Source organism: Castor canadensis, chromosome 16, assembly GCF_047511655.1.
Source record: "Castor canadensis chromosome 16, mCasCan1.hap1v2, whole genome shotgun sequence".
NCBI lineage: Eukaryota > Metazoa > Chordata > Mammalia > Rodentia > Castoridae > Castor > Castor canadensis.
Window position 1 is genome coordinate 59,864,685 of NC_133401.1, and position 140,914 is coordinate 60,005,598.

The 140,914-nt window shown below is 49.2% G+C and overlaps 3 protein-coding genes, 1 long non-coding RNA gene, 1 other non-coding gene and 1 pseudogene across 11 annotated transcripts; 2 read left to right on the top strand and 4 right to left on the bottom strand.

The window, feature by feature from the left end:
* Positions 1 to 893: 893 nt before the first annotated feature.
* Positions 894 to 46,126, top strand: Anxa6 (annexin A6). Of its 2 annotated transcripts, XM_020176195.2 has the most exons (26): positions 894 to 1,024; positions 10,090 to 10,133; positions 15,655 to 15,745; positions 16,271 to 16,365; positions 16,870 to 16,983; positions 18,229 to 18,319; positions 19,187 to 19,266; positions 20,964 to 21,020; positions 21,772 to 21,865; positions 22,160 to 22,255; positions 23,769 to 23,827; positions 24,835 to 24,957; positions 26,112 to 26,170; positions 27,293 to 27,371; positions 29,200 to 29,281; positions 30,424 to 30,518; positions 31,107 to 31,220; positions 31,347 to 31,437; positions 32,387 to 32,466; positions 32,913 to 32,966; positions 38,750 to 38,767; positions 39,555 to 39,648; positions 40,842 to 40,937; positions 41,729 to 41,787; positions 43,363 to 43,485; positions 45,710 to 46,126. In XM_020176195.2, the coding sequence occupies exons 2-26, from the start codon at positions 10,116 to 10,118 to the stop codon at positions 45,767 to 45,769; spliced, it is 2,022 nt and encodes a 673-aa protein (XP_020031784.2). In that variant the 5' UTR covers positions 894 to 1,024; positions 10,090 to 10,115; the 3' UTR covers positions 45,770 to 46,126. The 2 variants fall into 2 exon arrangements, with proteins under 2 accessions (XP_020031784.2, XP_020031785.2); XM_020176196.2 differs by lacking the exon at positions 38,750 to 38,767.
* LOC141417860 (uncharacterized) lies at positions 29,987 to 34,235 on the bottom strand. Its single transcript, XR_012442508.1, has 2 exons — positions 34,077 to 34,235; positions 29,987 to 30,963 (listed from the first exon to the last, which is right to left on the bottom strand). It is a non-coding gene; the product is annotated as an uncharacterized lncRNA (long non-coding RNA).
* On the bottom strand, positions 37,282 to 37,780 carry LOC141417859 (large ribosomal subunit protein uL24-like; annotated as a pseudogene).
* Positions 46,127 to 58,874: 12,748 nt separating the features above from the next.
* Tnip1 (TNFAIP3 interacting protein 1) lies at positions 58,875 to 111,230 on the top strand. 6 transcript variants are annotated; one of them, XM_020176200.2, is made up of 18 exons: positions 58,875 to 59,027; positions 78,436 to 78,605; positions 79,622 to 79,756; positions 80,964 to 81,049; positions 82,717 to 82,800; positions 85,095 to 85,286; positions 89,251 to 89,345; positions 91,013 to 91,136; positions 94,794 to 94,883; positions 96,690 to 96,755; positions 96,974 to 97,105; positions 99,866 to 99,994; positions 101,942 to 102,070; positions 103,237 to 103,362; positions 103,798 to 103,863; positions 104,184 to 104,375; positions 106,347 to 106,437; positions 110,439 to 111,230. In XM_020176200.2, exons 2-18 carry the CDS (start codon positions 78,470 to 78,472, stop codon positions 110,471 to 110,473), a joined length of 1,908 nt encoding a protein of 635 aa, XP_020031789.2. In that variant the 5' UTR covers positions 58,875 to 59,027; positions 78,436 to 78,469; the 3' UTR covers positions 110,474 to 111,230. The 6 variants fall into 6 exon arrangements, with proteins under 6 accessions (XP_020031789.2, XP_020031788.2, XP_073913266.1 ...); XM_020176199.2 differs by lacking the exon at positions 58,875 to 59,027 and adding an exon at positions 64,732 to 64,871; XM_074057165.1 differs by lacking the exon at positions 58,875 to 59,027 and adding an exon at positions 64,732 to 64,871 and having other exon boundaries at positions 110,513 to 111,230.
* On the bottom strand, positions 93,082 to 93,218 carry LOC141418347 (small nucleolar RNA SNORA2/SNORA34 family). Its single transcript, XR_012443004.1, has one exon. It is a non-coding gene; the product is annotated as a small nucleolar RNA SNORA2/SNORA34 family (small nucleolar RNA).
* Positions 111,231 to 111,755: 525 nt separating the features above from the next.
* Positions 111,756 to 119,625, bottom strand: Gpx3 (glutathione peroxidase 3). Its single transcript, XM_020176205.2, has 5 exons — positions 119,455 to 119,625; positions 115,023 to 115,176; positions 113,586 to 113,703; positions 113,119 to 113,218; positions 111,756 to 112,765 (listed from the first exon to the last, which is right to left on the bottom strand). The coding sequence occupies exons 1-5, from the start codon at positions 119,539 to 119,541 to the stop codon at positions 112,544 to 112,546; spliced, it is 681 nt and encodes a 226-aa protein (XP_020031794.1). The 5' UTR covers positions 119,542 to 119,625; the 3' UTR covers positions 111,756 to 112,543.
* Between the last annotated feature and the right edge of the window lie 21,289 nt (positions 119,626 to 140,914).

The window sequence follows — 140,914 nt, forward strand, 5'->3', positions numbered from 1 at the left end:
AGTGATCTCCGTCCTAAGAGAGAAGCTCCATGGGGTCTCTCTTCCACTTGCTCATCTCAGTCTGGCATGCAGCAGGTGTTCAACGAAGGTTTGTTGGGAGAATGAAAAGACAGATCCAACAGGATCTCCTTGTTGGAGGGTTGGAATTCTCTGGACCAGTGACAGGTTCTGAGGATGACACTTTGATTTTCGAGCAAACTGAAAATCAGAGCAGTTGAGCAGGGTGCTGGGGGTTAAAGGTTGACTATCTCTGTTCCCTCTGGACTCCCAAAGAATTTGTTGGTTTTCAACACAGCCCTGGTTACTTATGTCCTCACTCCCCCCCCCACACACACACACACTCTATTCACTCCCTAGAGCCAAATATCTAGAATCATTAGGTCCAAGTTCAAATCCCCACTCCACAACCTACTAGTTGTGTGACCTTACTCACTAGTTGTGTGGCCTCCTGCGGGTTCTCCCTCCCTGGAAAGTGGGTAAATAACGCCAGTGATCCGATGGGGCTGTTGAGGCATGAAATCTGAGCAGTCAGATAAGGTGCTTGGCCTCAGCTTCTCAACAAAGGTTTGGCCTTGGAGTAGGAAGAATTTGGGTGAGTGTCTAGAAGGGGGAGTCAGGAGCCCTGACATCTAGCCCTGGATGGCTGCGTGACCTTGGCCAAATCTCCTCCCTTCTCTAGATCTTAGGGCTAGGGACAGAGAACTGATCGTGGTTCCAGCTTCTCCGGATGCCTCCCCGCACCCTCCAGCTGGTGACATTCTAAGATTCCGAAAGTGGAGAAACTGAGGTGGGGGCGGGGGCGGGAATGGGGCGGGGCAGGGGCGGGGCGAAAGCGGCCGAACGGGATTGGCTCCTGCGTGCCACGTGTCGGGTCTGGAGCCGCCGCCCCGCCCCACCCGCCCGCCGGCGGCTGCGCCGAGGCTGCTTCTGCACAGCTAACGGACTGCGACCCAGAGAGCTCCGCTGAGCGCGTGCGTGCGTCGGTCAGTCAGTCCGTCCGCCCGCGACAGGCCTCCTTCGCGCGGTGAGTGGGTTGAGCTGGAGAGCGGGAGTCGATCCCGGGACCTCCTCCAGGGCCGCGGGGACGCGCTACCAGCGGATCGAAGCCCCGGCCCCGACTCTGGAGAGCGGGAATGGAGCGCGCGGTGGCCTGGAGTGTCGCGGGCTGGGTGTGTCTGGGAGCGCGGGTAGCAGATCCGTGGCTGCAGGCGGAGGGGCGTGGGCCGACTGCGCCCCTGATGGGGATGGGGGCTCTGCAGAGGGTGTGGCCAAGGCCGGGGGCAGGCGGCAGGCGCTAGCCTTGATTTGGGAGAGTGAAGAAACTTTGAAGGCCTAGGACTGAGGGCATCCAGACGCTGTCTAAAGACCCCCTGGGAAGAATGTGACTGAGGCCAAGGACAGCATGAAGTGTGGAGCCCTCCCGCTGAAGATGGCTTGTGTGGGGGTCGGGGAGGGTTGTATGCAGACAGGGGAAGGACCGGCTGGCCATACCCCAGTCTCCATGGATCCTCCTGCCACTTTGGATCACTGCTTCCCCGTGAAGGAGCCTCCAAGGGCTGTTGGCGGGAGGCAGGGCCCTACCCTTCTCTTTGCTTCCCCTAAGCTCCAGTGTGTGCCTCTCAAAGCTCAGCGACTTCAGAATCCTCCCAAAATTCGAGATGGGAGTAAATTATCCAGAATCCAAAGCCCAGCTCCACTTGCAGTGTGACCTTGAGCTAGTAGCTTTCCCTCTCTGAGCCTCCATTTCCTTCTCCCAAATCCGGAGCTGATAAACCCAGCCATTGTTTCCACAGTGGCTGTGAAAATGAATTTATTTGTCAGCTGCCCGGACCCATTATAGGTCTGGGGATCTTAATCACAGATTTGGGATGTCTGGGCCACCCTTGTAGGCCCTGAAAGGGGGAGGGGAAGCAAAAGGGGTCCTTTGGGAGGGCTCAGTCTGGCCCTGCTTCCTCCCTCCCTTCCCTTTGTTTAAACTTTGGTGGGTCTTCCCAGACAATTCCAAATTTGGACATATGGCTCCCCGGTTTGTGAAAGAACTGTGGTTTCTCCCAAGAATCTGCCCATTTTCCCCTCACTGCGCCACCCCTCCCCAAGCACACCTTGAAACAGGGCGTCACCCACCCAGACTGGATGCCCTGACCTGGTTAGCCCTATCAGATGAGTATCTGTCACCATTTTAGCCCCTCTGGGCCCTGACCTTCTAACCCACAGGCCCTGAACCTCACGATCCCATCCTGGGGTCGTGGAAAACTGATTGCAGCTCCAGGTGGACTGAAGTCCTTGGATAGCCCCTTTTCCCTCTGGGCTTTTTGTTGCTTGTAGCAGACTGCTGAACTATTCAGTGATGGCCTCCTAGCAGCATGCAGCTGTTCTAAGATTTAGGATTGTGGGAGTTGGGTGGGGCTGGACAGGGAGGAAGGCAGAGGCCTCCATCCCCCTCTGCAACTGTGACTGTCACTCATCCATCTTTACTTCCTACTCTTTGTTCCTAAGGCTCTGTCTGCTGGGATGTAGAATGGATTTGTGGTTTGGTTTGTTGCTGGGAGAGTGCAGAGTCGGGGGCTGCCCTGGGAAGGCCAGAGCCTGGCTCTGCAGGCAAATCCTGGGGCAGGGTGGGGGTGGGACTCTGCAGTTCTGGGTGGCTGCCAGGGGCTGGAACATCTGCACTGCAGCACCCAGATGGAGCCCAGGGACACCAGGCCCCAGCCCAGCCTCTACCCTGTCACCAATCAACTGGGTGCCCTGGGCACACCTACCCAGCTGGGCCCAGTTCCTTCCTTTCTGGAGGGGTGAGACCTGTGCCCAAGATATCCAGCTCATAAGTGGTTGGGGTCTGCTGGTTCTTTTTGTTGTACCACTCTGGCATTTTCTGGGGAGGCCCCATGGTATCCCAGATGCACCCCCACCCAGCCTCTCCTAGAGACTTCCTGGGTGCAGACCTCCAGAGGAAGTGGTCTCTACACTGATTCCTGAGTATGCTCCCTGCCCCCACCAATAGAGGAGAAGAAGCGTGTAAGCTGGTGTCTTCATCTTATAGACTGCTTGACATCCAACCATATTCCCACTTTCTTTCCTCCTGGGCTGAGAGGCCCCCACAGAGGCTGGCTGTGGAAGAATGCCTGCCTGTGGGTTCTGTGAGCCTCAGATCCTCCATTTGTAAAAGGAGAATGAGACTGATACCTTCATGAGGTAACAAGATGAGATGGCAGATATGAAAGTGCCTTGTAACTGTAGAGTGCTCTAAAACAGAAGTGGGTACTACTGCTGTGACCTCAGAAGGGTGTGGTACCCGACAAGGCAGGCCATCTGAGCCTCCGGTTGTTCTTTTCCCAGACTGGCATCCTGGTGACCTTAAGTAATAGCTATAAATCAGTGGCCACTGATAGTGAGTGAACCCTTACAACTTGTTTAGCTCCCAGCTGGACTCTTAACACAGTCAGTGGTGTTATTAGCTCAGTTTGGAGATGTGGACACACCAGCTCTCACAAGTAAGGAAGGAGTAAAATTTGCTCTTCTGTCATGCTTCCCAGGTGCCAGGTCCTCTTGTGAGCACTAGACTTGTAATTCTTTTCACCCTCACCTTAACTCTTGAGGGAGGTACTAATTTTATACTCATTTTATATACAGGCCAGGTGCAGAGAAGTGAAATATTTGCCCAGGGCCACACAGGTTCTTAAATAGCACCTCTGGCTTCAATCTCAGGTAGTCTACCTCCAGGCTGTACTGTGAGACTCTGCACTTTGCCTCATAAAAGTGACCTGAGCTGGGTCTCAAACCCAGGCCAAATCATTTCCAATGCTGGGGCAGCAAGACAACCTCTCGGGGCCTTGTCCAGCCTGGGATCAATGGTTCTGGGTCAGGAGAGGGAAGTCACCGCTCTCTAAGAAATCTGAGTGCCTGTAGCTGGGGGGTGTGCCCAGGCTCAGGGCCAGGGATGACATTTACCCTGGCTCCATTAGTTGAGGTTCCTGGAGGGCCTTTGGCAGCTCCTAAGTGTCGTCTTGTGGCTGGGGGAGACCCATCAGAAAAGGAGAGAGCGGGAAGAATCTAGATTGGGTTTTTTTGTTTTTTTTAGTTCAGGGGATGGAAACCAGGATTTCATGAATGCTAGGCAAGCACGTGGTGAGCTACAACCCCAGCCCCAAACATTCTAGATTTTATAGGCCAAGGGCCTTCAAAGTGGAGTGGACACACCTCAAAGAGGCTCTGAAGATGGTCTTCAGGGTACAGAAAGAAACTATCAAGCTTTATATGTACTTTGAATATCCTATTTTAAAAGTATATTTTTGTTCATCATAATAAATGTTCAATTTTTTTCTCTTGTTGCTGATGATGTATAAAATCCAAACAAGTTTGCAGCCTGTGATATTAGACTGCCAGCTTTGTGGGGGCAGGACTCTTGTCTGTCTCATTTCTGTTCTTTCCCCAACTCCTACTAGTGAGCCTGGTTTGCTCAGTAGCAACCAGGTTCTGAAAAATGGGTCCCAGGTTAATTAGTAATTTTCTGTCTGGAGTTGGGCAAGTTACCTAACCTCTCAAGTTATTTTCTCTCCTGGCTGTACAGTGAGGAGTAAAGCGTACCTTGGCTAGTTGTTTCTTTTTTTTTTTTTTTTTCCTGTGACTTTTCAAGGCTGTCACTAAGGAAATCTTTCATAACCATGCTTGGTAGCTCACATCTATAATCTTAGCTACTAGGGAGCAGAAATTGGGAGGATCGAGTTTCAAGGCCAACTGGGCAGAAAGTTAGGGAAACCCCATCTTGTTCAATCAATAAAAGCTTGACAAGGTGGTACATGCTTGTTATCCCAGCTATTTGGGAGGCAGGATCAAGGTCCAGGATTGTCCAGCAAAAATGCAAGACCCTATTGAAAAAACAGCTAAAGTAAAAAGGGCTGGCAGTGTTCCTCAAGTGGTAGAGCGCCTGCCTGACAAGCTCAAGGCCCTGAGTTCAAACCCCAGTACCACCAAAAGAAGAAAAAAAGCTGTCATAGTCATTCAGTGAATGTTACCCAAAAATCCTTAGGAGCCACCTCCACTTGCCATAGGCAGGTATTTAACTTCTAACAGTTTATAGCGAAGAAGATACACAGTAATAATTTTCAAAAAAGGGTAAAATCAGAAATCACAGATATAAAATGGTCTTGTGTTGCAAAAGATTTTATTCTGCTCATTAACAAATGGCCAGTCCAACCAGATGCTAGTAACAGCTCAAAATGGAGTCGTAGATACCTTTATACTGAAAGGAATATGCAGTTAGAGACAAAACTGGGTTTTCCACCTTCAGGAGAGGAAGCCAATTGGACTTTTCCCAGACAGGGACGGAATGAACAAGTATTAGAATTATTTTGCATACCATGGCTATCTACAACTTACAAGGAATAATAGCCCAGAGACAGTGAAAGATTAGAATCAGAGAAATGTAGATTTTTTTCCCTGAAGTGCCGGGAGGCTAGCAGCCTCCAGCCAATGGATGGAGGGAGAATGACTCCACAGTGGTTGACCAAAACCAGTCCAGGAAAGGTGGTTTCAGAGCTCTGTGGGGTTCCCAAGAGGAAGAAATCACTCCTGGCTTCACAGAAAAGGTGGCTTTTAATCCAGCAGAGAGCAGTGATTCTCACCTTCTTGATTGCAAGTCAGAATCACCCAGAAAAGTTTTTAGAAATTACCAAAGCCTAGGCCTCACCACAGAACCATTGAGTCAATCTCTGGCCTTCGATAATTTTGAAAAAGTCCTCAGGTTGTATTAATAAATCCAGAATTGAGAAGCACTGACCTAGATTCCAGAAGGCTGGATAGAAAATGCTGGTGGAGGGCAGTCCTGGCATAGGGGGAGGAGAGAGTGTGACTGAAGAGGAAGAAGGAGAAGACCAAGAAGTCAGAACCTTGGATGCTAAGCTTAGAGGGCTGGCTTTGAAGCCCAGGCACCCTGGGAGGCCCGTGAGCAAAGGCGCCACTGGCTCATAAGTTCCAGGCCTTTGGGCACGCCTTTGACACAGGTGTAGGGCTGTTTTAAATTTACTCTTTTCTTCCAAGTTTCAAGAATTTTAATCTATGAATAGAACTGACCTTATACAGGGAACCTTATACATCTGTGTTAATGTCACCAAAGCCAGGCAATGTATAAGGCTCAAAGAGAGCAGATGACTGAGCCTTCTACAGAGCTAAACAAGGGGCTGGGGCTTGGGCTTCTGGGAGGAAGGGAGGTGACACTGGCCTGGAAGGTTGGGGGTGCTGGTGTGGAAGGTTGGGGGCACAGTGACAAGGATTGTCTTATGATGCAGGTGAAGTCTCCCAGATCTAGGCTACCTTTGGTCTTCTCTGTCTGGGCCAGGTGTCAGACCCCATAGCAGAAAGGGGAGTATCAGCCTCTTCCTGTACCCACTGTGACGTTTCTCATGTAATGAAGTACTGCATTGCTATAACTGGACAACTTTCCCGGCCTTTCTTGTGTCTGCAGAGTAATCAACTTGACATATGCCAAAGAAATGTATTTGATGTGGGATGTTTTGCCCTCCCTCCCATATCTGGGTGATTTTTTTACATGACCTTCCAGGACCTTACAAAAACCTTAAAATTTTTCATTTCAGATAAAGAAACTGAGGCAGTGAGATGTTACATAAATCACCAGAGGTCATGAGCTAGGAATTTGTCATGTCAAGACTTGAATTTGACCTTGACTTAAAAAGTTTGTGTTTATTGCCATACCATGGGCTTCTTCCATTGTAAATGCTTGGGCTAACTGTAATAAAAATGACCACTTATTGGGCTTTTTACCATGTACAGACGCTGTGCTAAGTGCTTTTCATCTGTTATCTCAGTACAAATTGCTATTTCTGTGTGACTTTTAAGATGTAGAAATTGAGGCATCGCTCCAGCAAGAGGCCCTGAGTTCAAACCCCAGTTTCCAAAAAGTAGAAATTGCTGTTAAGTTTAAGTAGCTTACAAAAATCACAAGCTGGTAAAGAACAGCTGTGCCTTAAAGCCCACACCTTCCCATGACATGGCAAGACCTGCCCGTTGCCCCTGTGTACCTCTGTGGGAGGGTCAGTGGTGACCTGCTTCTATGGAGTCACCCCGATGAGTCCAAGACAGAAGGAGGGGTGTGCTGATACCAGGCTAAAAGGTAAGGCAGTAGGGGGCCACACTGCACAAAGCCACCCAGGCCTCTACCTGGAATAGATTTCTGGAGTGATCAGCCATGACAAACCATCCTTGGTGTCTAGGCCAGAAGAGATTCAGGGCTGCTGGGAGGAGAGAGAGGCCATGTTTGCCTATCTTGAGCAACTGTTTTGATCAAGGTGATGAAAGTTGCATATTGGGAGGGAGAGACCGGAAGGGGAAGAATCCCAGGTTCTGGGGGAGAACCCTCCCAGGAGCACGTGCTATGAAAATGTCCTCTACAGAGCTTCCCAAAGGGGGAGTGATAGATTTGTCCTCATTTTACAGATGAAGAAACTGAGACCCATAGAGAAACCTGGCTTGTCTGATGTTGCACAGCAGCAGAATAGGAACCAGACTCTGGGCCTTTTCCTCTGGCTCCTTCCCAATGTCCTGTTTTGGCCAGTGCCCTCTGCTGTGTGGGAACTTGCTATGACCTGGGGCTCTGAGACAGAGTTGCTGCCTGAGACCAGACAAGTCTTATTTCCTCCCTGAGATGCTTTTTCCCCTCTAGAAAATAAAAGACAGAGTGTGGATCGCTCAGAGCCTCCTGGGATTCTGGAACTTTTGGATATAGAACATTCAGCCAGTTTGAGAAGTATTCTGAGTTGCTCTGGGAGGGCTCTGAGGCCCTTTGTACCCAGAGTTAATGCAAATGTCACATCTGTGATTAGTTCCAGGGCTTTTCTGAGCCTCTAGAGGAGGGGCTGTTGGAATCAGCTGGGAGACTAGCTCTCAGAACCACAGTTTGATCATCTAGTTCTGGAAGAAGCTTGCTTTCCACGTACACAGGAGACGTGCTCACACAGATGCACAGAGCTGAGACCATTTCCCTAAAGGCCTGGAGGCTCCTTCTTCCAATGAGCTGCTTCTCCTTGGAAAGGGGCTCTCATCCAGATGGCCTGGGTGGCAGCCAGCTGCTGAAGTTTCCAGCAACAAGGCCAAAGGAAAATGCTTCAATGTGCAGGTGACAGGCCTCAGCCCTCCCTCCCCTGTGTCAGCTGACTTCCTGGGCCTCATACAGTCCCTATCTCTGATGGCCTTGGGATTCCCTCATTGTCCCCCAGGCCTGGGGAATCCCACAGCTGGCCCCCAGCCCAATCCTAGGGAGGAAGTCAGCGCACGCACGCACACACACACACACACACACACACACACACACACACACACATACACACACATGCACTGTGAAGGGGTGCAGTTTCCACTTCCTGGTGAGAGCTGCACAGTTGTACCAAGAGGCCCCTGGTTGCCAGGGCAACAGCATGGTTTCCTCAAACTGAGCTGAGCTGAGCTGAGCTGAGCTGAGTCGGCTGCATTTGCAGGCAAATCTCTGTCCTCTGTCCTTCACTCCCAGCCCCACCTGATGACTGTCCTTTGCTGCCTGCTGTTTAGGGGACTTATACTCAGGCAGTGGGGACACGGGTAAACTGACAAGGTCCCTGTCCCCAACTTCACACCATTACAGTGAATGCCACCACCTACTGAGAATGTGACTGCTCTGCCTTTGAAGTCCCATCCTTCAACAACCCTATGAGGCAAGGAAGGGAAGCCCTAGCTCAAGGGAAACTTGAACTCAGAAATAAGCCATACTCCCTTGGTCACATAGCTAATAAGTGACAAAACAAGTATTTATCCATCTGACCTACCTTCTCTCCACTGTGTCATGCCATGCCTAGTGACCACAAGGGAGGACAGAATTGTGGACTGAGATTGGGAGCTGATTTCTCCAATCTTTCTCCTAAATTCGGGGACAGAGCGCTAAGTTGGCAAGTCACTTGGGTCTCACCCACCATTGTAGTTCTGTCCCTCTTGGATCTTGCTAAGTTCCATCAAGTTTGTTACTTTTAAAAAGTAGTACATGTACATGGCTGAAGAGGTCAGACTGCACAGGCCTGTTTCAGATGGAGAGCGTGGTCCCTGCTTTTTTGCTCATGATTCCTTAACTCTCCTCCTTGCCTGTCTGAGTGCTCCTTAGCCCACCCCCCACCTGCTTCTCTTCCCCTTTCCAAATCAGGGACATCTCCCTTTTCATTTGTTTTTAGGTAATATACCTGTATCCCTTATTCCTTCATTGTAGACCCTGTCTTCTGACACCCTCACCCTGTATTCCTTATCCATTTCTAGTGAGATCATGTGCTCTGTGTGTTCCTTTTTACCACTGCCCTAGGTACCCTCATGAGACACTCTGACCACCTATCTGGGGTTGTACCTGTCCTTTCTTGGTCTTTTCTTTTTCTTTTTTTTGCAGTACTGAGGTTTGGACTCAGGGCCTCACGCTTGTTAGGCAGGCACTCTACTACTTGAGCCACTCTGCCAGCTCACTTTGCTCCTTATTATATCTTGATGTATGTGTTTGTCATTCTGCCCTAGTGGAGTGGGGCTTGTAAATGCTGCCCATTTGCAGCTGGGTCCTGAGTGCCTACTGTGATGCCCGACTAGGAGTAAGTGAGAGGTAGTGCCCACTAACCCAGGCTGGAAGGACACCCGCAGAGAGGCCACCAGGAGCCCTGCAGCTGTGCACTGTGACTTGGAGAGCAGGCAGGGAGGGCATGCGCTCTGGACTCGGGAAATGGTTGGATTCCCTTCTCAGCTGTTTTACCTTGGACCACACCTTTTGATGCTCATACTGCATTTCCTCCTCTGGAAAGAAGGGTGTCTGATGGCTGGGGGTGTTACATGAGATGCATGTACTCTGTGGGGCCTGGAGGTATCCGGGCAGTGGTGGGTCAGAGGTCAGATCCCTTTCCCTTGTTCATGTGACGGTCTAGACACCATCTAGTCTAGCTATTGTCCTCTGAAAAATGGTGCTTGGCCCTGAGTCAGGTCTCAGATGTACTATAACCTGAAGAGTTATAGAAAAGAATAGGGTGAGGAAATTGGGAACGAATGAAGAGGGCCATCTCACAACTCTTCCTTTCTTCACAGTGCTTTCTGCTGCAGAATTCCAGATCATGGCCAAGCCAGCACAGGTAAGAGTCCTCCCTTCTGAGATTATGCTCCGCCTCCCCAACACCTGGGTCCCCCTCGCGTCACTGGGCCTACTGCAGGGCTTCAGCTCCAAAGGAGCAGGAGCAGTTCAAAAGTCACAGCTCTTCAGATCAAGTCACCAATGACAATGCACACTATTGCAAGCAAAAAAGGATGAGTGTTGGCTCAAATGACTGGGAAGCCCAGGATTTCTGGTCCAGTTGGATCCAGGGGTCCAGGCTTCTGTTGAGTGACTTTATTCTTGGGTAGGTTCCTAAGCCACTTAGTGACTTGCCTGGCACCGAATCACCAGCACCTCTAGGCTTCATAGGCAGGGGAAACAATGTAACTGATTCCCAATGATTCCAGAAGTCCTAGGTGTGATTCCTGTTGCCTGAGTCTTCGCAGCATGCTCTGACTTGCAGTCAGGAGGTCGAGAGGGTGCCACCTGAACTGCATGGCCCAAGAGTGGTTGTCCAGGGAGGGAAATGGATACTGGACAGGCAAAAACACATAATAGAGGGTGCTCTCTGCTCTGGAGATGAGGTGTTGCCTGCCACACCCATTTGGGGTTAAGTTTTCCTGTCTTGGAAGACTTTTTTCTTTTTCTTTTTTTTTTTTTTTTTTTGGTGGTACAAGGGTTTGAACTCAGGGCCTCACACTTGCTAGGCAGACGCTCTACCACTTGAGCTACTCTGCCAGCCCTGTGACTTGGAAGACTCTATCCTTAGTCTTTCATGCTGTCTGATCACTCTGCTAGGGGGTAGAATTTGAGACCTATCATGAGTGGCTTAGAGTGGGATCTTTCCATGGCCAGAGTGAGGGATCACTGTGTCAGGGATTGCCTGAGAGTGTTGGACCAGGAATCCTAGCTCTGCACCCCAGATCCTGGCCAACACTCTCAGGTTGGGTGAGAGTGGTTTTCATTGCCATGGACCAAGAGCCAGTAGACTCCATGCAAGAAAATCCCAGGGTGGCAGGGCCTTTGGAGTCCCTCATGTGGGATGGGTCTTCTTCCAGCAAGCTGAAGTTTGTATCTACTGCCTCCAGTTCTTAACTCTGCTTCTAGTTCCATGACCCCTACATGCTCACAGATGCACGAGTGCAGACAGTCACATGCACACACACACACACACACAGCAGAATGCTTACTCTTCTGTGTTCTTTCACCCTGGTTTTGTCCTCCCTGTGCCCTTCCAAAAGAGGAATATGAGGCATGAAGGCATGAAGAAAGAGTTTGATGTCGTAGATGGTACCAGGAGGCACAGCTCTGTAGCCCCAGTTTCATGAGGAAGTTGTGGGTTGGAATGCATCAGTGAAGATAAAAACACTTTCAACAGGGCAAGAAGGGCAGGTGCTCATGCCTGTAACGCCAGGAACTGCATGGATGAGCCTGGGGCAGCCCAGTCAGGCTGCTCTCAGCTGGAACATGGTGTAAGCAGACGTCTCTGGGGCATTTGCCTCTGCACTGGGAGGCCTAGGACACCTGCTACAGTAGCAACCTGTTGGGGCCTCTGACTGCAGAGCCCCGGGGCCTGAGCTGCTCACCAGCTGGCACCAGGACCTGCTGAATATTTCAGGTGGAAAGTCCCTTCTCTCTCTCTCCCCTCCCTCCAGCATGGGTACCTGCAGCCAGGATCCTATCTGCTGGAGGCATGGCAGACATTCAGGGGCAGGTGGGTGAGGAGAGGCCTGAGCAGCCACACAGGCGGCACTTAAAGATACAGACTTCATATATGACTTCATGTATATGAGAATGACTGCCAGTGGAACTCCAGGCCTGGATGATTTGAGGGTCTGTCTGTATGATTCTAAATGAAACCAGAGCAAAAGCCCTAGCCCTACTCATAGTGACCACGATCATGTGGAGTCTTGGATAACTGTTTGGCAGGTAATTACCTAGAAGATTTTATTATTCTTATACAAAGAGCTACATAGGAGGCTGACCCTGTAGTCTACATATGTAGGCCATTAGCCATCCTTCCCCAGCGTGGCACTCGTTCCTCTTCTGACACCTTCAGCCCCTTCCCCAAACAACACCACAACCCACATGTGCTTTTCAAGGAAGAAGAAGGGTCAGGCAGAGGAGCGCAGTGGGAAAGTGGAGTCTGCTTGTTACCATGTCTTCTACCCTTCATCCCGGGAGCACACTTCTGTCTTCTGGTCTCCTCTGGCAGTGACTTTGGGCATGAGATTGTAAACTCTGAAGAACCTGCTCTCAGGTGTCTCTTGGCGCTTGTTACTACTAACACATCCACAGCCCAGCAGACAAGTTAATTCTCTAGATCTCACATGTCAGCCTGGAGAAAGGGATTGGTTTGAACCATATGCAACTTGCTACTATTAACTGCTTTTAATCTACATAAAAGGCAAGTTATGTTGCTAGGTTCAACCTAACAAAAAATGTCAAACCCTGGGGACAGTGTCATGAGTGGTCAGCTCTGTTTAATGGGTGAAGACAGTGCCAGGTACTAGAGCCTTGCTTTATCCAGGTCCTGACTTAGGCAGCAGGCCTGGGCCAGCCCTGAAGGATCCCTGCAGCATCCCTGTCTTCTGCATCACATTCCAGTGCAGCCCCTGCCCCCCACCAACCCCTCACTGCCCTGTCCTAGTGCATGAGCTTAGGGACTCTGGGTATAAGTCCCAAAGTACTCAAGAATCTGGGCTTGCTTTCCCAAATGTTCCTCACTGCCTCCCAGACCTCTGCTGTGTGTTTCCTTCATGCGATGCCTTTCCCCTGCCACCACCCCTGGGCCCAGCAGTTACTCATTCTTTAGAATTCAACTAGACATCACTTCCAGGAAGACTGTTCTGATCTACTTTGCACATGTTCAGCCATTCATCTATTTATGAAACATACTGAGTGAGCACCCAGTTGCCCAGCCCTGTGCCAGGTGCCAAAAATACATCTGTGAGCAAGTCAGACATAGTCCCTGCCCTCACAGAGCTTCCTAAGGGAGTATTTCTTTCTGTCTCCTGTGCTACCCCTAACATAGTACCTACCACACTGTATTATGGTTGCAGTTGACCTACCCAACTATGAGTTCTCAGTGGTCCTGAGCTCAGCTCTCAGAAGATGCTCAGTAAATGTTTCTTGAACAGTCAGACAGACAGACAGATGAATGGTTGGTTGGACAGGTGCATAGGTGGGTGGATAGGTGAACAGATGGATGGATAGACGGATGGATAATGAATGGATGGATGGATGAATGGGTGGATGGACAGGCAGATGAATTAATGGAAGGGTAATTAGATGGATAGTAGGGTGGCCCAAGCTGCCTGTCCTGGAAACATGAGTGTCTGTGTGAGAGAAATAGTTGGGATCCAAACTATTAGATAGCAGTACTGCCTTGCTCTAGCCTTGAAAGTGAGGTCATGGCACAGAGAAAGTGAGGTCATGGCCTGCTGAAAAGGAGTCTGGGCCTTATGCATGCTAAGCAAGCACTCTACCGCTAAGCTATGTCTCCAGCCCTTGGATTTTTGAGATAGAATCTTGCTGTATAGCTCAGGCTGGCCTTGAGCTCTTACTCTTCCTGCCCCAGCCCCCTAAGTGTTGGGTCAGACAGGTGGAGAGAAAAGCAATCACAGGTCATGGCAAAAGCAACCTGCAAAGGGTCCAGACAGACTCTAGAGGACCCGGCCCCTATTGACATCTTTTAAAGCTTTGTACTCCAACACCAGTCACAGGTGTCTCCAGCACTGCAGAGAACATTACTAGACAGAAATCCAGTGTCAGGCAGGCGTCCTCCCTGCCGCTTTCCTCTTTAGAATCCTCCACCTCAACCCTTTTCAGTCTCTGTTGCTGGGCAGTGCTTGGTGCTGGGGGATCCAGTTATTCTCATGCAGGTATTTGTCTTATTTATGACTCAGTCCCAGTCTCCCATGGAGCCAAGAACGGGGAAGAAAGCTCAATTAAAGTGTCTTTAAGTCTCCTTGCAAAGCAGTCATTTTGATCCCCTCTCCGTCCATCCTGGAAGCTGACATTGACTGTTCTTCTTTTCCAATATTGCTGGACTGGGAGTGTCCAAAGATGCAAAAGGGATTGGAGTTGAGATAAAATTCCAGCAGGACACCCATTGTTCTGTCCTCTCCCTCACTTATTCTGGTGACAAGGACTTGAGTGCCCCCATTGGCAGTCTCTGAGTAGTCACAGACCAGGTCTAGCACCTACTTTGTGGGGTTCCTAGATCAGAGTGCCTGCCTGGGGCAGAGCTGACCTCAGGAATGTCATAGGCTCCAGCTGGAGGTCTGACATAAGGCCCAGGGAGCCCTGGCTAGAGGCAAAGCTGAGCTCCTTGCAAGGTGCCCTAGTCCAGTATTTGGTCTGTTGTACTTTCCTTCTCTGCCCAGGGTGTGATCAGGTTGCAGGGGATTCACGGATGGTGGGAAGAAAGCCGTGTCTCTTTCTGGTCACCCGCTCTGTGGGAACTTTAAATAGCAACACTGAACCCACGCATGCATGCCTCGGGGGAGTTAGCCTCTGCAGACAGAAACCAGGAGGCCTGTCTGGGTCCTGAGTGCCTGACCGTGTCTCACTCCTTGAAGGTGTGTCTGTGGGCACTCCCCATCCTTCCAGCTGCTTCACCCATGGAGCCTTTTCTGGTCTCCCCTCCCCACCAAACCTGGGATTAGCCTCTGCTGTTTTCATATTACCTTGCTTAATTCTTCAGGTGTTTGTGACAAGCTTTATTGTGAGTTGTATGCTGGTCTCTCCTTGCCAGCTGGGAGCCCAGGAAAGACAGAGATGGGGATCCTTGTTCTCCCCCTGAATCTGCACCCCTAGCGTCGAGCCTGGCATAGGTGAAGTACTGATGGGCTCCTGCATCCCTGGCTCTCCCAGCTTCTCTCCAGGACCCTGTAGTTCTCAGTGCAGTGGCTGACCCACATCTGACTCCTCTGTGAACCGGCCCATTGTGCATTCAGGTTTAGATCCGATGTCTGAGATCCCCTGGCTCTCTGCCCTCCTCTCCTGACCTCTAGAGACCATGCCAGCTTGTCCTTAGATACCAGTTCACAGCTAAGTTTACTGGCCCCATAGGGGCAGCCCTCGTTTTGTCATTGAACCTGAGAGTGGCTCTGGGTCCCCTGAGTAGCTGGCAGCAGCAAGGTTTTATAGTTGGAGAGCAGAGGGGAGCAGGGATGAGGCCTGGGGTCTGTGTGACTTCCTACAAGTGGCTTCTTTCTCTAGACTTGGCTGCTTGTCTATTCAGATGCACTAAGGTACTCTGAATCATCATGTTAATGGAGGTGAAAGGGCTTTGTAGACTGTAAAGTGCCATGAAAGTAGGAGGGATTCTTTTTGGTCTCACTGAGGTTATTTCCACCCCCTCCACTGAGCCAGACTTTTTAACCCTTTCCTGGGGTAGCAGGAGATGCAAGGCCTTGGCCATGCCACCCTACCTTGGAGCAGTGGCACTGTCCTTTGGGCAGGCTGCACAGGTGGTCCAGGGTTTATGTGATCAGTACTTGGTTTTGCAGGCGAACAGAGCTCAGCAAGTCTTCACCCTCTGCTCTTCTCCACAGGGTGGCAATTACCGGGGCTCCATTCGTGACTTCCCAGACTTTGACCCCAGCCAGGATGCTGAGGCACTGTACACCGCCATGAAGGGCTTCGGTGGGTGCCAAGCCCCTGACAGTGGGTCTTGTAGGAATGAGGATTCATAGACATTTCAGGTCAACAAAAAGGTATAAAGAGTAACGAAAGCCTTCTCCGTAGACCTGCCACCCAACTTAAGGAAGAGTGCCTCTTGGTGCAGTTGAGGTCTCCTTGATAGGCCCCCTCCCCATGGCTCCCCTGCCTTTCTTCAGGGCAATCATTACCCTCAAGTTGGTGTTTACTGCTCTCTTTTATTTGACTTGGGACCAAAAAAACACCATGCTGGGTGTTAGGACACCTGGGATTTCTAAGTCAGGCTCATTGTGAGGCCTTGGGCAAGTCCTTGCTCCTCTCTGTACCTCAGTTTCCTTACTTGTGCAGTGAGAAGATCCCTCTAACCTTAGATACTGTGTGTGCTATGATCCTGTTCGCTGGGGCCTTAACAGGTCCCCATCAATTCTGTGTGTCCAGGCAAGAAAGCAATCCTGGTAAGCTTCCTAGAGGTAGGTTGGGTGGGGTGACAGTTGCCTTCCCCTCTTCCAGGCAGTGACAAGGAGGCCATACTGGAGCTTATCACCTCCCGAAGCAACAGGCAGAGGCAGGAGATCACCCAGAGCTACAAGTCCCTCTATGGCAAGGTAACCATGGAAACCCAGGGCTGGTGGGGTGGGGATGGAGGAAGGCTGTCACTCATCTGTGAGTTACCCACATTCTTTTCATCATGTTCTCCTCCAGATCAGCCTCTGTGCTGGCTCTTCTGCCTCTGAACCTATCCTTGCTCTTTCTTCCTGCAGCCTCATGTGTACTCACAGCACCTGCTGTACTTTGGGCTCCATGCAGGTGTTAGGGCTCCACTGGGGAATAAGACTCCCAGATCATGGAGAGGTGCACAGTAAATAAGGAAGCACACAGTGGTGGGGAAGAGTGCAGTGCTGGGGACTGGAACTTGCATGGCCCAATTGCTAGCAACGTGACTTCAGGATGTTGCCTGAGGTTGGTAAGGCTGGGTCCTGGGAATGATCAGAGCGCACACCTCCAAGAGCGGTGATGCGGTAGGTTACTAAGCCCAGTGCCTGTCAGGGTAAGTGTTCATTATGTGACCTTCCTATCATAGCTGCTCTCTCCCCACCCCCAACCCCCAGGACCTCATTGCAGACTTGAAGTATGAACTGACAGGAAAGTTCGAGCGGCTGATTGTGGGTCTGATGAGGCCACTTGCCTATTGTGATGCCAAGGAAATTAAAGATGCCATTTCGGTAAGAAGTATGGGTGCAATTGTTTAGGTTGGGATGGGCCGTGGATGTAATGGAAGATTCCGGGCTCCACAGCAAGCATTCACTAAGTCCCATCTGCCCAGCAGGTGTGTCGTCTTTGAGAGGCAGCCTGTCCCACAGTGGATTCCTAATCTACTCCAGACAGATGTGGACAGGTGTCAGTGTGAAGCCGGCCCCGTGAAAGGGGCTCTCGGCTCAGAACTCTACACAGGAGTTTATGGTCTGGAGGAAGCAGGATGTGAAGATATGAAGCCACAAGCCAGGGCACACTAAAGAGAATCAACAGGGCAAGACCCTGGGCCTGTGATGGCCCAAGGGGACATCTAGGAAGATGGGAGGATCAAGTGAAGTCCAAAGGCCCAGAGAGGATTTGGTAGCTAGGAGTGTGGAGGTCACTTCAGGCTGGGAGAAATGGCAGAAAGGATTGTGGAGATTTGCTCAGTATGAAAAAGGGTCCCTCTAGTTGAGGCAGAGGGTTGCCCTCTAGGAAGAAGGAGGAAATTAAGAAAAAAGCCCTTGATACAGGGACTTCAGCTCAGAGGTAGAGCACTTGCTGAGCATGCGTGAGGCCTTGGGTTCCATCCAAGTCCTGTAAAAAAAAATAAATAAAAGCCCTTGATTGTATATCTTCCTTCCTTTTTTTTTTTTTTTTGATGGTACTGGGGTTTGAACTCAGGGCCTTGTGCTTGCTAAGCCTGAACTCTACCCTTAAAATATGTCTTTTATGTATAAACACCTAGCCTAGCTTCTTTGATTGGGTGGCTGTCTTGGATAGTCCATGCAAGCAAGAGCACTCAGTCCCACTTACTGAGGACTGTCTTTCTCCTGATGGCAGTATATGGGTTGAATTTCTATAGTGGCTCCATTGAAACTGCTGGTGACCCATCTTGTTTTCAAGGAGCAACCAGGCAAAAAAAAGGGCAAGACCACATTTTTTTTTTCTTCTGGAGGTGCTGGGAATCAAACTCAGGGCTTTGCACTTGCTAGGCAGGTGCTCTGCCATTTGCCTTGGCTCCAGCCCAAGGTTGCATTTCTTAACAAGAAGTCACACAGCAAGCTACTGGCTTGGAACTAGCACCCATGTCTTTTGAGTGTTGTGGCAGCAGCTCCCTACTGGCGCCTAAGAGCTGAGGTAGGAGCACCCTGAGTGCTGGGGGTGACCAAGCCCAGGCCACTCCAGGACCCCTGCCTTCCCTTCTTGGCTAACACGCCCCTGTTCTTCTCCAGGGAATCGGTACTGATGAGAAGTGTCTCATTGAGATTTTGGCTTCTCGGACCAATGAGCAGATCCACCAGCTGGTGGCAGCCTACAAAGATGGTGAGATGGGCAGGAGGTGACACTCAGCACCTCAGAAATGAAGATTGAGAGGGAGAGGACACTCAGTCTAGCCACCCACCTTCTCTCCTCCTTCCCTGTGACCCTTCTGTCCATCCAATAAATGTGCACTTGGTGCTGGGCAGCGCGAGGTTCTTGGGATATGCTGGTGGGGAAAACCAGTATAGTCCTTGCCTCTTATATCTCAAAGATCCATAAGATAGTGATAATGCGTCACCAGGTGAACATGATAATGACATATTGTTCTTAAGTGTTCCAAAGGAAATGAACAAGAGTCAGGCTTTCAGGAGGGAAAGTCACTTCAGCGGTCACGGAAAGCCTATCCGGGGAGGAAGTGAGGAACTGCTTATAGAAAGAGTGGAATTCTCTCCACTCCTCTGGGTGAGGGAACGGCAAGTGCAAAGGCCCTGAGGTAGAAATAAGCCTGGTGGCCAGTGTGAGGCTCATGATGCAGAGGGCAGGTCAGGATCGCACAGGGCCTCATAGGCCAAGAGAGAGATGGTGTTTTACTCTGAGTCTGGTGACACGCAGGGGTCTTACAATTGGAGATGGGCATTAAAACAGTTATCCTTGTTGCTGTGGATAGAAGAGAACTGTCAGCTGTAGTCACTGTCTAGGTGAAAGCTGATGGGGCCCACAGGGGGGCGGTATGGGAGAATGGCAAGAAACAGATAGATTCCATTTCTTAATGTCACGGTGCCAGCAGCCCTGAGGAGACAGCTGGGTCTTGCCCTGGCGGCTATGTATATTGGGTTTTGGGATTTGTAACAAATATTGAATCATTTTGGGGGCAGCAGGGGACAATTGTCGTGCATCCCCATGAAACGAGAGCTTGTGTTCCTCTTGCAGCCTATGAGCGAGACCTGGAGTCAGACATCCTTGGTGACACCTCAGGCCACTTCCAGAAGATGCTCGTGGTCCTGCTCCAGGTTGGTCCACACTTCAGCTCTAGACCTCCCCCTGGAGCTCTCTTGTGGCAGGCATACCTCCCACCCCACTGCCAGTTCCCTCCTCTTGGAGCCTGAGAGTTGCTGGCTCACCTGAGTATAGACTCTGAGAACTCATGCTTTGTACCCACTTTTGCCTTCCAGTGGCCAGAATCCTCCTCCCCCTCTCCATTTGCACCCCACCTTCCCTCTCTGACCTCCAGCCATGCACAGGACACCAGCAGGGACGTGATGTGGCTGGAGCTACCTGCATTGCAGCACCACAGCTAAGCTCCACTGCCTCCCAACTCACCCAAGGGGTCCATCAAAAAGGGGCTCGGACGAGGCTGGAGACTGGCGTCCAAAGCCAGATTCAACCTGCCCCATTGGATCTTTTTTCTTTTTCTTTTCCCATACAATGTGTTTAAAAAACAAACAAAACAAAACAAGATTTTGAGTTAATTCTTAACCCTTAAACAAAGAAAGATTCTGCTCAAAAACCAGATGTCTGGATTCTTGCTTATTAGAAAGTTCTGGCAACGACAGATCTGCAGCACCCCCTGCCTGCTTCTCTGTCCTTTACCTGCCCGGCCCTATGGGAGCATCTGTGACCACAGGTGTGGTAGGGAAGGCATTGCATGTCTGAAGTCCAGCTCCAAAAAGAACTTCCTGAAGCTTCATGTATAAATTAAGCCACCTCTCTGTCCTCTTTCTGCTCCTGTCTTCCTCCTTCCCTGGTTTATGTCATTTTTTCCTCTTCCACTCCTCCCATGACAATAGCTACCCACATCCTGTATAAAGCAGCCAGGGAGTGACCAGGAGTGGGGGAGTGTGACCTCTGCCCCATTTTCACAGCTGTTTATTGGCAGGGGCGGGGGCGGTTGCAGATTCCCATCTCTTGGAGTTAGAGATGTTGGTCCTCAGTCTCTCACAAGTACCAGTGCTGTGTACAGATTGTAGGCATGCCGGCTCTGTCTCATGCTCGGTCCCGAAGGAAAGCCAGGAAGTCTATGACCCTGAAACCCTGAAATGTACAATGTCAGGAAGAGAGGATGAAGCATAGGATAGGCCTGACCTGGTCACTGCAGACCTCTGTCCCATAAGCAAGACCCAGTATGGCCTGTCCCATTCCCTTTGAGCACCTTCCTACTCTCCTTAGTCAGGTGAGGCACAGGGCTTGGGCAGAGCAACAGAGGCACCATGAGGGCCTGGTGCCTTCTGGGCTTGCGAGCTCAGATCAAGTCCCAGATTCTTTTTGGTGAGTGTTTGGGCATATCCAAACGTGTAGTACTGTGCCCTGTGGCATCACTGTTGGCAGGTGTCACAGGCAGTACCAGGATCTGTGACTAGAGCCATTCAGACCTCAGGCCCTGACTTCAGAGATGTCACCAGTGTAAGGCTCAGTGCTTGCCTCCCGTGGGAGGCAACACCTGGAGGATCTTGGCTATTCTCAGAACTCCTGTGTGGTTCTGGTCCTGAGAGGGGCCAGGGAAGGTCCAGGGAGAGAAATCCTGTGATTCCCTAGGAAATAGATGCTATCATCTCAGTCCAAGGGCAGCTGGTATTTCTCCTAACCCAGGCACTGCTCCTAGACACCTCTGGGCCACCAGGGTTTCTGGCATTCCCTGTTTCCAGCACTGGCACTTGGGCCTCCCTCCTGCCTGAGGTATTTGAACACATATTCCCTATCTCTCTGTCAGGGAACCAGGGAGAAGGACGATGTTGTGAGTGAGGACTTGGTTCAACAGGATGTCCAGGTAAGCTGGCACCAAGAGAGGTCCCCAAGGCACAGCAAGAAAGAGCCTTGAGAGAGGAAAGAGATTGGGGGACCTGGGAAGGGCCAGAGGTGAAGTCATTTGCATCAAATACCAGAAATACCTGGTCACAGACAATTCATGCAGTGCTTTGTTGATGAAAAGACTGAAGGTGTCTTTCGAAGGTATATAACGTACATTGAGGAGATACTTTGGCACGTTAATCATTGCTTTATTCATTCAGTTACTTCATGTTGTTTGAAGTAAAAACACCTACTGTGTGCCAGGCACTCTGCCAAGCACAAGGAAATCACTAATGAACAAAATCAGCACATACATTGATCCCACAAACACCGTCCTATCGACATACGGTTCAGTGCCACTAACACTACAAGGGTCGTTATGAAGAATGCCAGACAGAGCCCCTGTCCTTGAGCAGCCCATGAAGTGGTGGAGAGACAGACATAACATACAGAAGGTCAAAGTGATAAAGAGCAGAAGGCTATAGGAGCCTTAGAGAGGGAGAGAAGGAAAGAGAATTCTGCCTAGGGACAGAAAAGAAAAGGGACATTTAATTTGGGCCATAAAAGAAGCTTCTCTGGAAAGAAAGGTGAAGAGGTATGTGCAAAGGTCCAGGGGCCACCAGTTACTAGTATGTTCAAGATTGTGAGCTGTTCTGAGTGCCTTGATCTGGGTGTCCTGCCTGTCTCCTGAGGTTTCTTCCTGCGGTTAAGTCCCATCTCTTCCCCTTTAGGACCTGTACGAGGCAGGGGAACTGAAATGGGGAACTGATGAGGCCCAGTTCATTTACATCTTGGGGAATCGCAGCAAGCAGCATCTCCGGTTGGGTATGTTCCAGAAAAAAACCTATGGCTGCCTCCCTGGGGTGGTGCCAAGAATCCCTTTCCACTGGTGGCACAGGAGAGCACCTTCAGCCCCAACCCAAAGGCTAGCCCTGATTTTATTAGACAGTGGTTTGCATAGTTCCTCAATCATTAACGGGATCACTCAGCCTTCCACAGAAGTGCCAGTCCCACCTTCATGTTGGAGAGTGAGGTCCTCAGAGTCCCTGCTTCAGAAGTTCCTGCTCCTTCTCTGTGTTATTTGGGCACTGGGATATCTTGTCTCTCTGTCTGACTCAGTGTTTGATGAGTACCTGAAGACCACGGGGAAGCCAATTGAAGCCAGCATCCGAGGGGAGCTGTCTGGGGACTTTGAGAGGCTAATGCTAGCCGTGGGTATGTCCTGACATTGATTCACAGGGGCTCTAAGGGGTTCTGGAATCCCAGCCCAGGAAGCAGGGGCCAGGAATGGAAAACAGGAACTCCATGGTGAGGAGCTGGGAAGGAGAAAACCAGATGGGCTGTAAGCCCTAAGTGTTTGGCTGGGGTGGCATAGCTGAGGCCAGGAAGGGAGGGAACTGAGCCTTGGGTGCTGACTTCCTCCCACCACTTTCTCCAGGGTTGTAGGAGGAGAAGGGGCACCAAACTTGGGGTTGGGATAATGGCGATCCAAAAGCACCGCCTAAGTGTTTAATCTTTAGAAAAGCACAAGGATGGGCACTGTCATTGTCCCCACTTCACAGGTGGGGAAACCAAGGCCCACAGAGGCTGAATCCCTTGCTGAGGGGCAGTTTGTAATGAACTAGGGGTGCTCTGGGTGTGAGGAGTACCAGAGCTGACTAGTCAATGGCAAGGGTCAGATTGAAACCCGGGGCTTTTCTCAAATTTGCTTCTGAGCTGGGACAAGTCACTGAGCCTTGTTGGGCCTCATTTCCTCACCTGATGAATGGGGGCAGTGCCAACCCAAGTCCTATGCAAGTCTGACATTCCAAGAGTCCACGTGGCTGAGACGTGTAGGCTGTGTTTGTGTACCTTGGCCTCATCTTCCACCCAGCGCTGTCCCCCTCCAACCCTGTTTGAAGCAGCAGGGTCCTGGCCCGCTCTGCCAGCAAGATCCAAAGTGATTCTGTTGCTAATACCTTTCCAGTGTGGCAGAACCTAAAGAAACACCTCTCCCGTCTCCACCCTGAGTCCACCCCTGACTAGGCCCAGTGAAACCTGGAAGAACTATAGATGAAATGGGACTATACACAGATTTCAACAGTCTTGTTTCCTTCTTTTTTTTTTTTTTGAAGCAGTATTGGGATTTGAACTCAGGGCCTCTCTTGCTAGGCAGGCTCTCTACCACTTGAGCCATGTCTTTAGCCCTTTTTTGATCTAGTTGCTTTGTTTTCACACGCTTCTGCCCAGGGCCAGCCTTGGACCACAGTCCTCCTACCTAAACCTCCTGAGTAACTGAGATCACAGATATGTCCCACCCATGCCCAGTTTTTTTTTTTGTTGTTGAGAATGGAGTGTTGCTAATTTTTTGCCCAAGCTGGCCTCAAACTCAGATCCTCCCAATCTCTGTCTCCTGAGAGACTAGGATTACAGGTGTAAGCCACCATGCCCAGTTTCCCTGATTTCTTTATCCCTGAGTTGTGATAAAGGCAAACAGGGGGGCTGCTGGCGGAGTGGCTCAAGTGGTAGAGTGCCTGCCTAGCAAGCATGAGGCTGAGTTCCAACCCCAGTACCACCAAAAAAAAAAAAAAAAAGTCAATTCAAGGTGAGGGCCAAGGGTCATCAGGAACCAGAGTTCTTCCTGTCTTTGAACTTGGTGGCCCCTCAGATAGAAACAAAGAAGGGCTACAGCCATCCCTTCCCCATTCCAAGGCAGCTGGGATAACCTACCTCTTCCTCCCTCTTCCAGTGAAATGTATCCGGAGCACCCCGGAGTATTTCGCCGAAAGGCTCTTCAAATCCATGAAGGTGTGTGGGGTTGGTGTGAGTGTGGTTGAGGGAGGGGGCCTCTGCCCACCTCACAGGACCGTGGGGACTCTTGGGCAAGTCCTTGATGTCAACTAACCAGAGAGAATCTTAGGGAGCAGCCACAGGACTGCCCTGGGGTGACACTCTCTCCCCTGTGGGCCCCACACTGGGGACAGTGTTTGATCTCATGTCCTGCCACTGTTTACCTGTCCTGACCTCATGCCCAGTTAGAAGTGTGGCAGCAGCCTTCCCTGAGCCATCCAGCCAATGGGTTGGTAGCCCATGTTGTAAAAACTCCTAACTAAGCAGACCAGAGGAAATGAGGAAGGAAGAATAGGATCAAAGTACATTGTATGCATGTATGAAAACATCACAATGAAATCCATTATTTTGTACAATGTATGCTAATAAAAAAAGAAATAGTAATTATCCAGAACATTTATGTACAGAGTACATAGGTAAGGCCATTTTGGAGAACATCTTGATTCATTTCTATGGTGCAGTGGGTTAATGTGCTTGGGTATTGACCAGAAGGTTGTTTGTTCGAGAACACCTTAGCACCTTCTGCTCATCCTTACAACCCAGCAGGTCCACTCTGGGTTTGTTCTGCGACCAGAACTTCCCAGGCTATTATACACATGACAGAGAAACTGATGATGTCTCCATGCTCACCAGAGTGAATGAATGTGGTCATTTGCTGACAGAGGCCCACAGCCCAGGAGCTGGGGTCTTCCTGGCCCTGCTTGGCCATCCCAAAAGGTCAAAATGGACAGTTGGCCATTCTGTCATCCAGTGCACCATAGTTAGCTTGTGTTGCTCACAGTTGCAAAGTTATGGTGAGATTCTAAGGAAAATGAAGGATGGAGTGGTCAAAGCAAGAAGAGTCAGTGTCTGCCTCATCTATTCTTGAACTTTCATTTTGAAAATGATGTTTCTGCCTAACCTGGGGGCTGTCAGAACCCCAGCCTTCTCTCATGGCCCTGATACTCAAAACTGCTTGTCACCAGGGCCTAGGGACCCGGGACAACACCTTAATCCGCATCATGGTCTCCCGGAGTGAGCTGGACATGCTGGACATCCGGGAGATCTTCCGGACCAAATATGAGAAGTCCCTCTACAGCATGATCAAGGTCAGCAGGCCTGATGGGAGAGGGGGACAGAGTTTTCTGGAAGGATGGAGGATGTGAGAGCCATTCCCAGGAGAAAGGTGCTATCAGAGAGCTGGGAGTCCTCGGATTTCAGGAGCCCTTGCTGATGGCTCTGGGAAGGCCAGTGTTGGCATGCCTGTGAGAGGTGAGGCTACAAAGGAGGGCAGGCTGGATCAGGAAGACCAGAAGAGGACTCTGTTCCAGGAGCAGTGAAAGTTCAGTCTCCTGGAAGAAGAGAGCTGTTGAAGAATTCAAGTGAAAGAACTTTCACTTGGGAGTTAGCACTGGGGAACCCTTGGCCGTGGCTGGGTGATTAATGACGGCTCTGTGGTATCCAGCCCATGAGGCTTGGTCAAGAAATAGCTATAAAGTTAGGGGTTTCTTGGTTTTTTTTTTTGTTTGTTTGTTTGTTTGTTTGTTTTTGGTTGAGTAGAATAAAGTTGCGTGAGGATGGCAGGGAAGACATCCAATTTGTGTTCTCAAAGTATGTTTCCAAAGAGGAAATTTTGTAGGTATTATGTGAACCACATTCCATGGGGAAATGTTTGGAAAAAGCTAGAGTAAGATAAACCAGTATTTTTCCCCCAAACTTCTCATAGCCATTAATATTTTGAAGTCTGTTAAGTATAGAATCTGCCACCTACATCAATGTATGTCTCCAACAGTGTGTGTGTGTTTGACCTTCAGCATATTCCAATGTTTTTGTTCATGGAGACCTAATTCTGTGGAATATTTCCTTTTGGAGGCTGGGTGGGGTACTCTGGTGGCAGTAGTGTGTACACTGGTGTGGGAGAGCAGTGAGCATCTCTAATTCCATCCTTAATGAAATCACACTGGCAGCTTGAATGGTCCACTGTTGGAAGTATTTACACCACAGAAATTGGCAGATGCTACAGACCAGGGTGTTTTCTTTCTTTCTTAATTTTTTTTTTTTAAATTTCCCTAGAGAGCCAGTTGTTAAATATTGCCCAGCACACCATCTTTTAGTGGTCTCAGCCACCTCCAGGCAGAAGTAGAGGCAGGGCTGGTATGATGAGTGTTCAGCCTTCTATTGTTTTGGGCCATGTAGAACTTTCCTTTCCAGTCTGAGAAGAGCCTGGGGCTCTTAGGTCACCTTTCCTCTTCTTTGTCCCCAGAATGACACCTCTGGCGAGTACAAGAAGGCCCTGCTGAAGCTGTGTGGGGGTGATGATGAGTAAGTGGCTCTTCAGCCCTGTGGTTGTCCTGGCTTCCATCCCCGTGGGTGGATGGATTGAATAAGCAGGAGTTTCCTCTAAGGCCTGAGAGCCATGCAGGTGAAAGGTGGCTTTTGCATATGTCTGCTGGGTTTGTGGCTCAGTGTGTCTGGTCAGAGTGTGGTTTCCCATGCATGGAGATGTCTGCTCTTGTGAACTTGGAAAGTCATTCTGGGAGTTGGACCAGGAATCAGAATATGGGTGTCCAGACCCTGTTACTTTGTAGCTGCCACCCTGTATTATTTTAATGGGGAAATACAAGTCCGGGCTCTGCCTACTCCCTGCTTTACGTATTTGTATTGAGTGCCTTCCTGGCCATGCAAGCCCCCAGCCAGGAAGGGACTGCAGACTAGGCAGATGCCAAGGGGCAGCCCTGCAATGGGAGGAGTAGGTGCCGAATACAAAGTCTATGTGGAAGCAGGAACGGGCACCCCAGCCCAGATTGGGGGCTTCTGGAGATAATGAGGGTGAGACCCAAGCAGGAAGGCAAAGAGGTGGCCTGGCTCATTTACATAACTGAGGTCACACTTTTCATTGTGGAACTCTAGGGAGAGAAATGAGGCAGAGAAGTGGGCCAGGTTGGGGCTTCTTCCCAGGATATTAAATCGGTCCATGGCTTGGCCAAATTGTAGAGAGGGAGCCGTGGATGTTCAGTTATGGGTGTTAGGAAGGGATACAAAAGCTTCCAGTGAATTTGATAGGGCCACTAATCCCGTGCCACAGACTCTTATTGGCACCAAGTGCGAGGCAGGAGGAGATGAGGGGTAAAGAGGCTACATCCTGTCCCTAGACCAGTTTGACAGAAGTCACCCTCATTGTTAGGAAGAATGGGGGACAGGAAAGATTGGAAAGGTCCTGTTCTGCTTGGGCCTGGGACCAGCAAGGATACTGGGAAGAGTGAGCACTAGGGTATGCTTCTCGAAGAGTCAGGAGTGGAGGGAGGGCTCTGTGAATGGGTGAGGCACAGGCCAGAGACAAAGTAGAGCCAGCCATGCGAGCATGAGTGGGCGTGCGTGTGTGGTGGACACATGGAGTGTTGCCCATGATGATCTTCCTATCCTCTCCCACCCCCTCCATTCTAGTGCTGCTGGCCAGTTCTTCCCGGAAGCAGCGCAGGTGGCCTATCAGATGTGGGAGCTTAGTGCAGTGTCCCGAGTAGAGGTCAGACCCTCCCCAACTTCTGCTTGACCTCTCAACCAGCAGCCTCCACTCTTCCTTCGCTTATAACCTCCTGCTGCTCTGGTTGGCTCCCAGCTGCCCCCTGGCAGCCAACCCGAGGCAGGAATGTACACGTCTGAAGCTTTTTCTCCTGTCTTAGGGTGGGTGGGCACTTCAAGGGGGCACCTGACTCCTGCATTAACCCTCACGCCCTGGAAAGCGCTCTGGCCCACTCCCTACTAACAGTAGCTGCTTGAGTGGAGACCTGACTAGTTCCATGGAGGCCTCTCCCATCCTGGGGTCCACAGTCGGGCTCACAGGCATGCACACTCAGGGCAGATGGCACCTCTGGGTGCACTGGAGGAAGCAAGGCTATGCTCCTGAGCACCCTCAGACCTGGGGTCCACAAAGGACAAGGATGAATGGTGCTGCAGAGACAGTTAGACGCTGGACCTTGAATTCTCTCTGCTCCTGTCATACTCCCTTTGGCATGTCTCCATCTCTCTCTGGGCCTCTGTCTGCATCTTTAAAATGAGGGACTTAGATGGCTGGGGTCGTTAGATTACTTGCTTAGCAAGCACAAGTCCTGAGTTCAAAGCCCAGGACTGCCAAAAATAAACGAGGGACTTAGACATGGCAGTGTCAGTGACCTAAAGGCTCTTGAGCACTGATGCTCTAGCATTCCCCAAGTTAAAAGGCTTGAACAAGCCTTGAAGGTGACCTGAAGTTACTTGAGAAATGAGCTTAGCTCGGCGGCTGGACTGTCCTCCATGGCATCAGGTGACATTGAGCCTCATGGAGTGAGAAAGCTACTCCTGATCTGTCGCAGTCTTGGCTTGTTGCCACACCTCTGCTACACTAAGTTGTCCTTTTTCACAAAGTGGAGGGAGCTGGCTTTAAAGTCAGAGCTTTTGACAAACACTGACATCTTGTTAAATATGGTGATAGGTAACCTGGTTTTTGTTGATGTTTTGGTTTTATTTCTTTTTTTTACATTTATTTTCATGTGGTATCATGTTCGTGATATGATACCAACTTTCCAATTCATGATAGTAATATAAAGTGGAAAAATCCATTAATTTACCAAGAACTTAGCAAGAATACCTGTTAATGTGTCAGGCACTGTCATTGCCACAACAGGATACACTAAAGAATAAAAATAGACAAAAATCCTTGCTTTTTAGGAGCACCTAAAAGCCCTTCAAAATGGTTGCTTTGGGGCTGGGGTGGAACGCAGTGGTAGAGTGTGAGCTTAGGATGCACAGCTCTGGGTGTGATCTCCAGCCACCCCCCATCCCCACCCCCCAAAAAAGAAAAAGAGTGTGTGTTTATGTAGAACAGAATATGTTTAGTTAAAATAGAAAAGAAGTTGAATTAGGTAAATGTTAAGAAATAGCCCCCAGTACTGCCAAAAAAAAAGCAGTATGAAAGCCATTCAGAAGCGACTAAAATTTGGAAACTGTTCTGATATTTCAGAACATTTTGGCCTGTGTTTTCGGGAGCAGGGCCTCTCCAGCAGACAGTGGCCTAGGGCAGTGCAAGATTCTGAAGGATTGGGGCTGGGGAGTGGAGTAGACAGCCACCAGAGCTGGGACAGAGCCAAGCCCTGCAGCAGGAGTGGTCACTCTGCCTTGCCCAGCCCTTGCCTTGCACCCAGGCCTGACTGTCTCTGAAGGGCACATTCTGTCTGCTGTACCTTCTCCCCGCCTCTGTCCCCGGGCTGCTTGATTTGGGGCTTCTGTAAAAAGCCTCCCCTCATAGCATGCTCACCTCTTGGCCTGGCCCCTGGGGGCCTCCAGACACCTGCTAAGGTTCTTTCTGCTCTTCACAGCTGAAGGGAACCGTGCGCCCAGCTGATGATTTCAACCCTGATGCAGATGCCAAAGCTCTGCGGAAAGCCATGAAGGGACTCGGTAAGGGGGACGTGAGGGCTAGGGCTGGCTTCTGGGCAGCCTGTGTGGCTATAGGATGAGGGGGACTCTGGCTCCCTCAGACAGGAAGGAGGGGTGTGAGAAGGTTTGTAAGGAACTTGGCAGTCTTTCCTGGAGACCAAGGTAGCCTGGTAGCAGTAGCCTGGTATGAAAGAAAACACTGGTCCATGAACCTGGATTCATACCCTGCCTTTGCTACTCCCTCACTACTACATGGCTTTGTGCAAGTCCTTAAATGGGTCTGGGTCTCAAATTCCCACCCTCCTCCACCTCTCCCCCCCATCCCACCACATGTAAAATGAGGGCTATTGACTCTAATCCAAGAGCCCAGTCCTGGGGATGGAGTGCCCCCTGCTGGCCTCAGTTTGCCTGCAGTAGAAAGAGCTACTCTGAGTGGATGGTCTTCTCTATACACAAAGCTGGGCCTGTGCTCAGAAAGCCCAGGTGGGGACTGAACACCCTAGGGTTTCGCTTCCATTGCTTTCTCTCCTCCCATCTGTCCAGCAACAACTCCCAGGGGCCTTGAGGGTAACTCCCTCACGTTCTGGGCCTCAAACTCAGCAAGCACATCTAGGACTGTAAGATGATAGAGGTAAAAATGCTCTTGAAATATAAAGTCCAGTGCCAGATCTAAGGTTGGTAGCTTTACTTTCCTTCCTGAGAGGCAGGAAGTGGTATCCTAAGGCCTTTAGTCACCCTGCCATGGTTAGAGGGACTTGGGGGCCTCCTTTCAGAGAGTTGAAGAGAAAGGACAGGATTTTAAACAGGATTTAGAGTGTAAGGTTGCAAAGATTCCTTAGTAACTTCATATTTCGCATGTGGAAACTGAGTCCAAAAAGAGAAGGGAATTTGCCAGGGCTAGAACTTGGAGGCCCAACCCAGGGCTTTCCTCCCTCCTAAGTGTCCCTTTTGCTCAAAAAGTGACATGATGGAAGAAACTGGGGAGGAATTGAGGGGAAGTCAGTGGCTTGAGCCAGAGGCAAGGTGCCTGCAGGGACTCAGGAGCGTGTGGTTGCTGAGACTGGCTTCTACCCTGACTGAGATTGGTGGGGACCATCAGTGGGGGATGTCAGGGCAGCTGAGCCACTGGCCTTTCTCTGAGGCATATGGCTTTGGTGACTCAGGAACCGATGAAGCCACCATCATTGATATCATCACACATCGCAGCAATGCCCAGCGGCAGCAGATCCGACAGACCTTCAAGTCTCACTTTGGCCGGGTAAGGGTCTGCTCCTGAGCCCCAGACCCCCACTTCCCAGATGAAACTCTGTACAACTGGGCACCGGGGTCTTTTGCCAGTGGGACCCCTGTGCTTGTAATTTTGGAATGTCTCCAGCGCTGGGTCTGGGAGATACAAACATGCTTCTTTATTCTCCCAATTCCTTGTGATCCATGACACTTGAGTGACATGGCTAGGTGGAGTCAGGTGCAGCATAGGGTGGGGATCAGGGATAGATGTTTTTGTGCAGTGCTTTGGGGACTTGCAGGTCCTCTGCCCAGGGAAAGCTGGCTTCCAAGCCCCATCCTGAGTGTCAGTGATTATTGCACTTGGTGGTATCTGGCTTAGGCTGGCGAGTCTTCCTCAGGACGGAAGTGGCATCTCACAGTGCTGCCTTCAACGAGTCAGACCGACCTCTTGCTTGGCCCCCACTCCCTTTGGCTTCCTGTAAATAATAAGTCCACCATCAGCAAAGACAGACCAGGCTCCCAAGACCCCCACACAGAGTCCCTTTTCCTCATTCCGTATCTCTTCCCTATCCTGGGTCATGTGAGGATGTTGTCATGAGCTTGGCTCTGCCTTTTGTAGGACTTAATGGCTGACCTCAAGTCTGAGATCTCCGGAGACCTGGCCAGGCTGATTCTGGGGCTCATGATGCCACCGGCCCACTATGACGCCAAGCAGTTGAAGAAGGCCATGGAGGTATCATAGTTTGGGCACCAAAGGGACACTGTCCAGTCTTTGCAGAAGCTGCTGGGGACCTGGGTGCTCTTCCTAAGCCTGAGGGTCAGGACTGTGACTGACATTGTCTTTGTCTGGGCCTTCTAGGGAGCTGGCACAGATGAAAAGGCTCTCATTGAAATTCTGGCCACTCGCACCAACGCTGAAATCCGGGCCATCAATGAAGCCTATAAGGAGGGTGAGTGTGAGAAGCCTGGGCCCAGCACTGCTGGGAGGCAGCAGGAGAAGAGAGCCAGGCCCTCCAGCTTTTAGCCTTGACTTCCAACTCTGCCCACAGCTCCAGCCTGTCTCCTTCCTTGTATCCATGAGGCTTTTATAAGCCCTTTAGGTGTATGCAGCCCCACACATGGGGAAAAACAGAAGTGTCCCAGAAGGACAAAGGACTGGTGGTAGAGGAGAGTTTGGATGGAGGTGGGATGAGAGAGCATCCCAGCCCACCAACAAGAGAGAGGGCGACTTCATGGGTGTGTAGTCTGAGCAGTCACCCAGGGCCCTTACCCTCAAAGGCTCTTCCCTGCCTAGTTGTACACCATGCTGTTGCTACCTTGAAATTCCTACTTTTTAAACAAGTAGCCCTGTACTCTGAAGAATCTTGAGTACTAGTCAAAATTAAACTTTTCTCTCTTGCAAGTAACTAAGATGGTAGACGGTGTAAGTGGGAGAGTGAGATAGGTGGCCAGAGTTTTGCTTCAAGGTCTAGTAGCTGCCATGAGAGAGGGGAGGCTGAGATCAAGAGGATCTCTGTTTGAGGCCAGCATGGGCAAATAGCTCATGAGACCCCATCTCCAAAATAACCAGAGCAAAATGGACTGGAGGTGTGGCTTAAGTGGTACAGTGCCTGCTTTGCAAGCTGGAAGTCCTGAGTTCAAACCCCAGTCCCACTAAAAAAAAAAAAGAAAATGAGGATGCTAAATGGAAGAGGCTGGATGTGACCTAACCGGGACATAGCAGAGGAGGTGGGGGGTTGGCGGCATACCAGCTGTCTCACAAAACCAGCAGGAGGCTGACTAGCTGTTCCAAGAAGTGACGACAAACTCCATCATCCCCCTGCCCTCACTCAGGTCCAAGCCTGTTGCCCCCACCACCAAATCTTTGCTAATGACTGCCCACACCTCTTTCTCTATCAGACTATCACAAGTCCCTGGAGGACGCCCTGAGCTCAGACACATCCGGCCACTTCAGAAGGGTTCTCGTCTCTCTGGCCACGGTGAGTGAGTTCATGGTTAGAGGCCAGGAGGAGAGGAAGAATCATGGAGTGTAAGGGAAGACACCACCCCACTCGACTTCTCAAAGCCCCCCCCATACCCATTGTTCCCTTTCCAAAGATGGCTTGGCACCACCTTCTCTGGGAATGGCTTTCAGCTGGCCTTTTGGGCCACCAGCTCACTGGACAAAGCCATGTGGGTGTCCCTCTCCTGCACTGTGTCAAATTCCTATAATCTGAGTACCAGGCCTCAAGCCAGTCATCGAACTCTCTGTGCAGGCATGAGGCTAGGGGCCCAGATGGCCTGCTGGAAGACAGGTTTGTTGTCCCCATATTGCACATGAGGAAGGGGCTTTGGGGAGGTGTCATGACTGAGCAAGGCCTGTGTGGCTGTGGGGAAGAGCCCAGATGGGTGATTAGGGACTGACTTCTCACTGGTCCTGCTGCAGGGGAACCGTGAGGAAGGCGGAGAAGACCGGGACCAGGCCCGGGAAGATGCTCAGGTGAGACTCCTGCCCACCCCTGTTGGGCTTCCCTGACAAGTGGCTCCAGCTGCTGTGTGTCTAGGCTGGCCCCTGGCAAGGGGGGAGGCTGGTTTGATTGACAGATGCTTAGACGCTGGACCCCTCTATCCCTATCCTTAGAAGTGAGACTTTGAGGGTTTTCAGAATGAGATTTGGGATCATGACACTGGTCTTACTGGCATTTTCCATGTGAATAATAGGATCCTTAGAACTGGAAGGGACTCATAAATCACCCAGGTGAGACCTCTCGGGTTATAGTGGGAAATGGAGGCCAGAGAGGGTAGATGACGTCTGAAAGTCCCATAGCAAGTCAGTGACCCAGGCAGAATTGAGCCCAGAGGGAGCAGGTCTGGGATCCTGGTGGGAAAGAGACCTCAAAATTGAAGGTCACAGTTTATTATCTGTAAAATGGGACCAAGGTCAAAGAGCGTGTCCCGGGAGAGGCCTAGAAAGTAGGTTCCTAAGGCTGGCATCACTGTCTCGCTCACTGATGTATTCACCGTGGCACAGGCTCTCATGTCTGCTGTGCTTCTGCCCTGCTTCTGCCCTGCTTCTTAGCTGAGGAGGGTAGGTCTGGGAGTGGCTTCTCATTGAGGCTGGACAACCCCAAACTCATTTTCCCTGAGGATTCCTGTGGCTATAGCCCACACTGAGGCCATCTACCTGGTCCCCATGGACCTAGGCCTTGATCCCAGCATCCACCACCTAGGCCAGGGCCAGGGCTCCATCTCTTCTGCTTGCCTCATCCCCACTGCCACAAAAGCTCTGTGTCCTGGGGTTGGGCATGAACACCTCCAGTGTTGAATCCAGCCCCCTCATTTCACAGTTGGCAAGAAGAAAATAGCTGCTCGACCAGTTCCAACAGACAGTGACGTGGTACAACAGTATCTGAACTAGAAAAATCCCAGCTGTGTCCTGATGATACAAAACTATAATTGTAATATACTGACCATGGTGCTAAAAGACATTCTATATTTTACTGAAAGTACTCCATTTTCACTGGAGAAAATTAAGCTCCTAGCCTATCCAAGGGCTTCTAAGCTCTTTTGGAACCCAGGCTTAGCTGACGCCAAAGTCCACCTTCATTACCATGTACTGTCCTCCAGGACTCAGCATGGTCACTTCCCCTGCAGTTTCCAAACCAGGTAGCTGTTGTCCAGTGGTCCAGCCCTTGCTTTGGAATCCACTGTCAGAAGCTGCAAGGTTCCACTCAGGTGTGCTATTTCAGTGATGATACAGGAGCTAGCCTCGGCCCCAACCAGACCCTAGGGAGTCTTGCTGAGACCAAGGTCATCCACTCATTCAAAGATGCTTGTTCAGTATCACTGTCATCAGCCTCAGTGTGCCATGGGGAGCTTTCCATCTTAGCTCTCACCCTGAACCCATCCTTTGTCCCAAATTCATCTTCAGGGAAAGCGTCTGCCTGGTGCCTGGTCGGTTCTGAGGCTGTGTTTCCAGTTGACGCTGGCAGGGGGCAGTGGTGGGCCTTGCCAGCAGCTGCTTTGCAGAAGGGAAGGGGAAGAGAGAGAACCCAGGTGGAAGCAGGGAAGGGACCCTGCCAGGTGTGGCACCTCCCAGATTAGAATTCTAGGCGCTGATCTCAGGGTGGACTCACTTTCTTGTAACTAGAGATTTTTTTTTGTTTCACAAGTAATACATATTGTTTTTATAGAAACATTAGAAAACAGAGAGAAAAAGAAAAAAATACATAACCTAATAGTAACAAGCATATATGGCATATATTACTCAAATTGTTCTTTTATGTATGTAGATAGATAGATTCCTGGTTTATAACAGTTAAAAACTAATGTTCTCTGTACACTGCTGCATATTAAAAAAAAAAAATCAACAAGCTGGGGCAACAGTGGCTCACACCTGTAATCCTAGCTACTCGGGAGGCAGAGATCAGGAGGATCACGGTTCGAAGTCAGGCTGGGCAAATAGTTTGAGAGACCCTGTCTTGAAAACAATCCTTCACAAAAAAATGGCTGGTGGAGTGGCTCAAGATGTAGGCCCTGAGTTCAAACCCCAGTTCCACAAAAAAAAAAAAAAAAATCAGCAAAAATTAATGGCTAATGCTATTCCACATCCGAATCTACCATACTTTATTGGGAATTTTTTTTTTCTACAGTACTGGGGGTTTGAACTCAAGACCTCACTCCTGAGCCAGGCAGGTGCTGTACCACTTGAGCCACAATTCCAGCTCTACCATACTTTATTTAACCAGCCCTCTTCCTGGTAGCCAACCCTTATCACACCCATGATTTTTCCCTGAGAGTAGACTTCTGGAGGTAAGGTAGGAATGCTGGAGCAAAATGTATACAAAAATCAAAGGTGTTTGATAGGCAGAACCAAGTTCCCCACTTATATGCACCCTAATGCTTGCCTTGGGCTACACTGCCTCCCCAGCCCCTTCCTCTGGATGTCTAGAACATCAGCAAGCTCGTGGAAGTGTGGGTCTGTTATCAATAGAGTGACTGTATGTCCAGTTTCCACCTTTTGTCCCATAGTAAATGTTAATAGCTTCCTCCTTCGTACCCCAGTTCGAACAACAATAATGTAGATAACTTAATTATAATTCCACAATGAAAAGAAGCATTTTAGTCCTTTTTAGATATTCCCCAGATTAAAAAAAAACAGCTTTATTGAAGTGTTCATATACCATATCATCAATTCCTATAAAGTGTACAACTCAGTGGTTTTAATATCTTCATAGGCTTGTGTGACCATCACCACAATCACTTTTAAAGCATTTCATCATCCCTAAAAGGAGCCCCATATACATTAGCAGTCTCTCCTCATTTTCTCCCAACCCCCCAGGCCTAGGCAACTTCTAGTCTGCTTTCTTTCTGTCTCTCTAGATTTGCCTGTTCTGGACATTTCATGTCGGTAGAACCAAACAGTATATGGCCGTATGTGACTGTCTTCTCTCACTTAAAAAGGACACGTTTGCACCCCGTTCCTTTTCATTACTGAGTTCCTTTTCATTACTACTGTACACGTAGTGCACATATTTACCACCTTCTGTTTATCCATGAATCAGCTGGTGGATGTCTGGGTTGTGTCACCTGTGGCTGTTATGAACACTCATGTACAAGTGTTGGTGTGCCCATGTATCGTCATTTCCTAGGAGACTCGCTGAGTTGTGTGACAATTCTGTTTGACCTTTCAAGGAATTGCCCAGATTAACTTCTAAGTGAAGTAGCTAAGCTAACAAGGAAAAGATTTGGGTTGAATCTTATTTTAGTACCCAGTTTTTATATTGTCTTAAAAGTACTTTGAAGAAAATATGTTGGTGGTTCTTTGACCTGAATAATGAGAATGCTTGGCACTTTATGTTCTTTTGGTTTTTTTTCTTAATTTTTAAACATCTCTCCATCTCTTTTTTTTTTTTTCTTAAACAATACTAGGTTTTCTGTAGAAAAAGGGTTTTTTTTTTCAAGTTTTTATAAAATACACATAAAGTTTACCGTATTGATCTTTCTTTTTTTTGGTGGTATGGAGTTTGAACTCAGGGCCTCACACTTGCTAGGCAGGTGCTCTACCACTTGAGTCACTCCACCTGCCCTTTATTAATCATTTTTAAGTGTACAGTGGCAATAAATACACTCTCATTATTGCACAACCGTGACTACTCTCCATCTCCAGAACTCTTCATTTTGCAAAACTGAAACTCCAAACCACTAAGCAGTCACTCCCCAGTTCCCCTCCTCCCGGCCCCTGACCACCACCAATCTGTTCTCTGTTCTGTGACTTTGACTACTGTGGGGACTTCCTGTAAGCAGATCATACATTTCTTGACTGGCTTATTTCACCTGGCACAATGTCCTCAGATTCAACGAGGTTGTTTTTATATGGTAGAGTATTTAAAACCCAGAAGCAGCCCAAAATCCTAGTAACCTTCATAACTCCTGTTTGATTTTTAAGTTAAAAATAAAATAACATATTTGCATGATGGGGAAATGTGATCTCAAAATTTCAGGTAAATAAAAGAAACTGCATAATCTTTTCCTGTATCCCCTCTCCTCAAAAGTTAAACACCATCAGCCCTACCCTAACAATTTCTGGCGTACTTCCTAGCAAGTATGAGAGTGTTTTCTTTTTAAATCTAGACAGAAGAAACACTATTATATACAACATCTATGTTATTTTTTACATAAATTATGTAAAATTAAGTAGATCAGTTTCATTTTTTTTTTTCTTTTTTCATGGTTCTGGGGATTGAACTCAGGACCTTGCTCATGATAACTTAAGCAGTTGCTCTATCACTGAGCTCCACCCCCGTCCAGACTCATTCTTTTTTTTTTTTTTTCAACTTAGGTAGTTTTTAATGTAAGTTGTATATAAGACTACTTTATTCTTGCATCTTCTCAATTGTTTCTTCCTTATATTTGCCCTTTTCTTTTCCAACTTGGTGAGATTTGGCTTTCCGTTCCAGGATCTTTTTTCGGTCTTTGTCCAGTTTTAGCCTGGTGATAACCACCTTGCTGGGGTGAATGCCCACATGGACTGTTGTGCCACTAGCCTTTTCCTGCTGTACCCGCTCAATGTAGATGATGTATTTCTTCCGGTAAACCTGGACGACTTTGCCAATCTGCTGACCTTTATAGTGCCCTTGCACGACCTGAACGTCATCATCCTTTCGATGGGCATAGGTCGAACATTGTACTTCTGTCTTAGCTCTTTGGAAAGAGGGGAAGACATGAACTTCCTGCGAATGTGGGATGGTGCATTGAAATGCCTTTTACGGTTCTTGCTTCGGTCAGAAGTCACAAAGAGATTGAACTTCATTTTGGCAGACTCATTCTTTTTTAAAAGCTACATGATTGTCTCCACTGATCAGATAAACTGCAGCCAGTTTCTCCTTTTTCTCTATGAATGCTGCAGTAAACATCCCTGTTTTAGTCCTGTGGTAGAGGGCTTGCCAATCTACGTGTAGGGCACATTCTAGCACCACCATTGCTAACAAGATGCCACATGCATTTTTGATAGACATTGCCAATCTATGCAATGAAAACAAGAAGGTTCCAGAGCATATACTGTTGGGAAGCTGAGATGGCCAGGGTTTCAGTCTATCCAAGAGAAAAGAAGTGGTCGGGCAAGAAATTGGGCACACACACAGGGCCAACTGAATTTGTTCCCAGGCACTCCAAGAAATAGCTACTTACCTAACAAAATAGTGTCCTAGCTACAGACATATGCCCTGCAGAATGCTGCGATTAAAATGAATGCTCATAAAATGCCTTTCCCAGCTCTGTTGCTTGACTGTGTGTCCCCAGGTGTGTCATCTCCCACAGACCCCTGCTGTCTTGTCTTACAGTGTCTTCCTGTATCTCCTGACCCCTTCCAACTCTGAACATGCTAAGGGCTCAGAGAATACCGCACCCTGCACATTTTGTCCTCCCAGTGGCTCTGTGTGGAAGTGATGGGAGTTCTTTCTCCCAGTTTTCAAATGAGCAAACCAATATGGAGCCCACTCCTGGTTGCTGGGTGCAAAGGATTGTGTTCCCATTTCTGGGTCTTTTATCTCTCAGGTGGACACATTTTTAATTATTCCCAGGCCTGTTTCCCACTTTGAGTGCTAGCCCAAAGGTCAGAGAAAGGTATTTTTCTCTCCCTGCCCCTCATGTGGAGTCCTAGAGTCTTATGGGACCTCTGCCACTCCTAGCCAGCTCCACCCAGGGCCCCCAAAGCCATCCTCTCTGGCCTCCTCTGACTTTTGCCTCCCCTCTCTCCCTCCTCTCTCTTCTCCCCGCTCTCAGGTGGCTGCTGAGATCTTGGTGAGTGTCCTGTTCTTCATGTGGGAGTTTGACAGCCTCTCTGAGTAAAGTCGGGCTGTGCTGTGGGGGCTGGACTGAGCTGGGCAGAACTGGGCAGTGATTTGGGGACTTGCTCCTTGGTTTCTCTCTCTCCCCTTAGGGCCCATTAATAACCCTGCTGCTAAAAAAACAGGCCAGGCAAGTGTTTCCCAGACTTCAGCCTGTCATCTCTGGCATGAATTTGGCTATGTAACTACCAGCTATAATTGTGCTCTTTAAGTCAACTCAGTTTTTTAACCTAAAATGAGTTATTTTAAAGGGAATTTAAGTTGATATGAATAGAATCGTAGCTGGCTAGATTATAATGTGGAAACATATGTAGTTGGTGTGTTAAAATATGTGTGACCTTGATCAAACCTGGGGAAACACTGGCTAAGCCATTTCTGCTTGCATATGTGCACGTACACACTCCTCAGAGGGGCTCTCAGACAGGTGGAGGGCTGAAAGGAGCTTCAAGCCTCTGTGCCCAGTGTCATATTGGCCCTCCAATGGCCCTAAACCCTGAGGCCAGGGTGACCGTGCCCAGCACCAGGCTCATCTGTGTGTGTCCTCAGAGCATCTGAGAACAGGACAAGAGATGTGACCACTGTGCTTGAGGCTGAGGAAGGAACAGGACAACCTCAGCCCCCTCAGATGGCCGGATCAGCCCCATTTCTGACTGCCCTCAACCTTGGCAAACCAAAAGTGGGTAATAACCAAGACTTCCTTGTGTCTCCCTCCCAAATCCTTGCCCACCTGGGCTCTGCAGGAAATAGCAGACACTCCCAGTGGAGACAAGACTTCCTTGGAGACGCGTTTCATGACAGTTCTGTGCACCCGTAGCTATCCCCACCTCCGAAGAGGTGAGGCCTAACCCCCCACTTCCGGTTCAGCAGTGAGAGTCCCAGATTTGATGTGGCCCAGCCTCCTCCTTGGAGAGAAGTGGGGAAGAATTGTGGCTGGTGGGGACTTGGAGCCCTGGCACATGGTCAGCCTTTGGCCAACTGCCTTCCAACTCCCTTCACTTCCTTAGGGAAGCAGGTGGGATGCCTTGGGCTAAGGGATGCTAACAGGGTTTACCTCAGTTTATCAGCAGGTCAGAGTAGCTGCCTAGAATGCCTCTATCCCCTTACTTAAGAGTTACAATTTTTAATTGTACCTCATGTAGTTGTTGGAATATAAAAACTGCAATACATGTAACATGATTATTATTGAGAAGGTCTGAGTTTGGTGGCACAATCCATTAATGACACCTGCTGAGAGCAAAGCAGGGCAGACAGGTGGTGGCACAAGACCACATAGAAGTCTTTTACCTGTAGGCTGCCACACACACAGGATACAGCTGTATGCAGTGGCCCTTACTTGAGGTGATCACAGGGTTCCCTTTCCACTAAGACAGGTTAGTCAGCATTTCCCTGGCACGTCAATATGTAAGATGTTTTAATATTGTGGCTAAAAGAATGGACGTGGGCACTGGGCCGCCTTGGTTCTAATCAGTTTCTACTTACCACCCATGGACTTGAGTTGCTCTGTCCCCCAACCCCCATATCTAGAAGTTGAGATTTTAGTTGTACCTCAGATGCTTATTGTTAGGATATTAAAAACTGCAATACATGGAACACACTTAGCACCATGCCACACACTTAGTGCTCCTAAGTGTCATCGTTATAATTTCTTATTGTAATCTCCATCCCAACTTGACACAGAGGAAGAGGAAACCCAGGGTCATACACTGAGCTTGAGGCAGAGCCATGACTAAGACCCCTGTTCCTTTTACACTCCAGCTTGGGTTCATAGAACTTGCAAGGCTCAGGGGCTGTTGGCTGGACGCTCTTGACTTGGCACAGATCTGGCTGTGCGTCTACGGCAGCCTTGAGGTCAGAACGTCCTCTCACGGTGGTCCTGTCCAATGCGTAGCCTGGACTATGGCTGTTTTGCTGTCCTTGCTCTCTGGTCACATCCCTAGCCTGGGCTGGGTGGAGCTGGGGGGAAGGGTAGCTCAGTTCCCCTCTGAACTGAAGCTCACTTCTTTCCTCCGGGGTTCTCTTGGGGCCAGTCTTCCAGGAGTTCATCAAGATGACCAACTATGACGTGGAGCACGTCATCAAGAAGGAGATGTCTGGGGATGTCAGGGACGCATTTGTGGCCATCGGTAACTGCTGGGGCACTGGGAGCATGGCTAGGTTCCCTGGAAGAGTGTAGCCTTAGTTGATTGCTACACAACTGCTACTGGGATGTGCAACTGCCAAGTGTTCAGTTGCTGGGGACAGTGTGAGGACTTGTTCTAGGCTGTAGGACAGGGCAAGGAAATGGCTCTCCCTGAGGAAGGACCAGGAAGGTGAAGGAAGGCAGTGGTGGTGGTGGTTTGCAGTACCTTGCATGACTAGAGTGTGTGCACACATACAAGATACCTACATACAACACACATTAACATGTAACTCACTGCACACACATACTACATTTGCACATACACACATTTAACTCTCCCAGCACCCGACTCTCTTTGGTTCCTCTTTCTCAACATAATTTGTGTTCTTGACTTTGAAAAGGATCTCAGTTTCTCCATGTGTAAATATGTGTAAGTAGAGAAGAGCAAGGGTTGAACTTGGTCTTACTAGTATTAATTATTATTGGTATCATTTACTATGAAACATATTGCATTAATACACATACGTTGAGGTCCTACACCCTGGCTCCATGACGGGCTAATTTCCTTTGTATCCTCTATTGACCTTGGTCCAGGGAGAGCCAAGCCTAGGGAGGAGCCAGCAAAGGTGGCACTGGGAAGGGAAAGGGAAGGTGTCACCCCCTGGGCATGTCCTGAGCTTGGCAGTGATCTGTAGACCCTGGCTAGGGGAGAGGTGGGAGGAAGGAAGCCTAGCCGATAGTCTGGGCACACAGCCTCTGACCAAGTTCCCTGCCTCTGTCTCCTCTTCCCACCAGTTCAGAGTGTCAAGAACAGGCCTCTCTTCTTTGCCGACAAACTTTACAGGTCCATGAAGGTGAGACATCTGGGTCATTTCTTCTTTTCCCTTCCAGCACTGCCTTTTGTGGATGTACACCTTCTTCCCCCACTTCAGGACCCTCCCACTTGTACTGGGTCAGCATCTGCCCTTGTCTGGCTCTAGGATAGTAGTTCTCAATCAGGGGTGATTTTGTTCAGGGGACATTTGGCAATGTCCAGGCATATTTTGGGTTGTCACAACTTGGTCTCTGGTGGGGAGAGCGCAAGGATGCTGTCAAAATCCTACAACAGGCCAGGCTTGGTGGCCCATGCCTGAAATCTCAGCTACTCAGGAGGACTGTGGTCTCAGGCCAGCCCAGCTAAAAGCGCAAGATCCTATCTGAAACAAATTTAAACAGAAAAGGGGCTTAAGTGGCCCTGAGTGCAAACTCAAGCACTGCCCCCACACACACACAAATTAAAAAGGTCCTACAATGCACAGGACAGCTCCCCACAACAAAGAATAATCTGACCCAAAACACCAAGGCTGAGACTCTTGCTGTAGGCACAGGGCTGAGAGGACTGTCTCTGCCCTCTGTGAGCTCATATTCCAGCAGGTGACACTGGGTCTCTTGACAAATGGTCATTCAAGGTCATAGTGCTCAGCCTTGCTCTTTCTGAGAAGCCTGGGCCACCCTGGCTACTCTCCCACCAGGCCCTGGAGTCTCACCTGCTGACAGGGCCTGGGCAGGTGGTTTGGAGAGAAGGGGCCTGAGCCCTCTGCTTATTGAGCACTCGCTGTGGCTGTGTACCAAACCCTGTGCCAAGTGTCTGCTCTGACCACAGTTAGCCCTCATGGTGATCCTGTGAAATCCATGGTAGCATCTTCATTTTATAGAGGAGAAACTGAGGCCTAAGGAGGTTAAACCTCACCCACATTTAAATGGCTCTTCAGTGGCAAAGTGGTGGTAGGGCCCTGGCTACTCACATATTCCATGCCTGTACCTGCCCCTCACCTGTGTTACTTTCCTGCTGTAACAAATAATTACCACAAGGTGGGTTCTGGAGGCATGAGGGGGAACTGAGTCTCTTGGCTTGTGGCTGTATCAAATCCCTGCCTCCATGGTTCCTGGCCTTCTCTGCATACATGCCCATATCTTCTATGTCCCCTCCTCCTCCTCCTGTGTAGCCCAAGCTGGCTTTGAACTCACAATCCTCCTGCCTCAGCCTTCTGAATGCTGGGATTACAGACATGTACCACCATGCCCAGCTCCCTCTCTTCTTATAAAGATAGCAGTCAGTAGGATTAAGGTCCACCCTAATCCAGTTCAAGTTCATCTTAATTCCATGTGCAAGGACCCTATTTCCAAATTAGGTCACATTTTGAGGTTCCAGTTGGACCTGAGTTTTGGAGGGGACACTACTCAATCCATACAAGCCTTTTTCGCCTCTCCAGCTGACCAGTCATCAGTACAAGGGAGTCTTGGTCAGGACTACGTGGACAACAGAGGTGGAATATCCCACCCTGGTTTTGGAGGGCAAAACGGACAAAGGCAGTGAACCCACTATTTCTTACTGACCCAGCTCTGTCTCTCCTTCTGCTCCGGGTCTCCCTCTTGCCTGGCTCCACCAGGGCGCTGGCACAGATGAGAAGACTCTCACCAGGGTCATGGTCTCCCGGAGTGAGATCGACCTGCTCAACATCCGGCGGGAATTCATTGAGAAATATGACAAGTCCCTTCACCACGCCATTGAGGTAAGAGGAGCTTACTCAGGATGGCCTTTTTCTCAGTAGGTATTGCTAAATGAAAGGAGGTTGTCTCATTGCTTACACCAAAATCCAGAAGACAGAGGTTTATCATGAAAGATTTCTCAATGAAACAAGAACTCACTTTTAACTTTTCAAAAACAATTTTATGGGGCTGGCAGAGTACCTCAAGTGGTAGAGCGCCTGCCTAGCAAGCATGAGGCCCTGAGTTCAAACCCCAGTACTGCCAAAAAAAAAGCTCCTAATTCTAACTCTGCTTATAATATAAAGCCAAAAGCCCCTTCCCCTCACTGAGCCTTAGTCTAGTCATCTGTAAAAACAACTTAATTTAGGTGTACGTTATATACCATAAAATTCATCTGTTTTAAGGACACAATTCAGTAATTTTTAGTAAAATTTATTGAGTTATGCAACCATCACCACAATCCAGCCTCCAGACATTTCCACTGAGACGCCTCATACTGTCCATCTATTGCCACCCCAGCTGCAGACAGCCATTGGGTTCCTTTCTGTCCCTAAAGGTTTGTCTTTTTTAGATACTTCATGTAAATGGACTCTTGTAATGGGGGACTTTTGTTTCTGGCCTCTTTGACTTATGGAGCCGAGTTTTTTTCTTGAGGTTGGCTGGGATCTCAAAGCTTGATGCTATCTATGCTTTGTAAACAGGACCATGGACATCTCACAGGTGGTGTGTCACTTGGTGGGAATGTAATTGGTGTACGACGTTAGAGAATAATCTGGTGGTTTCAGAATTTTAAAATGTGTATGGTTTTACTTGGTAATCTTACATGTAGGAATATATAGACATAACCACACACGTTCCCAAAGACACGTGAGAACATAACAATGCCAGCACAGTTTACAGTAGCAGAAGATTAGAATCCTTACATACATAACCTAAATAAATTCTGGTACAGGTCGGACCTCCCTAACCTGACAATCCAAAATCTGAATTGCTCCAAAATCCAAAACTTTTTGAGCACCAATCGGATAGTGTAAGGGAAAAGTTCCACACCATGAATAAATTTCATGAATAAATTTATTTAAAATATTATATAAAATCACCTTTAGGCTATGTGTATAAGGTGTATATGAAACATAAATGGCTTTTATGTTTAGACTTGCCCCCCCAAATGCCTCACTGTACATATACAAATATTCCAAATAAAAAAAAAAATCCAAAACACTTCTGGTTCCAAGAATTTTCGATAAGAGATACTCAATGTATATCTGTATAATAGAATGCAATACAGCCTTGAAAAAGCCTGAGAACTGTCCATGTAGTGATTTGGAATCTTCTCTAAGTCAAAAAGTACAGGCCATGGGGGCAGGAGTGCAGTGCTTGCCTGGCATGCACAAAGCCCTGGGTCCAATCCTCAGCACTGAAAAAAAGTGAAAAAGTACCACCTAGAGCAGGATATGTGTCCATTTGCATACAAGAGGGATATTATATACATATTTGCATATGCATAGACTATTACTGGAAAACCATACAAGAAATTAGTAACAACAGTGGCTACCTCTTGTTTTGGGGGCCTAGGTCAAGGATGGGGGAAGACTTTCATTGTAAATCATTCTTTTGATTTGAATTGTTTATAATGGTAATAGGTTATTTTGAAAAATATTTATATCAAAAAATATAAAAACAAAACCCCCAAATGCACATATCAAATACGGGTTATCAGAGTCATAGGAGCCACTCTAAAGGATGAGCTATACCATATGAGAGAAGGTTCAGCCTCTCCCTGCCTCACCAGAGGCCAGACCACTGTGGTGTGTTCAAAGCCTGGTGACACCACACAGTTTCTCAATGGTGGCCTGAGTGGTGAGTACACAGTCATCCTTGTTCATGACACAATGTGTAAGGGCCATACAGGGGAGGGTTTTAGCAGAGTGCCATGGGGACCAAGGGTGGTGGAAATGCAGTCTGCCTCCTGAGGCAAGATAGAGGACAGGACTGCTTCTTTGGGGAGAGTGGGCACAGGAGTGGTAGAAGGTGGAAAGAGGACCGAGCTGCTCCCGGGAGGAAGGAAGGCAGTGACACCACAGAGCTGTACAGGTGTCAGATCCCAAAGGTCTCAACACCAGGCTGTCACATCTTCCTGAGGATCACAGGAGCCCCAGAAGAGACATGGTCACATTTGATGCTAGGAGGAGAGGCACTGAGACCAAGATTGTTTTTATTCACTCTGTCCTTCCTCTGTTCCACCAGAGTGACACCTCCGGAGACTTCCTGAAGGCCTTGCTGGCTCTCTGTGGTGGTGAGGACTAGGGCCACAACTTTGATGAGCCCATCTGCCAAGAACCATTACCTGCACTAGCCGCCATGACCAAGCCATTGTTCCAGCTTCAGAAACTAAGGAAAGAGCATGGGTGGAGAAGGTGCTGTGTTGGGTTCTTCACGTGGGCTTAGGAAAGGCTCCCACTCCATAGGACAGTGGGGACCCAGCACGGTCCCTCCTGCTCATGGCTAAGCACCTGAAGAACCACAGACACCAGTCCCGTCCACTTCTGTTCCCCATCCCTCATCTCTGGCCTTCCTCAGCTTCTGTCCCTTGCCACAGCCCTGGCCCTGGTTTGGGCAGTATTTTGCCCCATCCCAAAATACTGAGCCTGTGCTATAAAATGAGTGATGTGTGTGCTTTGACTGACAGGGTATGGTGGCAGGTACCGGGTGAGTGTACCAGGGGCAAAGAAGGGAGGAATAAATATTTGGGCAAACTGGCACCCCTCCCCCACTCCATTTCCCCACCCAGTTTGCTAGTCCAGGGCCAGTGGTCAGGATGCCTGGGCTCCAGTTTGCATCTGCCATGCATTCATTTCTGTCCCTGGGCCTTTCCCCCCGAGTCTCAGTTTTATCATCTACAAAATGAGAGTCGGACCACAAAATTTTGACATCCCTTCTAATATTGGCCCTAGAGTAAGCCTGCAGTTCATCCCCTGAGTCCTGTTCATTCTGTAAAAAACAACAAAAATGGAACACATAGAGACATTTCCAATGAGGGCCATTGTCTTCTACCTAGAACCTGGATTTTCCTCCGGCATGGGGAGGTGGTTAAACGGCCCAGGAGTGAGTGTTATCTTTTCACTCTTCCTGCTGCTTCCTGGAAAGCCCCCCCTGGAAAGTCCCCCCACACACAGAGAGTCTGAGTTTGCCTCAAGCTTGGGAAGGTGGCCCAGCCTGCCACCTCAGCTCCCCTCTCACTACCTGGACATCTCCCTGTGTGCTCTCCATCCATCACAGCCAACCCCACATTTCCTCCTTTGACCCCTTCAAGGGCACCAATTCAATCAGCATCTGGGGAGGCCCATGGAAATTTTCCACTTTGTGAATGTTACCGATAAGCAAGTGAGCTTAAGTAGTTTCTCTGTCTTCCTTTCCCCTAGCCCAACTTTTGCTCTGTGAGTTGGATCTAAGCTTGTCCAGTGTCTGGGATGTGAGGTAGTCCACTGGCCAGAGGGCTCTATCTCCTACCCTGGCTGCCCAGGCCAGGCTATTTGGGTTCAGTGTGTTTGTGGTAACTGTGTGGACAGCAGGGAGAACTGAGGACTTGCTGGGTCTGCTCTTGTCTTTCCCTTGCTATGTAACCTCAGAACAGCCATTCAGTGTCACTGGGCCTCAGTTTCCCCCTTTGTATGGTGAGGGGAGACCCAACGGTTTTGAAGAACCCTCCCTGGCATAGAGTCTGAAACTAAGAAGTGACCTGGTGGAGTCTTCTCCACTTCCTTGCCTCTACCAGGCTGTGATCCAAAATGCCTTGAGGGTCAGCTGAGCACTTCGGGGTATTTGCCCAATGTAAATGTTACTGAAAGAGAATGGTTAATGGTTTGGCTTGGGACCTTTTGTCACTGAGCATGTAATCTCTCTGAGCCTCCATTTCTTTATCTATAAAGTGGGATCGTAATCCTTCCTGTCCTGTAGCCTTGTGGGAGTCACATGAGAAGCTCCTGGAAGTGCTAAGAACCATTGTCAATTGTAGGAGCTGAAAGGTGAATCCTGTGATGTTTCCAAGCTTGAACTTCAAGAAGTTGATCAGCTGCAGATCACAGAGGCCCCCCAAAGCCAAAAAGGATGAGATGGTGCCTTAAAAAAAAAAAATATATATATATATATATAATATATATTTATATAATATATATATATATTCGTGTATATATATAAAATCTCAAGGGGAAATGGGCTGAGCTGGGACAGAGGGATAGAAGAGTGGAAGTCCCCATGAAGCTGAGGGAGTCATAAAGAGGAGGTGTGGGAGCCAGGATTGAGGACAGCCAAGACCAAGCGCTTACAATGGGCAGGACCCATCCTAATGTCTCCACATGCATTTTTCACTTCATCTTCAGTTAAGGTGGTTGCATTCTGGGATTGCTCCATTGTTGGATGTTTATGGGGTGAGGTAGGCGAGACAGAAATGGGAGTTTGTATCCAATCACAGAGGACTTTGAATATCAAGATTTTCTCTTACAACCCGGGGAAACCTTCGGAGGTTCTTAGACAGGGAAGGTATCTATCCTTTAAGAAAAAGTGAATGGAGGAAGAGGGTGCTGACAGGCCATTAAGATAACCCTGCTGACTGGGATCCAGAGCCTGCAAAACAAACCCTGCTTTTCCTTGGAGGTGCAGGGGAGGAGGGAGGTGCTGTTATTCTGAATCAGAGGCACCTCATTCATTCACTTGGTCATTCATGAGCCTTCCCTGTGCTGTGTCCTGTGCTGGGTGCTGAAGAAATGAATCGTGGTTGTTCCCATCCTTAAGGAGCTTCCACTGAGTGTGCTTCCTGCCTGGAGATTGCGTCTGTGACCCAAGGTCAATGAGAAGTGGTGGGGGCTAAATTAAACTAAAAGGAAAGAGAAAGCAGAAGCTCAAACCACTGCTGTGTCAAAGTGGGAGAAAAGGGGGGTGGCCGGGAGGTTGTGAGTGTGGAAGGGGCCTCAGAAATTCTCACCTCCCTCTCACAGATGAGGCAACTGTCACTTCCACAGAAGAGCCTGGCCAAGGATCATAGCAGTGAGGTGCAGGCCGGATGGGAACTCTGCAGTCCTACCTAGGTCCAGGGCTTTTATAAGCATCCTTTACTTTCTCCTGTCCCTCTTGTCCCCCTCTGGGGTGAACCTCAAAGCCAGGGCCACCCTCCCTCTAGCTCCTTGTCATTCCCCCTCCTACCATGGGCATGCATTTTCTCTTTGGGAAAACCCTTTTCAGAAGTTCTGGACTGGGATGAGCCAACCCTGGTCTTTGGAAATACCTGAAGGAAGTGTCTGGTGGGGAAGGAGTTGCCCTTTGACCCACACAGAGTAGCTATTTGAGCATCACATCCTCATGCTTCCCGCCAATGGAGAGTGGTATGGGAACTGCTGGATGTTTTGAAACTCTTGAAATTTACTGTGCCTGAAGAGAGTCACCACTAGAGCAGTCCCCCTGGCCATTAGGGTAAATAGCTCTGCAGTAGTGCTGGATTAGCGCCTTCATGTGGCTGGTGAGGAAATTTAGGCTCCAAGTGGAACAGATTGCTAAAGACATAGTCTATCCTGGATCCATGAGCCGGGAATGGTGTTCGAGATGACCCAACCCACACTCGTGTGACAAGTTTGATAACTGAGGCCCAGAGAGCAGATTGTGACCACAGTGATAATAAGGGTTAGACTGTGGCTCCTGGTTCCTGTCCTACTGTTGTCTGTCGATGCTTCCTGCTCCACCTCTCCATGCCCCCTATCCCCAGCTTTTTAAGACCGGGTCTTGCTATGTAGCTTTGGCTGTCCTTGAACTCGAGATCCTCCTGCCTCTCCTCCCAAGTGCTGAGAGTGCAGGTGTGAAACCCACACCTGGCTCTCCTCTTTATAGCAGAGCCATAGTGTGCTGAGTGGGAGGCAGCAACCTGAGTTTTAGAACACAGAAGTGGTAAATCGGTGTTCTAACTTGCCTCTCCATTCCCTGGCAGACCACAGGTTTCCCAAAGGAGACTTCTCCATTTCACAGCTGGAGTGAGGCAAGTGGGAAATTCTAGTCACATAACAGCTGTTGCTCAGTGCTTCAGTCTTTGGCAGCAGGCAAGCCTGGGTTCAAATCCCACTCAACCACTGGCCTTCATTTCCTCATCTGTAAAAGGGGAGTGCATGAAGATTAAGCTAATGCATGTCCATCTCTGAGCACAGTGACCAGACCATAGGGCTGGCTCCACAAACATCACCCCTTTACTATTAACTAATTTTATAATTACTAACTTTATAGAGAGTAACCGGCTTGCAAGTAGAGTCCTGACACCCTCTCCTGGTTACTGAGTCCCTCTACTAAGCCTGATATCCTCAAAGAGCTAGGTGCTGAGAGAAGTTATTAGACAAAATTCAACCAAGTACACAGAAGCAAGGCGCACTAAGTGCAGAGGCACAACTTAACTTCAGCGAGAACTGGAAAGGGGGAGTACTTGAGTGAGACCCCAGAAGATGGCTACAGGAGCTTTCCACAGTGAAGGAGTAGTGGAGTTGCAGGTGTGAGCAGAGTTGGGGAAGTAGAGGCAGCTGCAAATGTGCATGGGAACCTTGAGGGCACACACTGTTTGAAGTCACCACCCAGGAAGGTCATGACGACTTCAGGAAAAAGAGGGTGAACTTTACCCTGCAGGCACTGGTGACCACTGAATGTGCCAGGGGCAGGGAGTGGCATGATAGAGGTGCCCTTTAGAAAGGACAGTTCTGGAGCCAGCGTGGAGAAGTAGACAGGACCAGAACTGGTCACCTGGGTGTGAAGGATGAGGACATGAGTCAGGGTAAAAGAGTGGAGAAAAGAGAAGAAAGACATTGGGGAGCAGGAACACGAGAGAGACAGCCTGTCCTGATATGGGAATGCAAATGCAAAGCCAGGTGGCACTATCCGGGAACCCAAAGACAGGAAGAGCATTTAAAGGCAGGATGTGAGGCTAAAGCCCCCCATACAAGCCAGGCCATACAGGGCCCTCTCTTCAGCTAGCTAAGGACCAAAAACAACCTAAGCTACAGCTGTCTGGGAATGGGCCCTTCCCCCAGGCTCAGCTGCTCAAAGAAGCTTCCAGCACATGTGTTTCCTTCTGTGGATGGACCCATCCCTTCCTCAGTTACTACCATCTGTCTGTGGTGCTGCCAGCTGCAGTCAGAACCCCACCCTGGGCACCCCATCAAGAGGGCTCTGGACCTTGACCTGGGAGGGCCTGATACAGCAGGGAGGGTGAGGATGTGACATTTCCCATGCTCCTGGTATCCACCCAGAGCACACATGCACTGCTTGTCACAGAATTCCAAATCACTGACAGCTGTGCCCATGGTGACACACTATGAAGACCCAGAATCAGGGGGCAACTCAAAGGCACAGACTGCTGGTAACACACAGAAACACACATTGCTGACTACAGTCCTAAAATGGCCAGGCCCACAGGTCATCTGATGCTGACCAGGAGTGCAAACATCCATACCTAGGCTACTAGGCTGCATGGTTCCAAGCCTGCTCTCCACACACTTGCTATCCTTGGCACACAGTCTTAGTGTGCCACACACAACTCCAGAAATCAGGGACCTGCCTGTTGGGACCTGCCCTGAAATAGGAGGAGAAACAGCCAGGCCTCATGAAGGGCAAACTGAGGGCCTAACAGCTCTGAGTTGAGCTCTGCCCTACTTGACGCACTGCTCTGGAGACACAAGACCAGTCCCTGGTGGTGCCTTCGATCAAGCCTTAGAAAAGAGTTGGAGATCCAAGGCAGGCCTCCTAGGGAGCTGTGGCTCAAGGTGAGCAAGATTTAAAGAGGTAGGAGGAAGAGAGTCTCCTTCAGAAGGTCACTCCATTCCACTCACCATCCCAGGAGTGTTTTGGAAGCTGGTGGTGAAGGGGTTAATAGTGCCAGCCTGTGAACTGTCCCCACAGGGCCTTTGAAAATCCAGAGTGCTGGGATTTGCCCAGAGTGAGACAAGGTCATTACCTGCCGTCTGCCTTTTGGCCGTTCCCAGGATAAAATTCCCCTGGTGAGTGACATGGAAACTTAAAATGAAACCCTGTAGACTTCTTGGACTCCCAGCTCAGCACTGCCACCTCCATCAGCATCAAAAGCACCAAACCCATCATCACCATGATTGTCATCATCGCCTCCTTGAGGCCTGGTCTCCCCAGGGTTGGAATGTACTGCTTTCCCTTTGCAGTGCACCTCTGCCCTGGGTGGAAGGTTCCAATTTCCCTCCACCGGAAGATGCTTTAGGGACGACATAAGGTAAAGCATACAGGAGCCTGGCACAATGCCAGGTCCCTGGAGGTGTTCAGGCCTTACTGCCTTTATCTTTCCCAGTGTCCTTGCTCCTCTCTTCCTTTCCCATTCTGGAGTCCAGATTCATTGCAGTACATCATTTGCATAGACATGAGACCAGGGCTGGGGAAATTCCCCCTGGTGACCAGGCTTCCTTTCTGAGGTTTAGGCCACATCATCGCACTGCTCCTTCCTCTCCAGCTCGGCCCAGTCACCCACTGGCTGCAGCCTGTCATCTGGCAAGTATAGATCCAGGTAGACAGATTTAGTGCCATCCTTTGACCTTGGGTGCTGCCCAGAGGGCGGGGATGCCAAGGCTGGGCTGAGGACCTGGAGCAAAAGCTGAGGTGATGATACTTACCTGAGGAGGAGAGGAAAGGGCAGGGGAGGAAGGGAGGGTCAGGAAGCTGGGATTGCAGTGCTAGCCTGACCTGGGTACTTTCCTTCTCTTCCCTGGGCCTTAGTTTCTCCTTCTGTCTTGTGAGACTGGTGAAGATAATTGCTAAGCTTTGTTGCAGATCTGATGGACTAAGTAAGAAGGCACTTCCTTTCACAGCACAGACTTGCAACATTTCTTCTTGGATTCGCTTCCTTTGACAAAAATCTTGCAACATACCACCCCGTATCTGTTTCCTTGGAAAGCACAATTTTGCAAAACGCATCCCTGAATCCCACTTCTCAAATGCTGACAGGATTACATGTACCCCATTTCCTGTTAGTGATTTTGAGTTTTAATTTGTCCCTTTATATCCATCATGCATAATTTTCTGCAATCCAGAAAAAGAGGAAGGCACTCTCTTCTCCCTAGAGTCTAAGATTTGTCATCACAATCTCTGACCTGATTCTGAAAAACGCACCTTCTCTGGTACAAAAAGGTGAACAAATTGAGAGACTATACTGACGAAAGCCAGGACCACTCAAGGTGATCCTGGGACCACCTTCATCAGAATCAACTTCTAAAAGGGCAGCTTATAGGGTGGTAGACACAACTCTGTGTCTTCAAATCACCTGGGGGACTTTATAAATACCTATGCCCAGGCCATGCCCCTGGGGATTCTGATCTAATTAGTCTGGGGTGGAGCCTGGGCTTTTTTTGGCAGTACTTAGGGATTTGAACTCTGGGCCTTACACCTGCTAGCCAGTTGCTCTACCATTTGAGCAACTCTACCAGCTAGGGCCTGGACAGCTGTATTTTTACAAAGTTCCCCAGGTGATTCAAATATGCAGCTATAATTGATAACTGCTGGTTTAAGGCCCCACCGAAGTCCAAATGGATCTCGCCATAATTCTGATGGACACCAAAGATGACCACCCCCTGGTCAATAATATTCTTTATGAAATTATCCTAATGGATGCCCTAATTGATCCATGCATCAATTCCCAATATTATAGATAGACAAAGAGTATGGGGTCTCTTTCTTGGAGGAGGGAGGTGAACTGGTGGAGTGGCTCAAGTGGTAGGGTGCCTGCCTAGAGGAAGAAGGTGAGTGACAATGATTGATGAGGTCGCAGGGTGAGTCAGTAGTAGTAGTAGACCTGGCACCTGGCAGACACATGTAGACAACAACTTGTTTAGGTATATCTGTCCATCTATTCACGTATGAATAAATTGCTCATAGTTCTTCAGGTAATTATTTGCAGTCAGGATTCCCAATCTGTATCAGTAAAATGAAAAGGGATATTTTGTGGATTCAAGACCTGATTCTGTCACTAGCCAGTCAAATCTCCTTTCTCAAGACATACATTTCACTGTCCTCAGATCTCTTCCTCAGGTGTAGTTGGATCGCATCATTTTTGGCTTCAAAAACCTTCCATTTGTGGAAACAGACTTCCATGGCTCTCTATTGCTTGCTGAATGATGGGGAAACTCTTTAGCTCAGCATTTTAGGTTCCAGAGGGCTGGCTCCACTCTCTCTATTCAGTCTCCTCAGTTCTCCATGTTTCCCAACATCAGCACCACACTGACGTGGTTCCAGCATCTCATTCTATCATCCATTTCCTCCTCCTTCCCTCTTTCCCACCTTCCTTCCACAAGTATTCACTGATTGCCTGTGTGCTAGGTACTGGGGAGCTACTGAAAAATCACAGAAGAACAGTTCCTGGTCACCCAGGGCTTCTACTCTAGCACTGGGATTCTCTGTTGATAGGCTCATAGCGCTATGGACACGTTGGGGCAAATAATCCTTCTGTAAAATGTCTCCAGAAATGATCAGATGTCCTTTGGAGGGCAAAATCACCCCTGGCCGAATCAGACACTAAACAAACTTCACCAATAATCATCTCATTATAGGTACAAGGAAAAAGAAAAGGAGGACAACTTGAAAATGCAAAGCGAGGCGACTGTGTTCTCTGGTGGGAGCCATAGAGAAAACTTCTCAGAGGAGGAGTGTTTAAGTTGACAGTAACATTGGCCCAAGGACAGCATAGTGGATGGCATAGGCCAAGGCACACACCAGAACCAAAACCCATCACGTGTAGCTGCAATGGAGTAGAAAGGGACAGAGAGTAGGTGCCAGGGCCTGGAGGGCCTTATGCAGATTGAGGTAGGAAGCCCCCATCACTGGAAGTATATCAGCACAACCTGGGTGACCACCTGCCAGTGGGGACGACACACTTACTCTGGGTGGACTCGAGCCCTGTAGACATCTGAAAATGTATGATTCTATGACCTCTTCTAGCTGCCTGTGCTTGAAGTTCAGATAAGAAGGCAGGAGACTTTCCCAAAGCTGTGGATTTGTTGCTTGGGTAACTCCAGACACATATATGAACAGATAATTCTCACTCTGGAGTCGGAAGGCCCAGCTCAAGGAGCTTGGGGTTTCTCAAACTCTACTGAGTAGCAGGGTCACCCCTGGTAGTTTATTTTAAATGCTGCCTCTAGGGCTCTATCTTCCAGAGAGCCTGAGTCCTTAGGTCTCTAGACCGGCCCAGAGATCTGCCAAATCCCAGGCTAGGTCCTAATGACATGAGGAATTGTTGTCTTTGGGGGAGATTTTAACAGAATTGGTGAATCAGGAAATGTGTGAAGTCATATTCATAGTTCCCCAAATAAGCACTTGAGTGGCTACTGTGAGCCTGGCTCAATGCTGTTCTCACAACACCAATAGTAAGACAAGAGGTGTGGAGATGGGAGAGGTGGGGCTGGATAATTAGTTTCAAAAGAACAGTCCTGTGAGAGTTTCCCTTTGTATCAGTTTCTTTTTTCATTGCTGTGATTAAATACCTGACATAAACAATTTAAAGGAAAAAGGATTTATTTGGGCTCACAGTTTCAGAGACTTTAGTCCATAGTCCTTAGCTCTGATGCTTCTGGGCCCATGGCGACGTAGAACGTCATGGAAGCAGGAGTTATGTGGAGGAGGGGTTCTTCTGACCACTGGCAGACAGGGAGCAGAGAGGGACTAAGAACAATGTATAACCTTCAAAGTCACACCCCCAGTGACCTGCTTCCTCCAACTAGGCCCCACCTCCCAAGGTTTCCAGAATCTCCCAAAATAGCACCAACATCTGGGGACCAAGTGCTCAGCACATGAGCCTGTGGAGGACATTTCATATTCAAGCTGTAAAATTCTGCCCCTGGCCTCCACAGGCTCATAGCGATCTCAATGACACAAAATGCACTTAGTCCATCTTCAAAGGTTCCCGAAGTCTTAACAGTTCCAACATTGTTCAAAAGTCCAAATTCAGCCAGGCGCCAGTGGCCCACCTGTAATCCTAGCAACTCAGGAAGCAGAGATCAGGAGGATCGTGATTCAAAGCCAGCCCAGGCAAATAGTTTCAGAGACCCTATCTCAAAAACACCCATCACAAAAAAAGGGCTGGTGGAATGGTTCAAGGAGAAGGCCCTGAGTTCAAGCCCCAGTACTGCAAAAAAAAAAAAAAAAAGTCCAAATTCAAAAGTCTCTTCTGTACAGAAGAGACTTTTTTTTTCTGTACATTTCCATTTCAAAAGAGAAGAATAGCAAGGAAGGATCAGGCCAAAGCAAGACCAAAACCCAGCATGGAAAATTATAAATCCTGTAGCTCCAGGTCTAGCATCTGGGGCACGTGGTGTTCATGATGTGAATTTCAATGGGCTTCTGCAATCCTGTCCACTATGGCCTTGCCACTTGCAGTCGGCATGCCTTCTCTCTCCTGACTCCACTCAGTGTTTATAGCTTTCCTTAGCAGAAATTCCATGTCCCTGACAGCTCCAACATCCTGGGGTCTCCATTGCAGCTTAGGCTTTACCTTTACAGCTTTACACATTGCCTTCTCAGGGCTGCCTACACAGACTCCAACACCGTCACACATTGCCTGGCCTTCCACATCTTCCTTGGAAATCTAGGTGGAAGTCCCCATGATCCCCGCAACTCTTGCCTCCTGATGCCTGTATCATATGGACAGCACTGAGGTCTGCCATTAGCTTGAATAGTTAAACAGCCAGATCCTCTTGGACTATGGCAGCACTGACTGCTGAGTGCCTGGGTATCTGAATTCAAGGAATCACTCCCTGGGTGCTGTGGCCTGAGTTCAAGCCACAGTGCAAGAAAAAAAGGAGGAAGGAAGGAAGGAATTACATGTTCAATACAGATACAGTTTTTTTCCTGAATATTTCTATCCATGGTTGAATTTACGGATGTGAATCCCATGGATACAGAGGGCTGACTGCACTTGAGTTTGAACTCTAGCGGTGCCACTATTGGCAGTTAGCTTAACCCAGTAGAGGCCTTAGTTTCCCCATTTGTACGATAACAGTATTAGTCTTATAAGGAGCATGTGAACCTGCCTAGCAAGCATGAAGCCCTGGACTCCCCCCAAAAAAAGCACTTAGTGCTATACCTGGCACATGATATGAGCTTAGTGTTTAGTGTTGTATTTCCTGAACGCCTTGGCCTGCCCTTATTTCTCCTTCCTCTTAACCTTCAGACTTCCTTAAAATATCAGAATGGAAGGTCCTTTAGTGATTATTTAGTCTGATTCCCTCACATTATTGGAGATGAGGACCCAAGAGGAGGGACTCGCCTAGGGCCACACAGCAGAGCCAGGACACACACTTAACATTTCTGATGCCCAATGCAACGACTTCTTCCTTCATGGCTATCCCACAGCCTGAACATGGAAGGGAATTTCAGGGAATCCATGGCTGAGAGGGAGAGGTGGAAAGAAGGTGAGAGAAGCTGACTGCTCTCAGCATTTCACCAGGGAGAAGCCTGAGCTAATCTCCCCAGGTGTGCAAGCCAAGTGCTCCTAACCAGAGACCTTGCTCATCGTGATCCAGCTCCTTGAATCTCCTTAGTCATTCAAAGCTCCTCTGCCATTTAAGACTCCATGGGTAGGAAACAGTCCAAACCATGCTTCAAGAGCTCACAGGAGAGCTATGATTATTGTGGCCTCTAGAGAGAAAATACCATGTGTAGAGAGAACACTGCAGTCCAGGAATGTCAGGGTTTTATAACACATAGTTCCACTCCCTGCAGAGAAAAGGAAATGGTCTACCCTTTTGTCCCCATCTAGATTGAGGATTGGTGTCATTGGCCTAATGAAACTTGCTGTGATATTGAGAATACCTGTGCACCCTACGGTAGCAGCTGTTCCCACTGGGGTCACTGAGCCCTTGACAAGTGACCAGTGCTCTGAGAACTGAGTGAGCAGTGGGGAAAAAGCACTGGACCAGGAGCCAGGAAGCCCCTGCACTTACTCACAGGAAGTCATTTCCCCTGTCTGGTCTTTGCTTCCTCATCTGTAAAATGATGCATTAGTCAAGATTCTTCTAGTACTCCCCATGTAATCTCAACCTGAAGGACACAGAAGCAGCTGAAGAGTGGATTCAGTGGACTTTTCCCCACACACACCCAGCCTCCCCCTTGCCCAGCCTCCACCCCCAGGGTTGCATGTGGCCTCTGCGGCCTGCCTGTCCAGGTTCATTACTATTACTTCCCCCTGCTACTTCAAAGCCCAGGCTAGGGCTGGGAGTGAACAATTTTCAGTTCCCCGAATACTCTCTCTTCTCTGCATTCTCTTTGATAGCACCCTTCCCCATGATCTTGCCTGGCTACTTTCAGGTCTAGGCTGAGAGGTTACTTCCTCCAGGAAGAATTCCCAGATGCCCAGATCCTAGTTCCTATAGTAACCGGCATTTCTCCTGCCAGTTATAACTACCTGTTCATTTGCCTACAGCCCAAAGCAATCCTATCCAATAGAACTTTCCATGCTGATAGAAGTGTTGGATACAAGCATTGTCTAAAGCGGTAGCCACTCAAAATGTGCCTGGTGCTACTTAGGAATGGAACTGCTACCTTTATCTCTTTTTAATTTACATTTAAAAAGCCATATGTGGCTAATGTCTACTGGTCAGGACAGACCCAGTATCTCTGAGCTTTGAGAAGGCAGAAAGCAGGTCTGATTTGTCCATTCCCTTTTTTAAAAAAAATTTATTTTTTCTTTTGTGTGCTGAGATGGAACCCAGGGCCTACCTAGCACATGCCAGGCAAGTGCTCTACCACTGAGCTACATCCCCAGCCCTGACCTGTCAATTCCTGTATCCTCAGTTGCTAGAAGATGAAGCAGCTCTGGAATCAGGAATAATCAAGGAAGGCAGAAGTCAGGCATAGCAGCAGGGGGTCACCAAGACTCAGGCAATGTGCTAGGAATCTTCAGCTAGCAAGTGCAGAGTGGGTGGTTCCTGGGCTGTAGGTCTCCAGGTCTCACTAGGCATCTGAATAAGACCCGGCATGCAGGAGGGAAGACGTGGGCTCTTCCTTCTCCATGGAGGACTCACAAAGAGGAGTAAATGGAAACAGATGGATAGGAGAAAGGGAGGAGGATGTGGGCTGGACATCTGGCCATTTCCTCGGGGCCTCAGTGCTGGAATCCCCCACCTTAGCTGAGGAGGAAGTAGAGGTCCTCAGGAGAACCCAACAGGGCAGGCCAGGTGGCCTCTGGTGCCAGTTCCCAGTCCAGCCAAGGACTCATCAGGCTTCCAGCTCTTCCCCACAGCCCCCTTCACTCCCTGGAATTCATAGCAAGTGACAGCCGGTCAGGGAAGTGACAGGTGGAGGCTGACGAAGAAGGGCCCTGTGCTCTGCCAGAGGGCGGGATGGGGCCTCAGCTGGGCCTTGTGGGGCTGCCTGGTGGCTGGCTCCTCTATCTCGGGGAATTCCCCTTCTGCCTAAAAGTCAGCGCAACCCAGCCCTCCTTCCTGCAGAGGCACAAAAAGCCGAGCAGTCTTCTCAGGGACACCCGACAGCCCCTGCTGTACAGACCTCGGATTTCCCTGCACTTCCCCAGGTGAGAGACCTAGGATGGGGACAGGTAGGCCAGGGCAGGGGAGAGGACTCACCACACAAGGGTGCCAATACCACCAGATCCTCCCAGTTCTGTGCCAGGAACTGCCTGGCCTCTTTCTTGCCAACTAGGGTCCTCTGGTTCCCCAGTCCAGCTTGCTGGGCCCACCCTGGCCTTGGACTCTAGGCCTCTTCTCCTTGCCTGGTCTTATTCTCCTCTGACTTCATCTTGTTTCTTTCCTGCCTCCTCTTCTTGCCCTCTCTCCTCAGCTGGACTTCTCTTCAGTTGTCACTAGCTTTTCCAAAGGGAAGGAAAAGAAAGGCCTATTTTTGTCTTATCCCTTCCCCCCAAAAAGGGAGTAGGTTTGCATGTCTGCGAGCGGTTTATGTCTGTGTGCCTGAGAACATGTCTGTGAATGTGTGTCATACTTTCAAGAGTGTGTATGCGTAGGTCTGTGTGAGTTAACATTTGTGAGCATCCGTGTGTGAGAATGTCTGTGCACATGCCTCTGTGTGAATATGATTTTGGAAGATGAGAGTATGGGGATGTGTTGGGTACTTCAGAAGTAAAACCAGATGGGGAAAGACCAGGTGGGAGCCTGTCTGACCTCCCTGGGAAGCATGATGGTGGCCAGGACCTTCCTTAACACTGGGCAGATGGTCAGATCGCCCCTCCCTCCTGTCTGCTTTGCTCCTAGGACTGCTGCACTTTTTCTGCAGTTGAATCTTTGGTAGAGAGAGTGGGTGAAGGGCTGGCACACAGAGGTGATGAGGTCTCCCCTTTGATCACACAGTCCAGATTTTCCAAAGCTGGTAAGAGACCCAGGGGCCCAGGGAAGTTCCTGGCTAGAGGGACAAGAACTACAGGCCACATCTGCTTGTGACTTCCAGGCTGTGGAAGGATAGGAGAACGTGGAAGGGCCTGGAGAATAGGAGTCTGGAGGAAGACACTGGAAGGAGAGGGTAGGACAGAAAGAGGACTACTCTCTCTGGCCCTGCTAGGGCTTCCCGGGATTGGGAAATGCTGTGCCTGTGTGGGTCTGCCTCCCTGAGGGGCCGAGCTGAGGCTGCCTAACTTCTTCCCACTTCCAGGAGGATGACAAAGGCCAAGCTTGGATTCCACCCTAAATCCAGCCTGACACTCTGACCTGCAGATAGGCAGGCCAGAGAGAGAGAAATTGAAGTAAGGGAGACCCCAGACTCCTAGGGAATGTGGGAGGAGCCTGGCTGGGCCACGTTTGTGCTGTTTGTGCGGGTCTGGGAATTTCCCCAAGTGTCACTTTGCCCTTTTTCCTCCTCCCATGGTGCCCTAGAAACAGAGGAGTTACAGGCAGGCCAAGGACACAAGGGCAAGAGTTGGGAAGGAGAAAGAGAAACAGGAAAGAACCTAGGGGAGTCAGCAGCAAGCCCCCTAGGTCCAGCCTTCAGAGACCTCTAGGCAAGTTGCTCCCCAGCTGTGAGCTCTGGGGTCCCCCCTGGGAAAGGGAGGGAGACAATCCCTGGCCCTCAGAGGGCTGCTGGTTGTTAATTTCCATGCCTCCTTTCAGTGAAGCCAAGCCCTGTGGCTTTTAATTCTCACTGCCCTGTGAACTTGGCAGTTATCACCTTCCTGGCCTTGATAAGGAAACTGAGCTGTGCCCTGTAAATGGCAGGGATGGGATTAAGTATCCAGTCTTAATCTTATGGTGAGCCCACATGACCTGTCTCTTGGAAAGGGGCAAGCTGCGAGTATAAAGAGTTTCATTCATCTTAAAGTGCTGAATGAATGTGAAAAATCATAGCTACCTTACCATTCCCTCATGAAGGCAGTTACAAAGAATTCAGAAATGCCAAGTGAGGTGGCTTATGCCTATAATCCCAACTACTTGTGAGGTAGAGATAGGAGGTTCAAGTTTTGAGGCCAGCCCTGGCAAAAACTTAGCAAGATCCCATCTCAACCAATAAGCAGGGCATGGTGGTGCATGCCTGTCATCCCAAGTATGTGGGAAGCACAGGAAGAAGGATCTCCATCCAGGCCGGCCCAGGTAAACTTGAGACTCTTATCAGAAAAATAACTACAGCAAAAAAGGTCTGGGAGTGTGGCTTAAGTCGTAGTGTGCTTGGTACCATTCCAGACCCTGAGTTCAAACCCCAGATCCACAAAAAAAAAAAAAAGAAAAAAGAATAAATAAAAATGCCTTCTTAGGCTGAGGGAGGGAAGCTGGAACCTCTGGGACTCTGCTCACTTATTTACTCCTTATCAACAGTGAGCACAATTACCTCATGCCATTTCAGTCACTGTCATGCACTGGACAGGCATTATCTCATTTAACTATCGTCCAAATCTCTCTTTAGATACATACACACCCAAAACCAGAAAGTACCTAGAATCCACGTTAGGGTTTAGTATTCCTTAGATTGCCTCAGGCAGAGAATCCAAGGACTGCTCTTTTCCAGTTTCATTTGCTGCCCACCCCCTCCTCCAGTTCCACTCACCCCAGCAACCCACCAAGGTGCCAATTCACCCATTCTCATAATGGAATGAGGCATGTGCTGGTTTGAGTGGAAGCTCCATTTCCTGTCAGTGAGATATGTGGCACCTCACTGCACCAGGAGCAGGAGACATGGGTGCCAGTCCTGACCATCCATCCCAAACTCCATGCAAGACCACCTGCAAGTCCCAGCCTCCCTCTGGCCCTCGGTGTGGTGCCATCCCTCACAAGGATAAGGGTTTCATCTTTTTTTTTTCTCTTGTTCATATTTCTATCACAAATTTTGCCACTTATTTTGAGTAGGACTTGGAATTGGGATTTGATCATTTCTGAAGACCCTTCCAAGGTGGGCATTCTAAGACATCCAAGCATAATGCCAAAGAGGGGTAAGAAGAGCCTGGTTCTTTGTGCTCTGGGAACTTGCTACTCCATAAGACCTGCAGTAAAGTTACTTATTACATCAAAGCCTGTTTCATCTGTGAAATGGAGCATTTTGAACCTATGTCACATGCTGCTGGAAGACAAGCTATGTAAAAGTGCAGGCCTAGCACACAGTTGCCTTTGAATGCTTTGTAACAACACTTGGTTCGGAGCTAAATCATTTCTAGGTGGATTTTTCTGGTATGTGTTTTATTGACTTCGAATATGGATTTGGGTCTGACTTTGCAGCCACCCTGGTAGAGGTGAAGGAGGAGGGAGTAGCAGAAAGATTGGGAAGTTCTGTGTTTTAAAACAAAGCAGAATAAATCCAAACACAGCTTGGTTCTCCTGCCAGGTGGGGCTTTTGTGCGGGTGCTTGTTGTCACTCTGGAAGAGCAAGAGGTTGCCATCTGTCTGAGTCACTTAGCACACCCAGAAGGCTCAGTTTCCTGACTAGGAAATCCCCTTTCAGCTAAGGGGCAGCAGAGAGTGCCAGGCTAGGGGGCCTGTCTCCTGTCCCCTCTGTATCCCCAGGCTAGGGTACCATAGGGGCTGCAGAAGGTGGCATGGAAGCTAGAGGTTACATTGCTTGGTTTAACAATGAAATTCTACTCAACACGTGCAACCCACATCTAGGTACCACTAGCATGTCTCAAATACCTACCGTGTGCCGAGTCTCAGGCTTTATTTGCTTTATATCGTTCCTCACAATCACCTAAAGGGTAGATACACTTCTCTCCATTTTTCAGAGAAGAATTTGAGGCTCAGAACCACTCAGGTAGTAAGTGGTTGAGGAGGGGTTGGAACCCCATTAGATCCACAGTGTGTGTCTGTGACAGAGTTGAGCTTCTGTAAGAAAGAGAAAAATCTTAACACTGTGATGACAACATGGTGCTGTGGACAGAGCACACGGGACTGAAAGCTAAGGCCCTAAGGTCTAGCCTGGGTTGTCTTACTCAATGTGTGGAGCCTTCAGCAAACCTCTACACAGAGGTCTCAATTTATCTGTCAAGAAAGAGATTGTAACCAATGGTCCCCATGGCCTCTATCAGTGCTCTGAAGTCAAATCAAGATGCACCAGGATTGAAGGAACAGGAAAAGTAGTGAATTTGAACAGGTACTTTTCTCACAAGTTGTAACTATTAAGAGAATGTATCTCACTAGGAAATCAGGCAAAAAGATGACAGGCTGTTTGCATGGCAAGGTCATCATTCTCCAACAAGGTTACCAAGGAGTCATCTGTCACTTTGGAGAATGAAACTTTGAAACTCTTAAGGTCAGTTTACAAAAACACCTGAAACGGTGTGGGAAGAAAGTGCAAATTATTAAAGCCTTTTCATTTTTTAAAGTCAATTTCAATGCTCTTGGAGAGGGGAGGAGTGAAGTTTTGGGTTGGGATTAGGAAGAGAGTGTTCCAGGAAGGGATGAATTGCAAAGTACACTGGAGAGGCAAAAGGAAAAGTGTCAGTTGGAGCCTAAATGCTGTGTGAAGCAGGTCCCAGGCTCCCAATCCCTACAGCCTACCTGAAGTGACACAGTGGGGCCTTGCTCCTGTTTGTGTGTCTCAACAATCAAGGTGCTTGTATACTTCTTTCCATAATTAGAGTGGACTAGAATATTCTTTTGAAACTTGGTAAAGGATGTCATAAAACCTGAAAGGAGAACTCCTGGAAGAGGCCTATATGGAAGTAGGTGCTGTATGTTCAAAACAATGAATTAGCAGGTCATATAACCAAGCATATATGAACCAGTCCCCCAAATCCTTTCTCCCAGTCCTTTCTGGAGACCAGAGCCTGTCAGTGACTAAGTTTTGAATAGTTTCAGTGAAATGGGTCTTTTGCAATATGTTTTCATATCTGCTCCTATCTGTCCTTTATTCCAAGGCTTTAGCCTTTTCACTTTTTGGAGAGGCCTTATCTTTTTGCCCCATGTGGTGGTACACACTTATAATCTCAGATACCCAGGTCAGGAGGCTGAGACAGGAGGATCAGGACTTCTAGGCCAGCCTGGGCTACATAGTGAGACCTAGTCTAAAAAGAAAAAGAAGAAGAAAAGAAAAAAAAAGTGTTCCTACTCCTTACTGCACCACAGCCTTTAGCATTACTTGGATCACATACAGGAAAAAGGACAGATGGTGGACTCTGGATTTGCCCACCTGGGTTTGGACCTTGGCTCAGTCCCTTATTAAGGCCATCTGTCTGTACGTGGAATACAACCCCATCACTAGGGTGATCGTGCGAATAAGATAAAGCAATGCACGCAATGTCTACGATGTGTAGTGGCAAGTGCGCAACAATATTCCTGGCGACAACAGGATTCTTCAAGGGTGCTTTCGGCTGGGAATTTCTTGGCCTCGCTGAGTCCCCGAGGGCCCTGCAGTAACTCCGCGGCCCCAGCTCTGGCTTCTCTCCAAATGCTTACGTGCCTTTTGGCAAGTCCTCTCCCCGCTGCGGCCCGTGTCCCCTACGGATAAGGAAGGGTTGGGTAGTCTTAGCGGCTCTGAAATTCCCGCTTTCTAGGTGGCCCTGGCCTCGGTCCGAGCTTCCGGCGCGGGGAGGGCCTCGGGGCTGCGTGGCCGCAGAGGGCGGCGCCGGAGGGCGCGGCGCGCGGGGACAAGCTCCGAGCGCCCGGTTAGGTCGCGGGCTTTCCCCCAGCCACCCTCATCCAGCGGAACCCGGCGGTCGCTGTTTACCTCGTTCGCCCCGCCCCCAGCGGCTGCGGCTGCAGGAGCGCGCGGCGCGATTGGACGAGCCGCCTGTCAGTCTCCAGGGACTTTCCCAGGGGTGGGGCTGCCTGGTCCCCCTCACTTCCTTGTCTTCGGCGGCGTCCCCTCCTCCTGCCCCGGTCCGAGAACCGGAGGAGTGCCGTGGGGACGCAGTCTGGACACTGCCCCGTTCCTGGACTCAGGACTGGATGCGGTGATTGGGACGCTGTCCCCTACAAGCCCTCGTCCTCAAGTAAGCCGGCCGGACCGCAGCAGGGGACCGAGGGGGCGGAAGGCAGACCGATACTGAGGTCCTTCAGGGACTCGGCGGTGACCGGGCCCGGGGTGAAGGTGGCTTGGGTCCCTGAAGCCCTGTGCGCGACGTCCTGGGGCGTCTCTGGGCGACCAGGACCGGGCAGCTGGGGACGCCCCGCCGACCGGCGAGCGCGGAGGGTCGCGCGTGCGCAGTGTGAGGGGAGCGCGCTGGAGACGCCGTGGAGGCGGCGGGTGGGCGGGAGCGCGGGACCGGGAGTGCGGACCCCCGGGGTGACCGCGGCCCTGAGGGCTGTTCACCGGGAAGCGGGGGGGGGGGGGGGGGGGGGAAGACAGTAGCCTAGGCGGCGTCATTATTAAATAAAGTTCTGTAAGCAGTGTGTACATGTAACAATGAGGAAAACAATAACTTTCCAAATGGTAAACTTATTTATTACATCCATCTTAAACATGAGTATTATTTCTACTCCCATTTTACAGTCGACAAAACCCAAGCACTTGGAGATTGGGTTTGCATAGCTAATGAGTGCAAAGTCAGGATTTGAACCCAGGCATTTGGTTCCAGAGGCCCTGCTCTGCTGTTTCTGTTGAATGTGTTTGTTTTGCACATTCTTGGAGACATTTATGTGCATGAGTAGAGTAGATGTAGTGAGGTCCTGGAGCGACTGAGGGCTCGAGTATTTACTTTTGGCTGAGTGTTGCACCGTAGGGCATTTGTGTACCTGTGTGTGAGATCATGTGCATGGGAGTAATTGTATTATGTATTCATTGATTGTGCGCCCGGGAGTGGGTAGGAGTTTTGTGCAACTGAATGAGAAACTATGTTTTGGTAAGGGGAGGGAGGGACTTTTATGTATGATGTAAAACCATCAGCAACCGTCCATCCCCACCCCCTTGCAGAATGACAGTGCAGGGAAGTGTGTGGATTCCTACTGCATCATTTTGATTTCACAGCAGCGTCAGAATGGGATTTAATCAGCTCTTACTCATTTTCTAAACAATGGGGGTACAGTATAGGGGAATTCGGCATCTGATGAGTGATGAGAAAAGGGGACTCAATTTTTTTTTTTTATCTCGACAATGGATATTTTATTAGGAGGGTGGAATACTTATACAAACTCTGTGATACTGTGTTACCCTTCTGCAGCAAAGTAAACTGAGGCAGTGAGAAAAACCCATAATGATAGTACTAACAGCCTACTTTTGTGAGTACCTACCATGTGCTAGGCACAGTGCTTTAAAGTCAGCATCCCATGTAATCTTGCTGACAATCCTAAAGTAGTCTCAGTTTTCAGATAAGAAAACTAAGGCCCAAAGAGATTAAGACTTGCCCAACCAGTAAGCCTTGAACCTTGGCCCTGTTCCTTTTCCGATGGCCAAGGCTGTGTCCTGGGAAAATAATGTGATTAGGGACTGATCATGCTCCTCTGGAGGCTACAGATGGGAGTGTCCAGTGTTCTGCATACTTAGGTGACTGTGGTGTCCCCGCACCTATGGCTGTCCTGTGGGTGTGGATACAGTGTGGCCTGCCTCTGGATGCCCACACCAGGTTCTTTGGGGCCCCAGGAAGCCGTGGGGTCTGACTCATACCCTTACCCAGTGCTGCTGTAACTGGAGGCCCGGATGCCCTGGTTGGGTCAGGCCGACCTGATTTGAGCATGGTGACCTTGTGGGAGGTTGTTTGTCTGCCTCCCTCCACTGGTTACAGTTTTCCTTCTGTACTGGCTGTGATTTACCACCTGTGCCAGCCTGCTGTTTCCCTCCAGCATGCGTGTCTTGTTCTCACACTGAGGCCCTCACCCTGCCTTCCCTGTGCCAGACCCACACCTTTTTCCAGCTCTTCCCATACTGCTTTTTCCTTATCTGTCAACTCTCAGCTCAAATGTCACCTCTTCAGAGGGGCCTTCCCTGACCTTTCTATGCAAAATAGCCCCCTTTTTCACTTTCTGTCACATTACCACTTTTTTTCATACATTTATCATGTTCTGAAATATATTTGTTTATTTGAGGATGAGAAAGTTACTTCATGATTCACAGAGTTATTTTTTTGTTGTCTGTCTCTTTTCCCAGAATAGAAGGGTGAGAGCAAGACCTTTTAGTCTTCCCAAGTGTATCTCTGACAATGGGGAAGAGAGTCTGGGGTGAGGCTCTGTTGAGGAGTTAGAGAAACTAGAATAATGGTGTGGTTCATGGGAAGTAAACTGAGGCAGGCGGGATGAGCCCTCTAGGCATCTCCTTTTGAGAGTTACAAACATTTCCTGCTGTGCTGGGCAGTGTTCACAATGGCTCTGCCCTCCAAGAAGCAGTTGTCAGGTGGGGATCGCTGGGCCCTGAATGCCACCAGGAAGCATCATGAGCCAGCAGGTGTTGTGTGACTGGGGGGGGGGTGCAGTGGTACCAGGGGGCACCAGGTGGTTGGGGGGCTTTTAAAGGGACAAGACCTTAAGGGCAGAGCCTAGGAAGATAGTGAGGTGCGGAGTGGGGCCTGGGTCTCCTCTAGGGCAAAGGAGAAATTTGGAGTAAGGTTCTGTTGGAGTGGGGAGACACCAGCTGGGCCAGGAAAAACTGAAAGCTGTGAGGCCTGGATTTGACTGTTTGTCCTGGTTGGCAGCCTTGGTAAGTGGTTAGAGCAGGTGGTTCACGAATCTGGTCTACATCATAACCACCTTGGGAGGGGCTGGTAAGCACTTATTGCTTATTACCAGAGCTAACAGGGACCCAGTACTGGCAGGGAGGCCGCTGCTGCTGGCCCGGGCCACCATGTGAGGACCCCTGGTGCAGACTGGGGTAGGTGCCGCCTATCCTTCCTCACCTTAGTTTGGTGGGACACCAGTTCCTGGGACAGTGCGGGCCAGGTGCCCACTCAGGACCACCGTGCATGCGTGGTGCTCAGTGCTCAGTGCATAGCAGGGGCTGTTAGTGGTAGCGATGCAACCATGAGGCTGTTGAACAGATGTCAGTGGGAGTGATACAGATGGTCCCATTTCCTGTGCTTCTGGGCACCTGGCCTTCAACCCCACCACCCTTAGGACCAGCTCTTACCTCTCTGGCTGGGCCGTTCTTTGGTTTGTCTCAGATGTCTGTCCACATTTCAAGTGTTGGCAACTCAGATGTCGGAGATGCTCGAAGGACCATATTCAGTACACCTCTGCCTGAGCCCTCGGGGCTAGGGGGCTCTCTACCTTGTAGACAGCCCCTTTCAATCTCTCCCTCTCTCCTTACTCTCTCCCTCCCTGTCCTATGGGTAGGGCTCTGTCCAGGTGGCTCATTTCTACCTCCCCCCCAGGTTTTCACCTAACCACTTTGAGGGGATGGCCAGTGTTGTGGCACACTTAGGTGGCCACCACAAGACCTGGTAGCAGCTTCTTTGTCGTTGTTGTCCCTTGAGGCCCTGAGTCAGTCTCTGCCTTTGCTGGATTGGTTTCCCAGTGGCAGAATGAAAGGATTGGCTGGTTGCTGCCCCAGTCCCAGGGCACTGCCTCCCATCTTTGGAAACCAAGCTACCCAGCAATTAGGCCCTCCTGTTGGCTCTAGCATGTCGCCATCTCTTCCCATTGGGCCAGGCTTTTCTGGGCCACCCAAGTCCTGTGCCTTGCCCTCCTGTCCCTGGCCATGCACTTAGGGAGGATGCCAGCCCTTCGGGAGAGCTGTAGAGGAAGGCTGGAGACAGGAGCACTCCCTTGTGTGGAGGTGCATTCCTGACCCCCACAGACAGACCTTGGCAGTGACTGTGGTCACTACAGGAAGTTCCCCATGTTCTCCCTGTGACCTCCAGACAGTCACGCTCCCACTGGAACAGATGACTGGCAAGGGGCAGCTGGCTTCTTGTCCTACTGGCCTGCACACTTCCATGCCCCAGGACCTTACCTGAGGCAGTTCCCTGAGAGGCAGGAATCCAGTGTCCTATGCACCTGTGTGGGGGACCAGCCTGGTGCCCCATGCAGGTGTGTGTGGGGGGGTACTGTGGGAGTCCTACTTGGAGGCCACAGCTGGTACTTCTAGGGTGGAGTGGGGTGCACATGAGTCAGGGGCCTTGGTTTGGTCTCCATGCTCTGCAGAGCGCTTGCCCTATCTCCCTGCCCTTCATCCAGATGGCTTCTGCAGGGGTCTGAGGAGCCCTGGTCCCGCCACACCCACACTTCTACCTATGCAGGTGCCTCCACAACCTGACCCTGATGCCTGGGAATGAACAATACCGACTTACAGAAAATACCAAGGATCCTCTCAGATAGAGAGGCCAGCATGCATACACCTGGTACCTGCGCCTGCCATTCAAGAGAGAACAGTTCCCTAACCACCCCACCAGCCCCCCAAAAGAAACTAAGTGTAGTACAGTCCTTGGCCCTGAGGCATTTATAATTTAATAGAGCAATTGGCTGTACACAGAATCACATAAATAAATATGACAGAAGCACATAGCAAACATTTATACATAGCTGAGCACAGCTGTATAGGTTTACACAGGTGCAAAATAACATACCAAGGAGAGAAAAATTAAGAAAGTGGGAGTTCTTACAGAGTTTGGCAACTAGAATACAGAGCAGTGGAAATTTTAAAAGGCCTCATTGGTGCTAAGCAATGTGGAGACTAAGGAAGCTCAGAGATTAGTGAAGAAAAAAGAAATTCCAAATTATAGAAAGAGCAGAAATAATGAATTAGAAATGAGTGGTGCTGAACTGTTACTGAAAATAAATACTTGAATAATTAAAAAAAAAAGCTAAGTGTTCTGAGTATAGTGCTTATCATTTTCTTGTGTTTACAGTTGTATGTGTGCATTCGTAAGCGATGTAGTACTGCTTTATATGTTTTAAATGTTTAAATGTCATCATACCATGTGTATTCTTCCACAAGCTTGCTGTTTTGCTTAATATGATGGTGAGAGTCATCCACATTTCTGTTATAGCTCTGGTTCCTTTTCACTGCCATATAGTATTTCCTGATAAGAAATTGTCAAATGTATTTATGCATTTTCCTCTTCATGTAGGTAGTTTCCTGCCCTTTGTTGTTGATACAGACATCCTTGACTCCCCTTCCAGCCTTCCCCAAGCTTCCCAGTCCTTTCCTAGCCATTATGGCACCTGTTCAGATAACACTTTAAGGTTTATGGCCAGCTCCATGGTTCCTACAACATTTCTACAGGGAAATGAGGCCTGTCCAAGGTCACCCTGGGAGGGAGGGAGCCAGACTTGAATCTATAAATCCTCTTTCCACCATATTTGCTATAAAGGGAATTCTCAAAGATTGGCACCTTCCTTCTTGGATGTGGGAGTAACAGTTGGATAAATTGTGTGATAAACCAGCTGTGGTATGTTGGGGATTGAGGGACAGAAAGGTTGTTGGAACCCCATCCTTGATATCCTCAGATTGAGCTCAGTGCCTTCTGTCCCCATAGGCGATGGTTAAGGCCAGAGTTCTTGGGCTCAGTGAGGTCCCAGCTACCAGGAGGTAAGCCAGGCTCTTTGGCATTCATTGCCCCTCCTTCCTAATCGAGGAGCCAGAGGAGGAAGAATGGTGAAGGACAGTTGAGGAGAGGTGCTTGGCTCACCTTTTTAGCCCTTCTTAGGGGCTCTTGGTGACAAACACACAGGTGGGGATGGATGATGTGACAGTAAGGTTTGGGTTCCACTTTGTTCTTTGAGGACTGTGTGGTAGATCATGAGTCAGACCTGACTTCTGGACTCAGCCACCTGGCCAGCTGAGCAGGTGTCAGGAGTGAGCCCTCTTGTTCATACTTGTTCCAGCCTACGTGATTTTCTGCAGTCTTGTGTTTCTGTGCCTGCTGTGCTCAGCTCAAGGCCACTGCCACCTTCCTGAAGCCAGATCTATTCTAGGGGTCCAGTGAGCCCTCCTGTATAGGTGCTCCTCCCCAAATACTGAGTGCCTTACCTGGAGAACCTGGCCCTGGCTTTTCTTTCTGATTTCTTTCTTATCAGGTTTCTGCTCCGCCCGTTTTCTTCCAGCCTAAGGTGGTGCCAGAATGTGGGTCCTCCCTCTGTTCTAACTGCATCTAGCCTCTTAAATTAATGTAGATGTATGTGTAAAGTCTCACTTCATTCCCACCCAGGTGCCAAGCAGACAACAACAAAGTCTCCTTTTAAGAAGTTACATAACAACACATACTCTACAAACTCAAGCAGTGCAAAAAGTAAAAAGTGAAAACTGTCCTCTCTGTCCTTTCTCCCCACTTCCCCTGTCCCCACCATATGTAAAAACTAACTTTTTTATTGCATAAGAATCAGGCTAGATTTCCCAGGTGCAGAGTCAAATTCTGAAGGAAAAGAAAAGCTTCCTTTGATTCCAGGCTCTTCTCTAGAGTTGTCTACCGTACCAGTTTGGCGTATATCCTTCCAGCCCATTTTCTATGCACATTTAAGGTTTTATACACACACATAGTTGTGTGCTTTGAAAAAGTAGTATCCTGTTACATATATATACTTGCACTTTGCTTTTTATTTTACATGCACTTTTCTGTGTCATTGCAAAATAGTCTACCCCATTGTTTTTTATGACTGTATAGTATTCTACAGAATGTCAGCACTCTAGTTTATTTAGCTAGTCCCTCTTGATGGACATCCAGGACACCTGTGCTATTACAAAGCAGGTGTCAGTGCATGTATTTGCCCAGCCCCTGTAATGCTGACACAAAGATTTCCAGATACCTTGATAGAGGAATATCTTAGTCAGTTAGCATGGTCTGGCCCATTAGGTAAGAGAAACTCCCTGCAGCACACTTTTCTGCAAGAGTCCTTTGTTCTCAGCCAGCCAGATAGACATGCAGGCTGTTGACACATTGAGGAAGGACACTACCTGCCTTCACTGTCACAAAAAACCCAAGATGATTATAACGAGAAGAGGTTTGTTTTGACCTATAGTTTTGGAGGGTCCAGTCCATGGCCAGTTGTCTCCATTGCTCTGGGCCTGTGGCAGGACAGCACATCATGGCAGGGACACATGGCAGCACAGAGCCACTTACCCATCAGCCAGAAAAAAAAAAGAAAGGGAAGATGCTGAGTTCTCAATCCCCTCTTGAGAGTATGCCCCCATTGGCCTAAGCACCTCCCACAAGACCCCACCTCTCAAAGTTCCACCATCTTCCAGTGGTGCCTCCCTGGGGACCAGGCCTTTAACACATGGGACTTTGAGGAACATCAACTCCAAACTGTAGCAGGCACTTTGCTGTAGGTGACCCGGCTATAAGACACAAATATAGATCAAGGCTCTGTCAATAAACTGTGATATCTAGAAGTGGAGAAGAGAGTTCCTCTGCATTTGGTCAGGCACACTGTACCTGGAGTGCTGTCCCCAGCTCTTGGACCAGCTATAGGCAGGAGAGGAATAGCAGTCCCTGTGGGGACAGTGCGGGGAATGAGGGCTGATCACCACAAGGCAGCATGTGAGGTTCCAGAGCTCAGGGCCAATGTGGAGAAGAGCATCATCTTGCTCCCTACACCCCACCCAGGACCCAAGGGCAGAGCAGGGACAAGGGAGGCAGAACAGGGAGCCACGCATCCACACCTTGTGCTGGCTGCCTAGGGTCACCTTGGGGAGAAAGGGCCGAGGACTGGCTCACCAGAGATGGCCAGCCGGAGTCGCCAGGGCCCTCTGGATTTGACAAGCATAGGACTGTCCCCTGGGCTTACCTCCCTCCTGAGGCGCTAAGCCCTGCTGACTTCAGATGGGGCAGGCTGAGCCCTGGGGGCATGTTGGTTAGACTTGCAAGCCAGGGGCTGGGGGCCTGCGGCAGTTCTGGGGGCTGGACAGTGGTCTACTGACCTCCCTCTGAGCCTTGACCACCTGCCTCACTGGGCAGTGCAGGACCATGGGAAGTACGCCTGTGTTGGGGCTCCACAGACCAAGGCTGGATTATTTGTTCTACCACAGACTAGCTGTACATCCTCAGGCAAACAACTTAACCTCTCTGAGTCTGCTTCCCCATGTGAGGAGGTAGAAGGGTGTGGGGTGTGTGCTGTGTTTGGGCCAGAGTCCGCAGGCATGTCAGGGTGGAGGGTGGGACCTGGTGACAGGCTGCAGACAGCCATCAAGCACCAGCTTTGGGGAGGCAACCCCACCCTGAGTGCTTTTATGGGGACCGGTGGAAATCTACATGGGCCTAGGGGATTTAGCTGGGGACAGTAGCCTTCTCCAAATGAAAAGGGAGTGGACCGAGGTGATAACACAGCACAGGTCTCCTCCATGGAAGGAGGTACCTTGCCCAGAACCCATGCTTCCTGAGCCCCAGATCCCACAGTGGCCTTGTCATCCCTGAATCTATGCCCAAGATCAGTGAGTGAGGTCCAGGGCTCCTTTCTGCTGGGGATGCTGGGCAGTTCTGCCAAGCATCCAGTCTGTAGGATGCTTGTCTATAGGAGGAGCCCAGTTGTCACTGACCAGCTACTGACACTCAACAAGAGAACGCAGCGTGCTCTAGCTTTGCTTTTGTTTTTTAACTAAAAACTTCGGGTTTTTTTTTTTAGAGTAGTTGTAGGGTCAGAGTGATGCGTTTTTTTCAAGGTAGGGTCCCATGAATTCTTTCCTGGTCTGGCTTCAAACCACAATCCTCCTGATCTCTGCCTCCTGAGTAGACAGGATTACAGGTGTGAACCACCAGTGCCTGGCTCACAGTGAAATTGAGAGGAAAGTACAGGAGCTTCCTATTTATACCCCACCCCCAACATGCACAGTGCTCCCCACCAAAGCGGTCCAGTCATTCCAACTGGTAACCGTGCGGTCATGCCCAGTGCCACCATCCACTGAGCAGGACCCTCTTGGTGTCATGCATCCCATGTGTGAGCCAGTGTCAGATGACAAGGATCCACCATTGTTGCATCATGCATACTGTCCTAAAAATGCAGCCTGGCCCTTGACACATAGACCTGGGGCCATGGTTTTCCCAGCCTTAAAACTGGTGGGGAAGGGAGGACTGGAAGTCATCATAAAACAAGAGCCTGAAGTGAATTTTGCTTGGTTTGCAATGTGAGTTCATGGCAGCTTAAGAAAAAAGAAAAAGAAATTGAGTGGAAGAGCATACCCTGGCTCCTGAGCTGACTGAAGAATGGCAGGGCTGTGACCCGTAGATTAGTTGGGCACAGTTGAGGGGCTGCCTTGGCATTTTCTAAGCATATTATTTAGGAAATTTCATTAGAAAATGAATATACATTTCTTGTAGAGTAATGTCTCATTTAATGTCTTTGATCTTACACCAGGTAGGTTCTATTATTTCTGTTTTGCACTTGAGCAACTAAGGCTCAGGAGAGGTGAGTGACTGCCCCACATCCCACAGCCTTCAGGGGTGGGCAGCAGGCCTAGTGCAGGTGAAGCCTGGGCGCCATGTTGGAGGAGGGCCTGCCTCCAGGGTCTTGTGCTTGCACACTCCTTCAGTGTGACGACGAGTGCCTCACTGCCCTCTGCTCAGTGTAGACCCTTCTTCCTGATTGCAAGGCTGCGTTATGTCCAGAGGCTGCTTCCCTCTCTTGCCTTAACTTGCCACCACATTCCAAGCCTGGGGTCATTCAGATCTTTAGGCCAGCGTTAGGATGTCACCCAGTTTCTGTCTAGCCCAGGCTCCTCCTTTGGCCATGAGCCTGAGATAGTGTAACAAAGTGGACACCAGCCCCTCTGACTTTGTGTTCTGGAGACCCCTTCCTTTCACCCCTTTGTCCCTGACCCATCTGTGAACATCGCTGGCAGCCCCTGCCTCAGCTGGGTAGGTAAGCATTGGCCACCATGACCTTCTGACTCCCAGGACCAGAGACTTGCCGCAGATGTTTTGCTGGGCCAGGGAGATCTTTACTTCCTCCAGGGCTGCACTGGATATCTGGGCCTAGGATGCAGCTAGTAACAGAGCCATTAAATTGGACTCCTGGGCTGGGTGAGGTAGCTCACATCTCTAATCCCAGCTACTCGAGAGATAGAGATCGGGAAGACTGAGGTTTGAAGCCAGCCTAGGCAAAAAGTGAAACCACTCCCCCCCACCCCATCTCACACAGGCTAGGTGTGGTGCTTCATATCTGTAATCCCTGTGGTGCTGCATATTTGTAATCCCAGCTGCACAGGAGCCATAGGTAAGAGAATTATGGTCTGAGGTGGGCCTAGACAAAAAAAAAAAAAAAGAAAGAAACAAAGTGGGAGATCCTATCTGAAAAATAACCAAAGCAAAAAGGACTAGAGCTTGTCTCAAGTGGTAGAGTACTCGCATAGTAAGCACAGGGCCCTGACTTCAAAACCCAGTACAGTAAGTAAATGAATAAGTAAAATAAATGAACTCCTAAAGTCCCCACACTGGGCTTCAGTGCACTCATCTGTCAGACACGTCAGCCCTGCCTTCTTCCCAGAGCTGTTGTGCCATCAGGTGGAAAATCAAAGCTTGGGAAAGTCTTAAATATTAAGCAAATGTTACTGGCTATGCAAATTAATATCATTTGGGGGTCTGGAAGCCCTCCCTGCCATTCCCCCACCCCCGTCCTCCCTGGCACGCCACCCCCACACCTCCAGCTACCACAGTATGGCTAATGGCTAGACCATCACAGACAGGCTGAGACATTGGGTGCAGATGCTGGGGTGTAAAGTCAGCTCTGAGCCTGGCCTTTCAGCCCTCTCTGAGGTGAGGCTGCAATTGGGCCATTCCCCCGCCTCCTTGCAGCTCTGTAGACTTCAGTTTCAACAGCGTCACTTCATCTTCATCTTCACGCTCTGTAGTTGCTGTCTGACCTGCTGTCTGCCTGGGCCCCTTTCTGCACTTAAACCTGGCCTTTCTGGTTCCGTTGGGCAGCCCCAGAGCCCCTCCAGGGCAGGCCGTGGGAAGCTTCCCTACTCCCACTTGGCCAAGGTCTTGTTTTAGAAGGTTTGAGCTGGCTGCCTCTTTAGCAGTGATTGGTGGGGGGGCTGGAAGGGGTTGGCTCTTTTGTCCTGAGAACAGTCCCCTCTGCAGGAGAGGTTACCAGAACCTTGCTGACAGAAGATCCTTCCTGCCTAGCAGTTATCCTAGAAGGCTGTGGACCAGCTGGGCCTGCGTTAGCAGCTGGTACCTGCTTGGCCTTCTCTATCTCTCTGGCCTGTGGCGTAAGGCCCTCCCTTGGGCAGCTCATCTGATCCCAAGGCTTCTCCCAGCAGTCTGTATCTCCTGAGTGTCCCCCACCTCCTGCCTGACAGCCTGATTTCTCCCACCCCAGGCTGCAGTGGGGACAACAGCTCTGCCTTCCCTGTTGTGCTCCCTGTGAGCCCTTTCTGTTGACTCCTTGGGCAGTAGTGTATTGTTTGGAGGATGAGGGGGGTGTCAGGTTCTGAGCCTATCACCTGGTCACTGGACATCTCTGAGGGACCTGGCTGGTTCTGGAAGTGTGTGATTGTGCACAGTGCCTGTGGTCAGGAGCTGCAGTTAGGCACCACCTGGAATGCTTGAACCTGGCCTGGGAGAGGGGCAGGGTCTTTTTGGCCTTCTTGCTTTGGAAGGAGGCTTGTCAAGGCTCTGAGGCTCTGCTCCGGCTCACTCTGAATATGCCCGAGCTACAAGGTGGGCTGGGTTCCCACTCCCCAGAGCCTCTAGTCTTCCGAATAAGCCAAACATGGAGGGGAAAATGACCCAAATCACCTTGCAGTCTGTGTAGGGTGCCTACAGAGTGGCAGACAGGAATCACGACACCTGCTGCTGCTTACCACATAAGGCAGCCCTCAGTTTCCCCATTCTCAGTGATGGCCCACCTTCCTGGAGTGGTGACAGGAGCACAAAGATGTGTGAAGTGTATTCTACCCAGTAAGGTCTCAGCACATGGGCACACGCTCATTCCAGGCAGGCATGTCGTCCCTGGTGGCAAACTCAGGAGAAGAAGGGCAAGCCCAGCAGGACTCTCAGGCCACCAACACTTCTGAGGGTCTGGCTATCTGCTAGTCAAGCTCAGTGCTCTACCCACCCCGCTGCACTGCTGTGTAGCATTGACCTTTCAGGTTAAAAACAAGTCACCCCCAAGCTAGTGGTGACTTTCGTGTTGGCGCGTGGGCAGCTGTCCTTTGTCCCATGGGGCCCAGTAGGGTGTGGGTGCCTATTGCCATATGAGTTCATCTCGTGTTTGTCAGCCTTTGGGAGACAGGGGCTGCTTGTCAAAACCTCTTAGTGAAACCCTCTCCAATTCTTAGGCACAGGAAGCAGCTTGTAGGTACTCAGTAGCCCAGGGCTATCAGCCTACTTGAACTCCCTCCACTGCTCTGGCCTGACCTATTGAGAGAGCCCTGGGTCCCATCCCTGGGAGTGGAGCAGGAGGTAAGGCCTCAGCCCTCCCAGCAGGCTGGCCAGCGTTGCATCTGCCCAGATAACCGGCTCTTCCCTTGCCTCCCTTAACACGAGGGTAAGTCCAGTGTGTCTTAGGCTTGCTGATCGGACAGAATCTTCTGAATGTTTAATTAGCACCAGTGATGACTGGTGAATGGCGGTGGTATTGCTGTTAACCTTGCCTCACTTTAGGCTTTCAGTGACACCAGGTTTAAAAGGCTGCAGAGGATAGAGGATGCCTCAGTGAAACAGGTTTTCCTTTGGGTTGGCAGTCTTGGGAGGGAGGTTCCAGGGCTCCCAAAGCTTCTGAGGCTGAAGCATGTTGGTGAGTTGTTTGTTAGAGAGGCTGGCTCAGCATTTCAGCCTCAGGACCTTTGCCCTTATTGTTCTATGCCTAGAATGTTCTTCTCTGTGAGGTCTCTCCTGCTTCTCCATTCAAAACTAAAGTCCCTGTTGTCCATAGGCTTTTCCATGACCTAAAATACTGTGTTTCCAGCACCCTACCGCCTCCACTATTAGCACATAGTCTCCTTGAGGGATTTTGTCTGTTTTGTTTGCTGGTAATCCCCAGCACTCGGTAGTGCCTAGTAAGGGAAGCTCCATAAGTGATTGTCGTGTGGGTGGGTGGGTGGGTGGATGGATAGATGGATAGATGAATGGATGAGTAGAGAGTGTGTGTATGAGGGCACAGAACCAGGACTCTGAAACCACTTTGCAGAATTTAATACAAAAAACTCACAGCACAGATAGACAATGTTTTGATGGAAAATTATTCTGTTCCTTAGAACTGAAAGGGACAGACCATTTGTGACCTGAGACCAAAGGAGGAGGGTGACAGGGTATTAAATATTAGTTGGGGTTTTTCTTTCTCACTTCGAAGATCACCGTTTTAGTTTACTCTACAGTTGACTGCTGTTCCAAATGAACCAGCAGTACAGTGAGGCTGCTAAAAGAAATAGAAGCCATTCTTGGGTTACATTAATAGAAGCCAAGGGCTGTCAGAGTGGCTAAAGTAGTAGAGTGCCTGCCTAGCAAGCAAAAGGCCCTGAGTTCAAACCCCAATACCACCAAAAAAGAAAAAAAACAAAACCTAGAAGCTGAGTGTCCAGATCAAAGGAGATGACTATTCTGCTCTGCTCTTCTGTGGTCAGACCAGCTTGAAGTGATCTGTTCTGTTCTGTGTTATGAAGACTGCTTTTTGGAGCCTTGGCAGACCAGAGCTTCTCCAGAAAAGATACCCCACGGCCTGGCCAGCCCTGATGGACTGCTGTTGTCCTTACAGCCAGGTGGGCACCATGCAGGGCTGAGCCACACTCATGGAGGGGAGAGGACCCTACCGGATCTACGACCCTGGGGGCAGTGCACCTCCGGGAGAGGCGGCAGCTGTTCTTGAGCGCCTAGTGGAGGAGAACTCTCGGCTGAAGGAAAAAATGCAAGGGATAAAGATGTTAGGTAAAGCAGCCCATGCCCCCTGCTGGTAGGCCCCCTCCCCACAGCGTAGCCACTAGCCCCTCCGCCTAGCAGGGGAGAATACAGCTGGCCAGGGCGGTATCTGCCCAAATCGCCCCTCTGTTTCTCCCTGGCCAACAGGTGTGTCTTTATGCACTTGACTGTATTCCCGGCCCGGATCCCTCACCCCCCAGAGGTGCCTACAGGGTCCAAGAGGGGTGTGTGGGAAGGGAGAGAGACAATGGAAGGCCCAGTTTGTGGACCTGAAACCAGAACGGTATCTTTCTGGGCATGAGAGATGGGGAGAGCTTCTGCAGCAGGGCCTGCAGGAGGTGCCAGGCTAGGGGCAGAGCTGGCTTGAAGCAAGGTACTGCAAGCCCCTCAGCCTCTCTCCTGGGTCCTGCTCCAGCTGTCCCCTCTGACTAGAGCAGCCCCGCCTTCCTCCACATCAGCCAGTTGTCCTAGGCACCTGCTTGGGGTCAGCTCTTCCATGCAGGCCTTCGGGATCCCCACTTTCTAAATTCCTGAAGATCTTCCTCTGCCACCTTCTCTGGTCTTCAGTTTGAGGCGAGCATAGCTCGCCTGACTTTAAAAATGCTTCCTTTCTGCTTGGCAGTCCCCTGCTTGGAATGGCAGCTGCAGAAGGGAATTGGAGGCAAAGAGTGCTGTGGGTACACTCTGGGTCTCCGCCCTGGGGCACCCTGTCTCCCTGGCTTAGTTGTGGCCATCTTAGGTGCAAGGTAGAAGGCCCTAGAGAACTCTGTGGAGGGCCTGCAGTGGGATGGTGCAGGATGCAGGGGCCAAGAGGTTTTCCTTGGCTTCCTCCTTCCAGTTTCCCAGCTTGCTGGTCCTCTGCCTTGATCTGACCTATTTCTGGTGGCAGCTCAGAATAGGCCACAAAGCAGTGAAGTCAGAACCTGAGACTTAAAAGCCAGGTAGGGGCAGGTGTGGGGCAGGTGGGAGAGCCAGTGCACCAGGCTGAGCTTTGTCTGCTCCTCCGTCCCCATCCCTGTCCCTAGGGGAACTTCTGGAGGAGTCTCAGATGGAAGCTTCCAGGCTGCGGCAGAAGGCAGAGGAACTGGTTAAAGACAGCGAGCCACACCCACCAGCTGCCCCCTCCTCAGGCTCCTTCGACCACCTGGACGAGCTCACAGGTACCAGAGGAATATGGTGACCCTGACTTCCCTGTCCTCAGACTAAATCAGTGAGCTTCCTTTCCATGTTGAGACCCACAGCACTATCCCGAGGCCACAGACCACTTCCCATTCCTGTTTTGGCTACTGCGCTCCTTAGAAGGTCAGATCTAGAAGGGACTTCAAGATGATCTTGTGGAAATTGGCCTGTGACTCAGCATTCCTGAGACCCTGGCAGACACTGATAATCAATCACGATGGCCCACTGAGTGCAGGACATGTCCTCAGGACCTTTATCAGCCTATTTGTCCAACAGATGTTTAGTCAGCAGATGCTGTGTGTCAGGCACGGCACTCGAGGCTGCCACCTCCTGTCACTCAGCATCGGTCCTCCTATTTTAAAAACCTGGAAGCTGAGGCACAGAAAAGAATCTGGGCTCCTGATCATAGGGGAACAATAACCAGAGGCTGAAGTCCTGTGTGTCTAAGTCCAGGGTAAAGTCTGGGACCACAGAGGACAAGCTCCCCCAGATACCTCTGCTGCAGCGCCACCTTCCGGCCTCGCCCCAGCATGGGTGACAGCCTTCTCTTTGTCTGGTGGTAACATTTGCAGAATGGACAAAGGAAAGTGCTGATCTCAGATTCCACAGTGTTGCAAGCCAGCAGACATTTCCAGCCTCTACTTGTCCTTTCAGCATTCCAAGTCCTGATGTCCATCTGAGTTCCTGATTGGTGCCAGGATCCTTAACCACCCTTACGAGGCTCTCTGCAGCCAGCACCCAGAAGGCTAGGGGAGTAGAGCAGAATTCAAGTCACGGTTTTACAATTGCTGGCTCTGTGACTGTGCAAGTTGGGGACCTTGCCAAGCCTCAGTTTCCTTACTTTTAAAATGGAGATATGGGGCTGTCATGAGGAGGACCAGGAAAATAGTTATGCAGCACTTGGTTAACTGTAAACCACTGTCCTTATTGTCACTGAGGCAGGTGCATGGTAGCAAGAAATGGTGCCACCTTGGAATTTTCCCACTTAAGTCCAGGGAAGAGGGTCTTTCTGTTCCCATCATTCTAGGCCATTTGTTTTCCAAGGCTACCTGGGCCTTGTGGGTCTGCCTCCCAACTCCCCTGGAGAACTCTGGTTGAGAGCTCTTCTGTCAAGCATCGTCTTTGAGGGGCTGAGATCGAGGCTTCTCCCCTTCCAGTGTCTGCACCCGTGCTCTCTTAATTTTCCAGGGAAGGATACAAATGTCCCGGCACCTCCCATTGCCCATTCGTGCTCCAGCGACAAGCCAGCTCCAGTCCTGAAACCGCCATCCAGTGTAAGTTGCATTTGAAGTTGTGGCTGGAGGTTGCCTGACCTTGTATCTGCTGGCAGATACAAGGAAGAGGTTTGGGATCAAGACACTGTATTCTGATTAGTCAGGAGACATTGAGCAAGTCAGGCCGAGCTCTGGGAGGCATCAGTTTCTCCATTTTGAAATGGAAGTAATAGTTAAAATTTACCAGGATGACCCTGGTGTGTGCAAGAACTTTCTCTAGCTGGATGTGGTAGTTCATGCCTGTAATCCCAGCCACTCAGGAGGTGGAGATCAGGAAGATTGAAGTTCAAGGCCAACCTGGGCAAAAAGTTAGTGAAACCCCCATCTCAGCAAATAAGCAAGGCATGGTGGCATGTGTCTGTGATCCTCCTAGGTGGAGGATTGCAATCTGAGGCCAGCTCCTGGCAAAAATTCAAGACCCTACCTGAAAAATAACTAAAATAAAAAAGGGCTAGGGCTGTGGCTCAAGTGATATAGTGCCTGTCTAGCAAGTGTGAGTTCCCAAGTTCAAACCTCAGTACTTACCAAAAAAAAAAAGAAATTGCTCTCATTTCCTAAGTTGGGCACTGTGAAGTATGTACTGACTGTGTACAGTGCTCAGAAAATAGACAGTTGTGGCATGGAGCTCATATGCACTATAAAGATGGTCTGTAGATTTGGCTTAAGAAGTTTTGCTTGGCATCCTATGGACCAGTTAGTTTAGCATCTTCAGCCAGGTCCAGGGAGACAAAGCTTCTGTCAAGGTCCCACAGACAACTGGGGAAGTACAGAGTGTAAGGGGGCTTCCTAAGGCAGGGCTGAGACCAGAATTGGGGCTGTGGTGGCCATGAGGTTCAGCTGTACATTGGGTGCGGTTTCTTCCCTCTGTCATGCCTGTCCCAGGCCGAGGGAAGGCAGAAACAGTCTCTGCAAACCAAGTTCAGTGGAAAGCCTAGGGCCAAGTGCAGTTCAGCTGAACCATAGATGTTAGTTGGTTGAGCAACCAGCGAATTTTACTTGGAATGAGCTGAGAGGTGTGGAAAAAATATGGATTTGTTGGCCACCTTAGATTTCGGCGAATCCCGGAAAAGTCTGTTATCTGTTGAACCATCTTTGGGGCTTTTTTCAGATTAGTCCACTCCTCTAAGATCTCTGGGACTGGGTTGGCTAGGCTGGCATAGAACTTCGCTTTCTGATAAAGGTAACTACTGCCGCCTGTGTTACCCAGGGAACCATCAGAGACATCTGCGCCTAGGAGACAGCTCTGGTGCCATTGCAGGACTTGCACTCTTAGGGAAGGTCCTGCTTTAATGTTAGCTAACTATATGGCCTCAGTTTCCTCATCTATCCCAACGGGATATGACGCTCTGATCCACTCGGTGAATTGCTCTGAGGAATCATAGAGTTCATGAAAACATTTTAAAAGTACAAGGCCTCAAAAAAAATGTAGTCCTGAAGCGTAGTCAGCATTAGCTGGTCAGCATCCCTGTTTCACAAATGAGGAAACTGGCCCTGGAGCGGTTGTGACCTCAGCTTACACAATGGTGAGAGTTACGGTAGCTCATGCAGAGGCAGAGCCCTGGGGTAAACAGTGTGAGGAGAGATCTGCCCTTGCTGCCCTCAGTGGCAGGGTGCTAGAAGAGGGCTGGGGCATTACTCTCGGGCAGCCCTCACTCCCTTTCACACAGGGCACCTCCTCTGAATTTGAAGTGGTCCCGGCTGAGGAGCAGAATTCTCCACCAGAGGGCAGCGGCCACACCAGAAACATGATGGTAAGTGGCATGTCCTACTGTTTCCCTGTCTCAGTCACCTGCCCCTGTGTGAGAGGCACACAAACCACTCAAACCCCTTGGGCACCCTGGAGTCACATGGGGAGCTTCTTGCTCTCATGCACATCCCTGGCTGATGACTTCCCTGACTCAAGGAACATGGGCGTCGACTGTTGTGAGAACTGGGGCACTTTGCCAGCCACATTGGCCTCTGGGTCAGTCACCTCTGCAGGCTGTGACTCAGCTTTTTGGGTCTGTGGGCTCCTAGTCGGGGGGAGGAGTAGAAAGGGTCCAGAAGACCCTAGGCTACTTAAGGCAAGTAATTTACCCTTTTGTGCAGGCTCTCAGCTCCTTCCAGGAGCACACAGGTTAGAGGTTAAACTCTCTACTTACACACATGTATACAACAGAGGCATCCGCACACACCATCTTCCAGCTCTGGAGTGTCTGCCCGCCTCCTTGTTTTGTATATTATACCACTTGCTGTCTTTATCCCAACTATATCTTCCTTCTCTCTTAAAATGGCAGAATGATTGGAGAACCGTTGTGAAAGCTCTGGAAAATTCTTCAGAGCCCCTTTAAATTCCTATCTTCCCATCCTCCCTCTCTTCTTATTTGGAGTTTTTAGATGGGTATGATGTCAGCAGCACACACGCTCACCATTCACCATTCCCTACTGCCTGTTTCACAAAGGTCTGGGTGGTTGATGGTGTTCCTTTGTTCACTGATGGTTTGGTTTCTTCTGTGTCAGTTCCTGCTCAAGGCCCCAGCAAGTGGCCTGCCAGTAGCCTTCAGCACTGAGAGACTCATCGCCACTTCAGGTGGCTCTGAGCTTGGGAAATGGTCTCTGTTTTGTCTCTTGGGACCTTGTGTCCCTAGTCCCATTCTGGACAGAGCTCTGAGATGCTGGCTAAGGAGACAAGATCCCCTGCTCAGAAAGGTTTCACTCTGTGACCTTGAACCTGTAACCTTATCTCTGTCATAAGTTCCTCCTTGGCCTTACAATGTACCTACTTTATGCAGAGCCTAAACCAGAATGCCCCTGCCTTCTGGAAGCCTGTAGGCCAGTTAGAGGCATCCAAGGGATTTGAAGCACCTTGTGAGCCTTGAGTAGAGCAACAGTGGCTGCCTTGAATCTTTTGTGGAAAGAGGCAATGGAGAAGAGGTGCAAAACCAGAGAAGCAGCACTATCTCTGAGTGGAGCACAGCACTCACATGGAATGGGTGTTCACTGAGTGCCCAGCACTACAGAGTCAAAGAAGGTGAAGGTCAGCATGGCAGAGCCCAGGATCTCAGCCAGGCATGGCTGACTGCCATTGGGTCACCAGGCAGCTGTGGGCAAGTTCCTTTTCCCTGTGCCTTGTTTTCCCAGTCCGGACTCCAAGGTCCTTGAAACTCTCATGTCCTGTGAGTCCCATAAATGTTGTGAGAGCTGGAACGTGGGCTGTGGGGCAGGGTGAGCGGGACACAGAGGAGGACACTGGGAATGAAGTTCAGAGAAACCTGGGGCCTGGTGCAGGAGTTTGGGCAGGGAGAGTGGTGGGGAGGCTAATGGCTGCTGTCGCACATGGGACGAACTTGATGCTGTTGGGCCTCAGATGCCTGGCTGGGGGACCAGGCTTGATGCCATCCTCAGGAAGATGCCACTGTGGGTCCTTGGACCCAGGCACGGTCATAACCAAGGCAGTGTCTTTGGTAGGAGCGTTCTAGAGAGAACAGAGGAAGTGGTCTTGGTCCATTTGCCCACAGTCTGCTCCATTTCTTACATACTTTACTAGGCTGGGATTCTTTAGAGTATCTAGAGCTATGATTCTTAACCTTTTTTGAGTTTTTATCCTCCGAGAGGCAAGTGAATGTTTGGTCCATTCCCCAGCAGTGTCTCTGAGCTAAAGAAGCAGGGATACGAATGCAGGAATACTCTGGGATTGCTGCTCTCCTGGGTTCATTCCTCCCATCAGCCCTGCAAGGCAGGGAGGGAAGGGAGTGTACATTGAGTAGATTGAAGTGCTGAGGCCTGGGGAAACTGTGGTTTGCCCACAGATATTCAGCAAGGCCCAGAGTGTGGGAAGAAAGTGGCCCTGGTGTTGTTCAGCCAGCCAGTGGCCTGGGAGTCCTGGGTCCTGCCCTGTGACTCAGCCCAAACAGGGAACCTGTGTAATTGGAGAATTTCCCTGGGCTGAGCTGGGGCCAGCTGGAGAAACTGAGTCATGAGGAATGGGGAAGCAGTGGGAAAACAGGCTGGCATTGCCTGTTCAGGTCTTAGTGAAGAGTGGTCCATGTCCCCTTGTCCCCACCAGGAGCTGGGCCCCCTCCCCCATGAGGACAGCAACCTGATGCTCCACCTGCAGCGCCTGGAGACCACCCTGAGTGTGTGCGCTGAGGAGCCCGACCACAGCCAGCTCTTCACCCACCTGGGCCGCATGGCCCTCGAGTTCAACCGACTGGCCTCTAAGGTGCACAAGAATGAGCAGCGCACCTCTATCCTGCAGGTGAGGAAGGCAAGGGAGGGCTGCCAGGGCCTGGTGAGTGTGCTGCTTCTCTGTCTCCCTACCCTTCAACTCTTCTTAGGATCCAGGGGGACCAGCAGGACCTCTGAGGGCTATTTCAGGCAGACTTTGGGCTTCTTATTCACAGTGGTGAATGAAGTAAGGAAGTTGTGGGAAGGTATGAAGAAGAGGAAGGAAATGGGGAAATCAAGGTGGGCACTGCAGATTTCATGGTTGGGGTAACGTGGGAGTATGAATGTGGCAGGGTGGGCATGGTCCTACCTCTGTTCTTTTTGTGGGGGGTGGGAAGGGAGGAACAAAGGTCAGCTCCTTATATGTTTGCTCCCTGGGGTAGGAGCCATTACTACGCCCACCTCACAGGTGGGGAACGAGTCCCTTGGTTCAAAGTCACCCAGCTGGCAAGTGATGGATCTGGGATTGGAACGTGCTCTTAACCACCATCCTACATGCCTCCCTGATCAGATTCCTTTTTTAAAAGCCTCCCTTTGCTGGGGGAATGGGCCCACCCGCACATGGAGTTATCTGGTCTTTGGTTCTTTATTGCTACATGGCCTTGGACAAATCACTTGTCCTCTCTGCCCCCACTGACCCCACCAGTAACATGAGCTAGGAGTGCCTCCCTCCTGGGAGTGCTGCACTAAAGGACACAGTGTACCGTCTGAGGAAGCACATGCTGGGAGAGCGTCACTGCCCAGCAGCCCCACATGGTAGTCATATATACTGAGCAGGAGAGCTTGGCCTTGGGGGCTGTAGTAGTGGGAAGGATTCTCTTGTAACTGGTCACCATTCCAAAATGGCGAGACATGTTCCTAGAGGACCTGCTGAAGACCTGAGCAGCTGTCTCCTTAGTGACAGAGCCATGACTTGAAATCTCTCTACTCTCTCGTAGTTCCTCCTTAGGTGTTAGTCATTGGTCTGTGATCTCACTCAGGTCAGCAGACATTCAGTGGTCCAACTGCTAGGAGGAGTGGGAATCCACATGAGCTAGGGGTGTGTCCAGGCTAGAGAGGCTGGGAGCATGCAGCAGGACACACCTCCCACCCTGAGGCTGGAGAAGTGATGGGACAGAGGGGACCTTTTTCAGATGCTGAGGCTTTGGGGAATCCAGGCTGAGCCCTGGGAAGGTGAACCTTACGCAGTGCATGATTACTGTGAGCATAACTTTTCAGCTCTGAAATGGGATAGATCCTGGGCTTCCTAAAACAGGTCCACCAACCTTGTGTTTTTTGATATCAGGCCCCTGTTCCTTCTTAGCTCTTATCATAGTTTGCAGTAATTTTATTTGATTAGGTGACTTATTTGCTTATTCTTTTTATCTTGTTCTCCCTGCTAGAACCCAAACTTCAAAAGGAAGAGCAGGTACCTGGTTACCACATTCACCATCCTATCACAATGACTAATGAACTCCTAGGCACGTGCTTTTAGTCCTTTTGATGCAGGCGATTTTCTTTGTGACCTCTGATGACCCTGCCCACAGGTGGTTTGTGCCCACAGCCTTTACCCAGAGACTCCAAGAAAGAGCCCTCTAACCAGTAAGGGTAAGGCTACAAGAAAGGCGCCATCCTGTCCATCCCTTAGGGACCAGAAGCAGAACATTGTGTTCCCTTGTGTTCTGTGAAGGCCTTGCCCAGAGCCATGGCATCACAAGTGTTTACTCAGCCTGTGGGTGGAGGTAGATTAATCTGGTTCCTCCTCATTCATCCATTGATTTGTTTCTTGGTTCACTCAACAGATATTTTCAATGCTAAGCACTGAGGGAACCAGTAACAGTAGTTTCTGTTTACTCAGCCTCAGACCCCAGATTGTCCTGCCATCTTCCATTGCAAGGCTTTCTACTCCATTCAGCCTTCCCAGGACTCTCCTGTCTTAGTCAGAAAGGAAACCAACTTTGGATTCTCCCTGGATAACACAAGTTTTCCCTCCTAGTCTGTGTGGCACAGGTTGTTTCTGCTCCACACGGTTCCTTAGAAACCCAGGCTACAGAGCCCTACCTCTATCAGTGCATGGAGACACCCATGTTAGCCCCTTCTACAGGGAAAGAGACCAGGGAATTTTGCATAGGCCAGTCTAGAAGTGGTGCCTGTCACTTCCACTCCTCTCATGTGGTCACATCTCACTGCATTGAACCTGGGAAATGGAAGGGAGCAGGTGGGTTGTTTTGTGAGAACCACCATCCCTACCCTGCCCAGCTCACAGGCTGTCTCTCTTTTGAGCTCCACCCCTTCCTTCTCTTTCATCACAGAAGAGACACCAGGTTAGGGCTCGTGAATGGAATGTAATCCCAGGACTGATTCTTTTCTTTTTTCTGGTGCTGAGGGTGGAACCCAGGCCCTTGCATGTACTAGACAAGTACTCAACCATAGAGCCAACCCTTGGTTTTTTGAGACAGGGTCTCACTATGTAGCTCAGGCTTGCCTTGAACTCACTGTGTAGCACCAGGCTGTCTGGAACTCTGGATCCTCTTGCCTCTGCCTTCTAGCCCTCAGCGATGATTCTTTTTGGCTGTACTGGGGTTTGAATTCAGGGCCTTGTACTTGTTCTGCAGGTCCACTACCGCTTGAGCCACTCCCTCCCGCCAGTGGTGATTTTTTTTGTGTGTGTAGTACTGGGATTTGGACTCAGGGCCTACACTTTGAGCCACTCCACCAGCCCTTTTTTGTGATTTTTTTTTTTTCAAGATAGGGTCTCTTGAACTATTTGCCTGGACTGGCTTCAAACTGTGATCCTCCTTATCTCTGCCACCTGAGTAGCTAGGATTACAGGCGTGAGCCACTGGTGCCCAGCCCAATAGTGATTCTTAACAGTGATGTAACTCAGGCAAATTATTTTTCCCCAGTTTCCTTACCTTCACAATAGAGGTGAACTCCTTAGCTTTGGGAAAATTGTGAAGTACCCAGGAGGCAGTGTTGCATAGCTGGCACACATTAGGTGCTTAGTGAATATTTGTTGAAAGGTGAGTGGTTCCATCTGACAGTGAGCATCTCATTGCTGGGCGGCACCTTCCACTCCCCACCCATCCAGGAGGCCCAGGTCTGGCCACCACAACCTCACAATGCTCCCAACATAATCCTATTAAGTGACTGACTGCTTGAGGCACTTTTGCTCCAAAGGCTCATTCATCCTTCACAGCAGCCCTAAAGGAAGGCAGAGAAGGGGCAGTGGTCCACGTTTTGTAGAGGAAGGGATAAGTCTCAGGAGTGAAGCATGAACCACACTGTCAGAGCTTGTGAGGACCTCACCAGCACCTTGTCTCCTGATTTGCCTTTGATCCCCCAGAAGCCTATCTCACACAGTCTGCCCTAGAGGCCTCTGGGACTTGCCCATGCATTTGTTCATTCATTTATTCAACCACTCAGTTATGCATTACTTCAACAAATTTGAGCTGGGGGCTGGGCCCCTGGTAGTGAACAGGAGAGTGAGCATGGGGTTCAGCCCTCTGGGGACTCACAGACTGGTGAGAAGAAGTGAGGGACTGGGTATTCAGAAAAGAAACACAGACACTTCTTCAGCTTTATTTGTCACAAGTACTCAAAAGGGTGAGAGGCAGGCCTTCGAACAAGACTAATGGAGGTGACCTGACTTAGTGGGTTGTGGAGATGGCATTTAAACTAAGATCTCCAGGAAGAAAAGTTAGCCAAAGGAGGGCTGTGGGGGAAGAGCAGCAAAGGTGGAGAAGGCAGGAAGCTCTGCCTGGGAAGACCAGGAGGCCTGTGGCTGATTCTTGGCCAGGCATCCTTACAGCTGGCTTCTGAAGGAGAAGATACCTGGAGAAGCCTGGATCGGCCTAGTGGCCTGGCTCCCAGTGGTCCTCCAAGGTATTTGGTGAAGCCAAGTAAAAGGGGATCCAGTGTTGGGATGTCTGCAGCCCCTCCTGTCTCTCTGTGTCTTCCTGCATTGGGGTGTACCCCATCTAACCCTCGAGTCCATCCACCTATCTTTCCCACAGACCCTGTGTGAGCAGCTTCGCAAAGAGAATGAGGCCCTGAAGGCCAAGCTGGACAAGAGCCTGGAACAGCGGGACCAGGCTGCTGAGAGGCTGCGGTAAGCCAGGGTCCTCAGAGAATTGGTGAGGAGAGGGATGGGCAGAAGTGGTGGTGCCTTACACTGATTTCAGGGCCCTATTTGTATGTCAGACCTCTTGGTCCCTTTTGACTCTCTTTTATTTTTTGGGAGGGATAGGAGTGGGATTTGAACTTGGGGCTTTGTGCTTGCAAAGCAGACACTCTGCTGTTTGAGCCACACCTTCAGTCCATTTTGCTCTGGTTATTTTGGAGATGGGATCTTGTGAACTATTTGTCTAGGTTGGCCTCGAACTGCAGTCCTTCTGATCTCAGCCTCCCAAGTAGCTAGTAGGATTATAGGTGTGACCATTGGCACCTGGCTTCTTGACTCCTTTGGGTTTTTTTGGGTTTTTTGAGTTTTTTTTCAGTACTGGGGCTTGAATTCAGGGCCTTCACCTTGAGCCTCTCCACCAGCCCTATTTGTGTAAAGGGTTTTTGGAGATAGGGTCTCACCAACTATTTGCCCGGTCTGGCTTCGAACTTCGATCCTCCTGAGTAGCTAGGATTACAGGCATGAGCCACCGACGCCCAGCATCTTTGGTGTTTTTCTTCCAGGCCCTTTGATTACCTTGGGGAGTGGAGAAGGCTGGTATGAATTGCTTTCCCACCCCCAACTCCACCCAGGGGACTTGTTCCCTGGCCTGCTAACTGTTGTTGGCTGGCTGTGTGGGAAATGGCCCAGGACTCTGTTGCCCCCTGCTGGTCACTGTTCTGTCCTGCTCTGTTTTCCTGAGCACACCCAGAGATCCCTCTGCAAGGCCCACTAGTGCGCCTCAGGCTGATCTGAGGGCCAGAGGAAGGCATTAGTTGTTTATACTCCCACTCATCCTCCTCTTCAAGAGTGATTAGCAGTCTGAGGTGAGACTACATCTCTGTGATGTTGAGATGGGCCCAGCATTACACCTGGGGAAACACTGACCTTGACTATCAGAGCTCACAGGGCCCTTTGCAGGCCCAACCTCTGGTGTATGAGGGAAGATGGGGGCCCAGAGATAATCAGGGGCCCATCTGGAAAATAGAACCTAATGAAACTGTTTCATATTTCTGTCATCCCTGAATCCTCATGACCACTTTTATTATGTCCTATGTCACCTACCTTATTATGTGCTTATGATATTACTTTAATTTGTTCATATTTTTACTCAAAATTATTATAAAGGAAATTTTAACTGGAGTCAGTGGAAAACAGCATTACCTATACTAAATAAAAGGTAACTGTAAAAATAAGTACAAGCCATGACCACCACAGGCTCTGCACTCACAGCCTGCTCATTCTGTGTTACCAAGGGAGACTGGCAGATGTTAGGACCTCCTAGCACCATGCAGGCATTTGCAGGTAACTGGAGAAGGTGGAGCTTTCTCACTGATCTGTGATCGGAGTTTCTAAGGCAGACTTTGGATATATCCTGACAATCTCATGTATATAGGTGTCCCATTGGGGAAACTGTACTGTTGAGGATCAGAGGCTGTTATGGAAGCCCAGAGACTGTCCTCAAGGTGACTTAAGGATGTCCTTTTTGGGTTCCTCCTAAGAGCAGGTCAGGATTTCCAAGTTCTGGAGGCCATGCTCTCCAGAACTTAGTTACCACTCGTGTGGCTGTAGGTCGGAAGCCTCACAGGTGACTTCTCTGTTTTCCTCCAACCCAGGGAAGAAAATTTGGAGCTCAAGAAGTTGTTGCTGAGCAGCAATAACAAAGAGGGTGCCTGTAGGCATGCAGGCTCACCAAAGACGGAGGGTACCAGCAGGAAGGAAGCCACCGCACAGCAGCAGGTATGTGAGCAGGAATTCCTTCTGTAGCTTCTGCCATCCCCAGCATCTGTCCACCACCTCCAGTAACAGCAAGCTTGCTACCTCCTGCACACAGTTCCACTGGTAGAAGGTTCTAGTTGGTAAGTGGTGTTTCCACAGCTTGGCCTGTGCTATCCAACCCCCCTAGTGTCCACTCCTCAGCCTTTTTTCTGCCTGCAGCCCCAGGGAGCATCCCATTCCCTGAGACATAGCTCAGAACTCCTGGCAGTCACATGACTCCCTGGCCCCTTCAGACCTGCTTTCTTCTTGGCTAACCAGCTGTAGTTCTTCAGCTGTTGCTCAGAGAACCTGGGGTTGAGTCTTTTGCACAGTCTGGACACCAATCCCTATTTATGTTCCTGTTTGTCAAGGTCTCTCCTAAAGGGTGGCTCCCAAAAGTCACTTTAGCATACCAGATACTGCAGGCAGAATTGGGGTGCTGAGTTGAGCGTGCCTCTCTGGGGGTGCTGCTAAGCTCCTACGACTGTGCCCTGGAGCCTCTGGAATGGAGAAGGGGCACCAGCCAACACCAGCGTTGTCTGACAATGCCACTGGGCTGGTCCATTTCCCCCTCCTACCACCAGGCCCTCAGTCCAGTCCCAAGTTCCCCTTACCCTTCCCCACTCCCCTAAGCCCAACCTCTTCTACAACAGGGTTGTAAACTTAAATGAGTTTTAATAGCTTCACTGTAGAGCTCAGTATCTTTATCAAAACTCACACCTATATGATAGTAGTAATTATCTCAATAACTTAATTCCCAATACTGTGTGGCAGTGCAGAGCTCACCCAGGACTTGCAAAGCTGTGATCTCATTTCACATCCCCTCTGCCTGTAAGTAGGCCGGGATGAGACGACTCTTCAGTTCGCAGCTATGGCAGGAAACTGAACAGGTCATGTGCCATCATGCAGTCAGCTCTCTGTGTCCCCTGCTAGCCGGCAGGCATGGATATGGCCAGGGAAACATGCAGCTAAATGGCAAAAGTCTTATTAGTGTTGCCACCTTGAACGAGGCATATAAACTCTCTGGACCTTGATTTCCTCCTCTGAAATGAAAGTAGTAACACGCCTGGCAGTGATTGTTGAGAGAATTCAGTGATGCAACAAGTGTGAAATGGCTTACTGTGGTATAATGTGAACTTAGCCACTCCTTTTTGTTTTGGTGGGACTGGGGTTCGAATTCAGGGCTTTGTGACTGCAAAGCAGTTGCTCTACCATTTGAGTTACATCTCCAGTCCATTTTGCTCTGGTTATTTTGGAAATACGGTCTCTCAAAGTATTTTCCTGGGCTCCCTCAAACCTTGATTCTCCTGATCTTAGCCTCCCAAATAGTAGCTGCTGCTTTTAATTACAGATTGGGGGTCATCAGCCAGATCTGCTGACTCTGTGGCTCTTTTACTCCTCCACAAGGATTCCCCTGTCTGTGTAGGTTCAGAGGTGCCACCCAGGAGCCCAGCATCCTCCCTCTTTCCCATAGCCATTGACCTTCCTAGCTAAACACAACTGTCTTTAGAGGCAGCAGCTCCCAGGGGGCAGGCCCACCCCTCCCATTCCTCAGAGGAGGCCACCTTACCAGAAGAGCTTCCCCTCTGTGCCGCCACCCCCACCCACAGTGTGCTTATAGGCCTTGGCCTATAGGGGGCACTTGTGCCTCACAAGTTCTGTTGCTCACCCCACTCCAAGCTAGGGGAGTGCAGAGGAGGTAGGGAAAGCAGGAAATGGGAGCATGTAAAAATAGGGAGTCAGAGGGTGGACTGCAAGTCAGAGGTCTGGATGGGACCTGCACAGACCAGCTTGTTTCACATTCACGTACTGAGGCTCAGAGAGAGCAGGGGTTGACCTACACACAGAGGGGCTTGGAGACAGAGCTGTTTCTGTACTCCTAGCCTTGCTCTGCAGTGTCACCAGCACACTTTTTTTTTTCCTGGTCAGATGGTTCTTTCTAATGAATTGACCATTACATTTCCAAAGTTCTGAAATGGCCATCAGACCACAGAATGACATTTCTTTAGGCTCCTGGTTGAAACCAACAGCTTCAGCAAACTGCTGGCCTTGATTTAGGGCCGTCCTCAACCCTTCTTATTTGTTCATTTCTTTAGCTTTTTATTTTGAGGTAGCTTTAAGTTTATGCAAAAATAGTCCAGAGTTCAGTTCCCATATCCCCTTTGTCTTCCTTCCCCTAACCATCTTATATAACCATATATCCATCTTATGTAACTGTGGTTCAGCTGTCAAATCTAGGAATTAAGTATTGACGAGTCACTGTGAATACACTGCAGATTTTATTCAGATTTCACCAGTCTTTCATTCATGTCCCTTTTTTGTTCTGGGATTGAATCCAGGGTCCTACATTGCATTAAGTTGTCACATCTCCTTAGGCTCCTCCAGGCTGTGATGGTTCCCAGCCATTCCTTATTATTCATGACCTTGGCACTTTTGAGCCATACCGGCCAGCTGTTTTGTACATCCTCCGTGAGGGTTTATCTGATGTTTTCTCATGATGTGATTGTGGTCGTGGATTTTGGCAGGAGTCTCACGGAAGTGACATTCTGCGTATATGAGTGTGCATAGGGCTGGGCTCTTCTCAGTACATCATGTCAGTCACACATGGTGGCCATATGTCTTATTACTGTCAACCCTGATTATGGTGGCGTCTGTCAGATCACTCCACAGTGAACTGACTCATTTTCCTTTTCTAATTAACACATTTTTTGAAGACTTTGAACATTTTGTTTCTCCTATTTTTTTCCCCTGAGCCAGGGCTTCCTACATGCTGAGCAAGTGCTCTACCACTTGCTCCACCCCCAGCCTCTCTTTAAACTCTCATGTACTAACTTTAGCACTCATTGGTGGATCTCACCTGCAGCATTTATTACTGTAGTAGTATAATGGTGGTTTTTGTATTCGTCTCATTCTTTCCACATTTATTTTTCTCACAATTTTTTTTTCTTTTTTTCTTTTCTTTTTTTTTTTATGGTGCTACAGATGAAACCCGGGGCCTCATGCATGTTAGGAAAATACTCTACCATGGACCACACACCCCTTCTTTCACATTTATTAATTGAAATTTTTTTGTAAAGAAGAGTGGTCCCTTCTCCCTCATTTATTTATTCAGCTGTTTCTTTCTATTGGAATGGACTATAGACCTTTCAGTGGATAGAGCTAGGAAATACATGTGTGTTCTAACCATACACTAACACACATTTTTCTTTCTGTTTCATTCTAACAATGTTTTTAAAATAAAAGTATTATAGAACTTCAACTTTTATAAGTTTAATAAAGCCTTTAAAAATTTGTAGCTCTTGCCTTCTAGGCCATAGGATTTGGGGCTAAAATGTGTGCCAGGGGAAGGGAGAGGGGCCAGCAGTGTCTCAGAGACAGAGCCTAAGGAAAGGTAGCTGGGGTGGGGGATGGTCTCACAGCCACCATACATGTCAGGGGGGATGATCCTCTTCATGGACTTCCAGAAGGGGAAGTGGCCATGGCTGTGATGGTTAGTGATGTCCTGGTGAGTGGGAGGAGTAGGAAAGTAGGAGATGGAGGTCCAGGACCACAGAGGTTAGGAGCCTTAGCAGAACAGGTTGTAGGGGAGAACATTTTTTATTCGAAGCTTTGGCCAAGACCATCTTTGTTTTTCCTCAGGCTAGCGTGATGGCAGGTAAGGTCCCAGAGGTGGGGGCCTTGAGTGCAGCCGAGAAGAAGGTGAAGATGCTGGAGCAGCAGCGCATGGAGGTGGGTGACTGGAAGAGGGTCCAGGAAGACCCTTCTTTCCTCCTGGGACCAGCAGGGTGAAGACGCTGTCTGACCTCCTGACTCCAACTGGTCACCATAGGGAGTTGCCATGGTCATCAGTAATCATCTGCCCATGGAAGAGGTCTCTGTCCTCTCTTGACCTGCCCACAGAAGATGGCATTTGCAGCATTGTCTAAAATTGTTGGGTGATGGTAGGGTATAGAAAGGTCCCATGGTAAACGGTGGATGGTGGGAGGAGGTAGTGAGAAGTCCATCGAGGCAGGAAGTGGAAGGCCCCTCTTGGCACACAGCCATGCAGACAGAGCCTTTCACAGAGGAGGCTCCATGCTCCCTGCAGTCAAGGAGAACCTATCCAAAATAAGCCAGGCATAGTAGCTCAAACCTGTAATCCCAGCAACTTGGGAGGCTCAGATAGGAGGATCATGCAATCCAATGCAGTCCTTCCTTCCTGTCCCTCCTCTCAAGGCTCCTTCTGTCCTCATAGCTCAGCTCCTTCCCTGGACCCTGCATCTTTCTGCCTTGAGATCCTTCTGTATATCCACATGTTTGCTTGTGTGCATATTAATTCTAGATTTATTTTTGTATTGTTGGAAGGATTTTGTTCAGATTTCAAAAATAATACAAGGCTCACAAAAAAAATCAAGAATCTCGCCTCCTAGAGATTATCACAACTGAAGCCAGTTCATTGTATAGTCCTCAAAAATAATACACTTTTTTCTTCTTTTCAAATCAGCTGTCTTCATGGGTATCTGTAACACATTCACCACATTTCTTCACCTCTTAGTGTTTTTATTATCTATAATGTTTCTGAATTCAGGCTGCCCCTTCTCATTGTTTTATTTATCTAATGATACAGAGTTGTTTTTCTTCCCTGGGGAACTGCTGTATCAGGAGTATGGCTGTAATTAGTATTGTCTTAGAACTGAGAAAAGGTCATAAATGCCTTATTTTCTTAATAGCTGCACATTATCCGTTCATAATCTATGTAAACTATGTGCTATACAGCACTGGAGTTTGAACTCAGGGCCTCATGCTTGCTAGGTAGGTGCTCTACCACTTGAGCCATTCCTCCAGCCCTGAATTTTTTTGTTGTTGTTGTAATATAAACATTGCTGGGATGACTTAAGTGTTTCTGTTGGTTATATTTTTCAGAGTGGAATTTTTGGGTTAAAGTCAATGAAATGTGAAGTTTTTTTGTGGTGTTGTGGGATTTTGTTTGTTTCTGTGGTAGTGAGGCTTGAACTCAGGGCTTCCCTCTTGGCTAGACAAGTGCTCTACTACTTGAACAATGCACCCAATCCTTTTGCTTTTAGTTTGTTTTTCAGATAGGGTTTCATGCTTTTGCCTAGGCCAGACTTAAACCATGATCCTCCTATCTGAGCCTCCCGAGTAGCTGGGATTACAGGTATGCAGTACTATGCCTGGCTTATTTTGGATAGGTTCTCCTTGACTTTGTTGGCCAGGCTGGCCTTGAACTGCACCTCCCATGTAACTGAAAATGTGAAGTTTTAACACACAGTTCAAATTACCCTTGGAAGAGGTTGTATGCTCCATAATTGTACACTTAAGTAATTATTTCCATATCTTATAATACTTTTATTCTCCTGGCAAGGGTGAAATGAAGTGGTTGGTACAGGTGAAACCCTCTGAGGAGCATGGTGTTTTGAGCAGTGTTGTAGCCACCATTTGCACATGCTGCATGCTCCTTAGGACATTGGGGTGCAGGGACCAGGATCAGCATTACTTGTTCCCACTCTGCTTTTAACCCCAGTCTTTTCCCCACAGCTCCTGGAAGTGAACAAACAATGGGACCAGCATTTTCGGTCCATGAAGCAGCAATATGAGCAAAAGGTACGGGACTCTCGTCTGTGCTCTCTAGGTAACCCAACCTTCATACCACTTTCTTCTTGGCGGCTTTGAACCTCATAGGGGCCAAGCTGAGCCCCAGGATAGCCAGGAGGAGAAGCTGGGCAGCAGTGTTGAGGCTGGGGAAAGCCAAGCCCTGGCATGTGCCAGGCGTGTGCTGCCCCTAGCCTGCCCTCATGCCCTCCCTCTTCCCCTCAACCCAGATCACTGAGCTGCGCCAGAAGCTGGCCGACCTGCAGAAGCAAGTGACTGACCTGGAGGCAGAACGAGAGCAGAAGCAGCGTGACTTTGACCGCAAGCTTCTCTTGGCCAAGTCCAAGATTGAAATGGAGGAGGCAAGTGTGACTGCTGTCCCTGTAGTTTTGGTGCTCCCCTCCCTGGTAGCCCAGAGTCTTCAGAGTCTGCGAGCCAGGGGTGGAGTCAAGGGGGAGTCAAGGGTTAACCGTAGGACTCAAAGGCTGTGTGACCCTATGCCCTTTTCCCATGTGACAACTGAGGCGGTTAGGTTAGCTGCTGCTTTCCAAATATTCTTGTTTTCATTCTGAAGAATTTTGTTCAGTGAAAACCTTACAGATGAGGAACCACTCAGGGAAGCACATGATATAGGAGACTGGAGACATGAGCAGGCCGGTCGCTAAAGCAGACAAAGCTTCACTCATTCATTACTCTAGAATCTTCCCCCAGAGCATGCCTGAGGTGTTGTTGTAGGCATAGATGCATAGATACTCTGAGTGAACCTGCCAGTTCTACCATGGTTGGAAACAGATGCTAAACTAATCAGAGGCAAATTCATAAAAGCGTGTTAAGTACTACAAAGAACTTACAGAGATGAGAGAGTGGGCATGGGGAAGCAGGTCCCTGAAGAAATGGTATCTACTCTGTCATGTGTGAATGGTGCCAGGATCTTGGAGCAACTTAAGGAGAAAAGGCCAGCTGGACATAGTGGTACACACCTATAATCCCAGCAGGCTAAGGCAGAAGATTGCAAGTTCAAAGCTAGCCTGAGCTACAAAGTGAAACCCTGTTTCTAAAAAAAAAGGAAAGCGCATGTGAGTGAGGCCCTCCGGATTTTGTTTATGGTGCTGTGTCTTCCCCTTTGGACATGGGCTTCTTTTGCCTGGCTGAAAAATGGACATCTCCAATATGGATTGCACTTCAGAGCTGCTTCTGACAGGTGATGTTTGGGCCTTGTTGCTGCAGCCTGAGTCCATAACCACCCCTCACCTCAAAGGTCAGGAAGGATGCTCCCTTCCTGCTTTCTCCTGAGTGCACAGACACAACTTGTGACTCACAGCCAGACTCCTGGCTCTCCAGTCCCTTCTCATCTCACTTTGGCAGGCAGGACAATCCTCTGACACTTCTTCCCTGTCATCTGGGGAAGGTGGGACATCTCTGGCCAAAGTGTGGCCCTGTATGTCAGGAGGCCGTGCTCCATCCCAGAGCCTCTTAAGTGGGGATCAAGACCACTCCCTCGTGTTCTGACCAGGGATATCCTGAGCCAGTTCTGGCTGAAAGCAGCTCACACACACACCCCCGCCCTCCCCACCCCGGCCGGTTTGTGGAGTATGGACTAAAGGTCACACAGGGCTGGATGAACACTGGCCCTGTGGTCTGTCTCCGATCCACGTGGTGGGAATGTGTTGTAAGATGTTGACACCTTGCAGATAAGTAAGACCTTTCCTGGGGTGCCCCCACCCCACCCTGCGCCAGGCTCTCTCCAGAGCACCAGTTACCATTTCAGTGTGTCTGTTTCCGGGCTGTTTTTCATGTATGCACACTGAGAAATACAGTTTCTTGGAGTGTGCCTGGTCTTTTCACTATACTGAGCTGCCATCCGCTTGTGAGCACTTCTTTTGAATGGAAGTGGAGAGAGCAGGGGAGCTGGGAACCCTGCTTTCTGGCTGGACATTCATTCCCTATCATGTAAAGGGGCTTGAACTTGATGGTCTCTGCTGGCCATCCCAGAGGCTGTCAGTAATGCAGAGGCCCGTTTCCACACTGGGTAGGTTTGGGAGGGATGACCCCACCCCATCGCCTTCCCTGGTTTCTTTTCAGCTACGTTGGCCTTTCTTTTTACACCACAGGGCTGTATGTGTTTCTCTGGGGGAGCAAATTCTACTGTGTGCTGCAGTTACTTTTTTTTTTTTTGAGAGCACCAGGGATTGAACTCAAGAGCCTCACATTTGCTAGGCAAGGACTCTACCGCTTGAGCCACACTACCAGTCCTTTTGTTCAGAGTCTAGCACTAACATTGCCAGGCTGGCCCTGAACTGTGATGCCTCTGTCTCTGCCTCCCAAGTGGCTGGGATTACAGTTGTGATCCACCACACTTGGCCACATTTGTGTCTTTGAGCATTGTCTTCTAGGTTCAGAGACTATCAGAGTTCTTTTAGAGGTTATCAGAATTCATCAGTCTTGGGGCTGAGGATGTAGCTCAGTGATTGAGCACATGTCCAAGGCCGTGGGTTCAATCCCATGCTTCTGGCATGAAAGCAAGGAAGGAAGGAAGAACAAAGGGAGGAAGAGGGTAGAGAATGGGATGGGGAGGGAATTTGTTACTCTGTGGATCACACAAGACCCTGTGAATCTGTTGGAAACTATGCCTTTTCTTCTTAGAAAATGACACACACACACACACACACACACACACACTCTCTCTCTCTCTCTCTCTCTCTCTCTCTCTCTCTCTCTCTCTCTCTCTCTCTCTCTCTCAGCATTCAGTTTAGGGTCTCACAGCCGTCCTGAGGCTTCTCCCTGTCACTCATGTTAAGAACCCTGTGCCCATAGCCCTGGCATTTAGGAAGCTTAGACCAGAGCACTGGACTGGTGTCCAGGTGTCTGCTGGTTTGGTGGGGGAGCAAGCTGGTGTTGGAATCCAGGGTTTTACTCGACCAGGCGCCCCTGCCTTGAAGGTGGAATGTGCAGCATCACTGTGCTTTTCCCAGGTGACTTGCAGGCAAGCACTTATGACTGAGAGAGAGGGAGAGAGGGAAGGAGGAAGAGGAGCCCATATGAGCAAGCACTGGGACAGGCAGGCCAGGGGTCCCAGGCTGCCAGGAAAGGCCCCTTGCTTACCAACCCCATGCCCCTTATAGACTGACAAGGAACACCTAACAGCAGAGGCCAAGGAGCTGCACCAGAAGATCAAGTACCTGCAGGATCAGCTGAGCCCACTCACCAGGCAGCGCGAGTACCAGGAGAAGGAGATCCAGCGGCTCAACAAGGTAGGCACATTGGCTCCAGTCTCCTGGATAGGGAGGGCCGCCCTGAGCCCAGCTGCAATGTCCACTCCATTGCTGGTGCCCCCAATTCAGAAGGGGCATTCCTGTACTGATCAGCAGCTGGCAACACACAGTTCCAGCTCCTCTGCCCTTCTTCCTCCACACCCTTTGTGATCCAGCCCCAGGAGGTGCCCGGACTAGCTTTTGCCTCTGGGCCTTTGCAGGAGCTGCCTCTTCCACCCCACTTGACCTACCCTAGCTGGAACACCATGCTCACAAAGCCTTCTTCTAGGTCACCCTGTTCTTTCATGCCCTTCTCAGGGTTCCTGGTGATTGAATATTTCACTCCCCATTTTCCCATCTAGCAGTGGGAGATGTGCACCTTCACCAGTGTGTGTGCACCAAGCATGCACTCAGAACTACTCACTGGAGGAAGCTGATGAGCTCAGGCTGGGGCTTCCCAGCCTTGTGAAATAGGATCCAGGGAGTCAGGCCCCTCCTCTCCAGTGGAGGCTGGGTAAAGTCTGAGCCAAGGTGAGGGGCAGTGGGGCAGACCAGGTCTGGGGCTGGCTGCAAGCCCAGCTTAGCCACGCCAGGTCTTGGGGCCTTATCTTTGCCACCTGCATGCCCTGTGGCACAGAGTAGAGGGAGGAGCAACCGGAGGTAGCTTGGAGAGGAACCATTCTTCTTAGGCCTGGGGGAATCTGGCAGCACGTGACTCACCTTGCCCTTCTGTGCGGAAGTTTCTCCTTCCCCTGACTGGACAACTCTTTCTGCTTGGATTGATGATACAAGCCAGGGGCCTTGGACCTGTTCCCAAGGGGGAACATGACCTGTCTGGAGTTGGCCAGATGCTGTCATACTGCTCACCAGAACGGTGAACCTATAGGTTTTCTTGGCAGAATTGGGGACAGTGACACCTGTGTGCATGAGTCATGTAAAGCAGGTTCCTGCTTTGCCTGTGACCTCAAAGGACCTGAGGTCCCTGTCATAGGACCTCAGTCTTCACATCTAAAAAATGGGTAGAGTAGGGAGACAAAGTGGAGCCATCCTCTCCCCTCTGAGCTTCCTGAATTTACTCCGGGTTCAGGAGACTGATGAGTAAGGGTGGAGTCCAAGTTGGGGAAAGTCTCTCCCCACAGCCCCAGAGGCATTGTGAACAGAGACCCTGCTGTCTAGGGGCTGAAGTCCAGGTGATGGTGGAGGGTGACCGGCTTAAGAGGTGCCATAGTTCTAAAGTCACATGTTTACAGGGTCAGGAGAAGCCAGTTAATAGAAACCTTAAGAAGTTAGGCGTTACCATGAAAGGAAACATTTAGCAAGCATGGTAGACTGGGTGTGTTTCTGTTTTTATTTTCATCATCTTGTTTGTTGATGTTTCATCTTCAGTGTTAGGAAGTTAAAAGATGACATAAGTCTAACGTATCTGCAGAAATGCTGAGGCGGAAGGGCTGGCTTAGGCAGGATGGATTGCTAAAGCTGAAGAACCCAAAGGAAGCCAAGGAGTCTCAGGCAGTCGTTGAAGAGACTGAAGCTTCTGTCAAGACTAGAGGCTTCTTTTTTCAGTCTGGGAACCAAAAACTGAGCCACATCTGTTCAGAGAAGAGGATTCCCCCATCTACATGAGGACCCCAGTTTAGCCCACTGGTTAAAAGCACAGGCGGGTTGGAATTCCTGCAAGCCACACAGTAGCTGTGTGACCTCAGACAAGTCACTTGGGTCTCCGAGCCTTGGTTCTCACATCTGTAAAATGGGATGATGATCAGTCTTTCCTTCCTAGGGCTGTGGAGAGGCTTCTGTGCGACGTGTTAATAGATGGAGTAGTGTTATGTGGTGTTGCTGTGGTGGTTACTGCTATTATCAGGAAGAGGGTCCCTGAGGATGGGTTCCAAAGAGATCTGACTTCCAGGGCCCCTGCTGATGGTCCTACCTCTTCTCCCCCAATCTCAGGCCCTGGAGGAAGCACTGAGCATCCAGTCCTCCCCATCATCACCACCTGCCTTTGGGAGCCCCGAAGGAGCTGGCGCCCTCCTAAGGAAACAGGAGCTGGTCACACAGAACGAGTTGCTGAAACAGCAGGTCAGGCTTCGGGCAGCTGGCCCATTCCTGAAGGCCAACAAGGGCATGGAGTCACATGAACCTGCAGTTGGGATCCACTTCCTGTCTGCAGGCTGGAGCCCTGCCTGGCAATAGGGTTAGCTTTGTCAGCAGCATACCCCTTGCTTCAGTCTCTGCTGTACCCCTTTATGTAGCCATCACTGACCCTACCTGGCTCCTGTTTACCTACTGTGAACAAAGTGAATTTCAGGCAGGGCATGGTGCTTCATGCCCTACTACTTAGGAGGCACAAACAGAGAATCAAGATTTGAGGGCTCCCTGGGCAAAGTTAGCACAAGACCTTGTCTCAAAAACAAACTAAAAGTAAAAAGCTAGGGGCGTGACTGAAGTAGTAATGCTGAGTTCAATCCCCAGAACCACACACAAAAAAAGTAAATTTTAAACAAATACATGGCAAAGGAGCATTATATCACTCTATAAATGGAAAGATCTATTTATTCACCACAAATAGAAAATAACGTAAGAGATAAGAATAGTAAAAATAAAGCAGTGTTGTTGAACTGTGGTGAGATACTCTTGCCTAGGGAAGATTCTGAGCTTGAGTCCTCTTTCTCAGAGATTGGCAAGGACTTAAGAGAGGCATGACAGACCTGCCAGACAGACTTGCTGTCAAGAGGGATGTGGAGGACACTCTTCCAGTGTTTCCGGACTCTAATGCTGCTCTTTTGGCCCTCTAGCTCATCTTGAACCTAGTCAGTCTTGACCTGCGATAAAGATGCTAAGCCACACTCTGGGTGGGAGGCCCTAATCCTCCTCTGCCTGGACCCTGAAGCCTGCGGAGAGTTTGCAGGTCCTTTGGCCTCAGAGCCACCAGACTACTCTCCCATCACAGGTCCTGTGGCCTCCACTCTCTGTGTGAAAGGACTGGACTGGCTGATGGCGTCCAACCTTTTTACTTTAAGCCATGGAGCTTTTGTTCAAATAAAGTCCTGCCTTGAAAACCAGAGCATAAGATAGAGGGACCCAGAACTATTCCTGCTGAGGCTGGGGTGGGGCTGTAGGTGCACCTATGCCAGTTCCCAGGACAACCTCCCACCGACACCATCAGTGGCCCCAACAGGATCTGTTCTGAGCTCTGGGAGCCTCTACTCAGAGCTGCTCACCCCTCACTGCCACATGCCTTCCAGGTGAAAATCTTTGAGGAAGACTTCCAGAGAGAACGCAGTGACCGAGAGCGCATGAATGAGGAAAAGGAGGAGCTGAGGAAGCAGGTGGAAAAACTGCAGGCTCAGGTCACCTTGTCCAATGCCCAGGTAGAAGCTCCAGGACCCAGGAGGGCCTTCAGCCCATCCTCACAGGGAGGGAGGGGGGTGGAGGTCAGGGTCCCTGGTCAGGACAGTTCCCCTACCACGCCTCCCTTATGACCTCAGCAAGTGTCTTGCCCTCCTTGACCCTTTGTGCAATAGCAAGGCCTAACGCCATGGTATCTCCAGTTCTGACTTCCCACAGTCAGTGCTGAGCCAGGAGGTGGCTCTGCGCCATCCACTGCTCACAGACTGGAGCTAAAAGATGTTAACAGTGAAGCACGCTTGCACACCCTTCCCACCTGTGCCCTTTCAGCCCGTGAAGAGCCTGGGCTCCACTCTGCCCCTCAAGCTGCCAGCACCACAGCCCAGGTTGGTGTCCTGGACCCAGGCTTGGCCAGGAGCCACCTGTACCAGCAGGCTTTTCTCCCCTTCCTTTTCCAGCTAAAAGCATTCAAAGATGAGGAGAAAGTGAAAGAAGCCCTCAAACAGCAGAAAAGGAAGACGAAGGTAAGTGGCTTGAGGGAGGAGCAGCACTTGTTCTCTTGCCTTCTTTGGGAGCGTGGTCCCAGGGGAGTCTGCTGACACTCTGCCAGTGAGGTAACAAGGTTCAGACAGAGCAGCTGCTGGCCCTGAGTAAGTGCTAAGGACATGTTAGCCATTGTGACCATTGGTCATTGTGGCTATGTACCAGTCATCTGAGCTCATGTCCCAGCCTCCTGTGCCTTCAGAGAGCTAAGATTCTAGATTAGGATGATGCGATGGGTGCCTCTGGGGGTATCCTGTGCAGCCTGCTGTAGGCCAGAGCCAGGTATGAATGTTTCTTGCAGGCCTCCGGAGAGCGCTACCATGTGGAGCCCCACCCAGAACACCTCTGTGGGGCCTACCCCTACGCCTACCCACCCATGCCAGCCATGGGGCCACCCCATGCCTTTGAGGACTGGACCCAGATCCGCTACCCCCCATCTCCCATGGCCATGGAGCACCCATCCCCACACCCCAACTTGCGCCTCTTCCATCTGGTGAGTCTGTGCCCCTTCTTCCTTGCAGGACACACACAGGGGCACGCCACACCTTTTCCAGAGGGGGCTCAAGTGAAGGGGTCAGAAATTGCCACCTCAGCAATTCCTAGGCAGCACAGTGGTGTCAGGCAGGGGTCTAGAGGCAGGGGTCTAGAGCCAGGCCCTGCTCTGACCTGCTCTCCCAAGGCAAGGATTCTATGACCCAGCCATTTGGGATCACTAGCATAGAGTCACTGGCAGAGAGGAGAAGGCTAAGTAAGCGTGCAGGACAGGTGAAAGGACTCCCTCTGAGCTCTGACCCAGGATGTCAGACTTTGGGCTGGACTCTCTCTTCATCCCCACACGCACAGTCTCTGAGCCTCACTGTGGGCTCTCCCTTTCCTATTCCTCTTCTCTCCTTTCCTTTCTCATATTTCGCTTTCTTTCCTTTTCTCTTACCATTCTTTCTCCACAGAACTGCTGTCACCTTCCCCTCCTCTCCAGTCTCCCTGCCAAGGCCCACCTCAGACATCCCCAGCACTCCTCTGGACAATTGCAGTCTCCTGTCTGGCCTCTTTTCTGCCTTCCCTCATTTGACCATTCCAGTTTTTTTTTAACTTAATTTTTTTATCCTACAAAATAATGGATTTCATTATGACATTTTCATACATGTATATAATATATTGTGATCATATACAACTCTCCCATTACCGTATACTGCCTCTACTCCTCCCTTCCACTGGTCACCCCCTTCCTCTTCACAAATCTAGATTTTTTGGGGGGGTGGTTCTGAAGTTTGAACTCGGGGCCTTGCACTTGCTTGGCGGGTGAGCCACCACTTGAGCTACACCCTCAGCCCTTTTCGCTTTTAGTTGTTTTTCCAAATAGCCTCCAAGCCCAGCTTTTTATTGGTTGAAATGGGGTCTCACATACCTTTTGCCCAGGCTGATCTCAAACTGAGATTCCCAATCTCTACCACTTAAATCCCCAGCCCTGACCCTCCCCATCTCTGCCTCCCCAGTAGTCAGGATTACAGTGTGAGCCCCCACGCCTGGCTTAGATTTACTTTTTTAAGAGCACTTTTTTTTTTAATCTTTTTTTTTGTTTTGTTTAAGAGCATTTTTAAATTTACAGAGAAATCAGCATGAAGTATAAAGAGCTCTCACGTACACGCTCATCCTCCATTCCCCATTAACTCCTTCCATTAGAATAGTTTATTTGTTGCAGTTGATGAGACAGTATTGATCTAGTTGTTTACAGTTCATAGCTTATTATTAATTACAATATCTTTACAGCCATTTGACTGTTCTTTATACACATCTGTTTTTAATGGAGCATACTAAATGGTACATAGTAAGGGATTTCATCACACCATTTCCATGCATGCACATAATTGTACATCATATTTACCCTATATTCTTTTATCTCCTCTCCCCCACTTTCTTTCCCCTTTTCCCCTTCCCCTCATCTGTTTAATGACCTTGGCTTTTATTGTTTTGTTTCCCCCAGCTTCCACAAATGAGAGAGAAAAATGAGATAAGTGTCTTTGTAAGACTGACTTATTTCTTAACCTGATGATTTCCAGTTCCATCCATTTTCCAGCAAACATTTGTACACATCTTTTAACACTGGAGCCCAGAGTGGTGGTTGAGATCAGCTTGATTCAAAGCCACACTTGGTGACTTTCCTACCTGGATGATGTTTCTTAGCCTTTTTCTTCTTTTTTTTAAAGTTTGTTTTTGGTTTTTTTTGTCATTGGGGATTGAACCTAGGGCCTCAAGCCTATTAGGCAAGCTCTCTACCACTTGAGCCACACCCCCAGGCTTTTAGCCCTTCTGAGCCTGTGTTTCCTCACTTGGAAATGATAACCTGGACAGTTGTAAGGATTAAATTACACTTGGACAATAAATATTTAGTACTATTCCGGCATTGTAACTGCTGTGGTAATGTTCAAGTGTGGTTCTTGATTATTAAGCAGCAATTTTGTTGCAGCCAGAATACACCTGGCGTCCACCCTGTCCAGGGATGCGGAATCAGGGCTCCCAAGTGATGGATCCACCTACAGCCAGGCCTGTGGAACCAGGTGAGTGTGGTCCCCTCCTCCTGGAGCTTGTCTCACCCTGGCAGAGATAACTTACTGCCTTTCAGGATGGCCTGTTTGGGAATGACGTTCCTTTCTGGTCTTGATGGAGGAGAGGCCCAGATTTCTGAAATACTGTTAAAAGGGAATGATTTGCCTGCTGGAGGAAGGAACTGAAGACATTCACTCATTCCTTCTAGTTGTCTTCATGCCAGGCGCTGTGCTGGGTGTTAGGGGTCCTGAGAATGTAGAACAGACATGGTTCCTTCCTTTGTAAAGCTACTATCTAGTGAGGGAGGCAGAAATGAATTTTTTAAATCACATAGGTTGAGTCACATGCCCTGCAAGAAGAAGAGCGGGTTTCTATGAGAACAGAGAGTTAAGGGACCTGACCTTGACTGGGGATTTAGGAAAGCCTTCCAAAGGTAGTGACATCTGGCTGAGAAGTCATAAGGGTTGGGAACGTTCTTGCAGAGAAAATGACAAACACAAAGACCCATGTGTTCGTCAGCTGGAACAGAATGCTTAAGATAATCAACTTACAAGGAGGAAGATATATTTTGGCTCATAGTTTCAGTGGCTTCATCCCATGGTCACTTGGCCCCCTCACTGGGCATATGGCGGCACAATACATCAAGATAGGAGTGTGTGCATCAAGGTAGAACTCTGTTCATCTCATGGGGACCAGGATGCAAAATGAGAGGAAGGGGCTGGGGGTCCCAGTATCCTCTTCAAGGACACACCACCAGTGACCTCATTTCCTTCCCTAGGCCCCACCCCGTAAAGGTTCTACCACCTCCCAGTAGTACCACAGGCTGGTGAGTGGGCTTTTAGTACATGGGCCTTTGGGGAACATTTAAGATCCAGACTATCAGCAGCTGCCTCTGTCCCTGTCATAATGCATTTAGTCTGCCTCTAAGAGTTCCAAAGTCTTAATTGTTCCAGCATTGCTGAAAAGACTAAGTCCAAAGTCTCAGACTCAAGCCAAACTCAGCTCTGAGTCCTCATAAAGTCAGAAATGAAATTCCCTCCGACAATTCAATGGTGAAATAGGAATGGGGTAAACATTCCTATTTCAAGGGAGAGGAATAGTGGCATAGAAAGGATGGGTGGGCTCTAAGAAGATTGAAACAGAGCAGACATTAAATCATGCAGCTCCACACCTGACATCTGGGACACAGTGGTAGAGCATGCGCTCTAAAGAGCTTAGGCAGTCACAACCCTTATGTGGCCACTCGTACTGGGGTTTGAACTCGGCCTTACACTTGCTAGGCAGGTGTGACCTCCTACGCCTTGAATCACTCCTCCAGCCCTTTTTTGTGATGGGTATTTTTGGATAGGGTCTCACAAACTATTTGCCCAGAGCCGGCTTTGAACTGCAATCTTCCTGATCTTTACCTCCTGAGTAACTAGGATTACAGGCGTGAACCACCGGTGCCTGGCTGGCCACTCTTTTGGGCTGGCTCTAATCTCTGCCTGTGGCATTCTACATTCTACATTCTACATTCTCTAACTTTCTGGGGTCTTCATTGCAGCTTAGGGTTCACCCTTACAGCTTCATGCGTCACCCTCTGCCACACACTTCCTGGCCTCCCACACCTTCCTTTAAAATCTGGGTGGAAGCCGTGCTCTTGTAACTTGCATTCTGCATGCCTGCAAAATAGTATCCCATGGACGATGCCAATGTCTACTTCAGGGCCTGATTGAGCCCTGGCAGCGATGGGCTCTGAGTGTGTGGAGGCTGAACATGGAGAAAGGAATCCCAGGGAGCTCTGGTAGCCCTGTCTGAACAGGGTGCTCTGGGGTTCTCCTCTCAATTGAAAGCTGTTTACATTTGTATGGCGCTGAGCCTGTAATGGTGGAATCTTTTCTTCAGGATGCCTTCAAGATATCTTTTCTATTGTCTCAGTACAAAGTACTTTGTTTCTTCTTAACATTTAACTTCATTTCCTTCCTGGTATGAGCTTTACACTTTTCAGCCATACTGCAAGTTTTTCTGGTCTTTTCATTTTGATTTTGGCTCCTGATTCTACAGTAAAGCTGGCTGAAAGCCACCAGCAGTACCCATGCCACTACCTCAATGCTGCATTGCCTTAAAAGCTCTTCCACCAACTAATCAGTCTATCCCCTTTAAGCCAAGCCTCACACGTCTCAAGGCATGGCAGAATAGAAACAAGTTCTTTGCCAGAGTGTACCTTGAGTTGCCTCCGTCCAGTTCCCATGGAGTCCTATTCCCACCTGAACCTCATGAGCCTGGCCTTCTCTGCCCGCATTCCCACCAGCATTCCATTCTTGTGAACCCTCACCAGAATTGCCATTTGAACCTGGTCCTATCATTCTGGGCTTTTTCTAGCCTGCCAAACCAAGTTCAAAGGTTTCTGCACCACATCATCAAGTATAGTCACAGTAATAACCCACTTCTTGGTAGCAGTTTTCTTTTTCTTTCTTTCTTTACTGGTACTGGGGTTGGAACTCAGGGCTTTGTACTTGCAAAGCAGGTGCTCTACCACTTGAGCGACACCTCCAGTCCATTTTGCTCTGGTTAATTTGGAGATGGGGTCTCATGAACTATTTGCCTGGGCTTACCTCAAACTGGGGTCCTCCTAGTCTCAGCCTCCCAAGTGTAAACCACTGGCACCTGGCTGGTCTCAGTTTTCTGTTAGCTTTCCATCACTGGAACAAAGTATCTAAAATAACCAACTTATAAGAAGGAGAGGTTTATTTTGGTTCCCAGTTTGAGAGGTTTCAGTCTGTGGTTGCTTGGTCCCATTGCCTTTGGACCTGTGGTGAAGCAGAACATCACAGTGATAGCACACGGTTAGAAAACTTACTTTGTGGCAGCCAGGAAGCAGAGAGAGAAAGGGGCCAAGATCTCGAGTTCTTCACTCGGGCTCACACCCACTGACCTTGCTTCCTTCCATTAGGTCCCACCTCCTAAAGGTTCCACTGCCTCCCAGGGGAACCACAAGCTGGCCACCAGTCCTTTAGAACACGGGCCTCTAGGGAGCAGTGGGGATCTAAACTATAACACCTTTACAGGAGTAAAGGAAGGTAGCCAAGTGAAGGATCTGAGGGAAGGCCAGCATTTCTGCAGCCAAGAACAAGGTGGGGAAAGAGGGGGCAAGGCAAGGTGAGAGACATGGGCTGGCCATGTGGTCAGAGCCTCACAGAGTGTGATGGGGTGCTGGTCTAAAGCCTAAGTATGGCACAGAGTTACTGGACAGTTATCTCAAAGCAGGGTCATGCCCAGATTGGCATTTTAGAAAGCTCCCTCCAGGCACGGCATCTGCCGTACGAAGTTGAAGGGCCTGAAGCCATATTCATGAGGCAGGAGTAGACTCGTCCGCAGTGACCACCTTCACTCCCTGCAGGACTCTCATAAGCCAGGAGGCACTGTCTCACCCATGGGATTCTGGGACCAGAATCACAGCTAGCAGAAGGGCACAATAGGGAGGCCAGGTCCTTCTCAGCATGAAAAGAAAGAGGAACTTTCTAGCAGAAGGGTCACAGTGGTATAGAATGGAGCTAGCTCTGTCAGGAGGTAATATAAGCAGAGGCTACCGGACAAATGACTTGGAGGCTGGGGGTGACTTGGTGCTCAGAAGAAGGGATTAGACTGGCCTGTCATTTCCCCAGAGGGTCTGTGGAGCCTTTGGAGGCTGCTGTGATCGGTGGCAGAGGTGACTTGGTAGAGAGGGCTGACCCTTCTCCCAGAACTCACTTCAGGAATCTGGAACCAGACTGATTGGGTTCAAATCCCAGCTCCGCTACCTCCCAGAACTGGGCCTTTAGGCAGGTACTTTTAAAACTTCTCTACATCCAAGTTCCCTCCTCCGTATGGAGGGCTGGGTAAAGACTGCATGAGAAATGCCCCAAGACACAGCCTAGCACTCAGTAGCCAGCTGTTTTCACTTGGTGTAGAAACCTGAATTGGCTTCCGTGTAAGACTGCAAAACTGACTATACTGCAGAGTCTCTAAGTCCTCAAAACTTTTGTTTATTTAGAGTCTGCAAAACACGACTGTGAGGGGACTCAGTGAGACCAGATTGTGTCATTTAGCTCCACCTTCGTCTTGCAGAGCCAATTGACCTCAAATTACCAAAAACCTAGAGGCTACATGCTCTGTGTGGCCAGAGCCTCAGCTGGATGGGAGACTGAGATGGGCAAACAGCTCACATCTCCAGCCCTGAATTGTGTACGAGACTGGGAGGCTCCACCCACTGGGTTTCCACTTGGGCTCCTTTCCTGGATGGGATCAGGAAGAACTCACTACCCCGCATCCTGCAGCTGAGTCAAGAGAGGCTGGCTTTGACCTGCCATCCTCTGATAAAGCCACTGGTCATCCATCGTAAGCATGGGGGGCAGCGAAGACTCCTCTGTTAAAACCTCCACAGAAGTGGTTCTGGACTCTCCAGGTGCCATACCAGTTTGTGTGTGTGTTTAATTTTTGCTTCAAGCTGTGTAGCAGGACCTGCCCCATGCCCATTGTTACTCTCCGGGAGGCACTAAAACAAGAGTAGAAGAGAACCACAGAACGTTTCGATGCCAGGACACTCTCCATTGCTACCCATATTAGCCTTGCAACAGCCATCACAGCCTGGAATGAAGACCAATCCAGGCACATCTGCTGAGGAGCCCCAGCCTGAAACTGCCAGGCCCGGAAGTTTAGGCCCTAACCCCCCCACACCCCCACAGCTAAAGGTTTGTGGTTCCAGAGGCCTGGATTGTGGGGTAGCTGTCTGTCCCTTGGCACTTGTTTGCACGAATTTTGGACATAAATCGAAGTTAAAGATGAACATTTGTGACTGGTGTTCTTTCTTCTACATATGGGCTATGTTCCCCTCTCAGCCAATCAGATGTTCTTTCTTCTGCATCTGGGTTTATGTTCCCCTCTCAGCCAATCAGAACAGTTTTCCTGGCCCCTCCTAAGTACACCTTTCCCTCATCTCTCCGAGAGTATTACTAGCATCTTGAGAGCATCCAGGAGCAGCAGAAGGAGCCTGGGCTGTAGTGGTCAGTTTTCCTCCTCACTCATCAGGAGACCTGGGGCAAGGCCTGGCTTTTCTGTGAGCCTCAGTCTGTCCATCTTGCAAATGCAGTAGCACTGCAGCCCTAGCTGCCATGGAGAACTATGGGTGAGAATGAGAGTTGGTGTGAACTGCTTTATAAACTCCAGATGCTGAGTGAGAGAAGCAGTGTGGGCCTGGGTAGAAGCCAAAGTGCAGTGCCAAAGCACCCCCACTTCTTTTCCTCTGGCCTTTACCCTCCCTGTCTCCCGTGCAGGGTGGCCACCTTTGAGGAAGTACCACAGTAGGCTCAGCTGCTGCAGAAAGGTCTTTACTGGGCAGATGGGGTGTGAGCAGTGCCAGTGGACAGAGTGAGGGGAAAGGGCACATACTCTGAAGGCGTTGGGGCGGCATCCCTGCCCAGGGGTCTCAGCCTGAATGCACTAAGAGCTGGCCCCACAGACAGGCTCGGGGGAGGTCCGCCCACAAGGGCTTCGGGCCCCTCCCTCATGGAGACACCACCCCTGACCTGGAGTACACAGCCCTCACTCTCACATCTGCCTTGGCTAATCTCAGGGAACACGATGGGGTGAGGATGGAAGCTTGGGAGGGCCCTTCAGGAAGGAGGAGAGAGGCTGGGCAATGTGTGGTAGACCCAGAAACTTCTGAGGACTTCAGTGTGGCATTGAGGCAGTGAGAGATGCTGGCCCCAAGGTTGAGATCCAGGTCAGAGCAGGACAATCAGACCTAGTGCTGTTTTTCCTCTGGGCTCTGGTGAAAGCAAATTGTTACCATTGGACAGAGAGCGGGAGAGAAAGGGGTGCTATTCTCCAGCACACAGCACAGGCACGTGGGTGATTCACAGTCTCAGGTATTCACACATGTGGCCATGTACCTATGCACACACCGGTACACACAACCGTAGGCATGTACGTAAACCCCCACGTGCACAGTGGTGCACACATACTGTATGCACACGTCTGTGCCAAGCTGAGGCCCTATATGGTAAGAAAGGGGTGTGTGGTGGGTGTGTGGTATGACGACATGGATTCCTTCCTGAAGAGCATCCCTGCCTGGTGGGTGTGGGGTGGACCAAACATCAGTTACTTCCCCTTGGCCCTCAGGGCTGCCTGCCGCCTCATGTAGGCCAGGATGTCCAGCTTGACGTTGCTGACCGTGGTTCGGTGGTACCAACGCATGATGGGTATGCCATCTGGCCCCACCAGAAACTTCTCAAAATTCCAGCGGATGTCATGGATCTTCATGGGTTCCCAGAAGAGGCGTCCAGGTGAGCCCAGGAGCTCTGTGGTAGGAGGGCAGGAGTTCTAGTGCAGGGATTAAAGAGCAGTGTTGACTTGACTTAGGGTTCCTTGTGTCCCCCCTTTCCACCCCCCTCCCCTAGTGCTGAGAAAAGAGCACCAGTTTGGGGTGAGAAGACTGACTGCCAGTCTCAGTATGACTTAGATTGTGAGCCCCTTAGCCTGCCCTCATCTGCATCGCCTAGACCTCATCTGTAAAACAGGTTGGTGAGATCCTAGGATCTGCAGAGCCCTCTAGTTGGGATTAAAGGCCAATACCAAGAAGTCCCTGAGCGCAGAAGCAGGAGTGTGGCCTGGGCTGTATGGGCTGGAGCCAGGGCCAGTGGAGAAAGAGGTTCCCACCCAGGCTGCTCACTCACCTTTAGGAAAGTGTAGAACTTCTGCTCTTTGTCCCCATTCACATCCCCTTTCTCAAAGAGCTGGAAATTAGGTACGAAGCCCCCACCTGGCCGGACATACCTGTGAGGAATGTAATTTGGTAGGTCCCCAGGAGGTGGACACTGGGTTTAGAAATGAGGGAAGGGACAGAACGGGACGGAGTGTTGGGGAGTCTGGTTTTAGCCAATGACAGTTGAATGGGCCTAGGCAGACCCATTCCAGCTTGGTCCCTTCTCAGCACCCACACACACACCTCGGAACTCCCCTCTACCCCGTCATTCGCTTTCCAACCAGTCATCCCTCGCCTTCTCTCCTGGCCCCTCCCTTCCCTTCATTCCACAAAGCCAGGTTCCCAGGAGGGGGAGTGGTTCTGAGTGACCGATCAATGCATCAGGAGTCCTGTGGCGCTGCTAGTGCAACTTCCTCAGGACCCCTAGCAAGCACTCACTTGAGACTGGGTAGGATCTCTGAGTTCTCTCCTGGCTCCTGTTTTCCAAATTGGTTGCAGGGGAAGCCCAGAATGACCAGGCCAAATGGCGCAAGCTCTTCCTGTAGTGCATTCAGTTCTAGAGGAGAGACAGTAGCCTGGTGAGAAGCCTTGCCTTGGGCACCGCTTCCCTCGCTCACCCACCATATAGTTGAACTCTCTGAGGCTTGAGGGGGAAGGGATTTGCCCAAGATCACCCAGTGAATTTGAGGCAATGCTGGGATTCAGGTCCTGTCTTCCTGACTCCAAGCTGGATTGATTGGAGGTTTGGGAGAAAAGAGAAATACCCTTCCTTGAGTCAGCAGTCACCAGCCCACTTCCAAGGCCCACCACCTGGACCAATGGGCTGAGGGCTCTTCAGAGCTCTCAGGAATGAGTTTCCTGGAACAAGAGCCATCCATCTCTGGACAAAAGGCAGAGGACTTCCTTGGGGTGATATGGGGACCTCACAACCTTCCTCTGGGAATTGAGGAACCCAAGGGAGGCCCTGGCCAGCTCCTAGTTTCCCCAGTAACCCCTAGCCTTGCATACAGTGCCATCGCCCAGCCTGTCCCTTGCACAAAAGCATTCTGCTCTGTTCCAAGGGCTAGACAGACGCATCTGGGCCATGCACCCTGCTATCTTCCCACTTCCAGGAACTCACCTGTGAGGGCCAGGAGAACATTGGGGTCAGATTGCCCTTGCTTTCCCCAGCCCCACCAGCACCCCAAAGCATCTTTCCCTGGCTGTTGTCAGAGGCCTTTGGTCTGTCTGTTCCCCGGGGCTCCTTACTGTGTCCCAGCTGAGGGATAAGGATATTGGGAGTCATGAAGCTGGGGTCAAATGCCCTGTCTGGCCCTTTGTGACCCTCATTAAGTCTTTTCTTCACACTGAGACTTAGTGTCCTTACCTGTAAATTGAGGAGAGGGGACAGCTGAGCTAGGTCATCTTTAAAGTTCATTGTAGAATGGACTGAATGTGTCCTGCCTCCCACCATCCCTGTTCCCCACCTGCATGTGCTCTGGAGCCTCAGCCAGTGGTCTCCTCTCCAGAGTGGGACCAAGAGAAGTACCATGGTGGATAGGGCTGGGAGAAGATGGAACACTCAGCAAGGCTGAGCTGCTGCCACCGTTTCTTACTCCAGTCAGAGGAATTTGCAGGCACAAAGTCAAACTCCTCTATGCCTCTGCTTTTAAGGGATGGAGAAGGGTAGCCAGGAATGTTCTAGAATATGTCCAAAGGTAACCAGACCTCGGGCTTACATCATCGTTCTCAGAAAACTGGGCAACACAGTGTAGCTAGGATTGGCGTCTCTTGCCACTGTCACCCCTTTCCCCTGGACACAGAGACTTCCCATGACTACTGTGCATCCAAGTGGCAGAATCAGCCCCAAACAAAGCAGCAGAGGAAAGCTCTTACCCAGGTACTGGTCTGTCAAACCTCAGTAGCTGGCCACGTTGACAAAGAGGACATATTTGCCAGCATACTGCTTAAAAGGGATGTACTCCTCCCCATCGATGGTGAGGGCTCCGTAATCATAGATGGTGCCGCTCATGCCACCATGGCAGTCTGTCTAAAAGAGAAAAAGACCAGGGAATAGTTAGAGCTGAAAGGACAGTTCACCTTTCAGTTCATGAGCGATCCCCAGGGGGAGAGTGGCTTGCCCAGGACCACATCAAATGAACTGGACTAAAACCGAGGGCTTCTGATTCCTTGCATAAGAGCATAATAATGTGTTAATTAGCAGATGCTTATTAACTAAGCACTTGGTAAGTGAGTGCTCTGGAACCCTGGCAATTTACTTAGTGGTGGTTACTTCAACATTCCATGTCAACTTGGGGCTCAAGGGAGACTGCCTGGAGCTGGTGGTTGGGTTGTGGCATGGGCTGAGGAAATGGGTTGGGTGGCTATTGCAATAGTCCAAGCAAGAGATGATGCAGCCTGAACTCGGCCTGAATTAGGCTGTTGTGAAGGAAAAACTGGACATAAATAAGGAAGCGTCATGGAGAGGGTGATTCAGAGTCTCCAGGTCTGGAGGATTGGAAAGATGAGACTGTTGTGAAACTGGGAAGTAGGACTAGAAGCCAGCAATGGAGAAAAGCCTGTCGTGAGGACCTCATGTGACAGTAAGGGTAAAGCCACAGTGCGTAGTGTTATTATATGTTCTTCAGACATGAGCAGCTGTGACACCTGGTATACTTTCCTGTCTACCCAACTGCCATTCACAGTCAACCTCCAGAAGGAGGAAAGACAGAGTACAGTGCTCTGTAGGGTAGAGTGGGAGACCCAGGTTCCACCTCCAGCAATGCCACCAACTCTGTGTTGCCTTGGACTAGTCCTTTCTCTTCCCGACCTCACTTTGAACTGGACCAGCCATTCTCAACCCAGATGGCTCGACAGCATCCCTCTCAGTGGAAGAGGAGGGACAGAACTGCTGCTAGCCAGTCGGACACGGACTGTGACCACTCTACCCCACCTCCTCCCTGACCGCAAGAACAAAACTCCAGGTCTGCTCTTGAAAGGTGCCGTCAAATCAGGACATGACTCGGGCTTTGTTTACCTAGGAGAGGGGGAAAGACAGGACACTAATGGAGTGCAAACTAGTATGAAAGACCAGGAAAGGACAGAAGGTGGTGAAGTTAGAGATACAAATTCACTCCCTCTCTTCCCTTCAATTCTAGAAAACTTGCTGTTGAGGTAAGGTCCCCGGGCCTAACTGACAAAGGGCACCATATAGGCAATAAGATGTGACCCCAGGGGGTTGCAAAAGAACCTCATGGTCAGATCAAGTCTCCACAGGCCTGCTGAGCTTGGTGAGGCTGGGCTGCCTCCATCAGATCATTCCCCTACAACTACCAGCTCTCTAGGCTCTGGTGAAAATTCCCTTCTTTCCATGAGTCTAATATTCCACACCCTATGGACTTTTCTATAGGTGCTGAATGCAGGAACCAGACCTCAGCTCAGCATTCCTTCTGACCCAGACCCTCAGATCCCTGCTGGGCTCACTTCCACCTTAAAACACAAACAGAGCAGGAGACAGCCAACACCCAGCCAGCCACAGAGCTCTGGCAAAACCTCCCAGTGTGCCTCCCACTCCTCTACTCCACCCTGATCTGAACATGATCTCTGGGAAGTGGGGAGGAGGAGAGCCAGAGGTTGACCAAATAATGGGGAGCTGGTAAACAACAGAAGGATCAGCTTCTGGGCACAGTTTCCAGGTGAGCACTGGGGTAAGGGGAACTCCTCTCAGGTCTGGTCTTTGCTGCTGTGTACCCTTGGGCAAGCCACTTTCACTCTCTGAGACTTGGACTGATGATACCGCATCTGCCTCTCCAAACAGTTGTGAGACTCTATTGGAAGATCAGGACAGTCTCGAAAGCCTCTTGGAAGGTCAAGGGGCGTGATGATTCTGCCTGCAGCTTGGTGAAGAGAGGTCTTGATGTTTGCCAGTAAGAGGACAGTGAACACTGGTTGGGGAATTTCCAAGAGGAGGGATAAGTGGCAGTCCGCACACTTTCTCCTGGCACACTTTCAGCCCAGGCTGGCGGGGCTCGGAGGGTGACCCATGGTGGATGGAGCCACAGCCCTGTGCCTTGAAGAGGGAGGCCAAGGAGAGTCAACATGTTTGCCTCAACTCTCCCACAGCTGATGGGAGAGAAAAGCTTCTGATGGCTTGAGAGTTGGCGATGGGGGCGAATGACACTCACCCAGGCCCCTGGCTGTCTACAGCTCCCTGTCTGTATCTTTCTTCTCTTTCGTCTTACCATGGCCATGGATGTGCTACTGTGAAAAGAAGACTGGCCTGATCACTCTCTGAGCACCTCTTCCCCCTCTTGGGCTCCGACTCCTTCACTGTAAGATGGAGTCAGATTTAGGGCTAAGAGCCCTTGAGCCCTGACGTCAGCATGTGGGTCCACGATTCTCTCGGCCTCGTTTAGTCACCTAGAAACCAGCGGTTACTAGGATCCTGTGCACGTCAGCAGCTGTTAGTCTCTCCAGCCTCTGCAAAGTCCTTTTGGAGAGCAAGGACAGGGAGGCCTGGGCAGCAGTAAGCTGGACTGAGGAGGGAACGCAGCAAGGGAAGGAGGGCTCCCTCTGTTTGAGCCCCTCCCTTTGAGCTGGGAGAAGGAAAACATGTCCGGAGCTGAGTCATCTTTGGTTCATCCCAGTCTCTACATACTCCTTCCCTATTCCTTTGTCCTGAGCTGGGGAGCAAAGTAAGTGGCTATGTCCTAGAAACCAGAGCTGTGACATCTCCTCCAAGGACTTGGGAGGCAAGATGGCTATGTGCAGTCCATCATTAGCCAGCAAATCTTGGCTGGCTATATCTGATGTGGTCACACCTCACCCTAAGACTTTTCTAGACCATCCTTACCCTGGACCTATCCATCCCTCCCCAGAGTTCTGCAGAAACATTTGGCTATGATGGTCTGTGTTCCTACCTCCAGAACTCTTGGGGCACTCCTCTCTGTCTGTCCCCAAACTGAGGGGATGGAGCTGACTCCAGGATGCTGGCCTGCCCACAGTCCACCCCCACTTCTACTCCACACCCCATTCTTGAAAATCCGTTCCATCCCTCCTGCAGAAAATGCCTTCAGAACTGGTGATTAGGAACAAGGCTGAATAGAAAGGAGGGTTTTGCAGCCATCTGGGCTTTAGACATGACACGAAGGAGGAGCAGAATAGGCCGAGGACAGAGGGATTAGAAACAGGCAGGAGGAGCCTACTCTTGGAATGGGCGTCCTGAGAAGCGGGTAGAAATTTGGACTCAGTGCCATGGACTCAGGAGGCCTTAGAATAATGACCCAGAGAATCTTAGCGACCCAGAAGCTCAAACTCCAGCCTACATAGCATGGGGTGTGTGTGTGTGTGTGTGTGTGTGTGTGTGTGTGTGTGTGTGTGTGTGTGTGTTGTGAGGCTGGAGACAGAAGGCTCTCTTTGGGTCTGTCCCTACTCCAGGTTTCTGCCTCCTCAGCCTGGAGAAGAGGAAAAGACCTACAGGACCCACCCAGCACATTCTGACAAGGAGATAAGCACACTGGGTCATCCCCCTCTGGCCTCAGCGTCCCCAACCCCACTTCAGCTTAGGGTCACACACCCTGCTGGGGACAGACAGGCTCAGAAGAATTCTGCCTCTCCAGAGCTGATGGCCCCCTTTCTGTTATGACCAAGTGTGTTCAGGTGGTGTGGACAGTGGGTTGTGGATAGTTAGTCTGCCCACAGGACACCCTTCAGAGAGCAGCTTCTCCAAGCATCCTCTCTGAAGCCACGCACTTCACTGTGCCCCTGAGGGGTGGGGACCTGGGATCTAGAGTGTTCTGCACTGTCAGTCCAAAGCTCTTTCTGACACAGATCTCTGCCTCTTCTTCCAGTGCCCTGGGATCCACGGGCATGTCCACTGCATCTAGAGGGACCCACACAGCAATTCTCAAGACCAGGGCCACCCAGCTGCAATCTCCTTCCTTTTCTCTGTCAGTCTCAGCAAACCTGCAGAGACAACGCTGAGACCAAGACTTTGGGCCTTTTTCTGTGCACGCCCACCCCCTACACACACACCCTCCTGGAGGGGTGCAGTTGGTGCCAACGTGGCATGGATATAGCAAGTCACCCTCGGGGAGCAGTGGGAAGAACGTGTTTCCTCCCCAATCATTTTGTCACCTTTAGAACCCAGGTCTGGATTGATGGAGCAGAGGAGGGAGGAGAGAGGATGGTCATCGGTGAGGTTCCCAAGGCAGAGGGGAGGCACGCAGAGCCCCGGTCGTCGGGCGCCCCTCGCACCTGGTGCCGCCCCCCTGGAGGGAAGCCCGGGAAGAGAGGTGCTGATGACACCTGGCAGCCGGGGCTCACTCACCTTGGACTTCTCCTGCCCCCGGCTCGGCGGGACGAAGCCGGCCAGGAGCAGGGAGAGAAGGCAGGACGCTCGGAGGAGCCGGGCCATGGCGGGCTGCAGCGTCTCAGGCTCGCCTCAGACGCTGTGGGATCCGGGGCCACCGTCAGTCTGGGGTGTCCCGAGCTCCCAGCCACCTTTCAAGCCCTTGGCGATGGCCAATCCGGGGCCAGGCTGGGGACCTCGTAGCCAATCGCAGGGCGACTGGAACTTCAGGGGCAAGTCGTGCCCGCCCCTTCGCTCTCCCCCTCCCCAGGCCCGGAGAGACGGTGACTTCAGCGAGTCTGGGCAGAGATGACAATCAGGTCCTCGCGAAGGCGGGGGGCGGTCCCGTCTCGGCCAGCGGTCTCCACCCAGCCAGGGCAAGGGGGCCAAATGACACCCGGGAAGTGATGGAAGGCTCAGTTCTGGGAAGCACTTCGTATCTCCTAGGCTTTAAAACACCTGCCATGGTCCTGCCCCGGAGGTTGAGGAGCTAACATTTCAGCAAGATCCGAAGTTAGACCTTCAGGAACATTTCATGCATGCACGTTTTGTGCTTAAGACGCAATGTGTGGGAATTTTGAATGCAGTCCCCGTCTTCAGTAGGGTGTGGGGACATCTCAGCTGGTTTGAACACTGACTCCCTATGTAGTCTTTTTTTTTTATTGACATATAAAAATTGTATGTTTACCCATACAGTCTGGAACACCTAGGCCTCAGTTTCCCCAACTGTGTAATGGTGGGATTGATTAATAATCTCTAGGGCCCTTCTGGCTCTGGCTGAATGATGTTGACTTAAGCATTGGCAAGATAGTGCACACCTATAATACCAGCTACTCAAGAGATAGAAGAAGGAGGATCATGAGTTTGAAGCCAGCCAGGACAAAGGTAGTGAGACCCTATCTCAAAAACAAAATAAAAATAAAAAAGGACTTGGGGCATAGCTCAAGTAGTAGAGCACTTTTTGTTTAGTAAGCATGAGGCCCTGAGTTCAATCCTCAGTACCACAAAAAAAAAAAAAAAAGTGATTGCCCATCATTACAACCTGGCCCAGGGTCTAATAACCAATAGGTGTTTAATGTTTGCTAAACTAATCAATCATTAGATTTGTTTCTGCTGGGAGATACTTAAATTCAGGCCAGGCTGCTCTAGGTCTGGGCTGTCCAGAAACAATCCCATCCACAGACAGACAGTCGGTGCCTTGGGATCTGACTGCATAGTGAGGTAGGAAGCTGGGAATACAAATCCCCAGGCCCACTCAAAGTTACTGCATCAGGGTCTTGGGGAGTCACGAGGGGCTGAGAACCTGCCTTCAACAAGGGGATTCTAAGGCAGACAGCCTGGCCTCAGTCTCAGCGGTGTGAGTCCCAGGATTAGATGTCCTCTAGAAAACTCTTCTAGCCAAGAAGTGCCTGGTGTGATCTGCATATTGTTCACCAAGTTTTTCCTTCCTCAAACCGCAGCAGTGTTGAAGCAGAAAGAACCTTGGGGACTGGAAAGTCTTTATATGCATCAGAACACAGAAACACAGAACAGTGGTGACACAAAATCAGTGCTGAATAGATATTCATTCAACCACCACAATCCACTGAAGCCTGGAGCCAGGGAACAACTTACTCTATTCCCACAGCAAATTAGTGGCAGAGAAGGGACCAGACTCCAGCTCTCTAGACTCCAGTCTGGGGTCCTCTCCATGTTGTTCTGGTGTCTTTTGAAGTTCAATGTTACCCCAAGATACGAACATCTGTGTACATATCAGTTTGTCAGAAATCCATTGTTTATTACCATCAGTTGGCATCTTATGACCCTCAAAGTATGTGCCTGGAAACATGCTAACATCATGAGAGATGTCAAAGAGTTTTCTAGAAGCTGTACTTCCTGAAGAGCTCACTGGGTGAGGCAGGTGAGGCTCCTTGGGTCGTGCAAGGATAGGGCTGGCCCCTAAGAGGGAGCACTCCTTAAGTTTTGCACCCTGTGTGCCTCACTTGTCCCACATGAGTCCTGGAGTGGGGAACAGAGGGCCAGAGGCCTGAGGTGTGCTCCTGGATTGCTGTGAGACCACAGACAAGTTCCTGTCCTTCTCTGGGTCCCAGTCAGCCCATCTGTTAAACAAGGGTCTTTGATAATCTCTTGGCAGTAGCCTCTGTGGCTTTTTCAGTTCCTGTGCCATGCAACACACAGGTGTCCTGTATTTTGTCATGGGGGTGAGGAGGTGGGTGAGCCTGCCCTGGCCTTGAGGAGGTCCGTCGTGTGCTGTCCACTGTTAGAACATTTGGTTGATTGGTTTCCGGGAACGGATGTTTTGAAAGATATTCTCCACCATGCTACTTCCAACTGCCCTCAGGTTAAAGTTCAAATTCCTCAGCACTTCAGGTATGCCCTGGGAATCCACCCACTTCATCCTTTGCCACGGTCTTCTTTTTCTGTCCACCTCAGCCTGCCAGGATGTTTTTCAGGTCTTCCAACGTGCCAATCTCTTACTTCCAGGTTTCATCCATGCCGCTCCCTCTGCCTGGAGTGCTTCACCTTCTCTCTCTAACTGGATTCTCTTCTACTCCTAGTGCAGGCCTCCCTACTAATGTCACTTTTTTTTTTTTTCTTTTGAGACATTATCTTGCCATGTAGCTCAGTCTGGCCTTGAAATCTCTCGATCCTCCTGCCTCAGCCTCCCAAGTGCTAAGATTTCAGGCATGTGCCACTATGACTGGCAGCCTGATGTCACTTTTTTGGTGTGTTTGGTACTGGGGTTTGAACTCAGGGCCTACACCTTGAGCCACTCCTCCAGCCCTTTTTTGTGCTGGGTTTTTTCGAGATAGGGTCTTGTGAACTATTTTCCTGGGCTGGCTTTGAACTGTGATCCTCCTGATCTCTGCCTCCTGAGTAGCTAGGATTACAGGCGTGAGCCACCAGCGCCCCAGCTTCTGATGTCACTTCTTCAGGAAAAAGTTTCATTCAGGTCTCCTGGATTTACTATTGTTCTAGAGTATTTGAGGCTTTCTACATTAACCCTTTACTATACTGTACCCTCATTTCTTGTTTGTCTGTTCTGTGCACTAAATTATAAGGTTCACAAAGGCTTCATGTCCAGCCCTAGAACCTATTAGCTGGTTGGTAATTATTTATCAAATAATGTCAAATAAAGCACTCTTTGGCATATAGGATGATCAGAGACTCGGGTTAGTATGCGCTACCAATTTTGAACCCACAAGAATGAGACTGGTCTGATTCCAGCTGTTCATAAGGTAAGGTGCTACGTGAGTTACTCTGAGTAAGCTGGGGGATGGAGGAGATGATTTAGAATGCGGTGTGGGAGGGAGCAGAGGAAACAGACAGTAGAGCAATCATAGGCTGGTTTTCCCTCCTTTGCGTTCCAGAGAACGCACTCTTCTGCACATACCGGGAACTTGCATACCGGTGAACAGGGAGTGAAGATGACTGGTGAGAGGTTTAGAAAAAGTGCTGATGCTTTGTGTCTTCAAGGAAGACAGTGTGAGTTAATGAAGAAGAGGGCTGTGAAAGCCACACAGCAAAGGGGAGCCCCACCACTGCTGAGAAAGTGTTTCAAGTTCTGGACTCAGGATGGGTCAGCCAGCCTCACTAAGGCCTCCAGATGGAGGCAGCAAAAGGGAAGCCCAACCCCATCACTTTGGTGCCAACTCCGAACAGTGGCCCTGTTTTGCAATCAGGAAGGGATTGCAGAAGCCAGGTGGGGCCCGGGAGCTTCTGGTTTCCTGAATAATCAGCAGATCCAATCTGAGAGTCAGCCAGGAGGCAGGAAGTCAGTCATCAAGGTGAGAGTGAGTACCTGGAGACTGCTTCCGAAATGAGTGCCTTCCAGATTCTGGGTCGCTCTTCGAATCTGTGGAACAAGGAGTTGGACAAGTTGCTCTCTAAGGGTCAGGAGTTAAGATAATAACCAGGTAGCATTTACCCCCAATCCTATACATCCCAGGTTCTGGCTTTGAGTATTAACTTTTTGGAAAGCCCGCATGACCTCATGAGATGGTTAGTGTTATTAGGCTCATGTTACAGATGAAGAAAGGAATACAGAGAAGTTAGGTCACTTTGCATAAGGCTCTACAGCTGGTGAGTAGCAGAACCAGAATTTAGAGCCCCTGCCAGGAACCTCAAAGCCTATATCACCCCACATGACAGCCACTAAAATGGAATGGGTTAGTCTAAATCAATATGTGCTGTGAGTATAAAATACACACTGTTTTTAAAAAGCTTAGTATGACAAAAAGAATGTAAAAAAATCTCAATAATTTTTAGATCATTACATGTTCATGACATTTAAAATACATCAGGTTCGTCTGGGTGCCAGTGACTCACGACTATAATCCTAGCTACTTGGAAGGCTGTCAGGAAGACTGAGATTCAGGCTAGCCTGGGCAAATTGTTCATGAGATCCCATCTCCAAAATGACCAGAGCAAAATGGACTGGAGGTGTGGCTCAAGTGGTACAGCACCTGCTTTGCAAGCATGAAGCCCTGAGTTCAAACTCCAGTTCCACCCCCCAAACAAATATATGTACATAATATATGCATATATATTTATTGTGTTAAAGAAAATATTATGTCTAAAATTAATTTCACCTGCTAGGTGTGCTATGCATGCCTGTAATCCTGCTACTTGGGGGACTGAGGCAGGAGGATCACAAGTTCCATGCTAGCTGGGCCACTCGGCAAAATCCTGTCTCAAAATAAAGAAAGAAAAAGGAATGGGAGAGTAGCTCAGTGACAGAACATTTGTGTAGCAAGCACAAGGCCCTGGGTTCACTTCTCAGTAACACACACACACACACACATACACACACTACCACCTGTTTCATTTTACTTTTTAAAATGTGGCTACTAGAAAATTCAAATTCCTTATGCATTTCATGTTTGTATTGAGTAGTGCTGGTTTAAGTCATGTACTCATTGGGATTGGTACAGGGTGAAGCCTGCCTCTGTGAAACCTAGCTCAGTTGGGAGGCTCCAAGACTACCTCTGCTTCAGTGACTTGCCCCCAGGACTCACAGAGCCCAGCATAAAATCCTTCTGATGCTCTGATTTATTGCAGTAAAAAGTGTCAAAATCAGCAAAAGGAAAAGGTTCACAGGACAGAGTCCAGGAGAAACCAGACCTAAGCCGCTGAGTCACACAGATGTGCCTAATTCCTCTAGCAGAGAAGTGTGACAGCGTGTGTAAAATGCTGGCTCCCAGGAAAGCTCCTTAGAGACACAGAGCGCAGGGGGCCAGTCATATAGGTGCCCCTTGCCAAGCACATTCCAGAGCAAAGCAGGTATTCCACATAAACCTAATTGTACAATTCAGCCACAGTGAGCCAAGATGACAGATTCTGGAAATGGAGAAAATCTGCTGGAAATAGAATTTTCCAAATGCTAACCTAGCAGGTCTTTCTAAGGGCAGAAGTCTCAGTCCTGCTGTGTTAGCGCTTTTCTCCAAATCTCCCAGTTAAACCCTAACAGAACCTGGCCTGGCAAACACTTAGTCAATTTGGGCTGCTATAACAAAATACCATAAACCAGGTGAGATGTAAACAACATAAGCTTATTTCCCACGGTTCTGGAGGCTGGGAAGGTCAAGATCAAGGTGACAGTGGGTTCCATGTCTGGTGAGGGCCACTTTCTCATAGGTTCATTACAACCTCACATGGTAGAATGAGTGAGGGGGTCTCTCTTGGGACTCCCGTTGTAAGGGCACTAATTTCATTCCTGAGGGCTCCACGCTCACGACCTAATCACCCTCCAAAAGCACCACCTCCATATCATCATATGAGAGGTTGGACTTTTAGCACAAGATTTTGGAGGGACACAGACACTTGGGCCATTTCCGGGAGTTAGTGACTACCACTCCCTCCAAAGCCCACTGAGTGGGAGGGAGACATAAAAAGGAGCACCGTCCCAAATGACTGCCTCATTCCGCCCTCTCATCAGAAAGGCTAAGGCTCTGAGTGACTCCCAGCGTCCCACAGCAAACATAAGCAATTATTGGGCTCACACCAAGGCTGAGCACAGTTACAAGCTTTCCACCCAAATGTCCCTTCCCTGCTCTTGGATGGACTTACATGCTGTTGGAACACAAAGCGTGTTTCCTTTTCCCCATCTTAGTGGTGGGGAGTCCTGTCTATGTCTCCATTAGCCTCCCTCTGCCTATCCTTCATCCCGCCTGGGTGATGGTTCCTCTGGGAGACCATAGTGCTATTGTAGCAATAACAACCTTCATAAAGTCACTCAGCAGCAAACAACCCAGGCCTCCTTCCTGTGGGTTACCTGCCCGTGTACAAGCACAAAGAGGACCAGAGGGGCTGATACACTGAGAGAAAACCCACCAGGGGGGAGACAGGCGCTGAACACACCTCCTGCCTTCCTCTCAGCCAGAACAGCTGACCAATGGCCAAGTCAGGCCTACGCCACCTTTATCCATTCCCCAGCTCAGAGGGCTCATGTCAAGCGGACTTGTGAGCCATACTTGAGAAAGTTCTGGGCGGAGTCCAATATCCTCGCCCTAGTCAATATGTGCCCTTCTTCTCCTTAAGCCTGGATTCCCCCCAGCAATGAAATCAGGCAGCCAGAGCTGACCCTGGGGGAGGGGTCCCAGAGTCTGCCCAGTGGGGGCTGGGTTAGAGGTCAAAGGTAGACTGAGGGTAAACCATGTTGTTCTGATTTTGAAAGGGGTTGGACAACTGAATTCAGAGTCTGCGTGTTGTCACCCCCACCCTTCCAGTGCAGAATGGAGGGGTTGTGTCCCTCACTTTCTTCACAACTGTCCACCACCACACCGGTAACTTCACCAGGCTGGGTAGATTCACCTTTCTGGGCATGACCCTCCCATCTGCCAGCCTGCCCAGTGAGCCTTTAAGGAGTGTTGGAGCTGAAAGTCACTGGAATTGTTTTCCCTGTCAATTCACTGTGTCCAAGGTCTTGTCTTGTTAATGACTCCTCCTCATGTTACTGAGCTCTCAAGCTTACTAAACTAACTATCAATTAATCCAACAGTATTTAGTAGGCACCTGCTGTGTGCGCTGCACTGTGCTGGGGATTCAGCGATTCAGAGTGAACAAGCAGAGAAAGTGGCGCAGGAAGGGTTACCTACCTGGACAGCGCCAGCAGGGCCAGCTTAGCTTCCAGGGGGAGGTGACAAGCAAGCTGGATGGAGTGGGTAGGAAAAGAGGGAGAGGATTAGGGCTGAAGGGAGCACAAGGTCAAAGGCTGGTTGACTTCTTCTGGCTTTGCACTTCTCTGTTCTTCATAGCAGGAACAGAGCTCGGTGAAACGTGGCAAGAGGTTAGGCTGGAGAGTAAACAGGGTAGACGGAGATGGGCTTTGGTGGCGTTGGACTTCATCTGAGGATGATAGACAAAGCCCCCAACTCCCAGCACTTTTTGTTACTCTTTTATGGCTTTTCATGATTTTTAAGTGATCTCATTCATTTATCCCATTCTCCTTCAGTGAGATGTAAGCAACATGGTCAGAGAACATGTCTGTCTGTTCCCTGCTGTAACCAGCCCCTAGGGGAGTCCCAGGCACACAGAGAACACTTAACAAGTAGTTGTTAATTCCAGATTTGCGAAGCAGAGGCAACTGAATTGTGACTTGAAGGCCAGCCTGGGCTACGTAGCTAGACCCTGTCTCAAAAAACAAAAATAGCCAGGCGTGGGTGGCTCACACCTGTAATCCTAGCTACTCAGGAAGCAGAAATCAGGAGGCTCTGCAGCCTGGGGCAAATAATTCTCAAGACCCTATCTTGAAAATACCCACAAAAAATAGGGCTGGTGAAGTAGCTCAAGTGGTAGAGCACCTGCCTAACAAGTATGAGGCCTTGAGTTCAAACCCCAGTACTGCCAAAAATAAATAAATAAACAAAAACAAATAACAACAAAACCCAAAAGAAAAAAGGCAATTGTTAAATAATGAGTAACTAGATGAGAAAGATCCAAGGAGGGGCCCACATTTGGGAGGTTTTCATTCCTTGTCCTTTGTGTTTATTTAGAGACAGTCCTCTCTCACACCACCCCCACAAAGGAGGGATTTGGCTCAGAAAGTTTTGTCTCTTCAGAAAGTGAGGGTGAGAAACAGGTGAGGGAGAAGACCAGTGAATGCCTGAGTGAACTCTGGGAATTGTTTTTTAAGAAGTCTGTGGTTTATAGGAAATAACCTGATCCTCACACTGAACCCCCAAATACTGTGGATCATCTGAGGGAGAATGCATTGTCATTTTGATTCTCAGGCTTTGGTGCAGCACCCTCATAGAGACTGTCACAGAATGGACCTTAGAGATGATCTACTTCCTGTCTGGGGTGTGGCACCTGGGAGCTTGTCAGAAATGCTGTCTCAGAGCTGGGCATGGTGGTTCACACCTGTAATCCCAGCTTTGTGGGAGGCAGAGGTAGAATCACAATCCAAGGCTGGCCACAGATAAACACCAAGACCTTATCTGAAAAATAACTAAAGTAAAATAGGGGCAGGGGTAGGTGTAGCTCAAGTGGTAAGGCACCTGCACAGCAAGAGCAAAGCCCTGAGTTCAAACTCCTGTACTGAAAAACAAAGTGCTGCCTTCTCCAGATCTACTGAGGATCAGAATTTGCATTGATCAAGACCCTCAGGTAACTCAGAGCCTCATTCAAGTTTGCAGAACATTGATCTACTAGTATATCCTTTCCATATACAGCTTGGGAAACTGAGGCCTAGAGAGGGGAAAGGATCACCCTGAGGTCATGAAGTGAATAAATAACACAGATGATTCTGGGACCCCCTTCTCTGTCCAGGGCTTCTTTTTCTCACTCTTAAGTCCCAGATTTCCAGTCTGACTTCTCTGTGTGAACTTGGAAACGCTACTGCAGCTGCCAGAACTCTGACTGTGTGACCCCACCATTCCCTGGACTCTGCCCACAGACACCCTGCTGCTGCCTGTCCTGCTCCCAAATCCTGATCTTTGCCTGCCTGGTGGAGTAGACAGGGCATATGGGTTCCTCTTTAATTGGCTAGTGATCTGGTGTAAAAAATTCTGTTTTTCCTGTGGGTGATATGAGACTAAGAATCCTCCTACCTTATGGGATTATTTGAGAATTAAATGAGAAAGTCTCACACAGTAAAAGTAACTAACAGTCTGTTAAATGCCCAGTGTGGGCCAGAGACTGCATTCTATTTGATTCTATCACATCTATTTTTCAGAAGAGGACAGTGAGGCAGAGGTTACCTAAATGGTCAGACTCACATCAGAGCATACAAGATCCTTCTTCATGTTTCCTAACCTGATCCCCAGGCTCCACTCTGTGGATAGGTGCTACTGCTCTCATCCTTCAAACGACAATTCTGAGGATCAAAGACAAATGTGCCCAAGGTCACAAGCTCAGACCTGTCGGAGCTGGGCAATGAAGGTGGCTTTTCTACTGTAACATTGAACCAGCTACTCTACGTGAAATGGCTTTGAAACGTAGAGTTAAGAGACCGTTCTTAATCTTTTCTCCCACTGTTCCTCCTCGTCTTTAACATCTCCTATTTTGAATTATTAATTAATTAATTTTTGTGGTGCTGGGGATCAAACCCAAGACCTTCCACATGCTAGGCAAGTGCTCCACCCAGCCTCCATCTCCCATGATGATACCCTAGGCAAGTGTTGCTCGGTGAGGCATCCTTTCCTTGGGCCATTGTTTCTCTTGGAATCTTCCTCACACTTTTTCCTTCTGATGGAGTAGAAGGAAGAACGTTGGAGAGGACCTGGAAACACAGAGGTGCTCATCACCCTCCCCTCTTAACTAGCTCGCTGCCTGTTGTCATCCTACCTGCAAGAGGTGGGAAGAGGGTGGGCCACGTGGGCTTTGCTGTCGTCCAGTGAGCTAATTTAAGCCCACCAGTGTTCCACCAAATGCAGCCCACCCTGGACGGGCCAGGCCGGAGGCTCCTGGGGGTAGAGAGCATCTTGCTACTTTGTTGCAATCGTCCTGCCTCTGCCTCCTGATTGCTGGGATTGATGGGATGAGCCACCACACCCGGTTCATCCTATGCTTCTTACACTACACTAAATGACAAACTCATATCAAATAAGCTTCACCTTTCTGACAGGAAAAAGTTGTTTTCACCTTAACCCTGTCAAAGGACAAATTTACGATTTAAAAATCTAATTACTCTTATTTTCTATTCTAAAATCAGACAGCACTCTAATCCATAAAATAGAACAACTGCTCCAATGAGCAGAGCAGTGGAGGTTGGTTTTAGAGACCAAGAAAGACTGAAGGGCCAGGTGCTGGTGGCTCATGCCTATAGTCCTAGTTACTTAGGAGGCAGAGATCAGGAAGATCACGGATCGAAGCCAGCCTGGGCAAATAGTTCATGAGACCCTGTCTTGAAAATACCCAACACAAAAAAAGGACTGGTGCAATGGCTCAAGTGTTAGAGCACCTGCTTAGCGAGAGTGAGGCCCTGAGTTCAAACCCTAGTGCCGCCAAAAAAAAAATTAAAAAGAAAGGCTGAAGAAAGCAGAAACAAAAAACGAAAGTGGATTAGTGGTTCAAAGTTACTTTCCTTATAACATGGGAGGGCTGGGAGCATGGATCAAGTGGTAGAGCATCTGCCTAGCAAGAGCAAGGCCCTGAGTTCAATCTCCAGTACCCCAAGATGGGGACAAGGAGACAGAATGATGAAAAAATGACTGGTTAGTATTGGGTTACTATAGTTTACCTACCGTGTGTAAGGATTAAGGCAGAAGAAACTTCATTATCAAGCGAATTGAAACAAAACTGGGAAATGTGGCTGTTCTCTCTTTCCTGATTTCTTGGAAGGTCAGATAACAACTAAGTTTTAGCCTGAGACTCCATCCTGTTGGACCCAAGACAAGGACCTAATCTAAAACAATGTCTTCCTGCCATTTTTTTATTACCACCCCTTCCTTGTGTCTTCCCATGACTTTCCATTTGCTTGTGTTCCTCCCATTCAAATCCAGGCCCTGGGCAGGTCAGGCTGAAGAGCCAAAAAGCTTCCTCAGGCTCCGAGCCCTCATTGCTTACCTCTTCCAAGAACTGTCACTACACCATCACTTCCAGACAGTGGGACAGGTGGCACAGAGGCAGGGCCTCTGGAGGAGAGGCTGTACTCTCACACGGGTCTGGTCTCTCATCGTGGTTTGTGGGTCAAGGTGGAAAGATGGCCCAGGTTGATCCATTGGTGTTATCTGTTTGGGCAGTCAGTCAGACAAATGCAAGAGCCTGGTTTTCTGGCTGTGGCCACTGGGAAACATTGAATGAGTGATAATGACAGCCCTGGTTTGAGCATAGAGAAGCCTAGATCCATATCCCAGTTCTTCCCCTTGATAGTTGTTTCACCTTGGGCAATACATCTTTCTTCATTTGTAATAGGGGACTTTGTAAGGGCTGAGAAAATGCACGAGGAAGCATTTGGTGTGGTGCCTGGCATACAGTCCCTCTGCAGCAGATACTTAAAAGCTGCTTCTGCTGAGAAGCACTGACTCCTTCCTTTGACCCACAGATGGACTCAAAGCAGGAGAAAAGCTTGGCATCTCTGTCTCCATTTTGTAACTGTCTTTGCTCTGAGCCATTCACTTTGCAGCCACCTTGGAATCCAGGAAGGACAGAGCTAATCAATAACATCTTTACAAGGAGGGACAGAGGAAATGTCCCCAAGAAAGGGAACAGCAGGGCCTCCTCAGGACAGACCACCTGCCAGGCAACAATGACTTGCTTATCCTGGCCCTCAAGTGATGACAGCGACAACAACTCCAGAACCCCTGAAATAATGGTCAACCAGGCTATGCTTTGACCAGAGCTGTAATCATTATGCATACCTCTCACCCCTGTCCCAATTCTTCACCCCATGGGTGCACCTCAGGCCTTACCCTTCTTTTTTCTTTGTTGTCTGAAGACTCTTTGGGCTCATCTGAGCTACTTGGGCTTTTGCCATTTGAGAAGGTAATTTGGGGTCCCTTGTTTGGAGGCTCTTGTGAGCATTTGGGTTCATTTGAATGAATTTGAGTATCTTCTGTTTGTGACAGGGAAGTGTGGACTTTGTGTTAGTGACTAGCTAGGAAGGGATGTAAGGTACACAGAGAACCAGGGTCTTTGCATTGGCGATCTCTGTTGTGATTTGTTTATGAATGAAAAGCACTAAGTCTATCTTGTCCCCTGGGGAGAATTCTAGCAGAGAGAGAGAGAGAGAGAGAGAGAGAGAGAGAGAGAATGAATAGGGGGAAAGACAAAAGGATGGTTTGTGTAAGAGTGCACTCTGAGTTGAGCTAATTGTTTTCATGTGTCACTTGGTATATGTCTACTAGCCTGTGTCTGTGATGACTGGCTTAATGGAAGCTAAAAAGTCTGCTGCTGTGGCAACAGTCCTCTTGGAGACCGACCCAAAACACATCCCTAGCACTGACTCTTCTTCAGTCATCTAACAAAACAGGTCCTAAATGAACAGCCTAGGGAATAGCTTAATCGGAAATTCTTAGAAATACCTGACCCATGTACTCGTGACGACTAAATTTTAGCATTATCTTGAGCTCATCTTATGCACACTTAAATTGACATTTTTGACAGGCCTAATTTAAAACTTTTTGCTGTATCTGTGTGTAAATATTTTTAGGATGAGTCTTACTGTAGAAAAGCTATTTCCTATGTTCTCTCTCTCTCTCTCTCTCTCTGACACTTCTAAGAAAACCAGTTATCCAGGGTTTTTTTTTTTTTTTGGTGGAACTGGTGTTTGAACTCGGCTTTGTGTTTGCAAAGCAGGTGCTCCACTGCTTGAACCACACCCCCAGCTCATTTTGCTCTGGTTATTTTGGAGATGGAGTCTTGTGAACTATTTGCCTAGGCTAGCCTTGAGCCATGATCCTCCTGATCTTAACCTCCCAAGCAGCTAGGATTATTTCAAAATGCGAATTAGAAAGAAAAAGATGGTAAAATTTAGAAATAGGAAAGATAAAAGAAGGTATAAGGACATGTTTTTGGAGAAAAAAGTTAAAGGGAAAAGGAAATGCTTTGGGATAAGAAGGAATTTTGTGGAGTCAGGTTTGTCCTAAAGGATGATTCCAGAATGGAAAAAGAACAAAAAAAAGAAGGCTTAGAAAAGTTGCAAAGTGTGTGAGTAGATCTTTTTTTCCAGAAGTACTGGGCTTGAACTCAGGACTCCACATTCACAGGCACTCTACCACTTGAACCATACATACCCCCAGCCCTTAGTAGGTCTTAACAATAACATACCAGATGGAGTTTATAAAAAGCTTATGAATGTGATTAAATTTTCTGTACTTTGAGTTATCAAAATTTTCTAAAATTAATTTTCAAAAATTAATGCACTGATGTAAAACTGAAACCTACTTCTTTATGTTTATAACAAGGCTATCTTAAAAATATTTTTCTGGGGCTGGAGGAGTGGCTCAAGTGGTAAAGCATCTGCCTAGCAAGTGTGAGGCCCAAATTCAAACTCCAGTGCTGCCAATTTAAAAAAAAAAATTTCTGTTCTTAGTAATATTTGCAAAAATTTATCAAGACAATTCCTTGTGTTTTCTGTAGATCTTGCCAGGTTTTTGACTACTTACTTAGGAAGCTGAGCCTTCAGTGAATCAGAGTTCATTTAAATATCTGTTTATTATGTCTAAGTTCTTTAAATTTTATTTTATCATTTTTACATTTACTTACATGTGTATACATTATTTGGGTCACCTCATCCACCCCCCCCCAACCCTGCCACCCCACCTCTGGGCAGAACTTGTTGTCTAAGTCTTTTAAATGACAACTTCATAACTGTGGTTAAACAAACAAATATTATTTTAAATTATTCTAATACACGTAGCATCCTGTATGCCTATGACTAAAAGTATGTAAAGCTATGTGTCTAAACTTGATCTAAATGTTGTCCAAATGTTTACAGAGTCAAAATATCATGGCCATAAGTGTTCTCCATGAATAGTGTGTGTTATAGCTAAACCTTCTGTATCTAAAATGATCAATACCCCACTTTTGGCATTTCTGCTGCTTGTAATCAGTATAAGTTAGATGGAAAAAAAAAAAAGACCCTACCATTTGGGCAGTCTTGCTATTTAAAACCTGATCTCCAAATACTTGTCTTAACCAAATTATTATATACATGAGAGCCACTTTTACATCAGAAAATGAGTATATTTGAGATCACTGGTTCTGCCCCTAACTTGTAAAACATCTGACGTTTTGCTTTCGTCAGTGCTATATACCTATCACCTTACTTAGCCACAGATTCAAGCTTTTACTCCAAAGGTTAAAAATTAAATTAATATGTACATATGCCATCTGTGTAGCCAACCACGATGCTCATTGTTGCTGGCTCCTTTGTGTGGTAAAAGTATTTATGTTCCCCCAAATATACAGGCCTCCTAGAATGCAAAGCTTAGGACAGTGCTTTACCAAGCTGGTGCCCTCCAAATTAAAGTTGTTAGTCAGGCAGCCTTGTGTCCATGTGTTTCTAATTAGAACAAGGAAAACTTAATGGTGCGGATGCAATGCTGTAAAACATAATTATTATCCTAAAATGCTATACACAATGGAAATAACTAGGCTGTTTTGTCAGTTGCTAAACTGCTTTTCAAAATTCTAACCACAGCTATTCTAAGGTTTTGTTTTGTCATGTACAGCTTGGTCCTCTTCTAGAACATCTGTAGTCAACTTCACAGAGGATGACTCTTACGAGTACTTCTCAAACAAGTTAGCTTTTCAGATACTTGCTTTTGTTGGCTTTATTTTGTATTATTCTTGTAAAACTTTATTGTATTTATATTATGGTGGTACGAGGGTTTTAACTCAGGACTTCCTGCTTGCTAGGCAGGCGTTCTACCACTGGAGCCACACCTCCGGTTCTTTTTTTTATAAAACTTTATAACTGCTGTCTGTTGACATTCTGCAGAATACAACTTCTAACAATAGCAACCTGAGCAGAGACACTAGGACATCACCCATAAAATAGAATTAAACTTAAAAATGGACTCCAGATAAGCCTAGTCTAAGAGCCACTCCTTCCAAACCTCTTAGTTGCTTAAGTTTGATCAAAAGGGCACTGATTCCACCTGACCTGTCACTTCCCCTTTGACATGAGATCAGATCAGACCATCTGAGACACAGCTCATCCTGGGGACAAGGGACCATTAAAACCAAAGCACATGGTGGTTAACCAGTGGATATCTTCAAAAAAAAAAAAAAACTGTTCAAAGATGACAAGTTCAGGGGGAAAAAACTGCTCAAGAAAAGAGGAAAGTTATCAGAATCTTGTGCTAATTTTTCCAGAAGTAATCAAAGCCAAGAGGTTCTAAAGCAAGGGTTTATAGACATGGCTACCTGACGCCAAAGCCCTTTCAGGTACCTCTGTCAGAAGGGAAACTATTACTTTTGGCAGTCTTCCATTTAAGTGGACAAAAATGACTATTTCTACTGGCTTCAAGCATCTCTTTTTTAGTAGTTCATGGCTATGCAATTTATTTAATTGGATGTCTTAGGACACTCTTAGGATACTTCAGTTTTATAGTGGTGTCACTCTTAAACAACAGGTTTTTTGACTTTCATACTTCAGCGATTACAGTTTGTCCCCTTCTTATGTACTAGTTAATCACTGGCCAGGAAACTTACAAAGCCAGATTGGGTGGCACCTTAAATCCCTCAGGATTGAAGAATGTATAATTGTAAGGAGAGAGCTGTAACAGGTTCTTAAAAGCTACTCTTTTGTTGAAAATCACCAACTCCTTTCTTGGGCCCATAAATTAACTATAATCAGGAGAAAAGCTTGGTATCTCTCTCTCCATTTCTGGGTCTGTCTTTGCTCTGAGCCATTCACCTTGCAGCCACCTCAGAATCCTGAGAGGACAGGACTGATTGATAACATCTTTATAAGGAGGAACAGAGGAAACTGTCCCCAAGAAAAAGAACAACAGCGCCTCCACAGAACACACCAGCTGCCAAGCAGTAATGATGTGCTTATCTTGACCTGATGGCTCCCCTCAAGTAATGACAGTCGTGACAACCCTAGAACCCCTGAAACAATGGTCAACAGACCATACTTTGGTAAGGACTGCAATAATTATGCCCCAATTCCTTCTAATTTAAACCTAAAGCTAATATCTGTCCTTGAAGGTTTGCTGAGTGCTTACCTTGCCTCTTATCACAGCAAGCCTCCTCCTCTGCCTACCATTCCTGGTCTCTTTACTCGACACATCAGGGCGTGGCTAAGCCTGACATGGGGAACACATGGAGTTGGGTAGGGGCTAAGACTCCAGTTTCACCTCCTCATTACCGGGTATGATTATTCAAAATGCCAGTGGTGATTCCAGTATCTTAGCTGGGGATGGGTGTCCCTGGGACAAATACTCTGCGTTTAAGATTCTGCCCTGGTTTTGATCCCAAAGTCAAAAAAGAGAAAGACTGTAGGGATATTTCAGGGATTTAGAATACCTTGAGAGAATAGCCAGCTCTCCTCACATTGACATACCCTGGTTCTACCTCTCCATTTATACCTGATACCTCAGACTGAGCACCACTATGGGCTAGGCTCTCTTCTAAGTGAGCTTGCCTAGGGAGCCTGAGGCCAAGTTCAATCCCTAGTACTGCAAAAAAAATAAAGAAAGAAAGAAAATAAAGCACTTTGTATTCTTACATATAATAATATGTAAATGAGACATACCCCCAATCCTATTCAAAATATTTTAAACAGACTCATTCAATTCTCAAAGCATTGTATAAGGCAGGTATGGCATAAATTCCATTTTACAATTAAGGAAACTGAGGGGTAGAGAGGTTAAGTAATCCAGGCTTGTAATCAGTAGAGATGCGGTTCCATCTCACAGAGTCTGGTTCCAAGGCCTGCACTTTTACTCTATTTCTACCCTTGACTTCTATCCCTCACTTCACTGAAGCCTGGAGAGTGGACAGGCCTTGTACAGAGTCATAGTGATCTCTGACCATTAAGTCACCAAGGACCAAAGTGAGCCAAAAGTTAAAATAGCATCTCCTCTCCCACTCTGCACCCTTTCTCCACCCTAAATCCTGTGTGTTATTTATTAAAAGCAGAAAGGCCTAGAGTGTGGCCTTATGTGGAAGTGTCAAGGCCAGCCTGGCCCCATGGTGGTCAGCTGTCCTCAGAATTGGGCCTGGCTCCTTTGTCCACTCACTTAGGCAGAAGCACAGGCAGAAGAGCAGAAATGGCTGGGTAGACATGAGGACAGAGCTGGAAAAGGAAGGCAGAAAGAGAAAAGGGCAGCAAGAAAGGTTAGGGTAGAAGCTAAAAAGGAAAAAAACATGTTTCAAATGTCCCCAGGGTGCCAAACACAGAGCAAGGCATTTCTCCATACATCCTGCAGGAGTGCTCTATTATCATTGTCGTTTTTTAAAGGGGGAAACTGAGGCTCAGAGCCATAAATTACCTGCCCCAAGTTCCCAGGTGTATCTTCTATGACAACATGTCTCCTCCACTACAGAAGAAGGAGCAACAAGAGAGCAGAGAAGAGAAGGGAGAGGAGGAGAGCCATAGTGAGAAGACAGTGAAGGAAGAGAGTCGGGGCCTTGGTGCTCTGCCCCAGCAAGAACGCTGGGCCCAGAGCTGTTCTTCCATCCCAGAAGGCTTGCTGCAGGAATGTTTACATAAAACCTCAACTTTCAGAAGCAACGTGACCTTCAGGCCGTGGCTCCTGCCCCGTGACTGCTGCTGGCTATAAACAGTCTGTTTATTAACCCCAGGAAGCTGGCTCCTCTGTCACTTAGCTTTATCTCTTGGCTTGGGCAGTTTGGGAGCACGAGGGATGCCTGGCCAAGAATTTCCCACACTAGGAGAACTGGCTGCCAGGATTCTATGATCCTTAAAGGGCTGGCCCCAGGGAACCATAGAGAACATGCACTCTCCCCACTCCTGCCCTTGGCAGCCCAGCTCAGGGTTACACAGAAGGCTAGTTGGCCCTAAAAGCCAGAGTGGCCACTTTAAGGAAATCACATTGACTCAGCTCATTATTTTCCCTAATGGCCTCTGTCATTAGAGCACTGTGGTGCAACCAAGTGAAAAAATAATTAGAAAAAGTAAACTGAACCCTCTACGCCCCTGAGAAATCATTCCCTAACCCAGCCCACCACTTCCCCATCCTGTCACTAGGGACAGGCTTTCACAGGGAGGCCACACAGTCACTGTCACATGCTATCACCGCCTACCAGTGTGTGTGACCTTAGGTCACTCAGCCATACCAAGTCTCAGCTGTGAAATGAGGGTTATGATGATAGCACTGACCTCCTGGGTTGTTAGGAGGATTAACCGAGCTATGTCAATGACTAGCACAGGGCCTGGCACCTCTGCATGCTCAGTCAGTACTGGCTACATAAATGCTGGGTGTCCCCTGAGGAATTCCATTAAATGTCCCAACAGACAGACAAGGGGGTAATTTCTTCTTACCCCATATAAAGGGTCACCGCCAATACCCCTATAACAAAAACAGGTTAGAAAGAGAAGCATGTGACAGATTTGTTTGATTATAATTTCCCCTGACACAGGAGTCTTCAGAGTGAAACCCCTAGGATAAAGGAAGAACAATCCATTTTTATGCTTTGTTTGATGAAACAGTGGCAGCCATGTAGAAATGTAGCCAGAGTTTCAGGCCAAAGGCCCAAACACCAGGGGTTCTAATTTATCAGATCTGCCCACTTGCCTCAACATGCCAAGTAAAGAGATGAGTTATGGTGAAGGGCAGAGAAAGGAGATGCATTAATACACCTAAGCACACAGAGGGAAGAGGCAAAATAAGCACCTCAGCACATCTTTGGGGTACTGACAGGAAGAATGGAGCAGGGGCGAGAGGTGTGTGTAATTATTAACACAGTCCTGGTCACAGGTGTGGTCAGAGGTGGTCCAATGGCTTAGGTTGGTCAGGCATGGGCTTTGTAACACTCCTGCCATAGTAATGCTCTTAAAAGTGACTCAAAGTGGGGTGTGGTGGTACACACTTGCAATCCCCACACTTAGGAGGTTGAGGCATGAGGATGGCAAGTTCAAAGCCAGCTTGGGGTTACATTTTGAGACTCTGTCTTAAAAAAAAAGTGTCCTGGAATGGTGGATATTCTAGGCAGCCTGAAGGATTGGAATGAAAACACGAAGAAAACCACTGGCATTTCCGGAAAAGGGAGGACATGTATAAACACAAGAACTGGATGGAAAGTCTTAGATATTTACAACTCAGAGAAGAACAGAACAAACACCATCTCCTTCCTCAGCAAGTGGTGGGACATAGTGAACTGCCAAGGACACAGGATCTCGTGGCTGTAATTGAAAGGTGTTGAAAACCAGCGGAGCTCGCAGGATTCATCCTGCGGCCTGCTGTCGTGCAGGTTTGCCCAGTGCAGAAGACTCCCCTCCACCTTGCCTTCCAGAAACTTTTCTCAAAGTTCCCAGGAATATTTCCCTATCCAGAGTCTTAGACTCCCTAGCTATCTCCCTATCTCTTCCACTCTTTCTTCCTCACATTGAACACATCTTTTTAAAAGATAGTTGAATTTTTATTCATATAAGTAAATAAAATATGATTACTTTTTTGGGAGGTGGGACTGGGATTTGAACTCAGGGCTTCACACTTGCAAAGCAGGTGCTCTACCACTCAAGCCTCATCTCCGGTCCACCTTGCTCTAGTTATTTTGGAGATGGGTCTCTCAAACTATTTGCGCAGACTGGATTCAAATCACGATCCTCTGATCTCAGCCTCCCAAATAGCTTGGATTACAGGTGTGAGCCACCTGTGCCTGGCATCATTACATTCTTATAAAATTAAAATGTGGCTAAAATTCCTTTTAACTCCTCTCCATTTTTGTAATAATTTCTGTAGCACAATTAGCAGTGTGTTTATCCTTCTAGAATTTTCTGTATGCCTACAGACAACATTTAAAATATGTAATATGACAGCATTTTTGGTTTGGCCTTTCTCATCTTTTTCATAAGTATTATACAATATAATTGTGTCAAAGCCTGCTTTTCTCACCTACTCGACTTCTTGGAAATCTGACCAGGCAATCCCTTTAATCTACCTAATTTGTAATCACTGCACAGCGTGGATGGTTTATGGCTTATCTGCTCCTCCCCCACCCCCACTTAGCCTTTTGCTACTACAATGCTGTTGTGAGCATCCTTCATGATGCTTTCTTGTGCACATGTGATTTTTGTTCCTGAGGACAGCAAGTTGGTGGTGGAATGTCAGGTTACAAAGGCCCGAAAAACATCCCCCACTTAATCTTAAGTATAGCTTCTCCCTGGCCTGCTCCTGGGGCCCTTTCTTAGGTGCCAGTCCCCATTTCTAACTCCCCACTGAGCAACTCCACCCAGACATCCCTTGGGTTCCTCTGCTCATGTAAGAAAAGCAAACTCACCTCTCCCCTGCCCGGGCTCTGTCCTGGTGTCCACACTCCCATTGTCCTAGTCACCCAAACATGGACACCTTAATCACAGTTGTCTCCTGAACATCTAATGAGGTGTCAGGCTTATGGATTTTATCTCTGTAATGTCTTTCGGTTCTCATTCCTTCTCTAGTTATCTTTGGCTCTGATTATTTTAACAACCCCCTAACTAGTGTTCTTGTTCCCTTACGCAACGCATCAAATTAATCTTTGTAAAACACCGGTGATGTCATTTGCTTTGGTTGGTTCTCTCCAGCAAACAAAATACGGTAGGCTCTCCTTGGCTCACCCTCCACTGACTCCTCCACTTTGGATCAGTTCTTTCCCTCTGTTTTTCTCCCTCCAGATTCCTCCTCTCACTCTCCAGGTCCACTGACCCCTTGCCATTCCCAAATGCAATGTATCTCTTGTGTCCCATGTGTTTTTGGTGCTCCTTTCTTAGAAGTCTTTCTAGCTCTGTCTGTTCAAAGTCTATCAACTCCTTGTGTGTTCTGGTATTCTGCCACAAATACCCAGTTTCCTAACCACTCTAACCATCGGTCTTCTCTGTAAAAAAGGACATAGTGCCTTCCAGGTCTGTGGGAAGTCGTCATGAGATACGAGTGAAAGCCCTTAGCAGATGTCCCTCTCAGGGGAAGGATGAAGTACACCTTAGCTCTGTTGTCACCACACCTTTCATAAAGCCATGCCAAGCCTCACTGCCAAAGTGGATGTCCTGCCTTCCCAGACTCTCTCTCTACTATGGTGTTTAGTGATTCAACTGTTTATATACAAGTCTGTCCTCCCAACTGAGAATGACCCCTAAAGGGTAGGGAGCCTCTTACTTATTTCCGCATCCCTCGTGTCCCCAGCACGGGGTAGAGCTGAACAGAATGTCGACTCGATGTACAGCTGTGAACTTGTCCAGAGTGCAGGGAAGAGAAGCCGGCTCTGTTCTGTCCTGGCACTCACCAGCTGGCAGTCTTTACCCACACACCAGTTGGGCAAGCTTGTGTACACGAACAGACTTTCTAAATAGTTTTGGTCTTTTTCCCTGGTAATGGGAATTTAATTC

Coding starts and splice junctions, on each gene's coding strand:
- Tnip1 (XM_020176200.2), top strand. CDS start 78,470: ATGGAGGGGAGAGGACCCTACCGGATCTACGACCCTGGGGGCAGTGCA. Junction 103,864..104,183: donor AGCAGAAAAGGAAGACGAAG/GTAAGTGGCTTG, acceptor TGTTTCTTGCAG/GCCTCCGGAGAGCGCTACCA. Junction 106,438..110,438: donor AGCCAGGCCTGTGGAACCAG/GTGAGTGTGGTC, acceptor TTGTTTATTTAG/AGTCTGCAAAACACGACTGT.
- Anxa6 (XM_020176195.2), top strand. Junction 19,267..20,963: donor TGCTCGTGGTCCTGCTCCAG/GTTGGTCCACAC, acceptor TCTCTCTGTCAG/GGAACCAGGGAGAAGGACGA. Junction 24,958..26,111: donor CCCTCTACAGCATGATCAAG/GTCAGCAGGCCT, acceptor CTTTGTCCCCAG/AATGACACCTCTGGCGAGTA.